General features: G+C 42.0%; 1 protein-coding gene across 6 annotated transcripts; it reads left to right on the top strand.

Moving 5' to 3' along the window:
• The first annotated feature begins 5785 nt into the window (after nt 1-5785).
• On the top strand, nt 5786-114094 carry IKZF2 (IKAROS family zinc finger 2). 6 transcript variants are annotated; one of them, XM_074146051.1, is made up of 10 exons: nt 5786-5869; nt 6416-6464; nt 7207-7314; nt 66299-66565; nt 76334-76501; nt 96682-96696; nt 100385-100506; nt 102040-102049; nt 107340-107468; nt 113370-114094. In XM_074146051.1, exons 2-10 carry the CDS (start codon nt 6431-6433, stop codon nt 114092-114094), a joined length of 1578 nt encoding a protein of 525 aa, XP_074002152.1. In that variant the 5' UTR covers nt 5786-5869; nt 6416-6430. The 6 variants fall into 6 exon arrangements, with proteins under 6 accessions (XP_074002152.1, XP_074002154.1, XP_074002155.1 ...); XM_074146053.1 differs by lacking the exons at nt 5786-5869; nt 96682-96696; nt 102040-102049 and having other exon boundaries at nt 6431-6464; nt 7210-7311; nt 100385-100522; nt 107325-107468; XM_074146054.1 differs by lacking the exons at nt 5786-5869; nt 96682-96696; nt 102040-102049 and having other exon boundaries at nt 6431-6464; nt 7210-7314; nt 66299-66487; nt 100385-100522; nt 107325-107468.
• The last annotated feature ends 12920 nt before the right edge of the window (nt 114095-127014 follow it).

The following is a 127014-nucleotide window of genomic DNA, read 5'->3' as shown; positions in this document are numbered from 1 at the left end:
CAAAGCATGTTACTGACGAGCGATAAGGAATTAAATTCTCCTCCCAGGGCCCTTGTGATACGGGGGAGCACACAGGGCCCTGTGTGAACTGAGGCCCATGGAGACTGAGCAAATGCCCGGAGGGATATCACAGGTCCCGAGAGTAGGTGGTTGTTGGCACAGCCTGTGATCCCCAGGGCAGCTGGGCTTTTGTGGCTGGACACTGTCTCAGGGCTGACAGCAGTGTGTGAAGGCTGCTTAGGTCTTGCTGATGGAAATGAAGGGGAAAGAGGCTGCCAACTGGACTGACAGGAGCTCCAGAGCTGGCTCTTTCACAGATGTGCTGAAGTGACCTCTATAACGTGGCAGCAGTCCGTGGCAAAGCGGAGGATTGCTCCTGGGGCATTGCTCAGCAGAATAAAAACTCTCATTGCATTGTTCACTGCATTTTAGAAATGGAGAACTGAGAGAGAAACAGTGACTTGGCTGAAGTTATGAGGAGGACCCCTGACCATGCTTGGATGTGAACGCTGGTCTCCTGGTCCCCAAATCATCGCTTGGTCCTCAAGATCAAGACAGCTGCTCTGCCAAGTATCATTTGGGGGCAGGTGAGTGGTTGATGTAAATCACCGAGGAGCTCTTGCTGCAGCCCCCAAGCTGAGTTTTGTATTGAAACCAGTGATTCACCCGCGGGTTGCTGTAGTGAAGATGCACTCATCTCTGCAGTCCTTGGAGTTAACAAGACTATTTTTAAAGGTAAACCCTTTCACTTTATTCCCTGTCTCTTACTTTTCCTTTGGTGAATCCTCCTTGTTTCCACAGCTTCATTTGATTTTGAAAGTTTATGGAGCAGCAGGATTAAAAAATCAGAAATAATTATTGTAGAGGATGGGTCTGGCTTTTCCCATCAGCTTCGGTGGCTCAAGCAGGTTCCAGCAGCTTTGGGAGAAAAGCTGTTAGCTATTAAATTATTACCTGTAAGGAGAGCCAGCTGGAAGCTTTCAGTTTTCAACATTTTGATAAAAAGCACCATAAAAATCTTGACAACAAGACTTGTAGCATTTCAATGACACGTTTTGCATTTGTCCCTGCTTTTCAATGGTCTGTAAAAGTCATCAAAGGCTTCAAAATGCTGCCAAGACCCACATCTTTGGAATTTTGACCCCCCCTCCCCAAATGAAGATGGCCGGGGGGGGGGAGGGAGGCAAACCCCAAACCCCAAAGTGTGTGCTGTTGAGTGCATTCATCTGGACAGCTTTTGGGAAGTCACTTTCCATCTGGAGGAGAATGTCCGCAAATAGAGTTATTCCAGCATAAACTGTTATGGTATAATTACACAGCTATAGCTATGCCAGTCTATTTTCTGAAGTAGGCAAGCCAAGTCTAGTTGTTGAAATGTAGGCGTGGGAAACAAGAAGTCTGCTTTCTAGGCTCAGCTCTGAGTGCTCTTTGTGGCCTTGGGCCAGTCCCCTAACCTTTCTGCCTCCTTCCTATGCAAAATAAGAAGAGTTAAATTAACCCACTTCACAGACATGGCGTAATGACTAATTGGCTAAAATTTGTAGCACTGGAGAGAGAGCTATTAACTTCAGAGTCTTTGGCTGGCTGAATAATTTAATGTATTTTTTTAAAAGTGGAGTTTGTCTCCCTCTCTCAGGATAGGGTGGCTCTGCCACTACACAGCAAAATGTCATTGGATGTGAAGTGGCCTGAGCTAATAAAACCTGGGGTTTACTCTACCGCCTCTAACAACAGTACTATTCTTAGGGTAACTGCTCTCATGTGTAGCTGGAGCAAGAGTTAAGGGTGCAGTTAAGATTTTGCTTGAAAGCAAAACTTACAGTCTCTAAAGCCTTTGCACGCTCTTGATACACAAAGAATGTGGATATGTAGTGATGAAGGTACTCTCATCAGTGCAACCCACTGGCAAAATGTGTGTTATTCCCCTTCCGTGCCAGCCAAAATAAAGGATAGGTCCCTGTTATTCCTGTTGGCTGCACTGTTGGATGAAAAGCTCAAGAGTGTGGGGGCAGCATGAATTCCTATGCTTCCTAGTGTTTGTGTGCTTAACTTTGCAAATTTAAATTTAATAATATCTTTGAATGTATGTAATGCATGACATATACAACCAGAGCTTCTTAATGGACTGTTAACTCTGGTGCTTAATAATGGCCTTACCACTGTCACCGGCACCCAGCAATTCAGCTTCCACGAGGAGATGCTCAAAGACAAAAGGATGGTGCTAACGCACCTGATCCAAGACCTGTTGAAGGCAAGGGAAAGCTCCTGTGAGAAAGCACATCAAGCGTTCACCATCTGCACAGAAGACAGCGGGCACTGCCTTGCTGTAGATGTGCCAACTGGCTGGGGCGGGTTTGGGTCAGGGCCCGAGGTGGGACTGTGGCACTGGGAGGCGTTACTTCAGCCTTGGCAAGGGTTTGCCTCGGGAGAATAACGCTATTTTTACCCCCTTTCCCCACCACACTGACCTCTCGGGAGAGGGGGGGAAATAGCGTGGAAAGGCTTTCATTTTAACCAGGCTTTCTCTCCAAGCGAAACACTTACAAAAAGGGAAAGAAATTACCTCATATGTACTTTGAATCTCGAATTAGATAACAAGCACGGCAGCTCCGCGCCGTTTCCCTTCGGCTTGACGCCATCCTCCGGCTGCCCCCCGGCCTCCCACCGCGGCGGCAATTAGCGCTAAGCCCATAGGAAGGCGGCGGGGGGGGGGGGGGGGGGGGGGAAGGAGAGCCGCGGTCGCTGCGCGCCCGCGGCCGCCCCGGCGGTTAAAAATAGAAGTGCTGAATCATGACTCCGCCGGCAACTTCACCCGCCCGGCGGCGGTACAGCGGCTGCCGCTCCTGAGAGGAGGAGGAGGAGGCGGCGGGGGGGGAAGTTGCGGGGTAGCCCGGGGTGGGGGTGCGGGCGACGGGGACGCGGCGGTTGCCCCTGAGGGGGAGCGGCGCGCGCGCCTGCCCGCCCGCGTGAGGCGCGGAGCGCACGCGGCGGCGGCGGCACTTGTCCTCTAATCGATTGCCGAGCGTGCTGAGCGGCCCTGCCGGCGCGGGCACCCGCCACCCGCGCGCCCCCCCCCCCCCCCCCCCCCCAACCCCCCCCCTCCTTCGCCCCGACGCCGCCTCGCGCGCTTTGCCATGCCGGCCCTTGGGTGAGGCGCCGCGGGAAGGGGGGAGGGAGGGGGGAAGGAGGAACGGCGCGCGCGCGGCCGTTGCGAGCGCGCCCGTGTCCGTGTGAGTGTGAGAGAGTGTGTGTGTGTGTGTGTGTATGTGTGTGTATGTGTGTGTGTGAGAGAGAGAGAGTGCGGGCGGGCGGGTGCCGCCGCCGCCGCCGGATCGGTTTCTCGGGGTTTGACCAGCTGTCCCAGGCTAACCCTGCTCTCTGAAGATGGAGGAAGTAAAAACAGGATTACCCTTAGCTACAGCTCCACTGCCTTAGTTTCCATAGCCAACTGCCGTGCACAAACACACCTCCACTAGGCAGAGAGAGCCGACACTAATAAAAACACAAACAAAAGGGTGATGGAAGTGATTCACTGCCTGCGCGGCTGAGGTAAATCTGCGCCTGGCTTCTTTTTATTTCTTTTTTTCCCCCTCTCTCCCCTCTTCTCCCCCCCCCCCCCCCCCCCTTCTTCTCTCCCCTCACCCCGGTCTTTCTTTCCCTGGCGGGGAGGACAGCTCCGTCCGGTGTGCGAGGCGGCTGCGGGGACGGCGGGGCTCTGTCTCTGTGTGTGTGTGTGTCTCTGTGTGTGTGGAGGGGTCTCCACAACGACTGTAAAGTGCGGTTGTGCAGCATCTCCCGCACGGCGGTGGGCTCCCGTGACTTGTTGCTGTTACACCACCCCACCCCCGAAAAAAAAAAAAAAAAGCCAAACCAAACCGAAAAAAAAAAAAAACCCCAAAAAACCAAACCCACCCCAAAAATCCATCCCGAGAGGGGCGGCGGAGGCGGGGGTGTGCGTGTGCCGGAGCTCGCCCGCTCCGTTAGTCAGCCCCGGCCCTAACTGCCATTTCCCTCAGCGCCCGCCGCCACCTGCGGGCCCCCGGGGGGCTGCGGCCTGGCGCGGCGGGGGGGGGGGGAAGAGAGACAGGGTGTAGTATGTGTGTGTGCGTGCGCGGTGTGTGGAAGGGACAGGGAGAAAATAAAATGGGAAAAAAAAAAAAATAATAATGAGGCAGGACTTCCATGACTTTGACAGGTTGTGGTATGGGCGGGGAGAGGCAGGGATGAGGCGCGGAGCTCGGTGTCGCCCAGGGCCGGAGCAGCACTCCGGGGAAGTTGGCCTAGGTTTCCTGCGTGGGGTGTGAGTGCCTCTACCGGCTTTCCCCCCCCTCCACCCCCCCCCCCCCGTCCCTTTCCAAATCCCCTCGCCCCCATCCCGCCCCGCATCCCCTCCTCTCCCCCCCCGTTTTCGTGCCGATTCGTAAGGAACCGGTGGATCAAGTTTTCCTCTCTCTCCCTCCCCGCTGGTTAATCGCATTGCTGTAGCACCGGCTGACCTCCCTCCCTCTCCCTCTCTTTCTTTTATTGTGGGGTTTTTTTGGTTTTTTTTTTTGTTCTTCATCTTCCTTCAAAGTATGTGCCATTCCTGAGCGCGTTTCCCCGCCGGCTCATCCCCGGGGCTCCCCGGCTCCCCAGCTCCGAATGCCCCACCTGTAAGTGCCGGGGGCGGGTTTCTCTCCCCTCTCCCTTCCCCCTTCTTCCCCCCCCCCCTTTTCTCTCTCTTCCCCTCTTTTTAAAAAATATTTTTTAAACTTTCCCTGTTCTCCCGTGTCTTCAGCCCGAGCAAAACTCTCTCTCTCCATTTGTCGTGGAGAGGGAGGCTTAGCAGCTGGGATTTGCCATCACCAGCCTAAAAATGGTTACCAAACTTTTTCTTTCCTCCCTTCTCTTTGTCCTCCTCCCTCCCTGGAAGAAATAAAAAATAAAAATCAAACCGTGTTTTAATTTCGGTTATGGATGTTTCTGTGTTTCTTTTTGTCTTCCTTTCTCTTCCTCCTCCCTTCCTCCCCTTTCTTTCCTTCCACTTCATTGGCTGGGATGATCCTTCCCTGTTGCTTCTGATGTTTCTTTCTTTTTCTCAGTGTGTGCCTGCCTACCTGGACTAGGGGGAAGATAAGGTAATTTTGAAGGGCTTGAGGAAGCGGCTTACCTGTTTTGAAAACTTTTTTTTTTTGAGATTTCTTTTTCTAAGAGTCATGTGAAAATCAGTAATTGAAGAGAGTTTGGTAGCAGCTGGGCAGGTTGAAATTTAAGTGTTATGTGCTGAATGCCTTGGGAATTTGATCTGCTTTATACCAAAGAAGAGAGCAGAGAAAAGTATTTATTTATTGGGGGGAAAGGCATGGGGGAGAGGAGGGGGAGGAAAGCAGGTTAAGAGAGGGGGAGGGAAGTGGTTTTGGAGACAAGAAGTGAAGCTGCCTGTTTTCCAGTAAGTAATGGAGAAATTCCAGGAGCCAGGGCTAAATATACTTGGCGATCAATACAGAAATGGCTCATTGTGAATAATTTAGCTGCCTGGTGCAGTGAGAGTTTTGAAACTAAAGGCAAAAAAGAGGCCGTGGAGGGAGAGAGGAAATAAAATTCTCCTCTGGTCATGTCAGATTCTTAACTTTTCCACTTAAAAGAACATAGTTATGATTATTGATCTCTCTCTTTTTTTTTTTTTCCCTCAATATATATCAAATGATAGCTAGGGGGTGTCATTCTATACAGTTACTTGGGTTTCTGGAAAGTAATAGCTTGTTCTGTGTCAGCAAAGTGCTTCCAGAAACTTTAAGATTGCTTCATGCCACAAAATGCATGATCTGAGAGTATTAAGTGTGACGTTCGGCCCCATGCTGTGGCAGATAAATAGGGTTAGAGTGAACAGGTGCGTGTACAGGTGTGTGTGTGTGCACATTCGGTGGTGTGAGACAAAGAGTTGTAATAACTCTCTCGAAGGGGAACGGGCGCGGGAGGGCTTTATTTTGTTTAGATCAGGATGGAGTCTCTTGGAGCGTGTGTGTGAAAAGAGCAATTGTTAATTGTATCCATCTCCTCAAAGTCTGTTCTGGCTGTGAGAGTTGATAATTGATAAAGCATTACCATCCTGGCTTGAACAAAACAAGTGGAAAGTCAGGGGGGAAAAAACTCTCAGATTGGGTAAAAATGCGAGTGGGGGACAGAAATGGGTACAGTTGGACCAAGATGATCCCAGTGCTGCCTGCCCAGGAGACAGCTGAATTTCTCTACTCAGATAATTTGCAGGAAGAGTTTCAGTGCTTTGCAAATGAGCACATGCAGTACACTTGTGTTTCTCTAGGCAATGGTTGCAACAGCAGTAAAATGGGCAACTACTTAGGGCTTTAAGTAAGTTTAATCATTTAATGGTTGATACTGACAGGCGTCTTTGAGGGTGTACTTTTCTGCCTTGCAGCACTGCACTTTGACTATGGAAGCAGAGGCTGCTGATGGATATATAACATGTAAGTAGTCATTTCATTTGATTATTCTGAATTAGTTTCCTTTTCCCACTGCCCTTTCTATAATGCAGGTGCCTGAAACTTTAGCTTCCTTATATATGGTCTTTGCTTTGAGATGATGCTGAATTAATAGCATTTAAATATAAACTTTGTGTATGACTGAAAAATGCATGGGGATGAGTGCATGGGTGAGTAGCTCTAGGTTTAAATATTTACTGAGGATGAATGAACTTTGCAAATGAGAGAGAGTTCATCTACAGAAATTCAAATTGCAGCCAAAAACTTTTTATGCCTTTCACTATGCATTTCTCCTGTTTTCTGTGTCACGGCAAAATGTCTTAGTTTAAGTGCTTTGTTTAACTGTCAGTTAACCAAGAGCCTTTTGAGGGGAAGGTCTGTATGGTAAAGTGCTACTTCAGTCTTCTGCCCAGCCCCAATTCTCAGCCTCTGCTAATAGAAAAGTAATTCTAACTTCTCTTGAGACAAAGCAGCTGGGGCAAGATTTGTCACAGGTGTGTGCATAGAAGACTGGTGACAGTAGGTTTGAGGGGGCTGTTAAAATCAGTCAGTCAAACGTTTACTTGTGGCCACTGAGAGTCCAGTTTTTACAGGCTCTGAAAGACCCTGCTGGTAAAGGAGGGAAGGGCAGGGCCAAAGGGAGCGAGGGAGTTGTACTTTTTTTAATTGTTGTGTTGCCCTGCTGAAGAAGGGGATGGAAACTTACGGGGGACTTGTTTTGTGAAAGCAGGTGACAATGAGCTTTCGCCCGAAAGGGAGCACTCCGGCATGGCCATTGACCTCACCTCCAGCACACCCAATGGGCAGCATACCTCCCCCAGTCACATGGCAAGCAGTAAGTCACCTCTTAAACCTCTTTCTCTCTAGCAGCGCTTTTGGGTTAGTCTGGTCCTCCGGGTCTTGAGGTTGCTTACTGGGTCTTAAGCATTGCTGTAGGAGTTGCTAATAAAAGAAGAGAAGGACAGGGTAGATTATTATTTTTTTTTTCCTTTTCTTTTCTTTCTTGTTCATGCTGGTGTCTCATCTAAACATGAACGGGATTGCTAGTCTGAACTATCCCAAGGTGGCATTTGAGAGCTGGTCCTTACCTGTTCCAGGTAGGAAAACACTAGGTTTGACATGTGCTGGTTTTGTTTCATCAGGTTTTGAAATCCAAATGGAAATTGTTGTTGTTGTTATTATTACTTACTGTGCTTCCCAAAACAGCTTGAAGTAGCTTTATTTGAAAACAAACACATTTTATTTACAAAAAGGCTTTACTCTGGCAAAAGTATGAAGTTAAAGTGTCTGGGTTTGATGACAGGTTGTATTTTACTATTCCATATAGAAACTTCAGCATCCTGTTCATTACCCTAGCTTTGCCTTGGCAAGTCCAAAAGTGGCTGGGATAATTGGAAGTTTATGGCACTCAGTAGTTGACTTTCTAACAAACTAAAAGGATTTTGGTTTAGAATGTCAGGGGAGAAATTGAGAAAATGTAGATATTTAGGAGTCTGCTGAGAGTGTCACATGCTGATAATATTTTTATAATTATGTTCATACTATATTTTGGAGGTGAATAAATGTAGTTTACACACATTTGTAAACCCAACATCCTTTCTTTGGTGTGTGTGAGTGCCATAGCTTGTTTTACTGTTGGTTACAATGTTACATCAAGATATTTACCTTAAAGTACCTCTGTCCTAGTATCCGAAAATAACGTAACATGCTTTGCTTCCAATATATTTTCAGGGGGTTCCTCTGTATGTGATACTAATTTTCTTTCTAGTGTGTGTACTATAGTTCCACATTTATCTTTTTACACTTAGTGTTTGTATAATACCCTGCTGAAAACCGTGAAAGAAAAAGAGGGCTTTTAGGGTTGCTTGCTTTTAAAATACACACTGTATTGCCTTCAGAGTCTTTCTTACTGAGAAAAAGATGTTACTTTCCTTTAAGAATTCTTCTTTCCTCCTCCAAATTACGAGTAAAACACAGTTTTTATGAGCCCTTAAAACTGAGGGTTATTATGAAGATCTCCCAATTATATACATGTTGCTAGAGAATATGATTGCTAATACTCTGGACTGAACTTTATATGACAACCGATCATAATTCAGCATCTTTAGACAATTCCAATCCTGCTGCACTGGGATTCTGATATATTTTATTATGTTGTAAAAGTTTTACTACTCACTTTCTTCATTTTCTTTGTTTCCTTTTTATTAATGGAAGCCTTCATTGGAAGGGGAAAAAAAGCTCCCTGTTTTAAATCTTCTTTATAATCTGGACTAAAAACTGAAGTCAAATTAGGGAATAAAAAGCTCTGGGATGAAGTCATGCAAAAATACTTTACATGTTCAATGTTTACATGCTCGTTGTGTGAACATTTTCAATGATTTTTAAGCTTCGTTAATTCTGGCAACACATGTGTATCTGCAGCCTTGGTGAATATCTTATTTTTTAGATGTGTTTTTTGGTCTCTCACAGGTGTCTCAATTCCTTTCATCGGTGCTGCTCTGTGTTAAGCATGTGCTGCTGTTGAAAAATTAGGGGCTCTGCCTGGGTTTCCTAAGCCAAGCAAAACTCAGTCATCTTAAACTCGTTGTAATTTATTTACTCTTTGCAGGCATAAGAATGTTTTGTAGAAAGGCGGTTTGTTCTGTCTTAAACATGGAAGGTATTGATTAGAGGTTGTCGGCTTTTGTGGCAGCTGTTACATTGGTTCATTTAAGGTTTTTGGCCAAATCTTGAATCTGGCATGTGTAGACTAAATCGCCAGGCTGTGCTTTAGAGCTTTCCACCTGTTTCGTGGGGTACAGGAAATCCTTTTAAAGGTTCAGTAACCCGGGGGCCCACAACCTCCTATTTTTTTTTTTCCCCTCTTTTTTTTTTTTTTTTTTTTTAAATATTTTTTTAGGAGCGGTAGAGGTGGGAGAGTGAGGAAGAATAGCTGTTCAAAATATTTTGTATGATTTTGGTAGCTCCCAATGGATTGATCCATTGTTGCAAGTGGAGGAAGTGGCTGCATTGTATTTTGGTATGGTTTTAATTTCTGGTGGAGTCACTGAAGACTGATCTGGTGGAGTCACTGAAGACTGGTTGGCCTGCCGCTATAGTGAAACCCAGGGCATGTCATTCTGGCTGGGTAGGGTTTGCTAATGAAGGAGGTGGTATGTTGATCAGACCCCAAATGTTTCACTCCTGATTTTGTTGCCAGTCGTCCCGAGGAGGTGGATGGCCCCATTTAGCTGTGTGCTCAGGATATGCACCTGCAGGGTAGAAATCTAAGTTCTGACCTTTGTTCTTGCATTCCATTGAATTGTTTTGAACCACAGCTCTTAATTTAGCCTTAATTTGTGTCTGGCTCAAACAGAGACAAAACCATAAGAAGGAAATTTCTTGGATCTGTACTGAAACAACTGAGCAGTGCTCTCCCAGCAACAGTGAAATTATGTGCTAGGTAAAGAGTTTTCTATGTTCATTAGCCCCTGGCAATCCGTGCTAGTAGGAGTTCTGGCTGGGCTACTGATATTTTCAGGTTCTATTCCAAAAGATTTTTGGGTTAAATACTTTGGCTTGTGTTGGAGAGTTATCTGCTGCATCCTTTAACTTATTATCATTTTCAAGTATCTAGATGGGATGTATAGGTTATGGATGGAGCTTACGCTCAATTTTCCTTGTGAATGAGATGATCCTGAAAGATAAATCACAGTAAATCGCCTGTCATAGCTAACTAATGATCTTACATGTACCTTATGGTATGTATCTGCCTTTAGCAGAGTACTGTATATATGTTGGCAGATGCTCTGTTCTAAATTACTTTATTGTAGTTTTATGTAAGCAAAGATTCAAGATGCATGTAAACAGTCAAACTGAATAGGTTGATAGATCATCTCACTTTCCTCTACAGCAAAAGACAAATTAATGCTATACCTACTGAGTACGGATGTTACATTTACATAGCCCCAAATCTGGAAGTCCAGATTTTCTTCTGATCTTTGGTAGGAAAACTCTTCCAAGGGCTGACACGCAGAGCTGGGCATCAAAGGCCTGCTCAATTAACTTTGTGTTGGTACTAGAGAGTTCCCTGCATGGCCCTAAGCCCTCCTCTAGACCCCACCGAGTTCAAGGGAGCCTGTCTTGTTGCCTTTGGTGAATGTTGAATTGGGGTGTAACTGATCAGGAACCTCAGAATAGGAACTGGCATGCTAATTACAGCCTGATGGGGAATCCTTATAAAAGAGGCTTTAAAAAGAAATAATTTCCAGTTGCCTCCTCTTAATACCATGCTGAGTTCTTACTGTAGTTATTTGAGAGATATATTACTTTTTTTTCCCCTGTAAGTTAAAATGGACTTAAAAGAATGTCCCCTTTGGAAACACAGTTGTTTGGTTAGTTGACTCAATGACTACTTTGTACAGGATGAAGGATGCTACTCTAAAACCACTTGCCTGGTATTATATGGAAAATAGGAACAGCAGCTATTAGTATCTGATAGTCAGTGACAGAGGAAGTTTCCTCTTAAATTAGAGACTTTACAGTCCATGTCCTAGATAACTTTCTTATCTTTGCTTTCATAGACAAAAGGAGCCATTAAACGAAACAGAACAATCATAAATATCAAACTCAACATCTGATGTTTGCAACTGATTAAAATTGTGGTACGCTTTCAAGATGTGTTTATAGTAGCTTAAACTGTTACGAAGTTATGAGAAATAATTTATTAAGAAAATAAACATTGTCAACTGACTCTGCTGAAAATAATGAAGCGATTGCATTTTCTCCGTGTTGGGGAATGATCGCGCTGTCTGACAAGATAACTGTTGGGTCAACAGTATTAAGTTTGAGTGATTTCAGCAGCAGTATTTAAAGAGAACTCGGGCAAGGTCTTATTATAATGTAGCCGATACTATATTCCCAGAGATTGGGGTGGACTATCACTTTTCTTTTTTTGGTTAACTTTGAAGACCCAAATCTTTCTTTGATTACTTTAATTTTTCAACTCTACATTGTCATGCAAGCCCTGTTTTATCACAGTTGTGTTGCCCTCAGCAGAAAGTTTCACGTACCACAGCTGTATAAGCACCACATCTGTATGGATGAAGAAACGTAACTGTGCATTCTGCCTTTTGGAATGAAAATGCATAAAATTAGAGGTTGCTTCATGCCTCAGCTATGTGGCAAACAAGCCTTGCCATCGCCGGGGTCTATGGCCCAGGCACGTGAGGCTGGACCTTGCACTGGGATTCTTTTTGGCTCAGTATGTTTTTTTCAGTAGGATGAAGTGTTGGAGGCTGAGCCTCTGCAGGAGGCTTTTATTTAGGGAGGGTGGTTGAAGCTGGCTGGGCTGGGCTGCAGGGGGGGAACTGAATTAGTTCTTTGAGGCAGTCACTCCCCTGACACCTGCACTGGCGCATGAAGAATTCTGGCAGCCAAACTGCTGTGCTCTGAAGTGGAGGTTCAGGTCTCCAGTTCTTCCAAATATCTTGGAAAGTGTGAAACACTGCATATGGTGCTAAAAACTTGGAGTGGATAACCTCGAGATGCTGAGGAATCTCTTTTCTCAGTGGACTTCAAGGAGTAGGGTAGGCAACGTCTATTGGTTTGGGTGTCTTTGATCCTGCCTCAGTGCAGGGAGGTGGACTTCTGACGGTCGCTTGAGATGTCCTCCAGTCCTTTGTGTCTAACTTTCCAAGCTTAACAGTTTGATGTTTAGAGAGCTCAGCTGTGGAATGAGGTTGATGAGTGGTGAAGATGCACTATGCCAAGACATGCTTAGACATAAGGGATAAGCTCAATACAGCGTGGCAGGGAACTGGTCGAAGTGAGCTATTTTGACACGTATAGAAGCAATGACTTTGCTTCAGTATTTTAACCTCAGGCTCCCTGAGTATTGCTGGGGAAATAATACTGGTGAAAGTTTTAGCCACTGGGTTTAGCTTTCTTGAAGTTTAAGGAGGAAAAATCAAACAATAAAAATAAAATAACAGAAATCTAAAATCTAGGGCTTTGTCCACATGTATGAAACCAAAGCTCTGCAGAATAGCGTTACACTCTTTTTTTTTGTTTCTTTTTTTTCCTTCTTAAAAAAAAAAAAAACAAACTGGAAATGAAATACCTGCTGAGATGCACCTTGGATTGTTGTACCTTCATAAATATCACCTTGTATTTTTCACACTAGTATAGTTAAAATCATGAAGTAGTTCCTCTGATACAAAGTCTGTGCATAGATGAAAACCAAGTAGCCGCTGAAACGACTAGGTGTTTAAGTAACTACTCTCTGAAGGTGGAGGGTTCCCCTGTGTGTTTTTTATATCTTCTGTCACAGTCTCTCTGGCATTCCCCATGGAATCAGACACTCGACTGCGAAAAAATTCCTCTCTCTCAGTGAGTGTTATAACGAGGGTGGAGCGAAATGATCAGTTAATCTCATTAAATAGGTTTTTATTCATTCTGATGGAAGCCTCTTGAGAGGTCATCTGCCAGGGCTTTGTTGCAGCACACACCTTTCTTAGGGAGCTTCTGTTATTCTCTTGGACTGTCAGGTTCAGTTAACTTTCCTTGGTACACACCCTGTTACAACACTCAGTGCTCTTGCTAGCTTTGTAGTCAGCAAGTTTTCAGTGTTTGCTTCTGGAATTTCAGTTCCTTCTCATACATGCCAACAAAAAGAGCAATCCTAATCTTCCTTGAAATACGGTACTTTGATAGCATGATAGATGATGAGGTACCTGTTAGAGAGGACTCTGTCTTTCCCATCCCTAATCTGGGGGAAGGTGCCACTCTTGTTGAAATTGACGGGTACTTTTTTCTGGGAAATTGTTTTGAGGGCCTGTTTCCCGTTCCTGTGGGCCACTGGCTCTGTCTAGTCCTCTGGCTAAGTGACAGTTTGCAGGACTAGGTTTACAGGTGAAAATGCAGCTACCTGTGTCATTTTTGTGCAGTAATGAGGGTGAGCGGTGCTCATTCACCTTCCAGTGCCAAGAGGTCACCTTGGAGGAGCGATGCTATTCTAGCCAGGAGGAGAAGGCATAGCCCTCTTCTGCTTTTTCCTCAGTGATTTCAGTGAATGAAAGTCCTTGGGGGATCCACCTTGAAGCAGCTCTGTAGAAAATTTAAGAGAAGGCTGTGTCACTGCTCTCTGTAGTACCAAGACCCGTTGTCAGCCTGGGTGGAGAACCTGTGCCATGGCATGTTGTCCTTTGCCTAGAGTGGTGAACGCTTTTTTGGGGTCCAGCCAGCTGACTGCTGTATCCCAATGAAAGGAAGCAAAGCTGCTATTATCCCTGAGAAGCAATGAAGCTTGACAGATATGGCTCTGGGCTAGGTGACCAGAGGCCCAGTTTTTCTCCTGACTCTTGTCACTGGGGGGAGTCCCTTCAAGTTTCTGTGCTGCTTTTTTCCCCTTTTGCCTTTTTTCTGAATCACAGAGGCCGTCGGTCTTTCAAGATGGAGGTTTAGATGGCACACGTTAGACCTTGTCAAAAGTAGGAATTTTATTATGATAATTGCTTTGCTCAGGCATTGTTTTATGTTTAATTTTTGCAGCCCCATAATGAGACATGTTCAGAATTACCTTAATACTGGTGTAGCTTATTTCCTGTTCCGCACAGGAGTAATTGTGGTAGTCCTAAAGCACCCTGGTCGGGTGTGATTACATTAGAGCAACCACAGCATTTTAACTCTTCCCATACAGCTGAGCATTACCAAGTCTGTGTGTGGACAAACCCCTTTTTATGCAGCCCAGCAAAATGTGCCCTTGATCCAGAGCCAAGTCCACATTACTGGCTTCTGCTGGTACCATCGGGTCAGCCCGTGGCTTTGAAGAGCTGTAATCCCTCACAGGTGGAGTGATGCTGGCAGAAGCTCCTGCTAGGAGTATAGCCCTGGCTGGCAGGATCACCTGCAAGTGGTGTTACAGGTGGTACACTGGAGCATATCATAGAACAGCAGACACTGTTACTGCAAAAGCATGGGGTTGATTCTGCCCCCTCATTTCTGATAGGTCGTTTAAACTTCGGTGACTTAGAACCTCCTATTTATTTCTTTTAACTGACTTTTGCTTTCTTCACACCTCTTATTTTTGACCCTGCTTTCCAGTTTTTGTGTTTATTTCTTTCACACCATGTGTCCAACACATAGCATGACAGCAGTGGTGGGTTCCCTGTGCATTGTACCTGCTCTTTTAGCTCATGGCTGCTCTGTTTGGCCTGTCCAGAGAGGTCACAGGGTGCTCGGTCTCCCCTCTGGTGAAGCTGAGATTGCCTGTTGGATCCCTGTGTTCCCTCAGGAACGGGGCGAACACCTGTAGGTTGCTGGAGGCCAGTCCTAGGGCCAAACTGCACTCCCAGCCCTGGTGTGGAGGGGATGAATAACTGCATCTACCAGACAGTGGTGAATGAAAAAGCAGAGTTTAAGTGCATCATGTCCCTAAACAGGTAGGTGGCCCTCTTCTTAGCAGGCTGTGGATTTTATGCAAGGCATGGGCCAAGGAATCTGATTCACTCTAGACCTACCTCCACTCTCTCCATCACGGCTTCATGTTACCTGGAGAAGCTTCACAGATGGGGGTTATTTTTTCCCACCCCCTCTTCCTGCTGAGGCATTGGTACCACCTGTGAGGCTGTTCTGGGCACTGGTATAGGCACTGCAGTAGGGGTGACAGTAAGGGAAGACTAGTGGGAGTATTAAAGTCATTTCCCTGGGCAGGAGAAGACCCTTTGAGGATTCAACTCTACTCTCCACCTTGAAGGTTTGTGTGGTGGGGGCAGAATACCCAGTCACGTCTTGGTGCTGCTGATGTCAGGTCCTTTGTCCTGGGGGGTGGAAGTCTGAGGCAGTTAGTTTCCAAAGACAATAGGACATACTGAGGCACAGTCCATTCACCTTGTCTGCCTGTCTTGTCTATCACCTCTTTTCTCATGAAGTTTCCTCTTATGTGAGGAGATTAGACGGTCCACATTTCATCTCCAGCTAATGGAAGATCTGGGCAGAGCTTGCAATAGAGGTGCTGCATTTGCGGTTAAACCACATATGTGACAAAGCTTGAGTTTCCGATGAGGGATATTTTCTTGTTTATTCCCTTTGTTCCTCCACTTGAACAAAACAAGTGTTATCCTAAAGATATCTATGCTGTGACATTCAATAGTAAGCAATTCTCAGCTCCTTATTAGTCATGTGTCCCTTGCATTCCCCTAAGCCTCCAAAAATCCAAAAATTCCATCAGAAGAAGGGGATGTTGTCCTGGTATTTCTCAAGGGATGTGTGTTCCCTCAGTCGATGAAAGCGTGTTGGTGAGTGGCACAGAAAGGTGGCTGGAGAGGCCTGTCATACGCCCAAGCCCGTGTTAATTTTTCTCGTAATTACTCTTTGATTTGGGAATGTGTGTGCAGTCGTATGAGAATTCACACCTACTCTTTCCTAGTCCCCAGCTCAGCCTTCGGACATTTTATGATTTCCTCTGCAAGCATATGTGCTCTCTTAGGTAATGGCCTTGCCATAAAACACAAACAGGGAGGATTTTTGGTAACTGTATATGTGCATCCTTTAAACTCCAGCAGCGTGAATTAAACACCCGCTTTTGTCCAAAGAGCAGCAAACAGGATGGTGTGAATTCCCTTCTTCTGAAAATGAAAGAAGCTGTCTCTTTCTGTATGAAAACAGCAAGTCTTTTTACACCGAAGAGGTATGAGGTCGATTCATTTGGGGAAGAGTAGCTATTCTCTTTAAGTCATGGATGGTTTTAAAGTTTCCAGGAAAGAGTTGCAGTAGATTGAAGACCTTATTCTGGTTAGCAGCCAGGTCTGTGATAAAGGGCAGAAGGCTCAGGCAGAAGAAGAAAACGGGGTCTGGTTTTGGTGGGTTTTAATCTTACTTCTTGAGAAATTGGTATCCTGTAGTATGTGTTTTGCCTTGTCCATATAATTGCCCCTGAAGGTTAACAAATCTTATTAATTAGCAGTTTTGCATGCTGCTTTTAATTGTCTGCTCCTAGGTACGGCCTTTGTATTGCATGTTGTAGTATTGTGGTAAGGGGCCTCTCTCCCTGCATCTCTGGAGCTTGGTCTGGCATGTGTGCAAAGTTTGCCCAAGTACAGAAATATTTTAGAATACGCTGTTGTGCCTTAAATTCACTCAGTGCTTTAATCCTCATCATCTTTCAGATGTAGGCATGTCCTAGACATAGATGTGTGTAATAGTTTTACAGTTTAATCTCCCAAAATTGGGTCAACCTTACTAGTTGTTTTACCAGAGCAGGTCGTTCCTGGGTGGGTTTAATACATCTCCATGCAGCTGTGTGAAACAACCTGGGGTATCAGCTTCACTCGAAACCCCCTGTTTGAAATTTTTCCTCTAGCTTAAAGACACAGGCCTCTCTCTCCATCACTGTTAAGCATTATCCTTTGGATAATCTATTCTTCTAGAGTGTAATGTAATGATATCTCTTCATTATATCATGCTTTTTCAACAATAAATCTTTAAGAGCTTCACAAAGGATGCCAGTTGAAAAGATACAAATGAATAAAATTATAGGATGAAGAGGTGGAGAAAAATTAGAGAAATTAATATTAGTATGAATTCAGCTCCTATAGGTGGGAGGCAGTCAGGTTCATCATTTGTGTATGTGACTTCAAAATGTCAGATTATGGGTAGCTCTTAAGAGTTCAGAAGAATGATATGCTAGTTGTGTATTTAAGGGTCAAGTAGTATATGATGTTAGCAGACTATGACAGCTCTGTGAGTTTATTCTTGAGTTCTCCTAAATTTGTATTGTCAGTTGAACGATTTCTTTATTTCTCCAAAATCCCATGCACTCCTAAGTGAATCCCAAACCAGAGTGTTCTCTGAGTATAAATGTTATCACCAGTCAGCTGCCCCCAAATTAATACCGACTAGAGAAAGTTGGCAGCTGGAAAAAAAATATGAAAATGTATTCAGCCTTGGCTTATGACAAGCCTGTACATGTGTGATGTGTGTAAATACAAATTGGAGGCACTTACAGAGAGTTTCGGTCACATACAATAGAGATGTACAGGCTTGAAAAATATTAGAATCATGCAAGTCTCATGAAATTAGGAAGCCTGAAAGAGGAGAGGTATGTGAATTGTGTCTCTGCTGAAGGAAAAGCTATTAAGCGCCACCCTCTTCAAATGTCAAATGCATGGGAAAAAGTTGCTGCAAGCCAGTCTCTGCTAAGTCTGCTGCTCGAAGAACCTACTTTTTGTTAGATGTTTGTGCAAAATCACCTCGCTGGTTGAACTGTGAGACCAGACATGACTCAGGCTATCAGCACGTAACACGGTTTCAGGCTGCTGTCTGTCTTTGCATTAAAATGCTGTAAAGAGGCATTTGCTTTTTTCTCACACTTTTAAAGTGCTTCGTTTATTTAATGTCATTAGTGCTATTGTTACTCAAATTTAGCTTCTGACTGGTAACCATTAAAAATTTATAGAAAAATCGATAGTAGTGAGATTTTTGCTTTAGTAAATATATATCACATATGTATTCAAAACCAAAGCAAACTGCAGTGCATTCCAGGAAATAATCTATAATGATGCTCTGTAAAGTACTTGCTCATCTTCATGTCAAGATGCTTTATCTGTGTCCCAACTGCAGCCATTTCTGCAGTGGAATCCTGGTTGTTTTTTTAATAGCTTTAAGCAACAGAGTACAAATGCCTTAAGAAAAGAGTAAAAATATTGTTTTCATTGTAGAAATGTGAATTATAATTGCAGTATAATTATCAAAGGTTCCTTAGTGACTGTATGTGGGGACATCCTTAAGTTTTGTGTTGCATCTGATAGACAGAACCCCAGGAACAGACAGCTGTGCTAGATGAGAATTGCGCTAAGGTATCGGTTCTTTGCTTACGCTGGTTGCTGTCATCTATTTGTTTTCTTGAACACGTGAATGTCGTTCGGTGCCCCAGCTTGTCATGTTTTCCTCGCCTTTGCTGTGGCATCTGAACGCCCTTATGAAACTAGTGGTGTGTGAGAGTCCCTTTGAGGAATTTCTGATGTGTCTCCTGTTGTGAGGTGAATACTTGGGTCTGAAAACCAGCCCCGCGTTTGGGAAGGGGAAAGTGTTTTTGAGAGAGTGTGGCAATGTGACAACTGCAGATGATGGCTTAAAACCATTTAAAGCCAATGTCTAGCTGAAAACCTAGGACTGTGACCTTAAACAGGCCTCAAAGGCAGGCGAGAGTTCATTGGAGGGGCATTGACAAAGGTATGAAATATACAGGACACCTGACATGTGGACAAGACAATTTCCTCTCCAGCTTGGGTCTCTGCATAATTTTCTTGTGTGGCTGTAAATGGAATAGGTCTTGGTAGACCATCAAGGAGATGACCTGACTTAATTGTTCTGCCCAGATGTTTTTGAAGGGGGAAAGCTTCCTTACTAGCTGGCAGCAAAATTTCAATTTATAATTATGACTGTAGTTTATAATAATAATTTTAATGATATATATAAACAGTTTAATCTACTATAATGTAATATGGTAACATTTGCTGTGCTTTGGCTGCTTTCAGATAGTGAAAATGTGCTGGTGGTTGTTGGCTAGAATTCAGAAACATTTGTCAAAATTTTGTGCACTATGTGAATAACAAAATTTTGTGTGGATTAAGCAATTATTAATTCTTATCCATTATCCATCAGACAAAACTACAACTAACTCATTAACCAAAATTAATCGTAAATAAAGCTGATCTGTTGTTGAGGAGGCTAATTAGAATGGTAATTGTGTAATGATGATGCATTTAATTTCAAAATGCCAATTTAAAAGCTACTCCTTTTGGCAATGATAGAGCAAGGTGTTCTGAAATGAAGCGGGATGCTTATCGCTGTCATTGTCCTCTTAATTAATACCACCACTAGGATTGTCTGTGTTTTCAGTCTTATTAGTGTCCCCCGTAGAGCACTCAGAAATGTCCTAATTCTGCTCACACTGAAGCCAGTAGTTAAACTGTTTTTTTACTTCTATGGGAAGAAGGTGCTACGTGGAAGTGCCAGTGTAAGGCATTGCACACTCCTGGGTTTACTATAGCAGCGCATCCGCGTGTCTGAGCTCTGGGAATACGGGCTATGCTTTGGGATTTGCTACTGACTTGCCATGGAGATAGATCTGGAGTTTCAAGCCAACAGAACTGAATTGTGACTCAACGTTTTAAAAATGATTGAGTGAGTAATTTTCCATGCAGTTTCATTACAGTATCTTTTGCCCCAAGGATTATTTACTGTAGATTAACTTCCAGCAGTTTTTCACTGCTGTATGTAATCCAGAATTTTAATAAGAAAGGAATTGTTTAAGTAGGATAGTGTTTTTATCCAAAATTGCCCAGTTCTAACGGTAAAATTAGCATCACTAGTAAAATCAGCAGTTATACCTGCTAGCCTGTATGCATAGTTTATTGATTTTTATTTTTTTTATCTGTTGTCAAAATATATTAAATGCTATTATGTTTTTTTTTAGCATAGCATGTTTTATTTTAACAAACTGCCATTGGAACCATTAACAAAGAAATGGGCATTGGATACAGAATATCTGATTCACCTTGTTTCGTCATTTGGAATTGCTACTGATTTTTTTCCTTCTGACTTGATTTAGGGGGAATTACAGAACTGAAACATTAAATGGATCTTGAATGTTCCTACTAATCAGACTTGAAAGGAATAGTGAGCATAAATACATTTTACCTGTTTTATTTTTAACTTTTCAAGTTTTTTTTCCTTGTGCTTCCTGGTTCATGGGGAGAAAAACCCTACGAGCGTGTTTTAGTTACATCACTAATATTAGAACTGAGTAATCGGGTGGCTTTGGCAGCAGTCTCGTTTATAAATTGTTGGTGAGCAGATGGCTCACCAAGTTGGCATGCCAACTCTAAACTTTCACAATCATGAGTCAAGTTTTAAATCGCAAGATTGCCTTGCATGCCATGAGATTATTTTTGTGTGTGTGTTTGTTTAATAAATGTAATTCTCAATGTACCTTCTCATTTCTGAGCTGTGTTTTGCACTGAAGCATGGCTTTTCCTCCATCTCTGGGGTTGGGAATGCCTTTTTTCCTTAATTTAAGCGACTACAAGAGTCTCTGCTTTCATTATCTGGAAGTCTTGCTGCTAAGGAAAAACAGTCAATATAGTGCTAAGAGACATAAAAGTGAGACTTGGCAATCTGGGCTAATGTCAAATAGTGCAAATGGTTGTGATCCTTCACGATTATACTTTTGCAGCTCCGGGTTTTTAGGCACAATAATTTGCTAGAAATAATTTGCTGATATCTGTAATCCTGGATATGCAAATCTGTGCCAATTTGTTTGTTTCCAGAGCGCAGGGTTTAAGTTAAGCGACACGGAGTACAAATACTACTTTTTGAAATGCAAGAGTGAATATTTCCTGTAAGTAAAATGTAGCAATAAGAGAAGAGAGCTGAGCTGGAGTGCTCAGATACTCCCACTGTGAACACAGTGAAGCTCCAAAAGGGTCAGATCTCCACTTGAGAATTTGGACAAATATTACTGGAAGGACTTTTTTCTTTTTCTTTTTCTTTTTTTTTTTTTAAGCTATTCCTTCAACTAAAATTAACAGGGTATACGTGGGTTATAATGCATTGCGGGACCTGTTACAGAATGATAATTGGACCTTGTTTCTAAATGATTCCACACAAAGTGTGGTGTTGTAAATGCTAAACAACTGCGTTTTATCCATAATCACGTAATTGGTGTGTGTGCCTAATTAGTGTGTGTTCAATTTAGGTCTAGATTTTTTGGAAATGTCTTCTCTTCTGGTCCTGATTTAGCAAAGCTCTTAAACAGATGATTAACTTCCATTGGCTTTAATAGGACTTAAGGACATTCTTAATCAGGGCCATTGTGTCAAATCATGTCTCTTGGTGACAATCGGAACAACCTGCCAGAGCCGTAGTAAAAATATCTGTAGGTCCTCCTTAAATTTAGATTAATCATTTCTTTAAGTTCCAAAGCATTTTGTTTCAGAATCTGAAACTCTGTGTAGATTGCTCGCTCGCTCTTTTTTAAAGCAAACAGTTATTGTCACAATCTAATTGTATGTATAAAGTTTAAAGATTTTAACTAGCTTGGCAGGAGGCTGTTTACATCAAATCTGCTCAGTACACCTTTGAGATGGAGAAGAAGAAAATATGCGTCTGAGAGTGCCTCGCTGGAATATAAATGTCAGCGCTGATAGATATCTATGATAGAAAATTTGTGTGGGAGTAATAATTTAGTAATAAAATAGGTCAAATTAATTCTTATGCTGAAGGGGATACCTTACAATAACCATTTTGTAGTTTTATGTTTGACAGTTTGCTCTGCATTATGTGGATAGGTGGAGCTGAGATAATGTAATCCATTTCCAATTGTAAACAAGATTGCTTTAAGAGCTGCTGTAGTAAGATGCATGTTGGCTGACTTTAAGCTGAAAGGTAATTGCCTCTGAATATTAATGTGCATGTGGGGATTTTGTTTTTAATTCTGGGATTTCATCTTTGCCCTATAGCAGCTCTGAAGAGGCCCTTGTTTTCCCAAACCCCACTTTGCTGCTAATTGAAGCTGATGGCAAGTGTTGCGCTTTGGGCCCTTTGCTTTTATTTTGTGTGGCCTGTGTACCTTGGAGAACGCTTCTTTCTTTGGATGTTTTCTTTTTTTGTTAACCACCTTTTGAGTAGATTAGGTTTTTTGGAGATGCTCTTACTGTCCTGGAGCAGCTAAGACTAGTTCCTAGGCTAGGGGAGGAATGATAGGTTATAAGAATGGGGAGAAGTTCTTGCACTAATTTAATTGTAGCCTCTTAGAGAGATGAGAGTTAAGGTGCTAATCCTGTGCTGTGTAGTTGGAGAGCTTCCTCAGAAGTAATTTACGACTTATCCAAAGCCCACTGCACTTTGTGGGAGATTCTCCATCTTAATTCCACACACTTCTGGAGCAGACCACTATAACGGGAGCAAGTTGTAGGTAGTGACAAGCTTACTCTGCAGGAACATCAACTGGCTGCATTTGTATAGGAAATTGTTTTAGGCATGTAAGGGAGGAGACATTACAGTCGGGTTGTCCCTTGTCTTTCCATTTAAATTCTAGCACTTGGCTTCTACGAGCTATTCTATTACCCACTGCTTACAGCGAGACGCAGCACCGGGTACAGTGGGACTGGTGTTGAGCAGGGTGTAACTACAGCTCTGCTCCAGAGCAAACTGCAGTCAAACAGTGCTGTAGGCACTTGAAAATCTGTTGTGTGCCAGGTTTTAACCTGCACATATTTTAATGGCACTGGATGTGTGGGCTGTCATTAGTTAGGACTGTTTAAAGATGTTATGACTGGCAAGTACTCCACATGCCCTTCTCGCAGAGATGACTATTCCTAAGGCAAGCATTCAAAGCAGAGTTCAACGTGCCTCGTTCTCTGTGGCAATGCCAGCAGTTTTTCTAAAAAAGAAAAACAACAAAATGGGGTATTTTTAGCTTGGATCGATTCACTGATCGGTTTACTTCATGGTTTCACACAGTGAGAGTGGTGTCTGAGCAGGGGTGGGGGCTCCTGGCGCTGATGTTTTTGCAGAGGCAAAGGTATGCTGAACTGTGCTAATGCCTGGAGCTAACAGATGTGTAAATTGTGTTGGTCAAGGAGGCAGCGAGTTGGCTGTGCTGGTGCCTCTGCCCAGAGGTGGTCATCTCTTGCAGAGAGAGGAGGCCAGCAGCTCAGAGGCACTGGCTTCACAACCAGCCCTTTTGCAGGTCACCTTTAGCTCATGGCTCACAGTTGGACTATAACCTCATATAATGTCTCTAGTTAAACAGCGGGCTGAAGATAGGTGGTGTTATGGGTGGGAACCACTAAACAGAGCCAGACTTGAATCTTCCACGTTCCTGCACCTTGCACCAACTTCGGGGTATTGAGGTTTTTTGTTTTAGAATGATTTTAAATTTCCATAGTGCCCCGTCTCCAGTGCTTTGGTCTGACACTTCTTGAAGTCAAAGGGAGTCCTTGTGGTAATTCAGTCATTTTTGCAATGTGATGCTGCTTGTAGCAAAGCTAAAAAATTACTTAGCTACAGAAGCATTTGACTGTAGGCTGGTAAGCAGAAAAAGTGAGGGTGTGTGGGTTTGTGACTGTATGTTGCCCATTAAGGAGTCTCACTCTATATCGGGGCTGCTTCATTACTGTGATAAAAATAACATAAAAGGATTCTAATAACTAATTAACTTCTTCACTAATGGATCAAGCATTGTCTTAAGGGCAGCAGTTTAAAAGAGTCCGTTTAATGAAAGTTGACTGGAGGTGTGTCCTGTGGCTATTACAAACTTTGTTTTATAATAGCATGTATTTTTCAGTAGCTCCTTGCTATGCTGTAATGTGGTTGGAGTGGGAGAGGTAGAAAACTGACCATTTCCCGGCAGATAGCGATAAGTTTCTACTCAGTCAGAATGCTCTACACACTGTGATAGGTTTATAATTATTATCCTAAGATTGATGTTTTGGGGAGGGAGTGTAAATTTGTGCAACAGTAATCCATTAAGAAATCAATAATCATTCCATCCTGAAATGCAGTTTCTCTGCAACATTATAAATACACACCAAAGATTTGAAACTCTGCTTGTCTCCCCTGCTCTGCCCCCTCCTCCTGTTTACCTGAATTCCAAGTTCAATGTCCTTTGCTGTGTTGGAGAAGCAATTATGTGGTAGGACTCTTCTGTTGGAAAAAACAAGGGTGGTAGTATTAGCATAATCCTGAGAGCCAGTAAAACTTTTTAGTGTGAACTTTGCTTTCCCCCCGGTACCCTTTCAGTCCTGGGGAAATCCCCCTCTCCCCTGCCTCGGTTTCATCCCTTGTAGATGGGGATGATGAAGATTCATGTCTTGTTTCTCCGTAGAGGACTGTGGAGATAAAGTGGTGTATGAGTGCAAAGTCGTGGTATGTGTACATTTCCTTTTCCTCACTCCTCCTCCTCATTCAGGCTTGGTTCTTCATGCAACAGTACAGAGGTTTGACTATCAGAAGCCAGCACATCCTGCAGGACTTCCCTTTTTGCTCTGAATTCTCCCCAGTTGGGCAAACATGTTTTCAAAATGCTGCTATAAGTTATCCCTTGATCTAGAGAGCTGGAAACCTACTTTATCTCAGAGTAAAGGTGTTTGCAGCTGATAAATAGTAGACTGTATGAGGGAGACTGAGAGTATTATTTATGTTTCTCGGTGGAAGTCTAAATTATATGGAGCGAAGTGCTGGGCCAGTCTGGTTTTGATCTTGCAAAGAAAATTGTGGATGGGGCAGGGAGATGCTATTATTGTAGTAAGAGCCACAAAAAATTGAGTATGATTAATATTACATTTCCATGTCTTTTATTTTCATTCTTCCTCTACTTCCTTTTTGTTAAAGCCTGTTGAAAAATCAGTTTTAATGAAAAATACCTCAATTTTCTGTTTGAATTTAAATCACTATTATTTTTAGCCAACTCTGGTGTTGATTGAAAAATGGGGCATTCTTTAAGGATAGAGTTGTATCTTACATCCATGATACTTGTTGTCCAGGCCTAATTTCACTCTGTTTTCTCATCTGCCCCAATAGAAGGCATGCCTTGAGATGTGTGTGTAACTCAGTACCTGCCTTTTACTCTTCTGAGAACTTTGTCATCTAGTGTGTGGATGCTCACCAGCCTTTTCAGCTTTGAGAGGGCGAAAAAGACCAGAGTGTTCATCACATCTTTCCTTTTGAGATTTGAGAATCTCAGGTTATGTCCAGAGGTCTAGCAAGTGTAAAGAGTGAGGTTACGCTTGTGATTTGGCACATGTCTACCTTGGCTTAAAAGAGCAGGACATGGGAATACCCACATGGGTAGAATCATTAATGTATTTCAGTCTTCACAGGCTTGTCTCTTAGGCAGGGGGTGTGGAAGAGATGGTGGTGAGCGAAACTGGACACATAAAAGCCAAACACTGTTTCTCATCTGTGTAGTTGCTCTAAAACTTTCATGTGTGGCTTGATTGTGGGGCAGCTTGACTTTTACTGGTTTGCATTGGAAAGCGTGAAGTTGTGATGCTAATAGGAAAAGGCCCAGATGCCAGCAAAAAAAGTTGGTCGTGTCAATTGTGTTCTGTAGGTTTCCTTTCAGCATTGACTTTTTGTCTGGTGAATTGCTATTTTTCTTCTTTAAGGCCACAAACCCCATACTGGGTTGCTTTGCTATCAATAAAGAATACTTCTTCATTTACCTAAAAATGTCTCTCTTGCTCAGACACTGGTAGCCTATGAGTTTAGCAAGAGCTCGCGCTTTGTGGGTTTTGACTCTTCTTAATTCAATACCTCGTAACTTGCGTCACTTCTCTGTTGGCCCATGTACTGATCAATGGCTTTTATACATCAACACAATTCTTAATTTTGAAAATCACCTTTTCTTTTTCCCATCTAGTCAACTTATGATATAGAAGCAGCAGCTGATTGACAACTGATTTTTCTGCAATGATTTGCTGAATTGTTCATGCAAATGGCATGTGGCTTTTCAGTGAAATAGGAAGACTTTATCACATCTTTTGGGGTTTTACCCATTACCATTTTTTTCCAGTGGTTTGCAGAATGGTGAGCGCTAAAAGCCCAATGTCTGCTCACAGGATGCTGAGTTTAACAGATAGGGCTTTATTAGCTCTCAGTTGCATTTGTCTTCACTTCACAAGTCTCTGTTTAGAATTACCTGTGAGTGGTTATTTTCCAGTGTGGTTTTCTAAGACAAACCTTTTTTTTGCCTTTTTTTTTGTTGCTGCTGTTTTTTTGAACTACTAAAAGCTCATCACCATCTATATAACTGTTATGAATGTGTATGTGTCCACCGATAGCTTGAAAGGCAACTTACAGAAATTGGTGTAAGTGGCTCTTTGGAAAGAAAATTCTTCAAAGAGAAATATTTAACAAATTGAACAATTAAGAGATGCCATCTCAATCAATAAGTTCGAGTTAATTGGCTGGGTACAAAGCATTTTTAAACAACTTCCCTGAAGATTCTGCACATTAGAGTGCCTTTCTAGTGAGGCTAAACTGTGAGGCTACTTTCAAAGGCCAGTTTCTTCTAAAAAGTGCTTATTTTCAATATGTTTTTTTTTCTAATTTCCAGACCCCAAACCATTTTGCATTGTAGCTACGAGTCTCTCTGAGTGAATTTAAGACTGCTTAATAACAGCTTTGCATGTCTTCTTTTGTGTGTGTGTGTGCGCCCCCCCCATGCACACATGACATACTCTGGTGACTGCAAACTGCTGCTCTAGAAGACAGTTGCCAGCTACTCTCAGCCCCTGGGTAATAAGTGCTGCAAACATATTGTATTCAGGTCTCTGTGTCACCTCATTTTTTCTTTTTCTACTGCTGTGAGCGTTATCAAACTCTTCCAAGTGCAACTTGGTGACCACAAGCCACATGTTAAGGCCGATGGTCCTAAACTGCTAGTTCAACTTTATGCTTGTAGACATGGCTTAAAACCCTATTGGAATTAAAAGGTAAAAAGAACCCCAAGCCCTCTTATTAGCGCTAGCAGGCTACGTATAAGGTTCAGAAAGGGTATTTCATCCAACAGTTTCAAAGCCCTCTTTAACAATGGACAAGCACTGTCCTCTGTACTTTCAGAGAATGGAGGTGGTAGAAAAGCTTACCCTCGCTTTTAGCAAGAGTCACGTGTCTTTGGGATGCCTGACTTGGGATATCGTAGGCCTGACTTTTAGAGATGGTGTGGATTGCTAGACCATTTGAAAACAGGTCAAGAATACGTGAAGTTGGACTCCTTCAAGAGTTGGTCCTAAGTGACTTGGTCGATGACATGCAGTGAGTCAACGACCGAGCCACAAACAAGCTGAGATGCCTGTCTTTCAGCTATGAGTTCACTTCACCAGACCAGTGTTTCTCATTCTGTGGGTTGTATAGAAGTATTAAATGTGTTTAATGAAGCTCCCTCCCCTTTTTTTCTTTAATTCCCCAATGTCACCTCTAGAAGACAAGGTAAACTGTAAGAAAGAAAAAACTGTAAGAAATCCCTCGCATAAAATCAGTAGAGTTAAGTAGTTCAAAGCAAAATGCTTTCTCGTCCTTAAACGCTTTTCCTTGAAATTTTTCTTTCCTTTTGGCCCACAAAGGTCATCACTGAGACTCAAAAGCTGAAGAAGGGTAATAGTTCTCAAATCATTTGAGCAATGCTCAATTGGAGAATGGAGAAATGTTAACAAATCTTGTTCAGGCTAGCGCTCCCTAGCTTGCTTGGGAAAAGGAGGGGGGAGTAAATCATTGAGTAGGTATATCTTCCATTCAGCAGGAGCTGCACATGATGGGATTATTAGTATTTCTAAACTAAAGCCCCTGACAGATCCTTGGATGCTTAAAGCTGTTGTGATTCTTTACCAGATGGTTCAGAAACTCAGACTGGAATATCTCATTGGCTGGTGCTGAACAATGACATTTCAAACCCACACGTTCATTTGGATTTTAATTTTCAGGAGGATTAAAGCTTTTTGGGATATGGGCTGTCTCTTTCCATATATATGCTCAGCACCTTATGTAGTTTAAATGCTTTTGCAGTGTCTTTATAATTTGTCATATTACTTAAGAAAGAGCAATTTGAACGGTTGCGCCTTTTTAGCCGTATACCTGGTCCAGCGAAGCGCAGACAGGATAAGTGTGCAAGTTGTTGCCTCAATGCAATGAGCATGACAACTGCAACTGCTTTGTCTCGGATCTGGTGATTGTGCTGAACACACCGGTTTTTGATACTGTATCCTTCTGTTCTTTTCACTTTTCAAATCTTGCCTTTGAAGCCCCAATCCCGAAACTACTAATGCCTTTGCATAACTTATATCAAGTGGAGTGTTGATGTTTATTCCCGCTAGGTGTTGAGCTGTTCAGCCCTGACTCTTGCAGGAAACTACTTTGAATGAGACCCCAGTGCTCTGGGGAAGAAGATCAAAGGAAATTGGTTGAGTTTTACTCTATTTCAATCCCATCATGTTTTGAAAACAGGATAGAGTGCCCCCCTGGCAAAACTTAAGAAATTTTCAGGGCCTGCCAAGTTAGACAGTCCTCCCTGGCTGCCAGCATGACTGTCCTGGTTAGAGCTAGGACCTTTCTGCTACTTCTGAACTGTCTTCAAGCATGGTTGGGAGTATTACTATTAAATTCCCTCCTAAATTCCTTAGGGCAAAGATTGCCATTTTGTTGTGTGTAGATATATCAGGTGGCGGTAGGTTACTGTGTAAAAATGTAAGTACGCAGATGATTTTGGGATCGGGGGAAGGATTTGAGCATAATGTTTGAGGAATGGAAAACTTATTTTTAACACTTGTTTAAGCAACATGTTAATGCACATTCTACAGAACAAAGAACCAAGATGCTTTCCTATCAAGTCTGAGAGGTTTTGCCTTTTTTTTTTCCTGCCCTCTCTTGCCCCTGACAACTCTATTAAGAGCATCATTGGGGAAGGAGTTTGGTTATGTTGAGGAGAAAAAGGACGTTTTATATAATTATTTTTGTGTTAGACTGGTACATTCAATCCCACTATTCTCCATATGATTAATTCTATTTGTACACAAGTGTTACACAGTATTAAATGATGTGCTTTTCTTTTTTTTCTGTTAAACAAGTATTCCCTTAGCTTGTCACAAAAAGCTGACACATGTTCATTCTTCACTCAGGGAGTTCTGCATCTGTCGACACTTCAGACATAATCAGTTTAGATTTCAGCAGCTGATTAGCGCTCACCTCTAACCAAACTGAGAAGCTGCTCCTCTAAATGGTAACAAATAATATCCTAATTAGTCCTCTGCATAACGATAGTGGGAGTCTTAGCTGAAAGCTACTGATCTCAGAGGCCTTTCTGTTCTAGTCCACTGGCTTTACAGACTGTTGTATCAACATTTATGCTGAGCTTTTATTCCCCCTGCCTCAAAATGCCTCACAGAGCAATTAATTATGCACCTGAAGATAGGCATTAGGCACGCAATGATATTCCACACACAGTTATGAACATTTAATTAGTGCCAGTTAATTTATGTACGATTATGAAAGCAAGAGGAGGAATGTTGGGCAGGACTCCAGGATTATCCTATAGCACTTGTAGATGTTAAATGTCCCTGTGAAGCTATTTGACCTGGCCAGCCGGTGCAGGCAAGTGCAGCTCGTGCTGCCTTAAATACTGGTTTGCTCAAAGCAGGAACCCACAGAGTGAACGGAGCAGAAAATGAAGGGAAGAGGACAATATGGAGAGCGACTCCTCTCTACCCCGGTGACTGGCTGGTCGTGACAGCACCAGGTTTTACCAGGAAGTTTTAAATGGGTTTATGCTTTTCTGAGTCTGATTAGCTAGTTAGCAAAACATGCCCATCCCTGTCTATTAAACCCTGTGTACTTCCTCTTAGCTAACACTATTTTGCACAAGCCTGGGGTTTTTAAATAAATAAATGTCCACAAAGGCGTAATTTAATAAGTACCACTCACAGGGATGGCATAGTAGCCACTGGCATTTCTCAGGACAAAAGTCATGTGAGCAGCTATAGCTGGATTAGTGTGACCTCAATAGTACAAAGAATTGAGGAAAGAAAAGAGGGAGAGAGCATGAGGGGTAAGATGCCTTAAGATGCCTTCAGGAACATGTGCAGCCAAAGTTGTCCAAAGGCAGGCTGAGCAAGCTGAACACCAGAGTATGTAAATATCCAGTAGTTTATAAAGGAAGCTTTAAAATGTCAATTGGATTTTCAGATTCGATTCAATAACTTTTTAAAACCCTGCTTAAGTTTGAAATTGAGAGAATCTATTTTAAAACATAAATTGACTGTAACAGAAAAATCACTTAACAGCAAAAGTGCTGCTTAAATATTTGCTGCTGAAATGTTAAAGAATGTCTAGCTACTAAAACTGGGGGTGTCACAAAATCGGCACTTGAAAGCAGAGATTTTTGCTGAAAGCGCTTTATTACTATAGTTGTTGCTTTTTCTGTTGGTACAGGGCTATTTTCTTCAGCTTATTCAGAGTTCAAAGAGGGAAAGATGGCTGGGAGATTAAAAAGCAGAAAGATTTGTTCTTCTCGGCAAGCTGGTGAATAAAAACTGGCTTGAGAGGTTGAGGCCAATTCCAATTTGCATTCAGGATAAGGTTGACATAAATAATGAATTTTAAAATCATCTAGGAAATGAAGCTGTTAATTATCTTTAATATATTAACATGTAAAACAAACGTGTGAATAAATGAATGTTAAGCTTTTTTATTAAGTGCATGGCATATCCCCTGAGGTAATAAAAAGAAGTGCCTGATCTACTATAAAGTTTACATTTATTTGCAAAATCACTGATCTCTGTGGCTAATAGTTTTTGTTTAGAAAACAACGGAGAAGTCCAAATGCGAGACAAGGTTAAGCTACAGTATTTCAACTGAAGTTTCCTGGTTGCTTTTTTAAACCCCAACTTTAAAAGGTGATTAAATCACTTGATTATTAATTGATTCACCATGTCTTTCTCTTTAATAAAATATATTTATCTTAGAAACAAGAAACACGGTATACCTAATCTTTCTGCATTTTGGTAGAGCAACCGATATGCTACTACTGAGAAAGTTGTTAGTTAAACTAAGAAGATAGAAAATTATACGGTTATTATAAAGTGCATGAGAAAATGTCTAAATGGAAAATCATGACAGGCTATAATGAATCGGAATTATCAGGCTACGAGAAGGGTGCAAGCTCCTTCTGATTCAGTCTCAAAATGGTTTTGTTTCAAATATTCGTTAATGAAATGCCATTTAAAATGAGGAGGTACTGATGTATCTTCCAAGTCAAATCAGAAGGCGATATCAACATGAAAAACAATCAGAAAATTGTACAGAAAGAGCTGACACACTTGGGCTGGAGCGATGAAAATGAGGTGAAACATGATAGTGCACAGTGCAAGGTCGGACACACAGGGGCTAATAAGAATTTCTGTTGTAACCTGCATGCCTGAAAATGACAGAGGAGGGAAAAAGATCGGAATGTTTTCAGGTGACACAAGATGTCTGTCGGGCACCAACAGGATAAAGTTACGAAAATGGCACATGCCATGATGTGATATTGCAGGTAAAGCGTTTCCAGTGGAGAAGGGAAATGTTGACGCTGTTTTACAAGCCTGAGAATCAGGGTAGCTTAGCCCACGCAGAGGTCTGCACTTCATCGACTAGACGTCTTCCGTTTCATGAACTCCCTTTTAAAACTAGTTCAGGAATCTCTCCTCTCTGTGAAGAAATGAAGGTGTATTCTGCCCAGTCTAGTCAGTCTGGTAAAACTTTCAAACCTTTTGAAAGGGCATGGGACTGGGGCCATTGAAAAGGACAGGAAGGGGTAAATATCAGGTAGAGTGGCAAGCTATTTAAACTTAAAAAAAAAAAAAAAAAAAAAAAAAAGTCATGAGAAGTAGCAGACAACGAATAAAGCAAAGTTACCCTTTTGCTTCCGCTAGAATGCGGGCAGGAGTCTGACACATGTCTGAACGGGATCGTATGGCATGACGGCCTGACAGCGGAGGGCTGAAAGTCACGTACGGCAGCCAGGCACCTTTTCACTTTATAGAGGTCACCAATTGTGTGGCCCGTCTGGAGCCATAAGTGACTCCTTCCTCATCTTCTCAAATTATCACTCAAAGGCTGATGTCAATCCCTTTCTGCTCTTAACATCCAGGCTGAGGCCTGCAACGTCTATGCATTTACACAAGGGCTTGCATTTCATGGGACTAAGTTCAATTGTGCAGCGGCAGAAAAACTGTTGCCATGTTCTTTCCATGACTTTCTGCAATTCTGGCATGAATTTGCTACCCTGTTGATTGAGGTGACATCTAGTAGAAAAGCCCAAGGTTTTCTTTGGCAAGACCTGTACTAGGTCTACAGCAAAGAAGCAGCTGCTTACAAGAAGCCCCAACATGCCTGGAGGTGTGGTTGGATGAGATGTTCCATATTTTACTATAGAGCTGGGGGACTTTAGAATAGTGAGGACTTAAGAGTCTGTTTCTTTTTTTTCTTTTTTTTTTTTTCTTTTTATATGCCGCAAGGCAATGCAAAAATGAAGGTCTTCAGACATTTGCATTTCCTTCTCTCCTTAAGAGAGAAAGGTGAAAGAAGGAAAGTCATCTCTCTGAGCAACTGTGTAAGGAGTCTAAATGATGTGACGTTTTGGCACTGTTCAGCATTCCTCTTTCATTAGCTGTTGGGAGCAAGGTGACTTCACTTTTCTATGATAACCCTTGCTATCCAAACTTGTGGCCAGCCATGCAGCAAGCTAAATATTTTGAGGAGGGGGAGAATAAGTAGAGAAAACCAATGTTTAAAACAATATGTCCCTATTTCTAACAAATATCAAAATACATAGTTTTTAGCCTGACATTTTCCCCTTGAAAATTGTTTCATACCGCTTGTGCATTTTAACTGGCTTCCGTATTATTTTCTGTACTCCTATATTCAGAATCTACTCTTGAGTACAAAGAAAAAGTTAGATGGAAAGATTAAGTCTGAGGATTCAATGTTCCTCACCGGTGAGGATGTGATGGGACAGTAGATGTGGAGTCTGAACACCCAGTGCATTCCTTTTTCTCACGTACTTTGCTGAGGGCAAGATTAGGCTCATCTTCAATTTTAAATGAATTAGTAGTAGCAGAAATATTTTATTTCCATTTTAAAAATGTGCCATTGTTTTTGTTTGTCATAAAGCTCCATAGTCAACTGTTGCTTGGTTTCCTTTCCCATATATTTATCATATGCAGAGAAGGGATGCCATTCTTATGTAGGATGTTTGAAATCATGGATTCTCTCCAGTGATCAAAATTCAATTTTACAGTCTAACTCTCCTCTACTATGAAATAGTATGGTGTAGCGTCACTTCTGCCAGACAAACAAGGTACGCTGCCCAGATAGTAAACGAGACAAGGGATTAATTGGGGTTGGCTGACTCGAGTTTTTGGACAACAGTTAGTAGGCCAATGTTTTCTTACCAAGGATAAATTATAATGTCTTTGAGATTTGCAAATGTTCATACTTATGCCAATACAGTCCGAGATATATTTTCAAAGCAGTGTTCACTAATCCTGTTAACAAATAATGGGATTTGTGCATGTACCTCCCATGAGCTGCTTTGAAAAACATACCCTTAAGTGTCAGAAGTTTTCTGGACACACGTTTAAAACTCACTGTGTTCTTCAAAGACTAAGAGTAAGAATTTCCCAGTGCTCTAAGCTTTTATCGTATCTGAAGTACATGCTGGAAGAAACTGGAAACTGCAACTGATTCTTAAAAAAAAAAAAAGTAATAATGGACTACATCAAAATTATCTTTTAATGCCGAAATTTCATGTTTCTGGGCTACCTGATGTGACAATGAAAGAAGCTGGGCTTTTCTAGGAGATAAATATGTTTATTATATTTATGTAAGAGAATATATCTATAGTGCTATTCAGGAGAAAAGCTATTCTAACCACCCTTACCTCAGGGTATCTTGTCTGTCAAACCTGAACAGTAAGAACTTGTGCCTGTATCTGCATTGAATATAATTTTGGTGTTTTGGCGGGTTTTTTGGGGGGTAAGATTCACCACAGATTAGTACCTGCTCACTCTGAGGTTGGTTCTTGGAATGTGATAACTCACTATCTCACGGACAAAGTGACAAATAGGGATCAGTTCTTCTGTGTCTACACCTATTTCCACTTCTGGGTCACTATCTCTGCAAGGGCTGCTTGACGAGAGGAAGGAAAAGCACAAAGTTGAAAACTATCATTGAGTGAGTTTTTGCCCATTTCCTTTAAATGCGAACATAATGTATTTCCATTTTATCAAGGAATTTGTTTGCTGGAAGCAAGCTGAGAAATGGCACCTGGGACTTATGGGCACAATTAGACTTCAGCTTAATACAGGATCCTCTGCATTAGCAATATTAGTAAGAGCAGACAGGTCCAGGATTTTTCTAGGTGCTTGGCCTGCAGTAGAGCTGGAGAAAAGCAGAACAGTTGACTTCAGAAATGTGTGTGTTTGAAAGCCAGGAAGTAGAGAAACGTCTTACTCTGTTCTCATGGTAGTTCTGCTGAATAATCACTTGGCAAACAGCTGTGACGTGTTAGAGAACCTCCAGCTTGCAGTTTAGGTATAGGATATTTTGAGAAGCCAAAGGCTTTGATAACATTTAGCTAGATGTAAGAAATGCTGTGTGATAAGAACACTGTTTCCTCTTTTTCTTAAACCGTGTCAGTGATCTCCAGCATTTGAGGTACTTAGTTCAGTGCAAATGAACAGAGCTGATCTTCTTGTCTGCTTGACGGTGGTGGAACTGGCAAAGTTGAGGACACTTTAGGGGAAGGAGACAGTCTTTGGAATAATTTTATTTTTCACTTTTCTTCTTTCCTGAAAAAAGTCTGAGGTGGCCTTTGCTCATTGTCTTTTATTCCTTCTGAGCTCCTGGAGCTGGATTTTTGCTGTTGGCTGGCTCTTCAGCAGAGATGAGTCCAACATAAACCAGTTGATCCTGGAGCTTAGGTAAATTCACCCAGAACTGCTATTTAGTAAGTCTTCCCGAAGCTCAGTTAAAAACCTCAGTTTTCTTCTCCGAGTTATATTTGCCTGAGTTAACCAGGCATTGAAGCAAATCTGTTTACTTCTGTTCTTTTTACACTGCTGCTTCATTTCTGGACCTTTTACCACTGTGAAACAGTTGGCATGTGAACGATGTCTGTCCCTCCTGTACTGATAAAAAATTTCAAAAAGGTCTCCTAGAAATTGTCTCTCCCACTTGGAATCAACCTGCCTCCTTCAGTTCTTCATAACGTATGGGTTTTGGTATTTGGCATCTTCCTGATTGCTTTTCATTGAACTGTTTCTGGGATAGTAGTAGTATGTCCTTGCGGACCTGAATTGGGATTTATACAAGTTAATCAATATGGGTATTTAGCGAATGTCTTAGATTGGAATTCAGCAGCACAATGTTTAGTTAAACAGTTATGTGCTTGTTTAGCTTTGAGTAATCCTCTCTCCATTCCCCAGGGGTCTGAAGACACTAGCAAGCCCCTTTGGCTTATACAGGGTTTGAGTGTGCACCTAAGAGCCTTGTTGAATGAAGACTTCTAGAAGAATAACCACATACTTTTCTTTTTTACTGGTTCCTGTGTGTGATACTGGAATTTCTCAGCCATGTTTCTGCTGTGATCCCTAGTTAAGAATGGAGGAGCTTTGCTCTGTGCTTCTCTCTGTGTCTTCTGTGCTGCTTTAGCCATGAAATTCTGTCTTTAACTCTGGTAGAGGCAACTGTGTTTCAGTTCCCTTAAGCTTGACCTTGAATTTGGTTAGGGATTTTGCCCCGTCCCCAGCTTCTCTAGACCTTTTCTAATTTCCAGAAAAAATGTCTTTGTGACCTGTGTAAATGCAGCCTAATCTTTTTTTTTTTTTTTTTTTTACTTGACCAACGTGTACTGGGTTGTGGTTTTCAGTGCTTGTGTATACTAATCCTCCAGTACGAACTATTTAGGCACACATGGCTATATACTGATGAAGATACATCAGGCTCACATCTATCAAACATCACTTGATGTATGATGCCTCTATTCCTTCACTGATCTAGTCCCATTTCAATTTAGTTTCTTTTTTTTTCTCTTTAGCAACTGTAACATGATATGCAAATGTAATGCACTGAAACATGGAAGGGAAGGGTGAACCACATTATGGACTTACTATCCTGTCAAACACATAAATAGGCAAGAAGAGCCTGTATAAATAACTGAGTACCTATGTATTTTTTTTTTAAAAAGAGGTTTAAACTGACCTCTGGAGTGATCTTTTGATTTCATTCTAACCTGAAATAATTTAACTTTTGGTACCCTTTGGCTCCTGTTCTTAACTCTGTTTACTGTACAGGCTCCTACTTTAGATCTTCTTCCAAAGCTCTTCACCTTAGCTGTTGCTGTCTGGTGCAGAATCTCGGGAAATGTTTTTTTGCGCTCTGAGTATACAACATCCCCCGAAATTCCTTCATGTCGCTGCAGTGCTGTCCCTGGGGAATTCCTGAGGCTTTGCTAAGCATGACCTCTTCTGCCTCAGTCCAGTCGCCACAGCCTTAAGCACATTGCTTTCCACATTTTCCTAGCATTTCATTCTTATGGCATGCAGTTTCCAAAACTTTCTCCCCGCAGTTGATTTTCAGCATTTTGGCTAATAATGTTACTGCTTATCTCTTGACCTGATATAAAGTGATACCAAACTGAAGGCTTTCCTAACATAATTCAGAGAAGATTAAGCCTGTGTTGTAGAAATCTTGGTACAGGGCCATTTATGTGACAGCATCGTTCTTGTGATGGACTAGAATTAAGCTACTTTATATAAAAGTTCATATTTCTTTTAAAAGTTTGACATGAATAAAAAAGTTTTTGCCTAGTTACTTATGGGGATGCAAGTTTGTGATCTTCCTTCATTTTTTTTGGATGGTATTATCTGAAAACAACGTAATACACTTATTTCTGGTTTGCACAGAAGGCATTTTTAGAGCATGCTGATAGTGAGCCAAAGTCTCTGAAACCTTAAAGTTGTGGTTAGCAGACAGCCAGTCTAGGAAATTAGGTCACCATTACCTCACTATTTTATTTTTTTAATTTATTTTTTTTAATCCTGTAGTTGACACTGTTGCTGTCTTACCAGTGACACCCAAGATGGATTGGATCCCAAGCTGGAAGCAGGAAGGAGACCGAAGGAAGGGTCTGAGGCTTCAGAGGGGTGAATTCAGAATGTGAAATCAGTGCCAGGAGCAAAGCAGCAGTGGAGGATGGCTGGTTTATTTGGGAAGGAAGGTTTGAGCATAAGATGTTCTTTGACACTGTAGGAGTAGGTTGGGTTTGGAGATCTGGGTAGTTTGCGGAGCTCATGGTAGGAGCTGCTTCCCTGAGGACACTGGCTCGGCAGAGAGAAGGCCTGGCGCAATCATGGTCCTTGTGGGGAGGCAGTTGCAGACGCTCCTCCTGCCTGAGTGGGTATTTGCCTCTGCACTCTCAGCTGTTACAGCCTCCACTGCCGCAGAAATCATCCCCGTGTGGGTTGGTGGGATGAGGTGGGAGCAAAAGTAACTTGAAAACTCGTACCTATTTATATAGATATAAAAATTTCTTTATTTTTCTTCTCTTAGAAATGCTATTAGCAGAGTCTGGGAGTAGCTGAAAGCTTTATTCCCATCTGTTACACTGTGCATGGCTCTTCTGAGGTGTGACCTTATCAAAGCTGGAATCAAAACACAAAGTAAAACTCAAGGCAGGCTCAATCTAGTTGAGATTCCCTTCAGTAGACCATGGCAATGGGGAACAATGGATGTGTTGCTTAAGTTCATTCTTCCCTTAAGTGTGGTTTTATCGGCAATTAGTGTGTAAAAATAGCACTTACTGGCTTCAGGATCCTGCCCCCTGCTTACAGACTTGTATTTGCTCACTTAGCCTAAAAATAAGGGAGGTTTCTACTCCAACTGTAGTATTGTCTGAGCCAATGGAGTCATAACTGCTGCATTAGAACAGGTATCTGTGCCTCGTCAATGGGATTATTCGTTAAGTTCTAGCTACAGAACTTTTACTGTTGGGTTTTCTTCGCAGGCCAGGAGGAGAACAATTTAAATCTTGGATTAGTCTTCCAGGCCCAGGAAAATAAATCCTTTCAGAGAAAGCTAACACTTAATTGTACAGAGCTGGATTTTTTTGGGTTGCTTTTTGGGTGTGCTTTCAGTGCTTTGTGAGGGCTCTCGTGAGTCACTGGGAATATTGTGACTAACTCGGTCATGATACGTCGTAGGGAGAAAAGAGGCTAAAAGGGAATGGGGGATCCAGTGGGCAGACTTTGGACTTGTCTGTAATCCTCTGACTCTGGCAGAGTAGCAGACTACTCAAGGAGATAAAGATAAAATTGGTATCTCCCCCATTAACCTGAGTCTCTCAGCCTGCACCTAGTTTCTACAGAAAATGTTTGACCCCAGAGGCTTGCTTTTATGGAGGGGTGCTTGTTTTGAGGGAGGCAGGTCTCAATGCAAGTTGGAAGATGGGAACTGCATTTTGTATATATTTGAATTAGCTTTCAGGACCTTAACAAATGCTAAAGCATCAGCCTTCCCTTTTTTTTTCCTTTTCTTCTTTTTTTTTTTTTTTTAACTACTTCACCTGTGACAGCTTCAGTTTACAGACTCCATTCTTCTTGTGGAAATTTTATTGTGTGACCGTTTCCTTGTTTAGTAATACAGTGGCTTGGGAGGAAGCAACTTTATACTTTTGATCTAATTTTAAAGCCTCAGAATAGGTCATTCACTCCTCCAAACAATTTCTAAAGATTTTTCAAATAAGGCATAACTTGATTTAGAAGGCAAGGAGTAAAGCGTCAGGGCCAAAACTTTCAAGGAGCTTTTATGTGTAACCTTATTGGGATTTTTAATGGGCTAAATACAGCATTGTAGGCAGAAGCTGTAAACTGAGAAGCCCTCCATCTCAGCAGATCCTTGGGGATATGCCCTTGGGAGGGTTTCAGACTGCAAGAAAATGTGGAAAAACAAGAAGATTGCTCTGCAGGGATGGACATAATGTAGGGAGAGGTTGGGAAAGATAAATCCTTCTGGCCCCCTTCATTATGAGAGTAAAACGACACTTTTGGCTAGAGGCCAGTGAAACCTGGGAGATCTAGGATGGTGCAGACAGGACTAGCAACAAGTTTTGTCAGGGAATGGATTGGATGAGCGCAATCTGCCTCAGCGTTGTGGTTTTTGTTCTGAAGACGGAGCGTTAACCCCTCCGTTCCTGCTGCTTTCCAGAAGCCGAAATGAGGCAGAGGCGCTCAGCCTCCACACAGAGCAGATGGGGGAAAAAATTGTGGTGGATTTTAATTAAACTTGGAAAAACAAGCGGAGGTAGAGGAATGCTCTTACAGGAGGTGTAGGATTGTCGGAGGAGCATGTTGTTGTGATGCTGACCTGACGATACAGAGTTTAACAGCCATCCCGTCTTCCCCACACAGTCAAAATTCAGCAGCACCGGGGAGAAGGGGCTGCCAGGCAGATCTGCTTACTCACAAAGGGCGTTCCAAAAAAAAACCAAATGTATTTTTTATTAAAAGCAACTGAAAACGATTTTCAGCAAGAAATGTTGCAATCCCTCATCCCGGAAGGTGGTGATTTTGATTTAAAATATTGACACACCCTTTTGGTTTCACCTATGTTGGCCCACCAAGGTATGGCTGAGGTGGTGCTTTCAAGGAGATGGGGAAAACGCTTGTGATCTTCAAAGTCTTAATTCTTAAATAAGCAAAAATGCAGCACCTTTCTTACATTTATGGAAACCCATTTTTCTCTAACCATAAATTTGTCAGGTCTGTGATGGGCGAAAAAGCTTGTCTTTGAAATTAGAGCATTAAGGGCTAGTTTTTTCAAAAGAATTCAGAGTCGCTCTGCTCCCCTCAAAGTACATCTACAGCCTGGTCAGGGGTGCGAGTGCAGCTTCTGCAGATTTTCCTGGGCTGGCTGTAAATTAGCTGGTGTGTCGGTGTAAGAAGGGCCAGCGCTGCACCCCAGCGCTGCAGGCTCAGTGTGCTTTGGGTATTGACCCTGGCTGCGGTCCCAGGGGAGCCTACGGGCACTGCGGCCATGACACTGGTACCCGTGAGAGCAAGGGAGGGACAGATGCTGCCTTAGAGCAACCTGGCCAGGTTGAGCATGCTTGGAAGCCTGTGTGTATTTGCACAATCTCATGATCTTCAGGGGACGTTATTTAATTTTTTTTATGGCAGTTGCATATAAACATGGGAGTGTAGAATTTGGCCTGTAAATAGGATCTATTTGGGAATAAGCCTTTTCCAGAGCTTTATAATGATAGTTTTCATTTCTTCAGTTAGAAGCAAATGAGGGCCACAATCCTAAAAACGCTTACATGGAGGCTTTATTTTAAGATTCACCAGGTACTTAAATTAGCCTGTAACTTCAGGGCTTTTAAGTTAAGTGTGCTCTTTTTCAGACCCTCTGGCCATAGAGCGTTTCACCTTGGAATATTTGTGCTGTTCCAACTGCTGTAAGTCTAGGCATGATATCTTTCTGTTTCCAGAGACTAAGATTTATTTTAAAGTCCAACTTTTTACAACAGGGAGATAGCAAGGAGCATTACTTTATAATGATACGAAGCTGGCTGGTTTATTAAAATTTCCTATTTCTAACTAGGAGGAATTAGCAGTTTTGTTTTAGAATATGAGGTCAGAACAACGAAAACACCCACGAAGGATAACTCTGAACAGCCTGGTGTCATTTGAACCTTTCAGCAACCAAAGCCCCTAGGAAATACACTTTACAAAATTTAAGGACACAAGGCATTTAATTTTACATCCCTTGGTTTTTTGTACTGGCAGTGCCCTAAGGAATGATACCATTGATAAAGAGTTTTTTTTCCTGAAACTTATTACTAGTCTTTTGCTGCAAAAAGAGGAAAAATGTGGGGAAAGGGTGCTGAGATGTTAGCTGGGTGTAGTAGCAGGGATTCATGAATGAAACCCAAATTGCCTCGTGTCTGAAGGCTTCTGAGGGCACTGGAGAAGTGCAAAAGGAGTTGCTGTTTGCAGTCAGGTTGTCATGCTTAGCGTAGCACCTTAACTCCAGTTCTAATTTTATGCTTTTACCTACTTGTTTTCGAGTATCATCAGCCTCCACTGTTCTCGGAGTGCTTAGTTATAAATCACACCAAACCTTTGAATCCTTGAGTCATTTTTCACTATGACTTTTCCTCCTCTGTGGTATGAAGTACATGTGTGTTATCTGCTCACCTGGCGCAGATCTGAGAGGTGGTGTGATCTGCAGGAATGAAAACTGGGTTGGGAGGCAGGAGGTGGTGAAATCTAGTTCTGGCTCATGAGGCAGACTTAAGCAAGCTGCTTCACCTTTCTGTTTCATTTTTCCCCCCTCTGCAAGGAAAGGGGTAAGGACATTTCCCTCCCTGCCTCTCAGGATGGGTGTTGGGCAGAATAGTTAATTAAACCCCACCTGAATCTTTGGAAACATCACCATACAGGGCATGAATATCCTTTAGTGGCTATTAACAGTGGTCTGATAGACAGCAGTGGTCAGTCCTTATCTGCTCTTTAGTTGGTCGGTGTGGTGCATACATGATCAGTGCTTGCTGCGTTACTGACCACGTTTACCCGTTGCTCTGAAGAAGGAGATGTAGCAAAGGTCGGCCATCTCCATGCATTTTAGTACAGACCAATATAAACCCCAGTTTTCTGGTGTGGGGTGCCTTTGTGCTCTGACGTACGCTTTGCATGTTTGACGTGGTCAAAATGTGCATGTCCACTCAACACCGAAAAGTCACTTAGGGGAATCCTGGCTCTCACTTTTTTGCTTTTCTTCTGCAGTTTTGCTTTATGAGTACCTTTCCTCCAGTTGGGGGAAAGGCTGGCAAACAAACACCCTCATACCTGCCAGCAAGGACCACACCTTGGGCTTCCTGAGAGTCATAGCAGTCAATAATTTATTGCAGGGAGTCCAAATCTGTTTTCCAGCTTTGCTCAGGCAGCAACCAAAGAACTCAAACCAACTGGTGATAATGCCTATTAGAATAATCTCTAACCTGAGAGCAGCCATTCTTAATAAAAGCCAAACAGTCAATTTTTCCCCCCCTTAAATAGCACAGAAAACCTGTTGATCCTTCGCTGTTTCACTGTAGGAAGAAGTGAATATTTTTTCCATCTCTCAGATGAGGACCCGGGCTCGCACGGTGTTGCTGTGTTGTTGTTCTAGCAGCAGTGTTGCTGGCAACAGGGTGAGGATAGGACCCTCGTCCCTTGCCTGCTTGTTCTCATATCCATGCTACTACAGGCGGTGCGCTGCCTGTTCCTCTGGTTATGTGTGACCCGACTGTACTTCAAAAATCAAGAGAAGACCTGGAGCTGTGAAAAAAACAGAGTTTGAAATCCAAAACAGTGTTTTCTGGGAGAGGATTTTTTCATTTCTAATTTTCATGTTCCAGATCTGGTTTAGAACATAGCTGGTACAACTGTCTTGAGCACTAAAAAGCTTTTATAAAAATTACTTTTAAAAAAATAAGGATTTTTTTAAATTTAAGAAAGTAGTTATTTTTCTCCATTACTTTTTTTAAAATTTCCTAGAAAATATCCAAGTGTAGATATATTTTCTCTGCATTTCTTTAGAACATTTTTTTGTGTCTGTCTTCTTTCCTTTGAGAAAACCCATAGATTTTCTTCTTGGTTTATAGGTCTCTGACAAGGTTGCTTCTTTCAGGAGGGTGGGGAACTGTGTGAGTCAGCTTGCAAGACTTCTGCCCTAGCAATACTTGTGAAGTAGGAGGAACTCCAGCTTCTATTAATCTGCTCTTTTCCAGCGGTATGCTCTCATACGTGCTTATAACCTGGGATTAAACCTGGCCTTGCTCAGTATCCTGGCTGGAAGCTTGATGGAAAGGAAGACTTACTGTGGTGGACAGCCAAGTGCAGCCACGTGTCCCGGTATTTTCAGGGTGGATCACAGCATGCCTGTAATGAATCCTGAGTTAATTCCATTGGTCACACCATTAGAGTTCAGGACTGTCCTCAGAAAAGCTGTGTACATAATGTGCTTCTCGTTTACAAGGGAGTGAAACAAGTTGATAGAAACCTTTGAACTACCTGCCTCTGACACCTGCAGAGAAAAAGCGTCAGTGGTTTAGGGAAAGATAACAGCCAACAAGCTGTGGCTTCTGTTCAGGCATCGATAGGAGAAACTCTGTGGGTAGAGAGGTCAGACTAGAAGATCATAACAACCTCTTCTGATCTTAATGTGTCTGAATCCTACCTGACTGTGGACTTCTCAAACCATCCTATCCTCTGTTAGTGATAGTTTTCCTTTCATTGTTTCACAGTGACTTAACGGTAGGTTCTCACCATATGATGCTTTGCATGAATGCTTGTAACCTCGTTGCTAAGTTGTAGTATATGAAAGCTTTCATAGGTGAGTGTGTCTCTCCATGTCTTTTCATTCCTGCTGTTTCCCTGTAGTTGTTTCTCCCATGGGAATATGGGAAAGAAAAGGGTCTGGTTTTTACCACTGTAGAGCAAAAGAGTAGATCTTGGGCATTATTAAAACCAGCATCATTGGAAGGACTTTGACAAGTAGAAGACAAGCGTGTGTTATCTTTCCCTCTTCCCAGTTTGAGTTTTTATTTCTTTTACCAAGATGCAATAAACTAATTAAAATAAGTACAAGATTTTCTTCTGGCATAAGTTAATCCATGATCTATAAAATGGAATTTGGTATAAGAAATCCCAGTAACGCAAAAGACTGATTAAAAATTTGTCCAATCTAGACAGGGCTTATAACATTGTAAGAACTTGACTTCAACTTCACATGGAAAACATGGATATGAAGGCATGGGTAAGGATTTTTGAAGGGACAACACAGGCAAGAAAGTAGAACGGAGGTGGTGGTGGGCAATCTGAATGTGCCTTCTGAAGTTGGGATGGCATAGCAACACGGTCCAGCTTTGCTTGATATCTCGTGAGGATGACTTACTCTGAAGATGATTTAAGACTATTGTCTTAGTAATAAGTGGTTTCAGCTGAAATAGCTGGTAAAGATTTTCCATCTTCTGTGGAAAAATCTGTGAAGTTCTGCACTGAATAGTCCTGTCCACGTGGAGTTCATTTAGAGGAACTTCAGCCTTGTAGAAGCTAGATAGCTAGTCCAAACTAGTAATTTCATCGTATTCTATAGGCTTCTCCAGAAATCATCATCTCACAGAACAGGTGGGGTGAAATTATTTGCCCTCTGGAGATGCTTATTTATTTGGATTGACTTCACAGGGAACCTAGACAGTGCTAGCTGGGACTTGGCTAACTAGCTGTTAGATGTGTAAAACTAGGTGGCATAAATTTACCCTCACAGCAGTAAATGGTGAGATGGTAGTTAAACTCACCATGGGGAAGGACAAAGACAGATGGGAATGCATGCACAAAACCATCCTGGAATTTGAGTATGGCGAGGACATCTCTCATGTTGGTTACTTTAAATACAGTGGTTGTTTTGATATAGTATATGCCCATAACAGTAATGATCTTTGTAGCATCATCTAGGGTGCTGTCTGCTACTGGAACTCATATGCACTATAACAAGGAGGAGTTTGCTTAAATACACACACAACCAGATGATTATGTCTGAGATTAAACTGGGGATAAAAATGACAGACTTCTCCATTTACTCAAATAACAGAGACGTAGCAACTGGTGTACAAGCTTGATGATACTTTTTGTTCCTTCTGGTATTACTGTGGTACCCAGAATCCTTACAGAGGAGCAAAGTCCTGAGAAATATTTACTGAACTTGTATATATGTTGTATATACGTTCCATATAAATATGGAACACTTTGAATTTTCTCTGCTTACTTTGCTGAGATGGCAAACCAACCCCACTAAAACCCTAACACTCCTTATGCAACACTTCCCTCAGGCTTATTCCTCCACCATTTCCCATTGCCCATCTCCATTCAGGTTATTTCATAGAATGACAGAATGGGTTGGTTTGGAAGGGACCTTTAAAGGTCATCTAGTCCAAGCCCCCTGCAGTAAGCAGGGACATCTTTGACTAGATCACGTTGCTCAGAGCCTCATCAAACCTGGCCTTGAATGTCTCCAGGGTCGGGGCCTCTACCACCTCTCTGGGCAACCTGTTCCAGTGTCTCACCACCCTCGTTGTAAAGAACTTCTTCCTAATGACTAATCTAAACCTACCCTGCTCCAGTTTAAGACCATTGTCCCTCGTCCTATTGCTATGTGCCCTTGCAAACAGTCCCTCCTGAGCTTTCTTGTAGGCCCCCTTCAGGTATGGGAAGGCTGCTATAAGGTCTTCCCGGAGCCTTCTCTTCTCCAGGCTGAGTCTGTGGACTTTTTGTGATTTTTTAAGGAGTCGGGGAAAGGGTCATAGAATGATTTGGGTTGGAAGGGACCTTAAAGATCATCGAGTTCCAATCCCCTTGCCATGGGCAGGGACACCTCCCACTAGACCAGGTTGCTCAAAGCCCCATCCAGCCTGGCCTTGAACTTCTGGGGAAGGGGCGTCCACAACTTTTCTGGGTCCCAGTCTGGAAAGGGCTTAAACTTATGGTCAGAAATAAGTCAAGGGTCTGTCTTGTTCTTATGTGGCCCCTGAGTAGGAGGTGTGCCAGTTTCTCTCTCCTCAAGGAATTGACCAACTGGCATCACACCCAGCTGCCTTCGGTTACCTGTCTCAGATAAAGCAGATATTAATTTACAGCTGAATTGAATCAGAATGGCTTAGGGCTTCATCTACAGCAAGGCTTACCTGTCTACCTCTAGGTTTGTAGCTATTCAGCACAGCCACTTTGCAAAGGGCTGGTTTTACCAAAGAAGCCTTTGTGGATTAAGATGCAATTTAGCATTTGTAAGGTTGTCACAAGTAATAGTAGAGCCTGACAAACAGCATAGTCAATAAAATAATGCAGTCCCTCTATGTACTGCAGTTCTCTGCTCTAGATGAGGTGCAGAGTCCAATCTTGGAGTTATTAGGTCTGAAGCTTCTCTTGTTCACTAACCTGTAAATTCAGAAAAATAGTTCTGTGGAAGGCAGCAGGACGCAGGCAGCATATAAGACCTGCTGCTGCAGAGTCTGGGCCAGCGAGTGTTAGTCCTGAGTATGAATGGTATAGAGAGATATTTTTATATTTATTTTTTTTTAGCTCATAATAGTGTCCTGTTTTCTGCTGCTGAAAGATACTGGACTTTTTTTTTTAAGTGGAGTTACTGCTGAAAACATGAGAAGTTTGAATAAATAATGAAATACGAGGCAAGTCTGTTATCTTCAGTGCATTCCTCACTATCTCTGTTGCATCTCCAGATACGTAGTTTTGCAGACTGACTAGATCTTTCCCTTCTCTCTGTCCCCTTATCCATCAAACCGTGTCCAGATTGCTACAATTCTGAGGTTTTCTGTTGTTGCTTGGTTTGGTTTTGTTTGGTTTTGTTGTTTGTTTTTTTTTAATTGGGACAAGTCCATATTCTCTGTAACAAATACCCTGATGCCCAGCCAACACAAGTATAGAGCTGGCTGCTAGTTACTTATCATTTGTTGTAAACTATTATTCATGAAGCTCTCTCACTAGATCCACAGTTCCTTAAGAGAGCAACTGGATGCTAATCCAGCGAGCAGAAAGGGTGCAGAGAAGCTGCTGCAGCCTTTGACCAGCAGCAAGCAGTCTTGATAGCATCTGTTGTGCAAGGATAAGGATTGGAAATGGCAAGGCCAGTTTTGGAACAACTGTATCCTTGTTTCTCTACCCTTGAGGACGAGGGGGACAAGTGCCTACATGTGTTGGATTTTGTTAGCTGGATCCAGTTGCTGTGTTGAGTTAATGAAGGTCATGTTAGTCTGTGGAATGCTGGGAAAGCAGGAGAAGCCGAAACCGAGCTGGCCCATCCCCAGGCAAACTGGTTTTAACCAGGAAAAAGTCAGAGAATGCGAAGAAACTTCTTGTACATCACCTCAGGCGGTTATGTATTCTGTTTCCTAGTTACATTTTTTTTTTTTCCTGGTATCAATTCCAAAACAAACAAATGGAGAGAGAGAGAGAGGAGGGAAAAAAAAAAGCATTCCTTAAAATAACCCTTTAACATCTTGGGCCAAATTCTCTGCTCAGGCCTGAAGATACAGTCTGTCTGTGCTGACATATGTGTAGAGAGCACCCCAGATATACCCTGCAATAATTGTAAAATGAGACTGATCTCTTTTTATTCATTCAGAAGTAGAATCGTAGGACTGTGGCATGTATTAGGCACTACGCTAAATAACAGGATAGATAAATGGGCACTGCAGGTACACACCTCCTGACTTTCTGCTGTTGCACCTTTTTCTTACGCTGGGTAAAATAGAGCATCGGGCAGGAAGGGACCCTGGCATCATTTAGGATTTGTAGGCACAGCTCTGATGGAAGGGATAGTCGTAAGTCTGTTCAAACAGTAACTTGGGTATGTAGATGTAGTAGTTCAGTACAAGTGTTTCCTGTTGGGCTTACTGGGAGAAAATGACACAGCCAAATGCAGTGCTTGAGTTAGCTGACCTACCTTGTGAATGCTGAAACCTCAGGCCTCCAGTACTGCCTGCAAATTTTAACTTCACTGGGGCATTTGCAGTGCACGGTCGTCATACTGCAATGCTTGAATAAACCTTCTTTTTTGTATGTGGGTGATCACATCCACTTTCCCCTCCTACTGCGTGTTATTCTAGTCTTTCAACTAACTTTTGACCAAAAATTTAGGGAGTTTATCATTCCCCACTTTGGAACTGACCATTTGATCTGCTTGACAGCCGAAGTAAAAGACATTTCTCAACTTCCCTGCACCACTGCCCTGTATGTCATCCTGTTTCAAGCTCCTCTATACAGCTCTTAAAGTGCTATATAAGGTTCTGAAAAGTATCACGTTGCTTGGCTCGGCGCTTAAGGCAATAGGGCACACAGCCTCTTTGGCGTGCTCCAGCAGCCGGTGGAAACAAGGGTAAGCCAGCTCGTGTACATCTTAGCTTTGGCAAGGATGATCAGAGCCATAGCTCAGCAAGAAATCAGCATTCCCTCTGCAAGTGAAAGGTCAGGAATGCAGAAAGCTCACTGCCTTTTTAAGAAGGTTGAAAGTTTGCCGTCCCTTTTTAACAAAAAGAGGGCAAATAGGAGGATAACAATCCCATTTTCTGGTTTGTGTTTGGCTGAGAATGTGTCATCTAATCTATTTATGGGATGGTCACGTGTAACATTTCAAAAGGTTGCTAACCTCTGGGTCAAATCCGTTCCATTCAGTCCTGCCATTTGCTCAACTCGCCAGTGGCCGATGATGTTTGGTGTCCAGCTGACATTCATGTTTTTTCCTGCACCTAAATTCTCCATCCAGCAGGCAAAGATGTGGTAGAAACAAAAAGCCATTAAAGCTTGTGGTTTAATTTTCCATTAAAACCTCTAAGGTGGACGGTATTCTGAGGAGTTCAGGAAGCTGTGATATTTTTCAAGCAAAACCATCTAAACCCAACCTAAGAAGAGAGTATAGCTTCACCAGCAGAAGCACATGTGTGTACATATATGTATGTGTACCTTTTCTATCCAAAAGCTCAGGCACAAATGTGCTGTTATCAGTCTTGCTGCAAGAGTGGGTGGAAAACTATTTAGAGAAGCTTTTTTCCCACTGGAAGCCTTTGGTGTCTAGAAATCAAAGCTTTCTGCAGATGTGTGCAAGTCTTGATGAGATCTAAATTGAGAAGATTTCTAAAATCCAGATGGAATTTCTGATGAAAACAGAGGTGTGATCAACACCCTTCCCAGCTTAGAAGACAGAGGCTGTAGCAGTGCCGTGGAGAGCCTGGGCTTGGTCAACCTGAGCAAGTAGTTGAAGTGTCGCTGTAGACCTCAAAGGGGTAGGATTCTTCCCTCTGCTTGAGTCGGAGTCTGCCTTGTCTTTGTGACTTTCTCAATGGTAGCCTTGACATGTTCTGTATAATGCAACCCCTCTTTAAAACCAGCACTTGTCATGCACTGTGTTTACAGAGGGAGAGAATAATATGTATTAAATGTTAGATAGGATTTTGTTTGCGTCTCTTCAAGTAGATACTATTTTAGCAGATGTAGTTACTTTTTCTTTCCAAATTGCTATTAATGACCTATTTTTGCCTTAAATTAACAGCCAGATTCTGGTTTTTTTTTAAATCAATTTATTCTGTTTGCAATGTAAGAAAAACTTACTGTAGAGATACAAATTAATTTTCCTTCTTAGCATAGTATCCAGCCATGCTTTTCTTTTAGCATTGGAAATAATGAGTCATGGAATCAACAGCACGTGATGTGGTCTTTGTGAAAGACATCTCAACTGGCATGGGGTCATGTTATAAGACATTAGCGTTAGAAATTTCTTCCCACTCGCTTGAACAATTTCTCTTTTGTGCAAACATATGCAAAGCCCTGCGTGCCTTTCTTTTTCTTGCAGCCTGTGTTAAACTTCAGTTGTCACTTGAATTTACATTCCAAGTTTTTTCTGCATCAATTTCATTGAACCCGACAGTAGAGAACTTAAAGGATGTACAGAGATATTTTTTCTGAAGGGCTCATAAGAGGCAGGCTGCTACTACTAGCTTGAGCCAAAATATATGGAGTGAAAATTGTGCAAGTTTCTTTGCAAGCAGATGTATCTTGTCCCTGGTAGAGAAGGCACTGGCTTTACAAATGCTGGGATTCCCGTAAGCAGTGTATGTCACTTACGCTGAATTAGGATTTGTTTCTGCTTCCATTGACTTCAGCACATGAACATTAATCTCCAACATTAATCAATTTATTGTCGCTGAACCCCCCTAAGATAAAGAATTACAACCTCTATTCTGTGGATGAACTGAGTTGCAAAGAGATTTAGATTCCTGTTTAAATGTGTGTTCGGGCACCTAAGGATGCAACTAGATGCCAAGTAAGATTTATGAAAGTGCCTTAACTGATTTTGAGTGGAAGTTTAGGGCCCAAAGAAGTGAGGGGCTTTTATAAATTCAGCCAGGCACCGGAGTATCTATAGCAGCCTTGTGCTGACTTCCGTGGTCTCACCTGCGTTTGGGAGCAGAGCTAAAACTGAACCAAGACTTGCACCTCGTGGCAGGCAGAAAGTGCATGCAAGAGATAGAAAGCTGGGTCCTTGAGGAGCTTGCAGTTTGCATTTGGGGACAGCACTACTCACACAGGCATATACAGCCACTATTCCCCTTTTCTGTATGTTCCCAGCCTTGAACTTCTGTCAGTAAGCCCTTTCCCATCTCAGGTTATTTTTCAGCTGGATAAATTCCAGACACAGCAGGGGGTATGGCTCCAGGACCTATGGATGTGTAGCGACTGTGGAGTTCCTAGATGCCTGTCATGGCTGGGCAACCAGGAACACAGTGAAGGCTTCCGAATTGAGCATCTGTGCCAAAGAAAGGGATAGGAGGCACAGCTGGTTTGTTCTTTCAAATATTGCATAGCTATGCCGTCATAGAGTTAAGCACATATAAAGGTTTCAAATGTTTGGGGGGGTTATTTTTATTATTTTTTTTTAGTTAGTTTTAAACAATGCCTGTTCCAGAAATTCCTTGATTTAAATGAGTTCAGTGCTTCCCTAGTTCCTGATGCAGAAGACTAGCTCAAGACTGGTTTGCATCCTTACAGCCTGCTGGGAACGAGCTTGCTGTGGAAATCGCTAGGTGGAAATGACAAGTAATAAATTTGTTGAAAAAGGCAGCTTGTGAGCAGGACCAGAATGAAATTTGAGTCAAGTTAGATGAAAATGTAGGGGGAGAAAACACTTCAGCAACATTGAAATGCCTTTTAATGTTTGAAAGTAGAAAACATTTCCATTTTTGTTTCAAAATGATGTATTTCAGCTCAAAGGGGCCAGCACTTGAAAGGGGAAGGTTATACAACTTCAGAAATGTTTTATTTTCTTTTTGCTCAAATAAACGTCTCGAGTCAACTCAAATTATTTTCATAGTAAATGAAATTACTCTGTTTGTTTGACCCATATGATTATTTCTTTCTTTTTGTCTTTAGTAGTCACTGCAAAAACTCTATTTGCCTTATGTCTCCCACCAGAACTGAAAGTTGGAGACTGGAATATTCCACCTCCATGTGTGCGGGGTGCAGCTGCCTAAAATAAATCTCCAAGCTTTAAGCATCTCAGGCTCTGCCTCATAGAAGATGCTTTATTCTTACCCTAGAGTGAGAATCCCCTGTTGATAATATCTTTAAGGAAGCCAACGATCCCAAAGCCCAGGTCAGAAACTTGACAATAGAGTAGTAATGAGGGATTGCTTATATGAATAAGTCACTTTCTGCAAAGCCTGTTTAGCATATATGCACGAATAATGGTGGTTTTAAATGTTCAGGAACATTAAAGGAAATCAATGGATCCACTATGCACATGAATGCAGATAAATGAAGCATCACATGTGATATATAAAATTATATGTCCTACCTGGGAGCATGCATACTGCCTTCCTGAACCCTTCGGATCAAATTTGGCACCAGGGTAGTTGAATCTGACACAGTTCTGATCGTAACCTTTGCAACTAGAATTGTGCGGGTACATACAGTTGATAAGAATGTGACAAGAGAAAATTGAATGTAAAGTCTGCTAGACAGCCAATAAATTTGGTTTATAGCTTTATCTTTTCCTTGCTTGGCAATTATTTCAGCAGGTGCTGAACTACTTTCCGCTTGCTGTGAGCGAGGGTACTCAAATGACCTACTGTAAATTCTTGATATTTCTTGTACTTACGAGAATACATAATCATCCAAGGAACTTGTATAGTTAGTGTGGATTAAGACAATTTTTTAAATACTGCTTTTTTAAAAAAGATCAAAATTGGTCGTAGCTAGTGGTAGTTTAGTATTAGTACTATATAACTGAAATGTGTTCATATTGTCACCAAACCCCTGCTATCTATTTTTAAAATAGTGGGGTGGAGTTGTTGCTCAGGTCCTTCTACATTATTTGTTGTAATTCAGCAGACTGTTAATGACAGCATGTCGTTATTAGGTTATAGCCCTCCTAGGTTATGATTTTTAGAACCGTAAAGCAAGAGTTGCAGGGTTTCAGAGGTTGATTACAGAGATAAGTTTATTGTTATTTCTTACACTTAAATCTGCCAAGTAAGTTAAAACAGCCAAGTAGGAGATCTGGAATAGAAATGATGTGCAGTCAAACACTGAAAAATCTCTATTACTTCTATACAGGAGAGCTATTAAACTACTGATCATTGTATATTTAGTATTCTGCATGTTACCTGAAAAGCTACTACAGGCAGTAGTTTGAGCAGGCCATTACCATTTCTAACTTCATGCTACAGCGTTCTCGCTTGTCTGCACAGTTGACCCGATCCTGTATGTCATCAGGGAGGAGATGTTTAACTTGTGACACTACTAATCCTTTCCTGAAGGCTTTTCGTTCTTCCTGCACGTTGTCCTTTCATTGCTTTTGTGAGCTGGAACATGCTTGCTCAGCCCAATGATGAATTCATGTAATTACCTATGTACGTACCGAAGTCCTGTTGACTTTAACGTTAAAGATCAGTGATTGCTTAAGTATTGCACTGAATCAGGACCCCCAGGCGTTTTCACATGCACAAGCTAACTTGGAAATTGGTGCACCTTATTGTAGTTCTCCACTGATGGGAACAAACAGCAGGCTTGGGACACTCCCAGAGCCTGGCTGTCACTGCAAGCTCCTGGCTGTGCCCAGGGACAGCTGGGACCACAGCAGATCATCTCCCCGCAGGTAAACCTGCAGACCACAGTGTGCCTGTGTGCCTTTGTGTTAACATAAGTGGGATATGTGGAAACAAATCACGACGTTAGACAAAGTTCAGAGTGTATTGGGTTAATCCAGTTCTAGAAAGCTGCAGTAGTCTGTGTGCAGGTATGAGTTACACAAAAACACATCTCTGTGCCGGGTATCTGCATCCCGGTATAGTTCTCTGTGTGTGTGTGTGTGTGTGTACCTCTGCAGAAACCCTGTTTGCAGGAGCTCGTGGTGCAAAGTCCTTTCTTTTTTCAGCTAAGTTTTCACACATGGATATGGATGATTTTCTTTGTGCCTCTTGAAAATGTGCTTGTCTCCACATTTTTATTTTGATGATCTAAAGACACCTAATTCATTGTGGTAGTGCTGTGTTTTACAGAGAACGCTGAACTGCTGTCAAGCCCAAAGAGTTTAGGTTGGTCTTTGTGTACATAGGCATCAAGCCTTCAGAGAATATGATTGTCCTCAGCTGGAATGACTGACAGTCCCAGGAACCACATCTGAATTACAAAACAATGTGGATCTCCAGTTCATATGTAGTCATAACCCAGTAGACACCGTATATATTCCCTGTAGAGGCTCATTTGTGATCCTTTCTAATACAGTTTGCGCTCAGAATAGCAGTCCTTTGACAAGAGGGGAGATGTTGCTGTTAGAGCAGTTCAGTCTGGGCTTCTGCCAGAGCTCTGTGGCATTGCTTTCCCAGGTTGATGATGAAGGAGTGGACTTCTGCTTTCTCCATCCCTCCAGAAGCCATCCGTGCTGCTTCCTCAGTGCTTTGATATTCTGCCAGCTGAGGGAGGGAAGAGCCATTTATAAATATTTCTGGTAATACAGTAAGTACTCTTACATGTTTTGCTCACTCATTTTCCGTATCCAGAAATCTATCCGACCAGAATCGGTTCACTCTCTTTTATTAGCAGAAATAGATCCACGACAATTAAAATTGATTTAAAAAAGAAAAAGGAAAAAAGAGAAGCAGCAGCAGCAAGCACAACATCATATTGACTGACTGTGTGTATATTCACACTGGCTTCCAATCCATGGATAATTACCCCTCAGAGATTGTGTGCTATGTACAGTACAGTGATGGAATTATGCACTTTGAAGAGCTTTAGTGAAGCTCTTAGGATGCCAAATTATTTCCTTTTTTTTTTTTTCCCCTTCTTTTTTTCATTGCAGTGAGTAATGATTTTTAAATGCATATGACCCATCCTTAAAAACGAAGTAAGGCATGTCAGTGATATTTTGCCTCTCTGGGTCTCACTTTTCTTGAACTGACACAATTGAAGAAGTGTACCCATGAGATAAAATTTGGGGCATGGTTAGAGGATCTTGGGATTGCCGGCCTTTGTTAGTGAGGAGAAAGGCAAGTGGAACTCGGATGTTACTCATTCTGTTTGGCAGCAGGTAACTCAATGGGGATTACTGAGAGGAAAGGGGGCTTGAAAGAGACTTGAAGGTACAAATCTGTATAAAAGCAGGCTTCGTTAGTTTGGACTGTCATGAATCACCTTACTTGAACTCTAAGAACCAGTGGTGGTGGCTTCTCCGACCTCTTTGTCAGAGTCAGTTGAACTGCTTTGATTTGCAGTTTCACATAAAAAATTTAAAATATTGCCCACAAATTTCAGCCTAAATTGTTTTTGGCAAAATGATAAGCAAGTGAAAAACAGGGCCTTATCGTAGGAAGTGTCAAGCAATCTTAATTTTAGGCAGAGATACCAGCTCCTCCTAGAGGAAAAAAGCCAGTACGTAAATAGCACCCAGCAGATCCTTCACCCAAGGAGACAAAAGGTTGACATGCAGAAGTTGCTGCTAATGCCAAATTTAAGCTTTCCAATGGGAATGTGTTGTGTATGTGAGGGTTCAATTTGTCTACAAGATGTGACTTGATGTGCAGGCAGGAGTGTTTCTTGATACTCTGTGATATTTTGGAGGTATTAACAGCTCTCCAGATCTGTTGGAGCTCTTTGGAGAGTATCTCCAAAGGTACTATCCAGGGATTTGAAAAAGGAGGTACATTTTAAAACAGAGCAGTTGGGAATGAAGTTGCAGGACTGCTGTACACCTCTGTGGCAGGCACTTGTTCTTTGACCATCCCTGTGGCTCCGTTTATGGATTTTCATCTTCTGTTGATGTCTTTAATTGAATGTTTAGTAGTGGTGGGTGGTGCTGCATCCTTTTCTACCAGCCTCGACCAGTGGGCTGTTGTGTTGAAGGGCGGGCTCCTAAAGACAACTTGTTGCCCAAAAAGAGACTCTTGAAGTGGGACAGGCTGTAGCAGCCACAAGGTCCCTGCAGCTGCCCTGCTCCTGCTCAAGGATGCACGAAGGTGGGCCTGGGAGTGTTTCCAGGGTAGGCTTGCATGTACAAGGCATACAAGCCAGTCTACTTCTCTTCCCATCCCACCTTCCTTGTGGCCCTGTGCCCCAGGAGGAGCAATGTCCCTGCTCTCCCTGTGTAACCTGGGCTGCGGAAGCCAGAACAAGGCAAACAAGGACCTTCCTTGATGCTGCCCAGCCTCAGCCCCTTAATAAAACAAAGGACACACACTGCTTTCCAGCTAACCGAAGACAAACAAATGCAATAGTTCTGCCGTCCATCAGAGGGGCTGCGTGCATGGCTGTATGTGGTGGTTGAGCGTGCAGTTTCCAAGGAGTTACTGAGTTTATGGGGCGAGTTCAGGAGAGCGCTGTATTTATCTGCTAAAGAAGTATCTATCAGATGCTTCAGTCTATGAATCTGTTATGTCTCCATCTTCTTGACTCTTCTGGAATAATACTGAGTGGTGTTCAAAGCCACTTGCAGTGTCTTTCAGCCCATTCAGTCATGGTGCATCGTATGACCTCCTCAGCAGTCTGAAATGTTTCAGCTTGGGGTTCGGTCCTGCAATCCCCAGCCCTTTCTTGTTTGAGCAGTCGATGGGGGTGCCTGCTCAGTGCACTCGGGTCCTGTGGTGAAAAAGTGATGGGTGCTTTTGGGGTTTAAGTGGTTGATATAAGAAAATGTGGTTGTTTCCCCCCCCCCCCCATATTTTAATCTAACTTGAGGAAACATTCCTTACTTGTTAGATATGTAAATTTTTACGTACCTAATTATGTGTTTTACTTGCTAACTCCCTCCAGCCCCTTTCTTCCACGATCCCACCACCCTCTTTCTTTCTCATTCCCTTAAATATGTCTAGATGATGAATAGCAAATCTCATAGAATTCTTCAGGAATATTTACTGTAGGGTTTTGCTTTTGTTTGCTTTTCTGGTGACTTGGAGATGGCATGGTGAGAAAAGAAACATGTGAGCTAAACCTGTTGGTTTGAACATTGTGTCAGAAAATATCCATAAATTGCAAGTTACTACACAGATGTATAGATTTAATGAGACTGTGTAATGCCATTTATTTATGCTAAAGAATCTGACACATACGGTACTGAAAAAAGTTAATACTCTAAGAGTTATTTTATATTTTTCCATTGCCATCTGTCACTGCCTACATAATAATGATACAGGTGAAAGCCTAGCGTTGCTTTAAAAAAAAAAATAATCAGAATGAATAGTCATTTAAATATCTTGCTGCTTTAATAGCTGGTGTGTTTTAAATTGTGGGAAGGAGGCAACAGAGATACCCTCCCCCCGTTTTTAGTATGTTAGATTTTGGGTTTAAACAGATTTAGTTTCTTGAAGTGACTCCTGAAAGTAGAAAATGATTATAAACTGTTCTGTCTTTTAAATCTGGAAAAGCTAAGGGACTAAACCAGATTCTGCTATCCTTATAACATACCGTCAGTGTCTGGTTTTCAGAGTGGCCCTTTGATGTGCATCGTTAGATGTAGGTGAATTTTTTTGCTCTAAGTCCTGCCTTAATGTGCTGAATCCAGTACTGCTGGGATCTCGGAACTGTGAGCACATCTCTCTAGATCCCAGATCCCCAAATCCTGGTCCCCATCGGCCATCTGAAATTGGTAAAGGAAAAAAATAAATAAATGTAAGGGAAATACACTTTTTCAGCTGTCTCAAGTAAAAATACATGTCTCAAAGCAGCACCGTGCTGACAGAACTCGGCATTTTCAAAGACACTGGATTTTAAGAGCTTTTCTTCAACTTTATGCAGTCATACTGTGGTTAGGCAAAACTGCTTTTCCTTTTTTCTTTTCATCACACTGGAGTCCAATGCAGCAGTGACTGTGAAGTGCGTGGTGATAAGTCCCTATGCTCAGATGTTTGTAGTGGTCCAGGGCTGCAAATGGTCCTGTACCTGGGGATCTGCCCATTGCTTTGCATCAGCCACCTGCCTCCAAGGGTGCAGACAAGGCTTTGACTCAAATAAACAAAACAGGTTTTATTATTAATCTCCTTTTACAATGTCCTGACAAAGACAGAAAATATTTTTGTGGCAGGTGTTTATCCTATAGTTTTCCATGGGTTGATGAGTCAGGGGAGGTGCCTCCCTTTAGAGGAGGAGGACGTGGCTAGGTCAGGTTGTGTTAAGATGATTTAGAGTTTATATAATTAAAAATAAATACATCTTTTCCTGAAAGCTGTGAATGATCCAAAGGTGTAACTCTGTAATGAAAGCCTTTCACTTATTTAAAATAATGTCTAATGTCTCTAATGGTAAAATTGCCAGAAAATGAAGCAAAGTACCTGGTCTGGACCCAGAGAAGTCATTCCATTGGCTTCAACAACTTTATTGGGTGTATTTTCAAATATAGTGCAGATCCCTAATGGAAAGTTCCTTATAAATGGAATAATCATTACTGTTATAATTATTACTCTTTGCGTACATTGGAAAGCATTTTAGGAAGTCATGCACTTTTTAAGAAGCAGAGATGACAATGAGTGAGCAATGAGGTTTCGGTCACTTTAAATGGATGTTATAAATCACTTTATTTTTGTTTATAAGAGATGATCCATATATAGCTGTAGTTTGTCAGCATTTTCCATTGCAAACTTCTAGTTTTGGGTGCCATATAGAGCTCTCAGCAGCCTCTTAGAAAATCCCCGTAGAGGTGAATGTTGTGTCATTGCTCAATGCGTCTGTTTCATCTGCTCCCTTATTAGAATTTGAACTGGTTTTAAAAATAAAAAGGTGTTAATGGTTCAATGTTTTGAGAGACAGAGTGTTTCGTTACAGGTCTGAGCCTGATTTTATTTTTCCTCCTCTCTACTTTCCAGCGTGCATCAGAAATAACTATTGAAGTGAAAAAGAGCTGTGGTAGGAGAGGAGACTGACAGTATTTAATGTACGTGTTGCAGACAGTAAGAGACTTGCTTTAGATTGGAAAGGGACAGGGCTGTGCAAGACCACCCACATCACTGAACCCTGCCTCCTGCAGTTCACGGTAGCTGTGAAATAAAAGTTTACAATGAAAAGGGGCCCTGGAGAACACCTGCTATGCAGCACAGCCCCCCCAACATCACCTGCCTGTCTGTAACAAGCGTAATGTCATTAAGACAAAGGCAGAAAATCTTAGTGATTAAGGTATGTGGCAGGAGAGAGCAGGGGAGCACAAGGGCTGACCAGATGTTGCATAAAGGTAGAAAGTTTGCTTGATTATATTTGCCCAGAAAAGCATGTTTCATGCAACAGAAAAAGGAGAGGTAAAAGAAAAGCTCTGCTCCCTCTCACCCCATCAAAACAGCTCAAAAAGCAGCAGAACAAATAAAGAGGTATCCAACAACTGCTCCTAATTTGACATTAGGGAAAAATCCATGAGTCCAAGCCTAATAACTGGCTTAGCTTGAGCATCAGTAGAGGGGTCAGCAGCTAGGAGCTGAGTACTACTGACTTCCACTCATTTTTAGCGGCGACCAGGTTCTGACATTGCAAATGGATAGGGGACGTGGGGGTGAGGAAGCTCTTCCTTGCACCTACAGGGAATCAGCAGAAACTTTTGTTAAGCACAATAGTTGTTGCACCATATTACTTTGTAAGTATGGACAAAAAGGAGGGGGAGGATGGGTCATCAAGAGTACTTTTCCTACCCTGGGATATGAATACATGACTCTCACTTGTGTAAGTACAAGTTGCATGGATGCATTATGCATTTGTGGGTGAAATTTGGCCTGAGGTCCTTCTGAAAAGGAATCTTGCGACACTGAGCAATCATATATATTCAATTAGGAGTTCTTACTCTTGCCAGATGGAGGTATGCAGCGTGGGTAACTTGTGGTGAGCAAACAATCATGCCTAAAGGCTGGGCATCTGGGGCAAATTTTGGTCTAGATACTGCCATCCTTACTTATACCAAGGCACTCCTGGCTCAGCGTCTCAGCCTTTGGACTTCAGCAGGGTTCTCACTGAATGCAGCTCAGAAATTGCTGAAAACATCAGAGTTTGGTCCTGTGATAAAAAAGAAATTTCAGGTCTAAATGCTGTACTTGCTGGGATGCTGTGCGCTTAAATCGGAGCCCTTCCAACTGTAACTGTGGTCTTTTCAGTTTAATATTTGTATAAGCTTGTATAGCAATTTGAGCATAAAAGTTGTTCCACAGGTTTCACTGCTGCAGTCTTCATTCCTTGTGTCTGGCTGTGGACAGCTGGGTTGGGAGAAGCCGCCTGCTGACTTAAAACCATTGCTTCTGAAAGTATGCAGTGACATCCAGGGTGCTGCTCCACATCAGCCAAAGCTGGTCCTTGTGAGGGCACAGTACGCCTTGTCAGGGGCCTGATCCACCTGAAAACGGTTGATTTTTCTCAGGAAGGTTAGTTTTCAACCAGATTGGTTTACCACCCCATTCCATGAGCACTGGTGCCGGTATAAAAGATGGAAGGGGTGGGGAACGAGAGGATGGCAACCATGGTTTGTGTCAGCTAAAACCTGACTGAAGCTTGGCTTAGCTATGCAACCACATCCTAATATAAACTGAACTTGGGTGTAACAGACCTGTTAGTCTATACTTACTGCACACGCCACCTCCAGAAGATATGAAGTAAGTATTCTGTTGCATGTAGTGAGAGTTTAAATTGACTTCAGAGGGAGCAGGCTTAAACTGAGATTCTTCAATGTGAAAACTAAAAATTTCTAAGTATGCCTAAATAAGCTGATCATTTCTCACTGAATTTCTGGCGTATTAACTACCTCCGTGTGGGCTTGAAGAATCCCGTTTGTAGCATGCAGACAAGGACTCGGCACAAAGCTTCTAAATCTTTCCTTTTCCTCCTCCCTTTTATTAGTTATGAAATATTTGATTTCATTTAACTGTTACGAATGCACGTGACCCAGCTGAGGTCACCATGACAACATGGTGTCACCATCTAAGATTCGCACTTGCTCAGCGGCCAAAAGCTAAATCTTTGGCAGCTTGCGATAAACAAATTTGACACCCAGCATCGGGGATGTCCATGTGTAATGTAGGAGGCCCTGCTTAGGCTTTTGCCGCTTGACTCGAGAAAGGCGTTGGGTAATTCCCCTTTCTTTGCAGGTGACATTCACCCTCATTTGTTCCATCCAGTTACAGCTTCACTTCTCTCTAAGCCTCCAGAAAGCCTCAATCTACTGTGAAAGCAGAACTGGCTCCCTTGAAATACACCTTTTTAACCCCCAACTGAAACATTTTCCATTACAGTGTTGTTAAGGCAGCCTTGCCCACAGGTGTCATTTAAGAGACATCTTCATGATCTTCAAGATCACGGTTTTCAACCTCGAAGCAGCAGATACGCTGCCAGTGCCTTGAGCAGACCTGACTCTCCTTATTCTTCAGCATCACACCTACGCAGCTTTGGAGCGATACCTGCTTTGCACCAGCACAGCACGAGGAGAAGGGGAGGCCTGTTCGTTTCTCAGGAACCTAAATATAATTTCCAGCTAATTTGCTTTTTAATGTTAACTTGTTTGCCAAGTACTTTGTGGCTATGAGGCAACAACAGAGCAGATTCCTTGCCTGGGTCTGCCGCTGCTCTGCTGGCATTCTCATCCTTTTTTTTGCCTGCCTTTTTAAAAAAGGAAGATTTGTCGGTGCTCCCTTGTTTACACATTTAATAGTTCACAATTAAGCCAAAATGGACTTGGAAAGCCTGGTTAATTAAGAGCCAAATTCTACCAGCAACAAGAAACTCAAAGATGAAGCTTTCTTTTCACTAAGACCCCTTTGGACTATTCCAGGAGGAAAGTTATGTTTAAACATGCATTAAAGTCTCACTACACTTCTGGAGTGGTGTAAACACCCTTTTTAAGGACCCTTTTTGCTACCAGAGTGCTCTTAGACTGAACAAGAGTTAAGGGCTCATTGTTTCCAGCTTTTGGCATTCCTTACCTTGAGTTTTCAAAATCTGTCAAGATGGAAGAGTTCTACCTCCCCCATCCTTAATTTTCATTTTACAAAACACTTACTGGTTTGCCATTCCAGCTCTGAAAATTAACTGTGTTACACTCACCATTACTGAGTGCTTTTAATAGTATAGAAACGGGGCATTTAATAGCATAGAAACACTCCACATCTGAGTCTTGTGATGTGTAAGAACTAGGTACCCAGGTTCAAAACATGCGAGAAGCTGGGTCATTTTCTATTTGTCTTTAGCTGCCAATTAGCAATGTCATTAATCCACTGCCTAGGAGAAGTTCATGATTAAAATAGAGGGTGCCACTGACCATTGACAAGACGATATGCAGAAGGTCATGCTGTAGCTGCCTGTCACTGTGCTGTGGTAGTTAGAGCTTGGCCTAATTTTCCAGAGGGAAGTAACAATTTCTTAATTTCTTTGTGTTCTGGGGTAAAGACAGACACATTATCCAGGCTTTCAATATCGCGTTATATTGTGTTCTGGACAGGGAATCTGCTGCAGACCCCAGGAGAGCTAATGCACCACCTGCCCCCTGGTATCAGAGGAGTTTGGTTAGAGAACGCGTTGTGTCTGTGTTGGCTGCAAATGTCCTTTGCTGTGTTCGCCCACAGAGCCACCCCAAGGCTCTTTGGGGGTGGCAGATTTGAATTTTGCCTCCTCAAGGATGAGTGTCTGAAGCTGGGCCAAAGCTTTGTTTCCTGCTGAGGAGAGAAGAGGGATGGGGGAAGAGGCGCGGGAGGGCTCGAGGGGTCAGGCTGGCTTTTTCTGCTCCTCCGGGGGCAGCAGGAAGAGGCTGGTGGTGCATGGCTGCTGCCAGGAAAGGCTAACCTCTAGCTGGAGACCACAAACCCTTGGTGACAGTGGCCAGCCGGGTTTCCAAGGCCGCAGATAAAATAGGCAACAACCTAGGACAGCAGACAGTGGAGGAGACAGAGGGGCACAGTCCTGCTGCTTGCTCTCTGGTATGTTGGACAGATGGATTTTTGTTCTCTGGTGGCAATTGCACTTGCTTGCTTGAGAAAAAGATGACCGGTGCTTTAATTTACACTCCCCCTGGGGACCAAATCTCTCAGCAAGACCGGAGAGGTTTTTTTTCCCCCAGATCTCACTTTTGAGGGAAACAAATTTCTATGACAGAAGATGAAATACTGGGAATGTTTTTCTTAGGTGGATCGTCCAACTTCTGGTTTGTAGCTACACTAATTTGTGGGTGAAGGAAATATTCTGGTGCTGAAAACTTGCCAAAATGCTGTTTAACAGAGAATTGCAGTTTAATTAGCACTTATGAGACATTAACAATAATTGTATTCAATTTGACCACTCAGGATAAAGTATGATTCAGGATCAGCTGGTTGGTGCTCTGGAGAGGGGAAAAAAAAAAAAAAAAGAAACCTTGCTGTGTGGTCTGCTGAATATCTGCCATTAGCTTTGTGTTCATAGGTAGAAGCTTTTGCGGCTGCTTGTCTCTTTTTCCCACAAAGGTGTTGTGCTGGACTGGGAAAAAGTGGAAGGAACTTGTATTAACTGGAGGGAAATGGTTTGACTTCACATTCATGCTTTTGCAGTGAGCTGGATTACAGTTTATTCCTGCTATCTCTTCTGCTGTGATTTTTAGGAAAAGTGCCAAAAACTTTAAGTTTTTCCATTTACTTATTTATGCTTTGCTTTGCCAGGGAATGAGAAAGCCTGCCACTTTTAGCAAGCGTGTGAACGAGAAAGGCGAGGGAACCCAGAGTGAAATTTGACGTGTATGTGTACGATGCAGGACAGCCATGAACATCCCTTGAATATTTCTTTTTTCTTTGCAGCAGAGTTCGTTTATGCTGCTTGAGTTTGTGGCTGTAGGTGAAAACAAAGACAGTGCCACAAAATGATTGTAGTTTCAAAGGCTGGCTGAGAACAGAGAAAACAAACTGTATGCAATTTAAGTGCCTGTTTGTATGCAGGCTACCACACAAGCCTAATATATACACCGGTATGATGTAAGGCAACGGAGATGACCTGATTAGCAAAGCCCTCGCAACGAGCTGAGGAGATCCCTGCTGCACCAGTGCTCTCCTCCTTGGAGACCTGTGACTAGTCCCAGCTGAAGGAAAGCTTCCTGCAGCAACAAGAGCTAGCGGAGGGTTTCTGGGAACTGCAACAACGGTGCTCTGTGTGCGTGAAGGTGAGGGAAGTAAGAAGAGTAAACAGCCTGCATAACTGCGGAATAGCTGAGATTGTGTGAAAGATGCAACGTGAATTAACTTGGGCTTTGTGAGCTCCATTAGTGGGAGTTTGGGAGCCCTGTGTGTTTTGGAAGGTTGCATTTCAGCAAACAGCTCGCTCTGTTTTTGTTGTGCTGTTTATCCTGTTGGATGAAAGCCATCATTCAGCAGAAAGAAATGCTTGGGCAAGATAGCAAGTAAGTGATCTTCCAATTTGTAAGCTCTTGCAGCCTTACTTTTGTATGTGTTGAGCCGGCAGAGGTCCACTGACTTGAATGGGAACTCGTGGTGCTCAGCACTTATGGCAGTCAAATGATTATTATTCCATGTCAGAGAAATAGCAACAAAAATTTATATATGTAAGAAGACACCTAAGATACAAGGCTTTCTCTCTCTCTTGTTAGTATGTATACGCCATTAGTATAAGATTTTTTGGGTTATTTTCTGCATTACTGTGCGTGGAGAGCATGCAGGCTTGTGGCAGCAACCTGGGGCTTTAGGTGAGGAGCTCAGGGCACTAATTCTGGCTCTACCCTAGCTACTTGTGTGGCCAAGTGTATTAAATCCTGCTCCTGAAGACAGCAAACCATTTATTCAGGCTTCATTCTTAGACTTGCTGAATACCCCAAAAGGCTGCTATTATTAAAGGGAACTGCCATTCCTTAGCTCTGAAAGTGGGCTGTCCATAAATCACCAACATGTGCTTTCCACGGGGAGGTGGGACTAGGACCTCGGCTTTCTCCCTGCCAGCCCATGGAGCTGGCAGAGCTCCCACTCTTCCTCCCTTCTGCTCAGCCTGTCCACTGAGGGTGCATCCTCCTGGTCACAATGGCTGTGCCACCCACCGTACCTTGGGCTCCGCGTGAGTGTAGGATGGCTTCCCATTGCTTCTCTTGTTGCCTTGGTGGGGCAGGCCCTCTTGCACTTGCAATGCAAACAGCCTCCTGTTGACCTGTTTCTGCCTTTCTTCCTCCCCTTGTTGAGGTGGTGGTGGGCTCACAGAAGAAGCTATTGAGAAAAATCTATCTTGTCCTTGGGAGATGATTTGCAATTACATAAAGTTTACGGCATCTTTTTCACGACCAGCAAGAGGTCGCTTTCATCCACATATTTCCCTGTGCGTGCTGTTGGTACCGGGGTTGGCACTGTGGAGCAGAGAGCCATCCCCAGGGGACTGTGCTCTTCCACCACACTGGGTGTAGGTGGGGATGGCCATCCTGCACCCAGGACAGCACAGCCACGCACTGCCCACAGGCAATCAGCTGGGGCCAGGTCACAGTCAAGCTGTTGTTGTTTTGGGTTGTTTTGGTTTTTTTTTAACAATAAATGCATCTCTGTAGCAATAAAAATATTAATTCCCTTCTGTAAATGCAGAGCTCAAATATTTCGTAGTTACAGACCATTTCGATGATGGTGCCGGTACTGATACTAGTCTGCTGTGATCTGATCTGGATGGGCTTTGCCATAATAATACTTTCATTCCTTAGCTCCCATTAGTGCCTTGATGAATAGTGGAAGATGTGTTTCGACAACTTTATGACTAAAAAGCAACATTTTACCGTTGTTCCATCTCTGATACCTTTGCCCTGTTTATTATGCTTTGCCTAGGAGTAAGAGCAGTGATTTAGAGTTGCAACACCAACATCAGTCTCTGAACCTTGTGTTTTCTTTAATCGTAAATTCTGGGGAAGGAGGAGAAAGGAGAATGAAGGAGGAAGTCTAAGGAGTAGGGTTTGTTCCTCTACCATTTCCAGGTTCTTCTGTTTCAAAGTGATGCCTCACAGCGATCAGACACGTTTACTCCTAACTCTCTCATTGGATTCCTGGACAGAGTCCCCTTGGGCGGCTGCTCTGGAGCACACCTCGCTGGGGTTCAGAGACACCAGCCAGGCCCAGGGCACACAGTTGCACTCCAGGTCCTCTGCTGTCACCAACACTCATGCTAATGGCCTTAGTACAGAGGTCAAAGACTGCTTAGATATGAAGGCTGAATCACCTCCTTTTTAAAACCCTCAGCAGGATCAAGGCTTAGGGAAGCAGACACGTGGGCTTGCCTTCTGGCTGACTGTGGATGGAGAGTGTGACTCTGGGACAGGCCTTTTAGCAGTTTCAATCAACCATTGAGGCACTGAAATGGGGGTGTCTGGTGATTAAAACACCCCTGCACCAACACCCCTATGTGAAAAAGCTCGATTCATTCATTTTCTTTAAAGATTTGTTGATCCCACAAGCTCTTGCCAGTTAGAGGTTTGTCCTGTGACCCGAGCATCACGGCAATCGGCTGTGAGCCCATCAGTCTAACCGCGCAAATGTGAACTATCTTCAACTGCACTTATTTAACTTGCAAATATAAATGAGCCAGCAGTGTAGGTCTGGCTTCAGACCTGTTTGCCTTGGCGGTGTCCCATTTACATGAATCAGGAGATGGTAGCAAAAAAGCACTGGAGGCTCATCAAGAGATTGGTCTCCTGTCCACCAGGAAACCTGCCCATGCAGGCAGGGTGATTTGGAGCTTGCCCACTAGGTCCCTGCATTTTGAAAAATCCTGCCTGCAAAGGGTACTTGTTTCCGTGAGCTGTGGCAGTGCAGTGTCCTATCTTTGGACACCCTATGTCTTGGTGCACTAGTCAGGAGAGACCTGGAGGAAGCAGCTTTGTCTGTGTCCTTTGCTCTTGTGACTTGAGCTCCTTGAAAGAAAGGGGGCTCCTGTGTTTCAAGCTGAGAAGCAGGAGGTCAGTTCTTACGCCTGCTGCATCTCTGCAACTTTTGGTAGGTCTCTGGATCACGCCGTGCCTTAGTTTCTAAGCTGTAAAATAGGAATAGAAATTAGGAATTTAAAAAAAAAAAAAAAAGCCATGAAGAAATATGTAGTTATAACTTGTGCTGTCACCGCCATGAAGCCCTCTTCTTGGTTTGAGCCTCGTGGCTGTGCTTAAGTATTGATAATAGTAGAAATTTATCATGATATCAGCAAATGGGAACTTAGGAATACGCACTTTTAATTATTTTTTATTTATTTTTATTTCAGCAAATTCAGTAAAGCTAGAAATGCAAAGTGATGAGGAATGTGACAGGAAGCCCCTGGGTCAGGAAGATGAGATCAGGGCTCATGATGAAGGAAGCAGCCTGGAAGAGCCCCTCACTGAGAGTAACGAGATGGCGGATAACAGAAAGATCCAGGAGCTATCGAGCGAGGGAGGAATCCGGCTTCCGAATGGTAAACTGAAATGTGACGTCTGTGGCATGGTTTGCATTGGGCCCAATGTGCTAATGGTACATAAAAGGAGCCACACTGGTAAGCAGCTGAAAGAAAATCTGATGACTGCCCGTGGCGTCTGATGTTGATATTACCTGACAACTCTTCTCTCTTCCCTTTTTATTCGTGGGGTAGCAGGAGACAGGGGAGGGGTGAGATGGGTTTGGTTGTTTTGCATCTCCCTCTGCTCCCCAAATTCTGGTGATGCTATGTTTCTGGCAAGCATGCTGCTTCCTTGACCTTGATTTCCAGCCTTTTGTTCTTAAAAACAGCACAAATGTCTGGAAATTGCCTTTTTTTTTTTTTTTTTTATTGTTCCTGATCAGGGGCAAGATGGTGAGAGTCATTCTCTGGCATGGGGGTGTGTGTGTGTGTGTGTGTGTTCATGTGTGTGCGCACGTGCAAGGCTTTTGAGCCTTTAAAGTGGGTCTTAGATGGTCTTCCCTTTGAAGTGCTCACAGGTGAACGACGCCAGCAGCTTCCTGGATTTCTCACACTTCCTTTGCAAGTAGCTGTGCGTGATGCCAGTGTTCCAGCAAACCTGAGATTAGCAAACCCCACAGGATACACACATTACCTAGTGATCCTGGTGCCAGGGTGGGCTTGCTGCTTATCGTGTGACAGCTCCATGAGGGGAACCTCACCTGAACCCCTCTTGTGGGCTAGTGCTTGGCTCCCCCCTCACCATCCAGATACCATTTTTGTGGCACCTTTCAATGCTTGCACTCTCCAGTCATTTATTTTTATTACTATTAGTGCTGCTACTGGTTGGAGACCAAACCAGCTTGTTAGGCTTATGGATTTGAGGATTCAAGAGGCAGACAAAATCTTTGCCGTATGCTGATTGAGCAGGTCTTTGGGGTCTCAAAGAGGAGGCCTCGAGTTCAAAACAGGGAATTTCAGGGGAGTTTTGGCTAATATGACAAACTGGGGTGCCCAAGAGGCTGGTGCTCGCTCGCCTCTGCTGCTTCTCAGGTGGGAGTGACAGTTACCTCCCACAGGATAAAAGTCTACATGGTGTCAGAAGACAATGCTCTTCAGTCTTGCAGAGGTCTACCTGGCAGAGCCTTTGATTCAAAAAAACACTTAAGCTTGTGCTTAACTTTTATGAGATTTAAGCACATATAAGTCACCTGAAGTGCTACAATATATGCTTAACTTAAGATACGCACTGAAATCTTATTAAGGTTAAGTACACAGTTTCTGTTTTGGAGCCTCAGTGGGTGTTTGTTCTTTATATTTTTCGGACAAAATGAAAGATATTTTGTTTTTTATCTTCCTCTGCTGTTATTTAATGGGGTGAGAGACTCACACTGACTGTGAGATATCTGCTAGGATATAAAAAGAAAAGTGGGGGTTTAAGGTAGAGTAAGAAAGACTTTGTGTAATCCCTTTGTAAACCTGGTAGTTTGCAGTCAAGTAGTGTGCGCTGGATGGGAAAGAGATCAATAGAATTTCTGTACAGAGGAATAATAAATATATATTACATAGTTAATGCTCTGTATATAAGTTGTATTGATAATAACTTAATATAAATGTATAATGCAAAGCATTGCAGAAGTGTTTATGATGCAGTCATGATTTTAGACAGCAATTACGACAGGGGAAAAGCATTAGCTGGAGAACTGAAATCTTGATTAACAATTTGACATCCTATTTACTGAGAAAGGGAAAGAGAATAGAGATGTAACAGACTGAGTCCCCAGCTTTCAACCTCCCTAAAAGTTTTCACTGGCACTTGCACATATCTGAGCATATGTATTGTAGGTGCATCGGAGTCCATTTATTTGAACTTGAACAGCTAAATTAGACCTGCTAAATTTAGATTTAGGTACTTAATTAAATGGTCTGCGTTTTTTGAGGTACTGAATAGCGAGCCCATCTTTTAAATACAGACAAGCTGCCTTTTTTGTGTTAAAGATGATGTGCAAATTCAAAGTGAAGGGAACAGAATCTCATCTGTGTGCAGGCAAGAGGGCTGTATGCACGTGTATGGGGAGGAATTGCATAACCGGTAGCTTTTTCCGCCTCAGGCTACTGCTGGTTCCTCGTAGGGCTCTGACTCTTTTCCCATCTGAGCAGAGGAGCTGTGATGTATTGCTCTATACAGATGATTTCAAGCATATAGAAATGGCATGCCTTTTAACGTGCAGCTCGGTGCTCTGCTCTCAGTAAACCAGTTGGCAAATTTTGCGGGGGATATTTTTTTTTCACCCCCACTTTGTTTGTTTGTTTTTTAATACATGCTGCTACTTCACTGTCCACAACAGAAGGAGAAATTTTCTTGGATTTCCACATCCTTGATTTTAAGGAGTATTTTTAACATACTGGTATCTGTCTTTTAAAGTGCAGTATTTTAAAATGTATTGCCACTTCCTTGGCAGCAGGGTGCGATGGGCTGGCCCCAGCTCTGGAATGAGCCCTGACCTGTGGGTAGTCTGGTTTTGCAGCCCAAGGGAGAGTGGTGGAGGGAAGGGAGGTTGTCCCTAGTGAGTGGAAACAGATTACATTCTTTATCAGCTAACGCAACTAGCATGTAAATCCTTACCTCCCAAAGCCAATTTAAGTATGTTTTGGGAGCTGAATCCTGCCTTACTCTCTTCTTTGTCTGTACTAAACCAAAGCATGGTCTGGCCAGCTGTTTGCATTGGCAAAAACTAAAGTCTTTTTCTCTTCCCCCCAAAACTGACAGCATTCTCTGTAAATCACACAAAATGCTGCAGTCCACAGTAGAGGCTGTAATTTGCGTGTACGCTGGGATGAGAGTGTGGCTTTCCTTACACTGGGGACCCAGACTTTGCAAGAAGCTGTGCCATATGGCTTTGGCTGCATTATGCACATAAAGGGGCACAGTTTTTCTCCAGCCGTTATTCATCTGTTCCTGAGGAGCCGCTGTCTTCCCCTGCCACATTATGGTAGTTCAGTCAAACAGATATAGGGATGGGGAAAAATATTCTGTGCTGGGGATCAGGCCAGAGTAGATGAGGATGAGAGACAGGACACTGAGCTCATGTGCTGCAGCATCCACTTCCTCTGATGCCTGCAGTCACCCCTTCCCTTGATAGACCGAGTTGGGGATTTCCCATTCATCCTTCAGATCATGCACATGGTGAAAGCGATGCTTTGGTCCACGGCACCTCCATCACGGAGCCCAAGGCCCTGCTCGTCTGATACCGTGGAACACAACATTTCTCTGAAACACTGATAATTCAGGTGAAGCGTTTTTGTAATCTACCAGGGCATCAGGAGGCGGCCTTTCTATTTATTTGTCATCGCTGACAGAAAATAAATAAAATACTCAGTGTGGGAATTAAGCACGATGCACTCCCTGCTTTAGTGAGCAGGGTGTCCCCCCACCCTCTCTCTCACGTGCCACATCCTCGCGTCAGAAAAATAGCACGTGTCAGGTTTGATTTCTTTTCCCCTTTCCAAAAGGAGGTCCAAACTTCATATTCCACAGCACACGTGCCAGGTTGCAGCATCTTTATCAGAGTTTTTTGTTACTGCAGGAGATGACTGGTAACATAATATTGCCACTGGATACTCAGGGAGCTTGTGCTTGGGGATGTTGAGGGATGGGGAGAGGAAGAAGATAAGGTCAATAATCCAATTTGTCTGAGGTAATGAAAAGGAACTCCAGTGATTTCTCACCTCTTTAGGCTTTCTGCTAGTGGCCCTGAATTAAAATTTCCTTGCTCCTCGCTTTTGGTAAAGCAGAAACTATTTGCCGCTACAGCCATGCTGCTGCCTCTGTGATCTGTGGGGTCCACATGTTGTTCTTCCTTGCGCTGTGAATTGTGATTTTTTTTTTTTTTTTTATTATTTTATTTTTCTTCCACCATAACGTCCAGTCCTTTATCTAGTCCGCTGCTGGTTTCTGAAACACTTCTTATTTCTAAGGGAGGGTTGTAATTATCCTCACCGTTCTAAGAATGCCCAGAGCTTAAATGCTTTCTCTGTGCGGATGCAGAGGGACGGTGGCGGAGCAAAGCCACGTCCCTGGGTACCGGGCACGATGCAGCAGGGATAGCAGTCTTGCCCCACTCTCACTTTGGGCTGCTGGTAGGTTATTTTTAGGCTTTCTTGGGGTGCTAATGGCAGGAGAGTCTCAAATCTTTGCTTGCACTCCGCATGCATTTTAGTACCATGAAGTCAGTGAAATGAGATACATTATGTGCCCGTGAGGAAAATCCTTAAGTTCTGCTTTAGCATCCATAACATTATAATTGAACATATGCAACACTGGAACTCTGAATGCCATTTAATTTTTGTTTTGCATGCAGAGTTCAAGTTTTTGGGACACAATTAATTAATGAGGAAAAACTCAATCATGCTGTTCAGTATAAAAGACTTCTATGCCTGAAGCAGCTAATGAGGAACAAATTTAAACAAATGGTCATATTAACACATTACAGTTAACTCCATTGGACTACCTGTCTTATTTTTCTAGTAAAAAGGTTCTATTTGGTTTAATTTGTAATTTGTAACCTAGTGCAGGCTGGGTACCTCTTGCAATAAGAGTTGATATGGCACTGAATCAAAAACTGTAGGGCCAAATTTCTAACGGTGATGATTTCTACTTAGGTTCCTAAATCTAACTTTTCCAAAAGTCTCATTTCTACTTAAGCGTAAGGAACGAGAGCTTAGATTTTCAAAATCGCTCTCTGCATAAGGATGTGTTTTACTCACAATACTTAGTAGCTGAACTCTGCTGATGGTTTGTTCAGTTCACTTGAGGGATTTCTCTCTCTAAAGGATATGTTCATAAATTTGTTTACAGAGGACACTTGGAAATCACCCAGGATTTCCTAGGAATTTTTCATGAGAGATTTGTCTCTACAGTTTTATAATAAATTGCCCAATCTGGAAGTAGGTTTTTTCCAACAAAAAACCCTAGTAAAATCACTGATTTTTAAGGGCCGTGCAGCCAGTTAAGTGAATGTGATGGAACAGTAAGTAGGTATGCAGACTAGATAGTACCCAGAATAACAAATACAGGAATGGAGCAAAATCTGCTGCTCCTTTTTGCTTGGGTAAAGGCAGGTTGGGACTCGCTGCCTGTCAGTATGTTGGTAGCACAGCTAATATTTCATTTGTGCTCCTGGGACAGAGCAGAATGAGAGCAGTTGCAGCACCTGATGAATCAGGAGAAATGTTTCATTTCAACTGAATATTAACAAAAAGCCTGCTACGGAACGGTGAAAATCAATATTATTAGTTTGAGCAAATACTTTCTGATGGCAGCATGGGCACAGTAATTTTGCGTTGAGGTTTAAAAAAAAATCCTGTTTGAGAAGCACCTAAGCTGTCCTTTGCATATCAAAAGTATGTGCCAAACAAAGAAAGCTGAGATCTTAGATATACATTTAACTAGGACAGATATTAAATGTAGTCCCATTGTACTTGGTTCTTACATTTAGGAGGACTCTGTCCGGGCTTTTCCTGCTACTGTGAAGAGACTTTAAAACCAGCGTGGGTTTGTTTTTTTTTAAAAAAAAAGAAGTAATTAAAACATTCCCAAGAAAAGATCTGAGCAGTAGAAATAACCAGGCCTCGCTGTTAATGAGAACTTTACTGTTTTGTGAGTCTCTCCATTTTATTTCAAAGGGACAAAAGTTAGCAGCCAAGGGTTACGAAAATCTTAAGTCTCTTTGGTTGCGAGGCCTGCAGGCTCTTTATCCTCAGTTAAATTTCTGTTTTGATACAGAAAATATCAGTGATGTATTTTGCAGCAGCATGAAATTCGAAGAAGGATAACTCATACTGAAACTTCTGCGCAGCACTTCCGTGCTGAGGTGGTAAAGGAGAGTTATTGTGCGGGGAAGCTTCCAATTAAGCAGAAAAAGGAGTTGGTTCGCTTTTTGAAATAACATTTGACACATACACGGTAAAATCTGAAAGCTGTTTGTAGGAAGTTAATCAGTTCATTCGCCTGGTTTCAGGTTGTATCAGCTACACAGCGTTCGTAGCTTGTGCTATGAAGCCTCCAGCCAGCTGCCATATATTAAAGATACTTATGCAATGACCGTGTCTTGTTAATAACCCTGACTCAGACCCTCCACTTCACCTTTCATCTCGGTTTTTGTTTACACAACAGCAAGTTAACTTGTGTACTTTAGATAGTGGTGTAGCTAAAGAGCAGTAATATTTCATTATTATTTTTCCTGGAGGAGACATAGCTGTAATGGATGCATGTTAAAAAATGAACTGTGAAGTTTCAGCAGTATTTTACTGTGTTTTAGAGGTAAATAATTCAAATCATACCTTTTAATTTATACTTTATTTAATTGTGAAATGATAAAACCCCATGGATGTATTTCTTTATTAATTTAATTTAATTATCAGGGCTGTTCCCTGGCACAAGCCCATCTTGCTAAGCCTTTATGAAAGGTAATACTTTGCAGCTCTGGCTTACCTTGCCTCGTCCATTCCTGAAGTAACTTTAGATAATTAAATTCCCTGTGCTGGAGAAAAAGGCTTTTTAGGCATTCTTGGTTTTGTCTGGCTTTAGATCTTAGATCTGGAGTTGAAAAGAAACATCTTTTTTGTTTGGTTAGCTGTTCCTCCCCCTCTCCCCACTCAGAAACTCTTTATTTTTTTTTTTTAATCCTAAGGTTTGAGGTTTTTCTGCCCTGATTTAGCTCTAAAATACAGAAAAGGTTTGATACGTAAAGTAGACTAAAAATATTTTGCAGTCACATAATTTCCAGTGTTGAAAAGCAAAAAGCTTGCTTAGTCATATTTCGGTACATCTCCTTCTAATAAGGAGTTCTTATTTTAATAAATCAGTGTAAGTTTATTAGAGTCAAACAGTAAATACTTAGCTGTAATTGTGAAATGCACACTGTGCGTATTATTATCAGGAGCCTCTTGTAGTTGTGTAGGCCACTTGTTTAATAGGTTTATAGTTTCTGGTACGTCTTTGTTGCCATCACCCCCAAAGATAGGAAAACATTTTAAACACAGTCAGAGACTGACATGTAGAGAAGAAATGTATTTAGGTAAAGACTTTTCATGAGTGGATGTTTAGTTTGAAGTGTGATTAATTTCAGCCCATCAATAAAAAACTTTTACTTTTCACAGAAGTGTAAGGGAAGTGAATAAGGATGTCAGGGTTGTTATTTTGGTATTAGGAAATAATGATACGGAGAACTGCTTACAAACCTACTAGGAAAAGGCAGTAGGAGAAATAATTGGAAAACAGTCTTCTCAAGGCACTGAAGTGATAAAGAAAGCTGGTTTGCTTCTATCTGGAGTAGGCATCAGACAGCAGAGTTCTTGGAAAACCAGCAAAATCATCTTATTATTCAGTTTGTACTTTTTTTGTGCACCCTTCTATTGGATAATTGTCTCTCAGATTAGCTGTGCTACATGTAAAAGCTGCTAATCAATAGCGTGAAGGTGTGACTGAAATTATGGTCGTCCCACAAGCCTGCAGCTTAAACAAGGAGGAGGAATCAAATGATTGGACAAAAGTATAATAAGCAGATCAAAGCAGTTATTTACCCAGAATTAACTCAGTAGGAAAAATGAGTTCATACTAGCTTTAAATAGATCAAAGGTTATTTAAGGTAAGATGTGCCATGGTAGCAGATTCTGTCTTTTGCAAGAGAGGAGCAGGCTATTGGTGACTTTGTGGTGAATCTTTTCATGTCATCTTTGCCACTGAACTGTAGTGCAGTGACTATTTGAATTCCTGACCAAAGCCTTTCAGCATCTCTTCGGCTGCCAGTTTATTGAGGAATAACTGCTCATATGCGGCTTCCAAAATGTCAAACATAAGTGGGTGATGTAGTGGGCAAAACATATTAACTGCATAGTTTTAAATACAGCAGGAATAAAAGGAAAGACTTTAGACTCGGTAAGAAACTCGCTACGTTCTTTAATGTTGTCATCCTGAAACTGAAGCTATCATTCCTGAATGCTGAGAAACGTGTCAAAGGAAGGGGTTTTGCCTGTTTTCTCAGACAGCAAAAACAAAACAGAAAAGAAAAAAACCCATATATTTTTCTACTGCAGTCTCTTTACATATCTCTGCTATGGACATTTTGAAATGATAGAAAAGAAGATAATGGCTAATCAGATCCTCTAAGTATAGTGTGGGAGTTTAAAAGGGAAACCACAAACTCTTTATCAATTCCAATGAGCTCGTGTTCAGAAGAGCTTTATGCCCTGATTTTTTTTTATCATTACTCCGTAACGTTCTTGGCAAGACTGTAGGAACCTTAGTATCTTTTTCAGTGCATCTACAAGTGGTTTCAGATGTAATTGCAGCTCACACGCGTGGAGTGAAGTTGCAGAGGTATGGCATATATATGGCACATCTACCTTCTGCTGACCTCCTGGCAGGACTGAAATGCCGGCAGTGATTTCAACCACAGAAGCAAGAATTGCTTGTGGACATCTGTAAGAGGTCTCTTCCTCCCTCTTTCCATTTGAATGGACAGACATATGTTGGACTTCACACTAGACACGTGAACTACTTTGATAAAAACATAATGTTGATTTGGTCCAGCAAGGGAGTAATCATATTAAAGCACTTGAAAAAAGCTTTGGAAAGATGTGGCAGATACAGAACGTGTTTGTTCTTCATGAGAACTGTGCTTCAGGCCAATGAATCAACCTCAGAAAGTCCCACCACACGTTGACCAAGGCTCCGTAATAGGTGATAACGCTAAAAAAATGAATGAGACTGCATACATCTGAAATCTGATGTTCAAGACCTTGTTGAACTGGGGCTTTAGATGGTGAAAACGTTTCAGCATCTAGAGCCCAGGTGCAGTCAAGTGCTTAGGCGAGTGGCCAGCATGAGTATATGCTTGTGCCCTCTTGATTTGCACTGTACCTGGTGGGACGTATGTAGATGACTAGAGCTGACTGCCTGCCCAAGAATGCTGGAACAGACTGAGTGTCCTCAACAGATGTTAACATACAGTATGGTTTGGAGAATATTTCACAAAACCTGTGTGAGTTTGACAGGGGTTTTCCTCTAAATAACAATTTTTTTTTTAAAAAAAAAGGGCATTTGTTTTTATGGACCCAATTCCCCCTGTCCAGGGCAAATATGAAGGATTAACATCAAACCAAGTTCTGCTTGTGTGTGTGTGAATGCATGGAGTGAGAGGGTAAGATTTCAATTTTCTGATAATATTTTCTTTTTCATCAAATAAGTCTTTTGAGTTAGTTTTACTTAAACACAAATTTGTTCATTTCACAGTTTAATGGTGTTAGGTTTTTCTCAGTGTTTGCTACTGCCCAAAGTTTGTGGGCCTGATCCTCACTTGCATTGATTCCCTTCATACCACTCTAGCAATGCAAAGCAGCCTTTAAAAGGGGATTTCAATTAAAGTAAATGTAAGCAAAAGATTTGGTTTGAAGCAAAGACCTTACCTTCTGTCTAAGTCCAATTGTTACGGTGAGTTCTAAATACTCACGTGGATTGGGCCTATGCTAAAAATAAGTGGAAAACCATAGAGATAAATACTACAAAACCACAGTTATGGATATAAATTTTGGGCAGAGCTCATCTTTTATGAAGGATAAAACTTCTGAGGTGGAGAACTTTATGAAAATCAGGCTGTTAATCACCTCAAGCTGATGCTGCAGAAATCAAGAGCCCCAAATCGCTATTGGAGGCTTTGCCTTTTGTGCAAAAGAAACAGCCTCTGACTTTAGCAAGTGCTGTGAGATGATGGTGGGTGGGGACCTTGCCTATGTAAGATGGCACTGGTACAAAGAGCGGGATAACGGGCTCCATGCATCTTCCAATGTTTCTTGACAGCTCTCTCCCTTCCATTTCCCTTCCAGGTGAACGCCCCTTCCACTGTAACCAGTGTGGAGCTTCTTTTACCCAGAAGGGGAACCTGTTGAGGCACATCAAGTTGCACTCTGGGGAGAAACCGTTCAAATGTCCCTTCTGCAGCTATGCCTGCCGACGGAGGGACGCCCTCACAGGACACCTCAGGACGCACTCTGGTGAGCCCACCTTGTCTTCTCTTACCTCTTGTTTTTTCCTTTGTTGTTACTGTTCAAGGGAAGCAGGTTGTGAAAGTAACTGTGTTCCTGGTGGCTCTGGGTCTGTACCATCCTCTTCAGATAGCGAAGCTCTGAACTTTGGGAAAGCCTTGATGTGAATCAGAAAAGTTGTGGTTCAGCCACACCTCTCCTTTTGTGTAACTGAACTCCTCTGCTGATGCTATCGCATTTCCCTTTGAATGTCTCCTTGGGTGTATCCAGGCTTCACTGGCAGATTGTTTTGACACACTCAGCCCCAAAGTGGCTGTGAAATTCCAAAGATTGAAAAGAATAACTGTGTGCTCTTGGAAGCCTGCTTTGTAGTTCATACCCATTTCTTCATCTAATAAATGTCATATGCTGGTGGAGTTCATACTTGTTCACCTTTCAAAAACCTTCTAATTGCACTTTCGGTTCAGTTACATCTTGCTGTAAAGTCCTAATTCATGGCAGCCACGGCACTCGCCCTAGAGCAGAAGGTGGCGGAGAGAAATTGGGTTTGTCTTGCCTTGCTGCTTGATAGCGTCACGTATCAAGTCTACTTGATAAGAGCTTCTTGATATGTTCTGAAGAAATACCCATCATGTAACTGCACGTTAATAGTCACGTTGGTAGCCCTGGTGATCAGGATCAGATGTGTTTCTAGTCCCTGTAAGCTACACCAAGGGGCTGCATTCTGCCCACTAACTCATTTGTGTAGGACTCCCGAGTAAGATCTTGACTCGCTGCACTTTTTTATCTTCTAGGATGTTCAACTCTGTGTCCAGGCCATTTATAGGAGACTGTGTTTTTCATTGTTGAATGAGCAGAGATAATTGGACTGCATACAAGTGACAGCATTACAGATGAATTTTTTTGCGGTGTTAACAAATGTGTGACTGCTGAAACACAGTGGTTGAAGTGCAGCCACAGACAGAAACTTTGCATGTGAAAATGTAATCATGGAGCTTCCTGGCTCTTTGTACTCATTTCTTCTACGGGGTCAGCCCCACTTCGGTAGAGGTTTCTGTTTTATGAGCATTAGGTTGGTCTTAGGATATTGGAGTTGCCTTGACATTTCCAGGAATGAAAAAGGATAAGCTTCTCCAGGTCGACTTTGGAGTATGCAGGAGGTTGTATTTCTGCAAACGTACTGCTGACAGAAAGGATGAGCTTCCAAGGGAGTGTGCAAGTGTGGGACTTAGGCTAAGAGAGAATTGCTTGAGAGTTGTCAGTTGAGAGATAAGATCTGAAAGTCAGAAGAGAAAATGTCTGTGGAACTGTGAGTTGTAATTTTCACATATCTGACCATAACTGTAGTTTCAACTTGAAATTTAGTAAAAAAGAAAACACGATAAAAATATTCACAATTAAAATACAAAAGAGAGTTGTGACATAAAATAGCCCACATCACAATACATGAACATTGTGGTTAAAGATTGTTTTCATAATATGAATATAGATTTTGTTACCTAGATACAGCCATTGATAGAGATTGTTTGTTCTTCCTGTGTGAAAAGTACATGACTGATGTTTCTGCTTTTTGCATGAAGGTGAAATGTAAAGGTGTGGGACTTTCAGAAGGCACCTAAGCTGCTTAAACACACGAGTTCCCCTGGAGCTCCTTCCCTAACTGACTTAGCTGTGCCCAGCTGTGCTCAATTTGTAATTTTACATTTTGTTTTCAGTGGGGAAAGTTTCACCCCTCTAAGCAGTCAGCTACAACAGTTTTCAGCAGAGGGCTCCCACAATACTCTCCAAGAAAATTCTTGGGGTAGCACTCACAGATGAAGAGTTAACCTGAGATATTGCCCTAAAATCTGGCTCCTGCCCACACGAAGGTGAAATGCCGATCTGAACGTGAGTATGGGAGTTACGGTGTCTTTCTGTCCCTGTCATGTAGGCAAGCTTGGTTGGTTTATGCATACGTACATGAACGTGGTTCGTGGAGAATATGGGTAGATGTTCCTTAGAGATTTTAAACAGTTTCGTATCAGTGTAATACGCAAGCACATTCTGCTTTAATAAAGCACGCGTCGAAGTCCATGAGTAGATGTTGAAGGTATAGCAAATCTAGTAAACTTCATTGAATGTTTACATCTTCTGCTCGTTCTGACCATAAAACAGGATATCGGATAAAATACATAAAGAAGGGGTTGAAAACTATTTCGAAATATAAGACTTGAACCCACTTTCAGTCTGGTACACTTAATGTCTAAATTGAGGTGAGTCTGAATATCTGCTTATATTTAGAAGAGGAAAGCTCTTTAGATCAGATCCTCAGCTGATATAGATTGGAATTACATCCATCCCCTAAGCAAGGAAAGAACTGTTGGTTTGCACCATCTGAGAATCTGGCACATGATTTCATAAATGCAAGACCAATTTCCTTTTTTATGTTGTATGTCCTTTCCCTCCTTAAATAAGAGAATGCTGTTAATCAAAAAAACCCCACTCTTTTTTCTTTCCAAAGAAGGTTTTAGAGTACTAATTTTTTTATGGAAGGCAGAGTATGCAAGAAAGAAATTGAAGAATTTTTTTATATCTTTTTTTTTTTCCCCTCTGAGATAGTTTGATCTATGGATTTGAAAGCACTTTTGTGTCACCACTTAGTCAGTTACACTCTCTCACTACAGCCAGTTAGTCAATTTTTCCCGTGCTTTGTGCAGAGTTTTTATACAGTAAGACAGGAAAGGTGAAAAAATAGGGAAATGTAACTGCAAAGAGAAATTAGCAGAAGCATCTTGGAGATATCTGAAATAGCTGAAACTACTATTAACTTTAAAAAATAATAATTTGTGACAGCTTTTTTTTTTTTTTTGCTTTGGATAGATTTTTTTTTTCTTCACACTTGTAAATATTATTTCCTATTTATTTGAAAATGTTTCCAAGCTTCACAATCCACATTTTGCCTTCCTTTCTTGTACAGAATAATATCTTTCTATATAAGTGTTCCCAGGATGACTGGTTAACAAAATATTACTTTGCATCTGTAATGCTGCTGCCGTTTAAGCCTAAATAATTAAGGACTTATCTTGCAGTGATTTACTCCTGCGATTATTTACCTTTTACTGACATATGGAGTTCTAATGAACTTTGTGTCTATATTTTCCTCCCACATGCAGCTTCTTTGATTTCAGGAATATAATGATGCCTTCAGGACATCAGTAGGATAACGCCTGGGGAGAAATTCATGCACAGAATTACACTAAGAGTGGGCATGAGCCTCAAGGTACTTACAGGACTTTCAGATGTTGTTTTCAGAATTAACTCTGTAGTTCCGCAACACAGATAATACAGTGGATGTGCCCAAGTGGGCTTCCAGGACGTGACTATAGGAACAGGCTGTGGAGGGCTGGGGCAAAAGTTGGTAGCCCCGTTCTGCAGGATGCATTTGACAAACCAGCAGGGATTGGCTTCACCTTGCCTAGCTTTTGCTGTTTTTTAAAGAGGAAAACATCCAGACAAACCCCATCTCCTGACAGCAGTCACAGAGTACCTGCTGTCTCACCCTGAGACGTGCCCGTCATCTCCAGCATCTCTAGAATTGCACAACGAGACAAAGGCAGATAGAAAACAGATGAGAGGAATTCTACTGTGGGCAATTAATGAACAAAACCCAGAAGTTTTAAGGAAGACTGTTGATCTGACAGATCAACCTGATAGTTGAAGCATCTAGATGTTGACCTTCGTACTTTGAAAGATATGACGTACAACCTGATGCTGTTTTACCCTGAAAAGCCAGGCATCCTCAAATGAGCACGTAAAATTGGCAGTTATGTTTGGACATGAATTTCTCTTGTGTCTAAAATGGAGCCAAGTCAGCTCTCCTCTCATAATGCTATTGTAAACATAAATGCTTTGATAGTTCTTAAAAAAGTCAAGGCTGCAATGATGAGTAATCTGGAAGAGCCTGTAGAAAACATCAGTGCATTAGTTTTCCGAGCGGGCCTTGGGCAGTAAGCCGTAAATGAGGGATAGGATCACTTGCTAAGGGGAAAACAAAGCACAGAATAGGTTTTCATTAAGTGAGCACCATCCATCCATTCTTTGCACTAAGCAAGAATGGTCCTGTGAGCAAATTATTTTGTGATTAAAAGACTGTCTCATCGTGCATACACACAAACTGGCTAGGAGAAGCCTTCTCAGGCAACCTTAATTCTGGAATTTCCTGATTTTTCTCTTTATCTTGGCAACTTCAATCATGTTCCCTTACTGTGGGAGTATGTAAGTGTTATTCATATATGAAAGCAGTTTTACTGTTTATTTCTTCCTTAAAAATGGGTAGTCAGATCATTATTTTTTCCTGTCACAGAAGCTTTTCCTCACAACACATTTTAAAATTTGCTTCCAAGCTACTTCTTTCCTGGTTAGAAAATGCTTTTTCTTCCCTTTTCTGCTTTTAACAAATACTTGCTTTTTCCTCCCCCTCTTCTTCTTGCATTGCTGCTGCACATTGTTTGTTACTGCCCAGCTCTTCAATAGCATTGAACTAATGGCATCATTTTATTTGCAAAAGAAGAGCAGTGAAGCATTTGTTTTGAAAAGAAAGGCTTAGGCAAAAACTCCCAAAAGCACAATCTTAGCAAACTATGTACAGTGCACAAGATAAAAGGCATGTATAATTAAAAAGGAAAATGCCCCGTTCGTGGAAAGGTAGTTTTGTAACTCTGTTTCTTCGTTTGCGAGTCTTTCTTTCTCATCTCTTCTTCTCCATAAGGACTTTCTTCTCAGCTCCTCTTGAGTGGTAGTGAGCCGTTCCAGATGTCCTACACGCCTGCAATTGAATGGCTGTGACAGCAGAACTGACAAGTGATATCTGTGTGTGCAACTGTGCTCAGAGGCAAAAGGAACCTGGATCCGAATTCTGACGACGTGCCTGAGTCAGTACATGTTTGGGAGAGTCATTCCACCTGTGAGGGTCTAGGTCCAGATGAAAAATTGGATGAGCGAGCACAGTGCTAAAAGACACAATGCTGTGCATGAAGTCCTGCCTGTCAAAAGCCAGAGAGAATCATTGAAACAGCAGCAAGGACGGTTATTAAAAATAATAGAGTCAATGCTTTAAACTGCTTTTTTCACCTTGAAGATGCTTTGACCACTATTAACATCTCCACTCTCAAAAGGCCCAGTATCTACTCTGTAACTGTTTTTGAAGATGTGAACATCATAATTAGAAGAATCTTGGGACCTGAAATTCACACTACACTCTGAGCTGGACTGACTCAAACACATTGTGAACGGGGAAAAAAATTTAAATGTGGACAAGTAGGATACTCTCTGTGAAAAATGAAGCAAGTGTGTGAAGGGGCGGAGGGGATGTTTTGCATACAAATCCCAGTTCTGCAAATAGGTTAGCAAACAGCATCTTCCCTCAGTTGTGATGAGCCGGTGGGCATTTATTCTGTTGATCTGATACTTAGAGCTCTGTTTAATCAGGCAGAGTTGCTCTTCCTCTCAGGTTTTCTTATGCTGTTTCGGTTAAACTCAGTGGAATTAACCTCGTCACAAAATAATTTTGTGTTTTTCTTATCAGACTCCAGGTTCCAAACTGTTATTAGCATGTACACAATTCTGCAGCAGCTCTGCTTTCTCATTAATGCTTCCAGTACCTAGAGGCCTTCGCTCTGTGTTGTAGAGTGTCTAAAATCTCTGGTATTCTGCTTTCCATATTGTTTGTATGTGCATTTTTGGAAGGTAAGATCAAAATGTGTACAAGGGTAGGAGTTTGGTATGCCAGATCTTTCATCCCCTAGGCATCCTTATTTAAAATTTAATCCTCTGTAGAGCCAACTTTTATCCCATGCTTCACGAAAGCCCTATCTGAGCCTGATCCTTGAAGTGGTGGGGTCCTCTTCATCTCCAGAGCACTACTGTGACAAGTATTAGTATCAGCTATATGAAAAGATCATCTCTTACGTGCTCAGAATTATCTCAGTATACAAGCTCAGTCATGCTAAGCCTTTTCTACAGAGAATAATTATCACTGAGAAACCATCTTTGATTTAAAGATTTTGTAGGATTACGATCTTTCCAGAAAAAGTACATTTGGGTTTTGCTTTCAGGGGGGAACTCATGAAAACTTATAGTTCCACCCAAAGCAGTAAGTGTTCACTTTTTCCTTGTTGGACTTTTGGAAGTTTTGAAATTCCATAAAGATTCCTATTCTTATCTGCAGCAGTTATGGATCAATCTTTGACTGTTCAACCCAGGAGATCTGTTTCCAACAGATAAGACAGAGTAACAGGAGAGAGTGGTTCTGGCGAGCAAAGGTAGATTTGTATTTGAAGGTGCTGTGTACCAGCCTCATGAATCTCTCTCAGGACTGGGTATCAGCTTTTCCCCCCACACCTCTTGGTTTTGGTTGTTTTTTTTTCTTTTTTTTTTTTTTCTTTTATCTCTCTAGCGAGGTATGATTGAGATGACAGACACTGTGTGTCTCCCTGCTTCTCATGGTGCCTCAGTGTAAGCAGGAGATGCCCTGTTCTTTTAGTGCCTGGGGGGGGGGCTGCCTGTAAATTGGCTGAATAGAGAAAAACTCACCCACCCTGCTAGTGATCAGACACCCTGACACCATGGGAGTATCCTCATTCTAAATATCAGTTCACAGCAAGATGGGGTACTAAGATTTATCATGGTATCTGTGAGACAAGTCTGGTGCCTCCTGCTCTATCTCTCAGTGGAATGTGGCCTTGCTGTGTCTCTGCCACCTGCAGGTCTACCAGCAAGTCCTCCGTTCTTCAGCAGAGAGGAGGAGAGCAGGTCTGGAGGGAGGTTGCATTGGCTCCTCCTTTCCCTGATCATCCAGATGTCCTCTCCTTAATGAGACAGAGTGGCAAAATTGTGTGTTTGGTGTCAGGTTAAGTCTCTGGACCCATGACAAGGATGAGTTTTGTGTTAAGGCAAGAGGTCCTGCATCCCAAAATAGGGAGGAGTACTAATGGCCCAACACTGCAGCTTCACCGTGAGGGAAAGTTTCCCCAGGACAGATTTCGGTTCTGCAGTGTAACGTGGTGCCCACAAAGAGAGGACAGGGCGTCCTTTGCCCTTTCCTGAACCTGGTGTCACCTCATCCAGAAGGTCGTATAGCACCCCAGTACTTGAGGGTAACAAGGTCCTTGCTTAGACAGTGTCAGCATGCTGTAAGATTCACAGGGGATCGCCCCTCGTTAATTTTGACCGGTTCCTTTCTTCTGCCTGGGCTCTCTGTGACAAGATGGACGTGTGTGTTAGGGACAGGACTGCTGATGTCCAGTTTTCTGCATGTTTTCTGTCTCCCCTCCACATTAGCAATTCACATCCTGGCATCATCAGCCAGATTCTGTCCCTCTTTGTGTAGCCTCAGGCCACATACAACCAGAACAAAGCACCTGGTCCTGCCTTACTGGGATGCTATTTGGAGAGAAAATGGACATTTCTCCACTGCTGGGTGGTGCCAGTTCTTATGCCAGCCATCCTCCTTTGGAGGAGCAAATGAGACAGTGACTTCTTCCTCTGGGCTTCTATTCTGCCACAGTGCTATATGAGGAATTTCTCTGGCATCAAAAAAACACAGATGAATGTGCTAAGACTGCTGCATATAGAGGAGCAGTCCTTCTAAACAGCATGCCTAACCTGTTTTTTAAACAGAGAGACTGTTTTTCTATCGCCTCCCTAGGGAGACAGTTCCACTTCCCATCTGCTTTTTATCGCTGTAACTCTCATCCTGATATTTAACCTAAACTGTCCTTTCTTTTGCTGCAGATTATTGCTCTTCCTAACACTGTCTTCTGTGACTGTGAGTAATTCCTGTGCTCAGTTTACACCGTGATAGGCTGTAGTCGTACGTCTGGCGTTGATTCTGTTCTAGTCTTTCTTTGTCTTCCAGTCTTCTCATCTCTTTTTTTTTATTACTAATTTTGAATTTTTTGCTACTCTTATTCACTCATTTATGAGGGACGTAAATTGTAAAGTCATGTTATGATTTGGAAACGTGGGCCAGTACGGATGCAGACTCCTTAACCTCATCTCTGCCTCAGTTGCCTGTTGGTGAAATCGAAATAAGAGCACTTCTCGATCTTGTCGTGATGGCGAGAGGGCAGGATGCACGCAAGGCACACATGTATTGCTGCAATGAAGGTCATATAAGTATGTAGCAGAGTATTCCAGCGCTGCTGGTGCCCCTGCTGCATAGCGTTGTATATTATCTCCTTAGTTTTACTTAGCCTTTGTGCAATAGTGAAATGAGATAATTACAAAGTGGAAGGAATAATAACTTTGTATTGTTACAGTAACCACTGAGGTATTATACCTTGATACCGGCGTGATTATCTTAGACACAATAGTAAGGTGATTATTCATAATGCTAACAGACTTACTACTTAGCCTGCAATTTTTGCATCTTGTTTCTTTTATGAACCCTATCTTATTTCATCAGCCCAAATCCTGTGTGAAGTGGGTTTGTGTTGTTGCCTCGTTATCCATTTTTCAGTGATGGGAAAACAAAATAAGAAAAAAAACCCTGTGAGGCCCAATTTGCAAATTCAGGTACCTAAGCACCAAGGTAGCTTCGTGTGAATCACTTTTCTTTCTCAACCAGAACTACTATGGACAGGCTTGGCAGGTAAGGATCTAGTAGCTTAGATATTTAAAGATATGTAGTCCTTTGCTCCTTTAAGTTCAAGCTATAGAGGCCTCTTTTGGCCTTGTTTTCCTTGTCGTCGGGGGTTGTTTCACAAATCCAATATTTTTATGCTCAAGTTGGCATATGTACATACAAAACCAGAATTTAAGATGCAGCTCTAAACATAGGCGTTGCACAGCAGGGCTCCAGACCATCTTTGGGAGGTGGGTGTCTCATTGCGATAGAATAACCTTGAGGGACGTGGAGTCCTCAGTTCTCCTGCTCCAGAGGCAGCCTTCTGAGTAGTAGCTACAGTGGTTTTTGTAGAACAGAGATCCAAGAGGTGACTGAGAGCTTTTTTCTGCACTTGAGATGAAAACATGGGTTTGACTTGATGAAGCTGTGTCTCAGCAAAATCAAGACCCTTCTTGCAGGTACTTGGTTTGAGCAGCAAAATACCACAGTGGCTCTAAGGAGGAAAAATGTATTTATTTTTTTCTCCTGGGAAAATTATTTTCAAGGGCAAAAAGCTCTTGCATATTGCCTCTGAGGAAAGGAGATCCAGCATTTGGAGCTGGCCTTTGTCAGTTCTTGAAGGAGTTTGTGAAACCTTTCAGCTTGAGAAAGTTTGAGCTTGGAATCAAACGGTGGTTTGAGGCCGTCTTTCACTGCTATCTCAGAGCTGTTTTATGGGGCAGTGCGAAATGGAGAACAGCCACTGACATTTTTGTTAATATTTGAGTGCTTTAAGGTGTAAGAGAGGTATTTTTGCCATCTGGAAAGGAAGTCGAGAGAAACTAAAGGGGGAAAAAATAACCCAGTTAACACCATGCCATAGCAGAGCTGCAGAAAGCTGCTGCTGCTGTATTCTCCTGAGCTCTCAGCAACCTGTAATTATGAATTGGCTTACAGCTAAGATATTGATGGATATCACTCAAGAAGGAAAATGAGAACATCTAGTTGTTTGGTTTTTTTTTTTTGGTTGTTTTTTTTTTTTTTTTACAGTGAACCTGTACTGAACTCTGTGTGACTCTCCTCCTATTTATAACCCTGTATGAAGTTCAAGGAAACTTGTCCTGGAGGTTTCCCATGAGAGGGAACTGTGTTTTTACCTGACTAAAGCTCTCTGGATATTTTCCCATTTTCTATTTGATCTAAGTGTGAACTTTCTCCACCCTCTGCCCCTCCTTCCTTTCTGGAGTGGTTAGAGAGGTTGATTACAGCCAGGATTACACAAGAGATGCCAGTTGCACACATGTTTTGCATAACTTGTGCTGTGTTGATTTCAGACAGGGTGCCCCAAGTTCCCTCTGTGCCTTGCAACAGAGAGACCAGATCTCTATCTTCATTCCTGAAGCTGGAGAAATGCTGTTGAGGCCCTGCCTGTTGAAACTTTGACAAAGAGCACCTGGCTGGGACGTTCCCCATCCACGCAGTTACCTGTGCGCTGCAAAGCACTCGCCTTCGGAAAAGCCTCTGCCTAAAGGCTGTTCATTCTTTTTATATTAAATATGCAAGAGTCGCTGTACCTCTGTGGGAAGCTCTGAGGCACCAGCGGGGCAGAGTAATTCAGTAGGATTTTCGATGTCAGGCAACAGGGTTCCCTGGGATGCTGCTGCCCTGAGATGACTCCTGCCCAGAGAGGCAGCTACTCTATATTAAAGATGGGAGAATGTGCTCTCCAAGCGCGTGTCCCTGCCCTCTCTTCCAGTGAGACAGACGTGAATGCTCTCGCATGCTCTGAAACGGTCGAGAGCCCGTGGTGAGGATCCTGACCGGAAAATTAAGATAAGCTCATCCCAGTGCTGATTTTTCTGCCAGTTCACTGTGGCCCTTATCCTCAAAAGCATTGAGGTCTGCTTGATTTCAGTGAGAATTAGGGGCTTTGACAGCCTGTGTTTCTGTTCCTTTTGCTGGGAAATATGGACTTTCTTCCTCCTGCCTCTTCAGTTTGGAGTGGAAGTCTAGGACAGCACAGAGTCTCCCCCAGTTAAAGAGGACCAGGGCTGTTCTGAGCTGCCTATGCCACGGTACTGTGTCCTGGGATACAGCTGGTCTCACAGGTAGGCAGAGCCCAGACTATTTAAGGGCTTTAAGCTCTTTCTAGAAAATAAATCACATGCAAAGGATACACACTGAGAATCTGATGATGAAATTTTTATATAGAGAAGTGACATGGGCCATAGACTCTCTCTCACTTGGATACCCTTCATGTGCATGCATTTTGCTCGTCTCCTTGGAGACAGTGGCTTGTCTGAGAGCAGCTAGCCTTGGCTAGGAAAGGCCTGACGTTTCTGGTTTGTGGGATGAAGCTGTGCTACTGAATTTTCCAGCAACCACAGAGGCATGATTTGATACAAGCATAAAGAGTTCTGTACAGGGTTACCGAGTGAGCATCTCTCTCTAATACCTCTTTGGGGATACCGCTTGAGTCCCTGCTGTGAAAGAGGTTCGAAAATCCTCGAAGAGAGCCTAGCTATCCCCATCCTTCAGATACCAGAAACATTTGTGAAATTTCTCCCTTCCTTTTCCTTCTTCCGAAGAGCTGAGTCAGCTGGACTGGCATGTCTGGAACTCTGTGGCACCGCGAGCAGGCAGTCTGCCAGCTGCATTACACACCGCATCCAAAAGAACACGTCACTCCTCTCTCTCCCCCAACCACCCTCCCCCAATCTCCACCCTCTCCCTTTTATTTTTCCTTCTTGATCCGTGTAGGTGAGTCAGAGAAACCTGCTCATCCACAACCTGTTCCTTCTTGCCAAATCCTGGAGCAGCACTCCTCGTTCTTGTTAGGTGTCAGGAATAGGTTATGAAAACAAAAACTGATACAGGCAGCGTACTGGGTATAGAACACATACTGTAAATTAAAATTAAATGCACATTGAATGTGCCACTTAGAATGTGCTCCCAATAGAGTGATGTCTTCTATAGAAGGCTCTTTATTCTGTGATTCATGTATAATATTAGCTTTCTTCCTATGAAACACCAGGATGGAACAGTGAAATGATTTAAGGCATAAGTAAGAGCACTTCTAGGGAGAAAAGCCATCTTAACTCCACTGGATTTTTAAAACAACAGGAGAGTGGGAAATTCCCAGTAGAAAAATAGGTGATTCATGAAAGTGCTTTTGACCAAAATGACCGAGCTTTTCATACCAATTGTGGTTGTACTAATCTGAAGAAACGCCATTGATATTGGCATGATTTCTCAGAATTTACTCTATTGATGTGTTTCTAACCCCAGGAATTAAAAAATCATAAATCTGGATCCCCCGGATTATAAACACTTCCAAATGAGGAGAGTGAAAGGTGATAAATTGGCCTTTTTATTTACCTTATGATATTTATTTCGTGAGTAGGGAGTGAGGGAGAAAAAAAGCAAGTTGACTTTTCTCTCTGGTCAACTGACTGCAGGAGCTGGAGATGAAGGAAAGCATAGCATCGTATCTGACTTGGGGTCAAATAACACTGTTGGATCAGGTCTGTCTCAATATCCATAGCTACGTTTTCATTGAGCACCATCAAAGGATGGATTTTTGGCATGTTTTGTTGGAATGAAGCTGCTCAGCTTCAACGAATAGGTCATCTACCAAGAAAAGTGCTTTGTTTGACTTTTGTATGCCACAGTAAAATGTCTACGTTAGCTATATTGTGAAAAATGTATCCATTATGTTCATATCATTAGTCTTCTACAAGCAATGCGTTTGTCCCAGGGGCTAACGATGAGCCAACTTCAGGAGGCTGCAAGTATCATTTTGGTTGAGATGCATGAGATTTCTGCCTTGATCAACGTGAAGTCCAGGACCACTAGCTGGTGTACAGTTCCTTGCATAGGATGGCACCATTGGTGAAAGGAAGGGAAAGGACCATTTTGTGTCAGGTTAATATATAACTCAGTGAGAGACAGTAATTTCTCAGATTGTCCAAGACAAGAAGACAGCAAGGTTTACTGCCCAACCACCTTCTGCAGAGGATGAACCTGGAGTGTAGACAAAAAATGACTTGTCAAAGGCATTCAAGTCATCAGTGTCGCAGATAGAAATGAACGCAGATGTGCTAAATCCCTGTCTGCTGACTCAGTTACAAGACTCTACACACAAAGGAAAAAAAAAAAAAGATGTAAGAAAATTAGAAAAAGAGAGACTTTTCTTCTCTTAGGTATTGAGAATTGAGATGTTTTACACTCTTCCGCTCTTGATTCAGACCTCTGAGACCTCCTTTTAATAGCCTAGTGGAACATTCAATATGAATTTTTGTTTTGGGGTTTTTTTGGGTTTTTTCCTGTCAAGGAATGGAGTTAAGTACGTTCAGAGTTTCCTAAATTCCCTGTTTTTACAGGAAACCTTTTTAAAGTACTTCTTGATGTTTAGAGTGCTCTGTTTTGTGTTCTCCAGCTTTTCTGTCTTTACTTTCAGCCCAAGCAGTTGCTTTTTCTTTCCTTCTTTTCTTTTTCTTCCTTTTGGTTTAATTTCACACCCATATTTAATTTCCTTTCATTTTGTCTGCCTCCCTTTCAGCCATGATAACAGTTTCTCAATCTATCCAGGGCTTATAGTGCGAAACTAATTGCACCAAAAAACCCTCCCTCCTAAACCCTCAAATCTTTCCTCCCTCCCTGCCTTCTCATTCTCCTCACTGAGCAAACCTAAAAAATCCTGGGTTTTAGGAAGTGCTCTGGAACTGTCATTATTTACTTTTTGTGTTACCAAAAAAAAAAAAAAAAAAAAAAACAAAACCAAAAACAAAACCAAAAACCAAAAAACAAACAGCTAGGAAAGTTTTTGAGTCTAACAAGAGTTGCTGAATTTTATTACCCAGAAAAGATTAATCTAGTTTCAGTGTCATACATAGGCACTTGATGTAGACGTTTGCGCTAGAACAGAAGCTGTCCAGTATCTCAGATTCATCTGTTGGAGAGTTAAAGGATCCCATCACCTTTAAAAAGATATCTTTACTGCTAATTTTTGTTGTGCTAAGAATTGTTTTCATACAAAATGGTCCTCCTGACTTCCCTTGCCAAATACTGTGGCTAACTTTGAACATAGAGTAATGAACACCACAAGTATTTGTGATGAGCATGGTGGGGAAAGGAGGTGTCTGTCCAGCCCTGGTGGCAGAAGGTTCATTTGCCTTGAATGAAGCTGGTGTAAAAGCTCTGGGTGTCGGGAAAAACATTTGGGAGCAGTGAGCTGGCCCAAAAAAGCTTCATCCTGGAGGAGCCTTTAGCATATGAGATTTTCCGAAGAACGAGGCACAGCTTGGCCTAGCACTGTCTGATTGAGAAAAGTCCCACCCTTATTTCGAGCTCCTCTGTAACGTAAATACATATGTTGTCAGGCAGAGAGCAACAGGAGAAGATAGGAAAACTGCATAGGTAAAAGGAGTCAGTCAGCTCGTTTCGTGTTTGACCTCATTTGACATCTCTGCAAGACAAAACAAGACCACATGCTTGAACAAGCGGATTTTTACGAGGGTAACACAAAGGCATGGGCCACGCTGATTCTTGGGCAGTAAGGAAAGTATGTATAAAAATTTTCATGTCCCAAAGGAGCCCATTAGTTTCACAACCTGACCTGTTTTTGGAAACAAGGTTCCCTTCACTTGCTGGCCTTGATCAAAATAAGTGAAAACTCCCAACTTCAGTGGTTGGGAAAAGAGGAGCTGTCAATATTATTCCTCCCATGTTCCTATTATCTTTATGACAGCTTGCTCTTAATCATCTGTTTCCAAAACATTTTTTTTCTGATAGTGACAAGAAAAGGGAAAACTTACTTACGTAAAGGGGAACTGGAGCACGTTCTTCGTGTCTCCTAATGAGAGACATAAAATTGAAAGATGCCAAGTGCTAAAAGAAATACTTTTTCTTGTGCAGGAGGGTGTAGTTGGAACGGTGGAACACATTGCCACGGGATGAGAAGAAATGAGCTAGAGTTAAGGGGGCCTGTTCAGTGTTTCTATGCAGAAGGATACTGTCTAGTGCTGTAGTGAAAGTTAAATGTCATGTATTCTCTCTGTCTCCTGTTGTTTATGTAGTATAAAATAACTGGTGAGACTGCGTTTGGCACTGCTCGCTTCAAATAACTCATAGATTCTATTGGTTTTATAATGCTAAAGGGCTTCTGCAAGCTATGCAAGGGAGCTGTGCTTGGAATAAATATAAACTGTAAGCAGCTGATGTAAATTGATTTAAGGTATTATTTCCATTGATACTACCTACGAATCTGGCCCAACATCTAGACTTGTTTTACCCAAAGGGGGGGGAAAAAAAAAAAACCAACCCAAAACAAACAGAAGCACTTCTCAAGGGAGTGTTTGTCCAGCAGCATTCCTGATCTGCACCGAGGTACCCACACCCTGCGCTGCCTGTGTGAGCTGTTTCTCCCTCCATCTGCAGTCGGTTGCTGCGGAGCTTGGCTTGCAATGATGTGTGAATCCCCAGTCACCTCCTTAAATTCCTGCTGAGCTGTGGCACTGACAGGGAGCGGACAGGACAGGGAAGAGAAGAATAGCAGACTGACCTAAACTTGCATTTGTTTTTCCCTGCTCACTGTGTCCATGGAGAAGAGTTAAAATTAAGAGAAGCCAACAAGCACGTTTTGGAAGGTTTGTTGTGTGAACCAACTAACGCTCCACTTATCAAGTCACCTTTAATAGAATGTAAAAGATCTGAAGTGGAGTGGGAAGTACAGAGCTGGTACACACAGTTAAGGTTTAACCTCCATCCTGAGCCGGTTCCCACTCACATCCAGATAGTGTGGAGGCTCCTTTCCGAAGTCACCTCTTTCGTATTCGTTGCAGGGCTTCTCCCCCTTTAAAAGTAAGTTGCTGTAAATCTGGCTGCCTTCAAGCGATTTTGAAGCTAGCCAGGTGATAAAACACCCAGTTATTTTGTGGACTTCCTGGTTTTTGTTGGTTTATTTCACCACCAGAGTGCTATTTAATCAGAGTCCCTTTTTAATAGTACTTAACCATTTTGGAGTCAGTGTGAAATTCCACCAGTGCCAAGGGTGGCTGGAGGACTGGGACACATTGGTATGGGACAAGGACAGCATGCCTGCTTCAGTGGCCCCACAGAGCAAATGCAGAGCTTTTGCACTTGAAATTTTCAAATATGTATGGGGAGTGGGGGATCTGAAAGCTCCATCGCCATTAATATAAACTAAAACATGAGTGTCAGGTGCCTTTTGCCAACTTTTGAAGCTCTTATATTGAAGGAAATAAGGGTAAGCCAAGAGAAATATATGAGGAGAGCTTTGATGTGGTGCAATGTGTGTTTCCTGGGGGACAGAATTGGAGCAAGTAACCATGAATTTAATCTTTTTCAGAACTAAATGCAATGTCAATGTCCATATCTGTGTTTTCGTTGATTTAGTATGTAATTTATTTGCATGGATTCACATAGACAGGTGCATTTTCCTTCATTTTTCCCATGTACATAGATACAACGCACAAACCTACAAAGTGAACTGTTTGTGTTCTGTGCTGCAAAAGAAAAAAATGAGGTTTAAGGTTGTTGCTTTTCTGTTTTTAATTCTGTAATGGGTGCTGCAAGATGTGGCAGGAGTCCTGCAAGTATCTGGACGGTTAGGGAAACTACAGTAATTCCATGACTCTGCCAATGAAACAGGAGTTTGTTTGTTTGTTTGTTAAACTTCTGGCACAAAAATGCCACCTACTTATTTATAACCCTTGTGGCAGATTGGAACATTGTTTTATCTGTAAAATCCTGCAGATCAGTTAATAAATAAACACAATCTGATGAATCAGATTAAAGAACAGAGCCACCAGTAGCTGCAAGATAAATTGTAATGAACTACTAAAGTAATAAAAGGCTGCAGGCAGAAACATCTTGAAGGTACAAATAAGGATCTCAATCCCTTAGCCGTTGTACAGGAGCGCTAACGTTTACTGATTTACACTGGATTCTAGCTGTGTGCTTTATACATAAAGGATGTATAGATGCTTGAAAGTTTCTCCCGACTAGTGTATTTACTTGTTCTCCACGTATGCGTACGCATGTTTCTGTGGGGCCATTCCAACCAAAATGTAGCACGGATGAAGTCCTCGGAGTTTATATATAATCTGATGTTAAGTACTGCTTGTGGCAGAAGATCAAGGGAGGACCGAACGCTGGTACAGTATTTCGCTGCTAGCCGCTTATTTTACAATATGGTAAACAACCGGCAGGTAGATGCAGGTGTGGAGCTGCTGGTTTGTGCCCTGGAGATATCTGTAGGAAAGGCAGGCGTGCCTAGAAAACAAAGGGTGTGTAGGTGCAGTGTTTTGCTATTGTTTTACTGCGTGCTGATGTACCACAAGTATCTAGTGGTGTTTCGCTGCTAACTGCATAGGGCCACCGCAATAGTATGTCGTGGCTGTCGACAGAAATAACTTATCATTGACTGCCACTGTGCAAAAAGTCAGGACAAGCCAAGTTTTTTCATTTGCTGGGAGGCTCGCAAAATCTCAAACTGCCATAAATATATCAATAGGCAATTGATAATAATCTTTACTAAGAGACATTGGGCCATGAGGTCATGAAGTGAGACAAGTCCTCTATTTCAAGCTCCAAGTCAAGAAAGTACTAGTTGCTTAATAGCTTCTCCTGTCGTAACGCCGCATTTTGCTTTTTGAACCTTTTGAGGTGTCCGGAGTGTCCAGAAACCTTTTTAAGCACAGATCTAGCTCTATGGTCTCCTATAGCACGTGATCTAGTGAACCTGTCCTTTACCGCATGACCTCATGATCCCTAACACTTGGCCAAACATACGTTAATCTAAAAAGTGCTTTTAGAGTGGAGACATCAGAACTGTTATGAGATCCAGAAATGTGGCTGCATCCCATGAAATGTACCCCACGTTTTGCTGCCTCTGCTGGGACTGGCAAGCGTTAAAAGATTAAGGCAAAGTTTTCACAATGCGATTAGAGATTTTGTTCTTTCTGAAAATCAGACTACTTCAAGACGTCAGACGTTGGGCCCGCAGAAGTGGAGGTACTTGACACTGTGTATGGCAAATCTGTGTGTTTGTGTGCTCCGGCAGCCGGGAGCCTTATTTTAGATGTTTATATGTTGTGACTTCTGCATGCAGGTTGTCTTGGACAATCTCCTGTTAGCTGCGGGACTTGCTGTTATTTCTGAACTCTGGTGTATACTGATTTGTGTGCATGTGTGTAATCTTCCAGGCAAAAAAAAAAAAAAAAAAAAAAGCAACAAATCAAAGAGCCCCCATGAATTTAAATGAACACATTTACAGTCATTAAGCACAGCAGTGAGGTACAGCATCAGAGTGGGAGGCAGTTTCCTTTGCAAAGCTACGTGCTGCTCGGAGCCAGCATGGGCTTAGGTCTCACTTTAAATTTTTTTTTTGTGATTAATTCATTCAGGGGTCTATTATTCATGTAAATATTATTTTTGTGTGTGAAGCTTTGAGCTAGGAAGCTCTAGAAAAGCCAAAGTGTGCTATTTAATTACAGTAGTGAACCGGAGGGACCGTGTGTCGCCTCTCGGCAGCCTCAGCCCTCCTGCCGAAACCTCAGCGCTGCCTTGGCCCTCCCCGGCTCTGACGATTGCTTCCTCGGCTCAGGGAAGCTGGAGGTGGGAAGGACAACAGCAAGTATTATATCCACATTTTTGTGACTATTGCACGCTCTCTTTTTTGTCCTGTGCGGTGTTAAATGTCACCAAGCTCAGGGGTATTTTACATTTCCCTGGGCTGACTGTTTCACGGCCTGAAAGGACACCACGCCAGCAGATTGCCTCGTGTGCCATCTATATTTTTTTTTTTTCTGATTTGATTTTCTTATTCCTGTTTGATCCTCTACTCTGTGCCATCCTAAATATCTCCTCCCGCTCTTTAACGTTCAATCCCATATCTAATAGAATCACACTGTATTATTAAGTCCTTAATTTCTCAGTAGAGATACAGGCCATATTTTTCTGTGTCTACCTCCTTGTGTGAGCTTCACCAAATTAGCCTCTGTGCGTCTCGCAAAGTGCATGATTTCATTTACATTCTGTGAAGAAGGGAATTATTACCTTAATCATACATATGAATAATTGAAGCACAGGAAATCAGAATAACTTGCCTGCAGCCACAAAATTTGTAGCGTAACTAAGAGCTGAACCCTACGCTCCCTGGTCCCAACCCAGCACCTTAATCATATTTCTTACCTCTGCGTTAAAACTGATCTTACTGTGATAAGTCCCGTTCAAGGCAAAGGGCTGCTTTGTGGCAGGCACTGTGTAACTGCAGAACAGCTCCCCTCTCCCACGCAGCTTCCAGATTTGGGAAAAAAAGGAGAAATAATGAATTAATACTGGTTATGATCACGAGGGACGGTTCTGCAACCTCACCGATAGGTGCAAGTATCAGCCCAAAAGGACATTGTAACTTCTTCGGTGTTGCTTCAGGAAGCTTCAGTTGGAGACTACTGAGTTTCCTCCCTTCCTGGGATGCTAGGGGCTGAGCGGGAGTTCAGATTTTACAGGAATGAGTAGCGCTCGGTGCGCTGCTATCAGAGGGGCTTCCACAGACCGAAAGTAACTGTGTCAGATGGCCACTTAGTTCAGAAATCTTGGCTGGTTTCCCTTCCAAGGCCTTGATGGGTCAATAACGCAAAAATAATAAAAGTCTGGTACAAAGCTCAGTGCTCTCTAGTCCTTCGGTTGGGCTGACGTACATCACACGGCTGCCATAATGCCCTTTCCTGTATAAGCTGGTAGCGTTAGCGGTTGGGCTGTTGCAGGGACTGGGGACGTGGGCAGATGGACAGGAAGAAGTTCTGCTCTGCTCTGTGCTGCTGCAGAGAAGAACGTGGCACCTCCAAATAAGAAAATGTGGGAGTAGTTAATCCTGACTGCTGAAACCAGTGCATGTTTTGTCATTGGTCTTAACGGAGGCAGGATTTCAGCTCAGTGAAGTGTATCGTTGCTCTTAACCTGTTCTGTAAGCCTTTCTCGTGTTATGTGCTTATGGCAAGGTATTACCTGGGATGCCTTCTTATTTCCCTTTGACTTACTTTATATTCTGCTATGCACTTCCATCTCTTTTGAGAACAAAATGCTGCGCAAATGCCTTATGGGCTCTTTCTCTTTCACTGACCTTTTTTTATGACTTTAAAGAAGTTTCCCTAGGCCCAAGTCTGCTTTCTGTCTTGAATATTGACCTTAGAGTTACACCATCTCATTGTCACTGCACGCAGACTTCTCGGCTATCAAAGCTTACCCACAGGACTCAAAGTATTCCTAACTCAGAAACACCTTGCCTTTTATGTCCTCATCCTTTTTCCCTTCCTCCCTCCACATGAGCATTTTAATTTCACAAGCAAACTCCATCGCTCTGTGAATTTCGACGAGTGGTTTACCTGCTTCATGGTAAAAATTGTTCTTCAAATTTAAATGTCTTTTTTCACTGTGACTGTCATAATATTTTCCATTTGAGGCTGAGACTCCGCTGTGGGTTTTCTGTGCCACATTGTCATCTGTATGAATCTGAGCTTAAATGCGTGGAAAATCTGACATTTCACTAAGAAATATAAAGTGTTTTTTTATATTCTCCAAGTTAGCTCTTTCATAGGTATGGCCTCTGGGTTTTGCCCAGTACCCTGGTCTTTCCCATTTCAACAACAGATTGAAAATTTCTCAAGATTTCGGGCTTGTTTGCATTCACTGTGTTGTGTCATTTCTGTGAGAATGAGTGATGGTAATTTCTTACCAGATTACTTACCCTGTAAAGGTGATAAAGGAATAATTACCCCAAACCAGGGATTTCCAAACTGACTTTGCTTGAGTGCCACTACCACCGGCAGAGGTGGTTATGTACCATGGTCTTCAGTGAGGATCTCGGAGAAGGCAGCTTCATACCAAGCAAGCTGAGGCAAACTTGGAGTGGCTTCACAGTGGAAATGGCTCCCTGCGAACGGCTCCATGGTGGAAGGAGCTGCCTTCAGTGGCAGCTTGGAGAGGGTTTTGGTAGGCTTATAGCACTGTTGAACTCTTTACCTTCAAGTCAGTGGCCTATAGACCAAGACCGCTCGTGCCCAGTAGTGCAACCCAGATGTTCTGGGGGTAAATTTTGACTATTAACATTTACCTACTACACAGTATTTAATAAACGCTGAAATCTCTCTTGGCAGTTATGTGGTTTCATATGGTGGTTTGTTATGTGGAACAAAGTACGCTGTTAAGGAGATCACTGAAATTGAGTTCTCGTATACAGTTTTACATCTTTCTATTAGGTAATATGAAATATGGAAAAAAGTACACCCACTGGCAATGTTCATATCCACAAATATATATATATTTTTTGTCATGAGTTACTTTGAGAATATGAGGGGAAATTTGCAGCTATTTCAATGACTTGACATTTGTCACGACGACAAGGTTTCTAAAATCCAGACCGTAATTGCTACCTTGGCTAGCTGTACCTCTTGCCAAATGGTTTGTGAGAATTGCTGGTGACACAAACTGCTGCTATCGGAACCAATTCCGTTGTGGTCTGACCTGATCAATTGTGCTGCAACCCAAGTCACAGTCACTTTGTATAATTTTATAGTATAAATCAGATTTTACACTTGTGGGGCTATGATGTGATTGCATCTGTAGAGCAGGAGGGACAGAATTTGGAAATGACCCCAAGGGAGTTGTATTCAGTTCTATTCAAATAGAGTTCACAAACTTCATTCTTCACAGTTGTGTCTGAGCAGCTTCCAGTTGTGTATTAGGCAACATGACTAACATTTGTCACATGTTGTTTATTCTCTTATCTTCTCCCCAGAGGAAGGAGCATGTGTGCTGGAGTATTTCTTTCTTTCGGGAATTAAGTTTAACTCCCCTATTGAATGTAGAAATAGCGCCTGTATCATCATTAGCTTTTACCATCTCTATGAACCTTGATATTTGGTGGAATTTGAATAGTTGACCATAATTGGGAAAGCTCAGCCTTGTTGCGCGTGAATAGTTTGTAAAACCATTGCAATGCAGGCAACAACCATTTGAGGAGGTGTAATAACAACTTTTTTTTGATCGTTGAATCAATTTTTTGTACTGTGAGCTTGTAGAGAGATATGGTTCTCTGTGCTACATGATAATAAAGTTAATTAATTGTAGCCATCTCTGGAATAGTTGAAAGCAATCATCCCTTTCCCTTGCATCTTACTGTATATCTAAGTTACTTGATAACTTGGTGTAGCCAGATCAAGTGAGCTAATTCAGCCCTTCTTCAACTCAGTTAACTTAATCCCTTCAATTGCATTGGATTTTTATTTTTTTTTTATTAGATAGCAAATTGGCTTCTAATAAAGTTGTCAGACTGGCAGGCATTGATGCCATCTAGATGCCTGATGAAACATTCTAATGGTGGTGATAAAAGTCTTTCCATCCTAGGGAGCTGCCAGTATGTTTTCCTGAAGGTGCTTCCAGCATGAGACAGCTAGTTTATGTTTAAGAGCTGAGGCTTGATCCAGATCATTTGCATCAAGGGCAATTACTCTGGGAATGATAATAAGCATCACACTGGGCTTCCACTGAGATTCCCAGTACCAATGTCAGTTACAGCAAAAGTGTAAGATAGCGAGCAAAATAAAATAAAGACCACAACTGTTTGGTTGAAGACATAATACTTTCCTGGGGATAAGCCTTATCTCTAAATAAAGAGAAAAAAATCCACAGTTTGGATGCTTATTAAAAGCAGCTTTTTTTCCCCCAGTGGAAAACTCGGTTGTGTCACTGAACTGCACAAACAAACACACTTTTTGAGAAAAACAGAAACTTTCTGCAAGTGTGTTCACTTCATGAAATACCTTTTGCTCTGAGACAAAAACAGTTGAAACTTTTTGACCGGCTCCGATACTGAGGCTCAGGTTTTTTCATCTTCCATCATACAGGTGATGTGGGGCACACACTGGGGAATATGCTAGTCCTGCAGAGACCCCAGAGCATTTTCCTGACTCTGGGTCTTTGATGTTTGGGGCTTCAGCCCCAATGCAAGGAGTCCTCTGCCTGGCTTCTTGGTGGCTATGAATGTCCTCCCCACAGTTTTCTTTGCATTTTCTCACCCCAGTGGTGACGGTGCATTTTGGCTGCAGTTAGGACAGCTTGGATTTCATTAAGTAAATGACCATGAAAAGCTTTCAATATTGGGACAAACCCAATAGAAACATGTATATTATCCAACAGAGGATGTTCTCAATTTCTTTGGCCAGAAACTGAAATTTTTACCTAAGATTTTCAAAACTCTGTAAGAAGTTTGACTTTCCCCATCCCTCAGCCAGCTCTGAAAATCACAGCGGTGATGTTTTACTGGACTTGCGGTACTGCCTTAATAGCTCTTTAGTTATTAGAGAATAAATGTTCATGTTCTACAAGTTTAAATTATATTAAAAACCTTTATTAGCATGCGTTGGCAAAATACACTTCTGGCTAGCTTTCTGACCTTGGATTAGGCCATTCTTGTGGTTTCTTAATGATGTGCTGCGAAAGGGATATATTTTATGAGAACCTGGTGCCAGGTTTTGCATGTATTAAGAGGCATTTGCCATTTGTTCATAAAGCTGCAGAGTGAAACAAACAAACAAAATATTAAAAAAATTAGAGTTACGTTTTGCATTCATCTGGCTTGATTTCCATTGTACATGTCCTTTTATATTTTTATATATATATATATTTATATTATGAATTACTGGTGGCAGCTCAGTTCTGGCATGTAACAGTGCTGTTACCAAAGTTACAAAGTTCTGTTGTCTTTTGTTTTCCAAACTTCCCTTAGCAATTTTGGCAAAGATGTCTCAATGAAAGAAGAACTCCTCTTGGCCACGTAATGGGTTTCCCCAGAGTCGGGAGTAGAATTAGGCCACTGGGGCAGCCCATTTTTGTGAAGGCAACTGTTCGTACCATGGGCAAAATGTCTCAGAAGTTTCTTTCCCATGAGACTTGGTGACACAGAGGCAGTGCTGGGGTATGATTCAGCTGTTTGGTTTGTTTTCCCCTTTTGTCATCTGTTTATTTGCTTTGTGACCAACAAGTCCGCCTCTTTTTCCTTCTGCTGATACTGTGCATTAGTGTGAAAAACGGATGGGGCGAAGTACCTGATGGGTGGGAGGAAGTGTGTGTGGTGGGAAAATGGGGCTGGGAAAAAGGTCTGGGACTTGAGTAACCTTTCTTAGGTGTCTTTCCATTGTAAGAGTTGTTTGTTGCAAAGGTGTGATTTTTGATAGCAAGAAGTGGGTTGCAGTGGATTTGACCCGACGCTCTCGTTCTTTCCGCAGTGGGGAAGCCTCACAAGTGCAACTACTGCGGCCGGAGCTACAAGCAGCGCAGTTCGCTGGAGGAGCACAAGGAACGCTGCCACAACTATCTGCAGAATGTCAGTATGGAGGCTGCCGGGCAGGTCATGAGTCACCATGGTGGGTGGAAACCGCCTTTTGAGGTCTCTTGGACTTGGAGCATCTCTTGCGGGTTTTTTTTCTGTCTGTTTTTCTTCCTTCCTTTCAGCTTTGCATCACTTCCGTCTTATGGCTTGCTTATACTCAGATAGGCAGGAGGAGAAAAGGGCTAAAATCCTCGTTCTGTCCAACTTAACAGCACTCATTTTGCTGATTTATTTTTTTTTAAAGTCGGTATTTCACTTTTTAGTACGTATAAATATGCAGACAGGAAAATAAAGCAGTCATCTGTGCACAGTTACCCTAAAAATGATCTAAGCTATGGATAAAATGTATGATTCCCCTACCCTTCCTTTCTGATAGTGACTGATAATTATAAGACATAAGGATGGTCAGAAGACATTTCTACTCCTATAATATTCTCTATATCTAGCTCTCCTTTTTGGGGAGACATAAAAAATCTCCAGACAAGAATGGAATTCAGCAGTGTTGATGAAAGTAATTATAACCAAAAAAAATGTTTATATGCATTTACATGTGTTAGTATTAATATGTTAACTAACACTGCATGTGTTAATATACATAAAGACTGAAGATTGCCAAAAAGATTGTTGAAAGTGAGAAATGTCAAACTCCCTGAATTTCTTTTCAAAAATTTCCATAGCTATTAGTATGGATAATGAGCACGATACCTCAGACTGCAGGCTTGTAGGCTTACCTGTAGCATTAAATACTAAATGGTAGCTGTCCAAAAATGTCATTCAAAGTCGCTGTTTCAGAAACTCTTCTAAAACTGAACATCTTTTAACTTTTAAAAGTTGTCTTTAGATGTTTGGTACTTGAAGTATTTGAAATTTCTTACTAATCAGAAAATATAAAAACTATCTGTTTTCCATTTTGATTAAAAATTGCCTTATACCGAAGAATACCAAAAAGTTAGATTGTAGGTAAATGAAAAGGCAAAAGAATGTTTCCTCTTTTTTATTTTTTCTATTTTGCTTTTCATCGTTGAGTGGAGTCAAATGGCTTCTTTTGGAAATTAATTATGTAAAAGTTCTGAAAGGACATTTCTAAAAACACAAGTTGAAATAAAATCTATTTAGCATTTCTAACATGGGCTAATTTTTGGTGAAAAAAACACCAGAAAATTTTGAAGAGTACTTTTCCATGAACAATTTAATCCTATAAAAGCAGTCTAAATGTGTTTAATATGTATTGCCAAAATGTTCATACAGCTCTATTAAGTAATTACTATCTTTGTAGACACCCTGGAGACTAACATCAACATTTAAAATGTAATCGATGACTTCAAAGACATGGAAGGTAGTGATTTTCTGCTCTAGGCCTGACTTTACACTTGTAAAAGTCAGTGAAAAGACAGATTTTCATGACTTTGCTATTTGCAGGTACCTGTTGTGTCTGTTAGATGGAGCACTGGATGCTCGTTGGAGTTGGTAGTAGGGTTTTAATCACTGACTCCGTTCCCAAAAAAATACATGCTCTTTAGTCTACAAGGGTGTGCCTGTCTTATTAACCAGCTGGGTGATGGTTTCAGTCAGAATAACAGTAGGCTGATAGAGTTATGACAGCCAGGATGTTTCAGAGATCTTCCCAAATTCCACTCAACTTCTGCGTTTATTATTCAGTTATTTATTAAAATTGGCTTCACTCTTGTCGATAGTACGCTTCCGAGGAAATCTAAAGCTTTTTCTAAGCTGCTTAATGCTGTGACGAGATGGGTAAGTCCTTAACCTTGTCTACCCAAAGAAGCTGGAATGGTTGACCTTGCATTGATTTTTCTAGCAACTGAAGTTAAACCAGTGCAAACCCCATGTGGACAGTTCTTTTATTTACAGCCTGACTGACTTTGCTTGGGCTTAAAATAGAAATGTTCACACAACCACTTTACTTTTCTCAACCAAATTAGCTTAAAACAGCACTTTGAATTCAACTAGTGCCTCTTCTTCCTCTGGGCAAATATGCCTATATCTCCCCTGGTGAACGTTTAAGGGATGTTTGATCCACTGTCTTCATTGCGCTGTTTAGCGAGGGCATAACGAGGACAGGCAGCGACAGGGAGCTCCAAATTCAGCTGGAACCAGTAATAAATCTCATCTCGCATCCCCAGCATCACTCCCACCCGTGAAGCTCAGCATGGGAGCGAGGGTCATGAGCACCACCCTGTAGAGGTCTGCAGCAAAGTCCTTTCTACTGGTTCTATAAAGACACCAGGGGAGAGTATACAAAAGATTACTCAGCTTAAAGCTAGGTCTTAGTCTAACCCTGAAAAATGTATTAATTCCCTTCTCTCCCATCTCACACGTGGAAAGGGTATTCCTGAGGATGAGTGAGTACATGCTCTGGAGATTTTGATCAGTGGTTTATTTTGCATCACATTTGGGTTAAGTTTTCCTGACTCTCTTTCCAAATACTTTTGAAGTATTTTGTACTTGCTGAGTGTTTTGAAGCCTCTGAATGCATTTTAGTTTGACTCCTGATCACAACTTCACCGTTATGCACAGAATAGGTAGGGGTGGGGATTTTCTTATCCCTACCAGCATCCTGCTTTAAGGACATGGGTGTCTGTGCTGGGTCTCAACCAATATGGCCAACATTTAACATCGGTCTAAATTATTTCTGCACAGATCAATTGTTCCAGAAAACTGGAGGCAGCCCATAGAGACTTTGGATTTTTTCCAAGCACTGGGCTCAAGTTGATCAGTTTATAGGCATGCTACAGACATCTACTTGGATGGTTTTGCCATGGACTGATGAGGCTTTTAATTTCAATTATATTTTTCTTGCAGATGGCTAGATCACCTGACTAAAGCCATAAGGGGAAGCAAGAGGAGGGGAAGGAGGGCTATTTTTGGTGCTTGGGTAGGAAGGTACAGGTCTCTGGGTCTCTCTCCATCCTCTAGCAGGGTGCTGTTTGCTTGCTGAGCTGCCCCTCCTTGTGGCTAGGTCCTGTCCCCTGCTCAGCATGACAACTGCTGTGAGACAGCTCCCGTGACTTTGTTGTTGGCAGTTCTCAGGTAAGCAGTGCTGGCCCCGGAGGTAGAAATTAGTCTGCGGTCTCCTAGCTAGCGGCGTGTTGGGGGTGACAAAAGTGACAGTCTCTGAATGCCAAGAACATGACCTTTGTGGGAGCAAATGGGCAGATGTTGAAGGCTAGCTATGGTTTACACCTGCTTATACGTTCTTTTCCACATCCACAAGCAAAAAGTCCAGGGAAATTCTTGAAGTGGAGTAGAGAAGGGTACTCTCTTTAGGAGAAGTAGAAAAAAGCCTAGCCTTAAGCCGTGTGAGGCTCAAAGGGCAGCTCCACATAAAACACACAATGGCCTTGTGTCCTTCCCTCTTACACAGTTGCTTAAAACATCGTTAAGATGTTGGTCCCACAGGAGACTTCACACCAGGGTCCATGGGAATATTTCCTGTCATTTCTCTGCGCACACACACTTTTTTTAAATAGCAATATTGTGAACTTAGGAAGGGAAATTGAGGCTGATGGAGTAGTACTAATTTATACCAGCTGAGACTTAGCCCAGTGTCTGTTGTGTGCCCGTAATATATTTATCAGCAAAACGCACAGTGGGTAATTTTTCTACTTCTTTTCTTCCTATTCTTTCCTCACTGGAACAGCATAGATTTTTTTAATAGTGTATGTAGTTTCTTACAAATTAAGAAGCAAAACCTAAGAGGTAGCCACTTTGACCGCTATGATTGAAAGACCAGTGTCTTCAAGAAAATAAAGGCTTTGTTCTGAAGACCATCCAGGTTTGTCTGTTGAGGCTTTGGACTTAGAAACAACATTTGGTGTTAACTGCAATTGAGGACATGAACAATGTCAGACATGGTGAACGTTTGCATGGGCAGTCCAGGAGCACACCCTGATAGCTGATTAAGAACATCCCTGAACAGAAACAGACTCAAGTGTGGGCTTTTCATGGACTAGACTCCTGATTTTTAGAATAAAAAGCCTTTCTGTGCTGAGACCATAAGCTCACAGCGTAAAATGAGTTGCTATATCAAAGCTAGTTATAACATGTCAGCTGTTCTTCACTACCTTCCACTACCAAGGTAATGAAGTACAATGAAATACAACAAAAAAGGAATTGTATTTACTGCAGAGTAAACGTCTGCACGTGAGCTTCTGCCACAGAGCAGTTGATTCGTGGTAACTGTTGGTTGTGTGTGATCGGTTTGTTTTTCCCCTTTTTTTATTTTGTTTTTCTTATTAAAAAAAAGGCAGGCTGGGCTATTTGTCCTTAATTTGTATATTTTTTAATTGAAATGAATATATATTTTTAAATTGAAATGAAAATTAATGTTTAAAATCGACAATGTGATATTTAGCTTAACTCTTCGGGTTTCTGAAGTGTGACATGTCACCTGTTTTGTCCGGTTTTACATGCAATTTAAATGATTTCAGAAACTAGGCTATTTCCGTCTCTCTCTTCTCCCAGGAAATCTACGTAACAAAACGCATTCTGGTTACTTATTCCCTTCATAACACAAATATTGGTGTGATTCAGTGATTCTGCTGCAAAAGACCCGTGCCCTGGATTATAGAGTTGAGCTCTGAGGTGGGAAAAAGAGCTTGCAGCATGAAAGATAGAAAAGAAAATGCTTTTATTGGTGAAGATTTTACTTTTAGAAGAAGTCCAAGCAGAATTTTTGCCTGACTTAGAGAAGAGAAGGTGTCTTTTTCATCACTATTCATTTTTTGTGGAAGAAAGATTTCAAATTCCATCTAGGAAATTTTACGCACATATGCCCAAGAGTAGAATTATTTAATTATTACTTAATTGTTTTAAGACATACAAATGTCACTACATTTGGGGCTTAATCAGATGGCTATTCAAGTAATCAGGAGGTTTTCAACTGATTTTCTGGGCAAGTACAGTCCTATAAAGCCAGCGTACCTTTAGGAAGCCTTCCTAGGAAGGATTTAGAGACCTCTGCGCCTCCCTAGGTCCTCACCAACAGCCTTGTGTGCCCTATACACCAACAGCCTTGTGTGCCCTGTACACCAACATCGGGAAGTTCTTGAAGTGGCAGTCACATGGAAAGCTGGCCGGTTGCAGTGAGGACGGGTATTGCCACTGAGCAGGGATCCAGGGTTTCACGCAGAGTGTGTGTGCATGTGCATGCATCCGCTGATTTTTGGTAAGCCAAAAGGACAGTCAGATGCCAGTTTCCAGTGAAAATCCACAGACATAATCTTTCCTTTCTTCCAAAATCTCCTCAGTAAATACTCGATAGCTCCTGCCCAAGCACAGTATTTAAATAACCTTAAAAATTTAGCCTTAGCTGTTGAAGTATTCCAGACCTCCCAGTCTGCAGTGGGCATTAATTAGGTCACTCGAACACTGCATCCCATTTTGTTGCAACATTAGATTCATTTCATATTTACGCTTTTTCTTCCTCTCTTTCATTGATGCCAGCAGGACTGCCTTGTAAATGAGAAACCATTGTGTTTCTCAGGGGGAGCATCCTGTACAAATAAAAAAGCAGCAGAGTAAATCATTTTATAGCATATGGTAGATTCTAAGCCTCAAAGTACTCAGCTTTCCATAGCAGCAGAGGCACAAATGGAATCAAATGAATAAATTGCCATGTTTTCTTATTATGAATGTCTGAATTGAGAACTTCACCTGAGCAGATACTCGGTTTTGTAATTGCCTGGTATTTGCTCTTCCTTACTAGAAAGAAGGCAAAGACAAGGCTTTTATCACTCCATTTTTCATATATTATGTGCTAACAAACAGCTGCATGTTTAAGAACGGGGGAGTGATTATTCCATATTAGGATCCTGAAGGTAGTAAAGTTACATGGGAGGAAAGTAGGCTGGTGGTGTTCATTTATGGCGCAGTTTCAGGGAGAAGGTATCTGTGACACAAAAGGCTGCTACGGTGAGAGACCAGAGAAGGACTAGGAGAAGAAGTGGGTTTCAGTCCTTCTCTACTACCTCTGTAATACCACCCATGACTTCTCTGGAAGATTTATCTAACGCAGAGAATGCAATGGGTCGCTCGCAGTTTACAACTTGTAGGAACTCTTTGCAAGATCATCCCAGTTTCTATTTCTCCCCCACCCATTCTTCTCCTCAAATAATTTTTTATACCTCAACCATCCTGTTAGCGCACAGAGTAGTGGATGATCCTTCTTTGGTTTCTCTTGCTATCTGATGACGATGAATGCAGGACAATTAGGTTAAGTACAGCGTTTGTTGATTTTTTTACAATCTCACGTATAGAAAGAGGAAACGCACTTTAACAAACATATTGTTCATTCTGGAAACCTTTGTCTTGGGGAACACGCATCCAGGCCCAGGAAACGCAAGCTGTCAATGCCTTGTATGTTTTTTAGCGATTGAGATTAGAATGAAAAGAAAATAGGAACCGTAAGCATGCCATATGATAAGTGTGAAGTTAAGGGAATACATAAAGAGCGATAACTAAAAAGTTACACTGGCAACAGGTGACCATACTGAAGGGAGAATAACAGAATATGTGATCTACAGAGTGAGTTTTCAAAAGTGTCCCCTACTCACTGGGGATTTTGAGTATTCAGAGAAAAAAAGTCCTTTAATAAATGCTTAAAGTTGGGCTTCTGCTAAATAAAATGGTCCCAAAGAGAGACATTTTGAAAATGTGGCTCTCCTTAAAGGTGGTTGCTATCTTGATGCCCAGTGTGTTCCTACACCTTGCTTTATTTTGTGTTGCACTTGTTGCACAACCAGCAGGGCTCAAATGATTTATGTTGTCTGTGAAGTGTAGACCCGACTTATCTGATACGATGTTTTGGTTTTATGTAGTACCTCCTATGGAAGATTGTAAGGAACAAGAGCCTGTGATGGACAACAATATTTCTCTGGTGCCTTTTGAGAGACCTGCTGTTATAGAGAAGCTGACAAGCAACATGGGAAAGCGTAAAAGCTCCACCCCACAGAAGTTTGTGGGTAAGCTTGAAATACGCCTTTTATTATTTTTAGTGCATAGGTACAGGTTACTTGTAATTTGTACTAGCCAAAAGAACAAAGGGAGAAGTAGCACTCTCAGAATTTGATTGTCATGGGGAGGGACAACAGTGGAGATGGTTAAACCACAGCAAGAAATCCTGAAAGCTATTGACTTAATTTTACCAACCCAGAGAATTCAAAAGTGAGGTCCCTCAAATCATGAAAATGGCTTAGAAAATCTTCAGCTCTTTACTGTGCCTTAAGGCTGGTTTGGTTGTTTTTTTAACTTTTCTGTGTCCCTTTTAATATTTAGACTTGTCATCCTTCCCTCTCCTTGCCCCAGCAAATAAAAACTAAGACTCTCATATAATTATCTGACTCCATATGTGTGTATGTTAAAAAAAAAAAAAAAAACCACACAAAAAACCCCAAAAAAACCCAACAAGTATGTCAAGACTTGTATTAAATTCTTGAGAGTTGGCAACAACTGGTCTGATAATACCAGCATGAGGAAGTAAAATCACACCGCTTCTGTTGGAAGAAGTGCTTGCTCCATGTGCAGCATTCTGCACACAATAAACTTATTAATGCATGAATATAAAACAGCATTGGATGACTTTTGATTACCAAATTTAGAATCGTAGTCGCAGAATTCATATTTTGCTTTGTATCTTGACATCTTTAAATTGTTCAGCTTGTAACAGGAGACAGAATGGGGAATTTTACTTGGTTTGAGCTGTAGCTTAAAGCTTCTTTTTACTGCTACTGAGGAAGTGCAAAACTTCTTAGGAGAGGAGCTGGGACAGAGAATTATTTGGGGTAAGTGTATGTGGCTAGACTCCAAAGTTGTGTAATATACATTTTTCACACTCACTCCCTGGAAGGACAGTTGTGCAGATTTTAAGGGTGTCATATACTTACTCTGCCTACACAGAGGACACTTACAGAGAGAGGATCAGAGAGTGCAAGCAATTAACACAGACATTTAGAAAAGTCATTGCCCCTCAGCTAAATGCAGGTTCAGATGGATTTGTTAAATCACCACTGAAGGTGATTTTAAGCTAACCCACGTGGTTTTCAATAGTAGGGGGCTAGCAGCGTGCAGCAGCTCACCTGGGGGACACTGACACACTGACCTGACTGCTCTCAGTCATCTGACCATTCCCAAATATCGGTGCTAAGCCAAGATAAGGTCAGGAACCATTTCCGTGAGGAATGCTGGGAGGCATCAGTATTTCCTGTATTGTTATTAGTCCTTCTGAGATAAAAGCTTAATTCTTAGACTGTTGTTTTTAAGAGTGGTCTGAAATGAATTACTGTATAGCTGATAAGAACTGGAGTATTTATACTCTGATTTCATTTACTCCTGTGACAACAGCTGGGGTTGAAGAGGGTGGAAATGGGAGCAGAACTCTCTACTGACAAGCCAGATACAGCTTTATGAGATCGTAAACATGACCCCATCATAGCAGGTTTCCCTAGTGTTGTATCAGCAAGTGCTGTACTTTCTTGCAAGCTGTGATCAACAGTGAAATAGTTAACTATGCTGACACTTAAACTGGTGTGTCTAGACCTCAGAAACATTATGGCCTCAAAAAAAAAAAAAAAAACCAGGGAAGTTCACACCTCTTGCTCTTTTTCCACCAGCTTGTCCACAAACTTGAACAGAATTGTATGTGCAATACCTCTCAGAGGTTATCTTTGCAGGGGCTAGAGACTTTTATCTGAGAGGGCTGGAGACCTTGCTCCCTTCCCTGAAATTCTGGAGTACCCACGCCTGCTTTCAAAGCAGTGTAGTTTACTGATTGCAAGTATGCTTCACAACTGAGGTAACCCACCTTTTGGATGGTATAAATGGAATCAATTTTTGGAAGCTATAGATGATGGTCTCTTTTTTTTTTTAGACCGGGATGGTTATTTCACTTGTCCATTCACGTGCAATTAACCATGTGTTGTTATTGTCTTCAAGGGCACATTCGCTGATTGGAAATCTTTGCCTGAGATATACCTAGCAAATTATTATTATTCTCTTTGGTAGGATATACTACTTTGTTAGATAAACCTGTTTCTTCTACAGGTGAAACAGACTATTTTGGTATTCCATTATTCTGGGACTAGGAATTCAGGGTTTCATGTCGCATGCAGTTTTTCATCCAGATCCAGCTGAAAGGAAAAGTGTCCTCTTTCATATTTACCGTATCTTATTTTTCTGCCTTTTCTGGTCTTTCATGGCATCACAGTGTTTGAATTGAAAAATAGCAGTCTCTGCTTTGCTACCTTTCTTTTTTTTTTTTTTTTTTTTTTCACCATGACCTCACTTTTCTTCCTGTTTTCTCCCCAATGAAATATTGTTCAACTCTGTCAGGAAGAACTTGTAATGGTTCTCTTGCTTGCAGGAAATCTTCCTGTGCATACTGCAAGTGTGGCACCTGTCCAAAACAACTTAATGGTGTTTATGAGAAGGTCATGTAAGCATAAGCTAAAATCTTTGCATGCTACATCTATCAATGCTTTACTGCTCTTTCTGATCAGCAATCTCCAAGGGACCTTGGTTATGGACCGCAGTCTCTACTCTGGCTGAAATTTCGGGAGGAAAGGAAGCAGCGTACAGCAAATTGAGCTAAGTTCTGAGCGAGCGACTTGATTATATATGTGCTATTGAGGTACTAATCTTGCCAAACCCGTTGAAATAGTGGAGGCAGAAAGTAGTTAACTTATGATGCACAGGAGTCTGAGTACTTGTTTTTGCCTCTACTTCAACGAAGGGAGAAGCTGACACTAGTGAAATTGAAAGCAACCATTTTCAAGCTGATCACATGAAGCAGATTCACGTATTTTCAGTTTGAACGTGGTGCTCCCTTTCACAGAGTGTCACCGAGGTTGAGAACCAGCAGGATACAAAAGGGAGACATTTATGTGGCTTACGATAAGGTGCCGGTTGTTATAGTAAAATTAAAAATACACAGGCATCTCGGAACAGATGAAGATCAACTGGCTTCAAAATTAGAGTGAACTTCTACTTAATGGGGGGCAGGAAGAAATTTACCCAGTGGTACATTCTGCAACTGCTTTCTTCAAGATTTCTTGCAGCTTCCTCCTAAGTGTCCAGTGTTGCAGTTGCTTTAGATACTTGACAAGACAGACGTAAGGTACCACAGGACAGCTGTGTCTGTGTGCTTCAATCTAGCTTCAAATACCTGTTTGGAGGTTTTTTTGAATGTCGTACGGTAAGATGACTACAGTGAAGAATGTTTCTTCTTCTACTTCTCTAATGTAGGGCAAAAATAAATAGAATTTCAGCATAATTTTGCATGAAAATTCAAATTATGGATCTGAATAGTTAGTTTTAAGTACAGATTTGGCTAAAGAGGAATTAAAATTGAAACCCATGCTGGACTGGTTTCTTAATGTTTCTTCTGAGCTTGGTGTTTTATGCCCTCTCCTCCCCATGTTATCATTTATTTTATTTCTTTGTGTCACACTCCATTTCTAAGGCTCTGACATCTTTGGAACTGGTTCATAATTAAAGGAATGAATAATTCAGGTCACTGGCAATTTACAGTCTTCTCTGCTGTCTGTGGTGGAGTAACTAAATGTGGAAGATTAAAGGAATCAAAATAAGGTTTGCGCCATTCATCCAAGCAGTCCATAAAGAATAAGTATCATTTTTTGATCTGTGTAGCCTACAAAGGACAGCATGTTTGGAGGCTGGATCACACTCTCACCAGAGCCAATTCTTTATTCAAACACAGGAACGATACAGGTGGCCAGAGCAGGTGAAAGGGACCAATGAACTTTTCCATTTTCATTTCTTTCTTCCCACTGTGGCAAAGACATCACATGCCTCCTGGAGCTCTCCTCCAGTCCCACTTTGGCCCCACCTGGGAAGGAGCCATCTCCCATTAAAGACTTGTCCGTCCTGGTAGTGTCAGGACAGACAAGCCAGCCCACAGCAGAAATACCGAAAATTGGAAGTTTGATGGCAAGACTCATCCTTAGGTCATGTTAGATTAACAAGGCCATCATTGTAGCACTGTTTGCTTCTTCCTTCCTTCCCTATTTTTCTCTAAATTATTATTATTATTATTATGCTTTCTTTCAATAAGCCATAAGCGTAACACAGCCAGCCGTAGGGAAACATAGTGAGGTACATGAACAAGGTGTCTAATCAGAAGCATGTGAGCAGTACTGCTGAAGGAAGTCAGAATATTCACGTGCTTCACTTCAGACTCGCATTTAATTACCTTGTGAATCAGGGATAAGTTCCCGAGCAAAAGGGATGCGTCATCTCCAAGGATAACCTGATTGTTCCATGGGTAATGTAAAATTGTTTCTCTCTCTATGTATCGCTTTAAGGTGAGCCACACTAAGTGGAACGAATTATTATAGTGAAAAATAAGACGCTGAGTGATATGTTGAAATGTACTAATGCTATTTGGAACAGATTTGGGATTACAGTTCTGTTTCTTTCTTATGGTGGTTTATACTCATTTTGTTCCAAGCAATTTTGGCAAAAGGTGATACAAGATTCTTGAGTTCTTTAATTCTTGGATAGCCAAACCAGTTGTATATAATGAATCCTTGAGTTTATTAGCTTACGCTATGGAAGAAAAGTCTGGTTTTATATACCAAGGCAGTGAAATGTAACAAAGACAATGAAAACCAACCAAAATTATCAGGCTTTGTAAAATCAGCTTCAAAAGTTAACTGTTAACAACTAGCTAATATATGTATGTGTGAACACATATGAGCGTGTATATCTTGTCTTACACATATAGCTATACATATAAGCTTTTCTATTTGGAAATAAGAGTTATTTTATGAACTTTCCCTGTACTTGCACTCTAAAGCCATCATTGGAAAAGCAGTGTTGCTGAGCTGAGCTCTGATGTAAGTCATCATAAATTTGTTAACTTCAAAGGAGAGCTGCAATATGCAACATGCCCGGTGACTAGCATAATTTACCAGTGTGTGGTTCTGGTTTCGGATAGCTGTAATGCAATTGATTTAAAAAGGCTACAAGGATGTTAATTTGGATTCACATAGTGATGAATCGGCTGGCTTCATCATCATTATATATTTATTTATCCTGTGTCAACGAAAGTTATTTTTGCCTTTTACCAAATGAAACTAAGCTATATATGTGGTTGCTCTATTTTGTTTTCTTTCCTAAATAGGCACTGAGGAGTGTGTGTCTTTTTTTTCTCAGTCTAAGACATCGGGGTAGGATTTTTTATTTTTTTTTTTTTGAGGGGGTGAACTCCAAAAATACTGTAGCCTGAACACAAGACAGCAGGTCAGCCCCCTATGCTCCTGTTACTTGCTCCGTTCTGTAGGGTTCTGTAGCCGTATGTAGTCATTTTGTATTTTGTCTGCTGGTTGAAAGATTTACATACTGTGGCTCTACCAGCCCTCTGTACCTGTTGGTTAAATTTATCACTATGCAGCCCTGTTGTAAGGTATGTATGAGGCACCTTGCAGTGTGGGGGACGTCGTACTATCTCCTTTAATTTTGAGAGAGTATGTCTAATGGTATAAACCAGCGGAGCTTCGTTGACCCCGGTGGTTCAATCCCATTTTCTGCCAGTTAACATGTGTCTCCTAACTTGAAGCATGGGCACAGTCAGGCACAGTGGAAGGTTTGGAATCAGTGTGGAGGTCACTGCAGCCTCATGCTTCACTTGGAATTAAAAAAAAGGCTGTTGGTGAGGTGGCTGTTTTACCCATCTCAGGATGGAAATTTTGTAGGAGGTCAGTAAACAAGTAGAAGGAGGCTAACTTTGGGCTCTGGAATGAATTTCACCCAAAGTCAGGGATTTTCTGTCCCTCCTCACCCTTTTTACAGTGTAACCTTGGAATGATTACATTGATTTTTCTCATTCATTTGCTCTTGTTCCTTAGGTGAAAAGCTCATGAGATTTGGCTATCCAGATATTCCCTTTGATATGAACCTAACCTATGAGAAGGAGGCTGAGCTGATGCAGTCTCACATGATGGACCAAGCCATCAACAATGCAATCACCTACCTTGGAGCTGAGGCACTTCACCCCTTGATGCAGCACACACCAAGCACAATTGCAGAGGTGGCCCCGGTCATCAGCTCAGCTTACGCTCAGGTCTATCATCCTAACAGGATAGAAAGGCCCATTAGCAGGGAAACAGCTGACAGTCACGAGAACAACATGGATGGCCCGATCTCCCTCATCAGACCAAAGAGTCGAACCCAGGATAGAGAGGGCTCCCCCAGCAATAGCTGCCTGGATTCTACTGACTCAGAGAGCAGCCACGAAGACCGCCAGTCCTACCAAGGAAACTCTGCCTTAAATCCCAAGAGAAAGCCAAGCCCGGCTTATATGAAGGAGGACGCCAAGGCTTTGGATGCCACAAAAGGTTCTAAGGGCTCTTTAAAGGATATCTACAAGGTCATCAACGGAGAAGGGGAGCAAATTAGGGCTTTCAAGTGTGAGCACTGTCGCGTCCTTTTCCTGGACCATGTCATGTACACCATCCACATGGGCTGCCATGGCTACCGGGACCCACTAGAGTGCAACATCTGTGGCTACCGAAGCCAGGACCGCTATGAGTTCTCGTCGCACATAGTCCGAGGGGAGCACACATTCCACTAGGCCTTCTCATCCAAAGGGGACTCGTATGAAGTAGAAGAACTGCACATGAAGAAATACTGCACTTACAATCCCACTTTTCCTCAGAATTGAGACGCCTATTTTGTTGTTGTTGCTGTTGTTGTTGTTGCTGTTGTTTAATTATTATTATTAACCTTATTTTTTGTGGACCCAAATTCATTGGCTCTGCCCAGCTTAAGAATGGAAAGAAGGAAGGGAAGGGATAAAAGAGGAGTTTGTTGTTGCTGTCACTTTTTGGTGAGCGACCTGCCTCGCTTTCTGTGGGAATTGAAAGGCAGTCCATTTCTGTCTCCATTAGCTGTACATCGTGTCCTTTTTTTTGGATATCACTCAACCCTGCTAGGTGCTTTAAAGTCCCAACGAGATGCCACTCATTCACAATTTCAGACAAATAGGTAGAAACATTTCAGAGGAGGGCCTTTTTCAAATAGGTAGATACGGTGTGGGGTTTCGGTGGCTGGAGGAAAGGGGGGGAACTTTATTCTGCAGAACGAACAATTACGTTTAAAGCAAAACCGTTAGGGATTTAGGAGCATGAATCAAAGTTGATATTCCTTTCAAAATTACTTTCTAGGGTGAGCTGTTTTCCTGGTTTCAGTGTGTATTGCCCCTCTAGAATGTCAAAAAAAAAAAAAAAAAAAAAGAAATGTATGTCTTAACACTGTACCACATCACAGCAGTTTAGTTTCATAAGTCTGAGGGCCTTCTGTGGTAAGTCTGAGGCTTTGTATTTTTATTTTCCTTAACTTATGAAGCACCTTTTTTAGAATTGTTGATTTGCTGTTACTCCATGCCTATGTGTTGACTCACTGGCTTCTTAGAGACCCTTGGGAGCCTTACTTATTTAGTTGCACCCTATGTTTTAAGAAATAGCATTTAGAAATAACATTTAAGCTTGCTTCTAGGGCAGTAAGTGGCCTAGGAGTGGGTAAGAGTCTGTAGTTTACTCAAGAGGTTCTGCTGCTCTTCTGAAATAATTTTGATTTAAAATTACGGATTTTAAAATGACAGAAGTACTAGTAGCAAAGTGTTCTTTAAATATAGGTATATATAGATATATAATTGTATAAATACTTTCTCATTCTATTATCACAGTGTTAACCTCTTGGCAGCAGCCTAAACTAAGACTTGCAGCTGGGAAAACGCTAGGAGCCAGATCCTTGGCCAGCATTAATCCTCTTAGCTCCATTGAATTTAATGGAGCTACCCCAACTACTTCAGCTACGTGAGCCTTGACCGTTTTTCCTCTTGTCGACATCTTATTTGCTAATTTGTTGAACCAGTGACTTCCTGGTTTTAGGTCATCAGTTCTGCTTTAATTTAGGGGTGGAAGTGTTTGCAGGTTTTGCTGGATAGCCTTTGCTCTTGGAGAGCACAGAAGCCCTTCAAACAAACAGGTTGCATATGACCTTCCCTACTCCTTCAGAAAGTGATACATGGAGATGCAGGTGCTGTGGTTTGATTTGGATTTGCAGATTTCATTTTTATTCCTAATTTATTAATTTCACTGTAGGGGAAACAAATGGAGAAACAAACTCCAGAGCAAGTCCGTGAGCTACAGACTGGACAAGGGAAAAAAAACCACACCAGTCTGTTTTGTTTCCTTTCTTTCTCTCCCAATAAATAACAAGGCCAGAAACGACCCAGCAAATTGCAGGTTGCATCAGTAAAAACTGGGCTTAAACCTAAGTGACAGATTGCCATTGAAACCCAACTGTTTGTCCCAATCACAATTGAAATGTTGTTGTTTGGCAACAAGAGCACAGCTTGAGAATGGAAAGCATGGGTTTAACCCCCTCTGTGCACGCGGTCTCCATGCGTTTGGTGAGACCTTTTCCAAAGTATGAAGTTACTAAAGTATAAAAGAGAGAGCAAGATCAGGCCATAATGAATTCCCATCTGCTCACTTCAATCTGCGTACTCAACGCATATGCCAGTTTGCTGTTCGTTTTGAGGGTATTGGGTTTTTTCTTCTTCTCTTCCTAGACCTGGAGCTTTTGAAAGTAGGAGCTGAGTGGTATTGATTGAAATCTTTTTATGGTGACGTTCTTGGCAGCTAGAACCTGTGTTTAGAAAGGATACAGTAGATCATGGCCAGATTACCTGATGACTGCTTCCCAGCACTGAAATGCTATTAAGTAGGAGCTGGTAAAGTCTTGCAGTAGCCAATTAATTATAATACAATATGGAGAGAAATGTCATCTTATGTAATGTGAGAGCTATCAAGGCTGGGAATATACGGGCTTTGGAGAGACAGATTTAAATACCTATTCCCAACATTGTTCATAATATCGTTGGGTTCCTCCCCCTCCTCCTTTCTTTGTCCTAATGTAGAGGAAACTCAGGCAAATGAACTGCTGCCGTCCTCCAGACCATTCTCATTTTCTTGTGCTTGATGCAGTCAAAGAAGTTTGTGCAGGAGAAAAAGGGGGAGATGCTGGAGGGCATCACTTTTATCCCGGATGGCTGATTCTCTGCAGCTACGAAGGTTGGCTTAGAAGGTGGCCAGCCATGTTCTGCACCAGGATGTGCTGGGAAATTGAGAAAAGGGGGGTTGCTTTTACAGCATGCCACCAAGAAAGAAGAAAAAAAAAAAAAAAACAGTTATAATTTCTGCTGAGGCAGGAAAGGTGTTTTAGGAACAATGTGCAAAGGGAAAGGTGCTGGGCCTGACAGTCACAAGGCTTGCGTGGACCTCCAGAAAAGATATGTGCCTGAGCCAGGGTTGCCGGCAATCCCTTTCAGTCTCCGGGGGACTCCTTTCTCCCCTCTGTGGAAAGAACATGGCCTATGGTTTCTTGGAATAGTTAACACTAAGGAAAAAGTGTTCAAAAATTCTGCCTGTGTTTGGGAAAGCACCGGAATACGGGAAAGGCAGAGAATCTCTTGTGTATCCGCAAATAAGTTGGCTGCAATTATATCTGCAGTTTGTCAGTGTGCACTTTCATTCATTGATGATTCATCGATACCTCCTATAGTGTATATCCTGTAGATGTTCAAAAGATCTGATGGGGAAGCTCAGTGGCTTGTATCTGTCTTCAGCTAAGCCCAACTGCTTGTTCCAATGGTAACGTGCAAGATTTGTATGTGAGCACTGCCGTGTCCTGGTATCACAGGCACAGGGAACTGAGGAGACACACTGGTTTAGTTATGTTCCAAAAATCGCATTTTTGGGAGACCAAGAAGCTGAGGGGGGGGTTGCATTAATTTTTATTGTCAGTATCCTTTTCTGAACACTTGCTGAACATTCTCGTTCAAATTTTGAACAAAGTTTTGGACTTGCATTTATTTTAGCATTCACTTCCTACTGAAAATTATTGGAGGGTTTTATATAAAGCAGTTTGCCCCTACAGGGAAGTGTGCAAAATGAGGCCTCGGAGAGGTTTTTTTTTTGCTTGCTTGCTCTCTGCAGATTTCTAAGAAAAGCTCTTGAGTTTTGTCAAGTTCATTAGTCATTCACAATGTACTAGGAATTTCAGTAGATAATCCTTGGCCAGCGGATCCATTTGTTCTAAGTATTTGGTGTTGGAAGTTGAACCTGGCTGATTTTTATTGGACTCTTCTTGAAATTCTTGGAATCAGGTTTCCAGTTAAAAACATGCGTTTGCAAATTTAGAACTGGCTTCCTGCGAACATTCCCCATTTTCATTAAAAAAAAATAAAAAATAAAAAGCCGTTTCTGCACACATCCCTGCCAGTAAATCCTTCCGTTTCTTTTTAGATCAAAAAATGGCAAGATTCTGACTCATTTTAGAGTATTACAAACCTATTAATTGAAATAGAAGTGTGACTGCTTATTCTGCTCTTGGTGTGATCCATATTCTGGGAGCAAAGGGCATTATCTATATATCTGCTGTTATGGCCGATGAATTTTACGGCCACTTCTCTTTGCAGTCAGTTAGGAGTGCACATCAAAATATATAGCATTTTTCAGTAAAGCCAGCTCTTTACTCAGTAACTTATGGGATTAAAACAATTTTATTTTCCTTAAAAAGTGCTTCCATCTATGATGCGATGTGAAAGGTTTTTAGGCATTAACATCTACTGGTCTGTATTAGAGACAAAAGAATCTGAATTTGTTAATTGGCCTGATTTTTGGGGGGTTTTATGGTGGTAGTTTCTATAATGTGAGGACACAGCTCACAAAATAGCCATGTGGAGCTAAAGTGTATTTAGTAAAAGGTGAAGAAATTTTCAGTTTTAAGAGTTTCCGAATTTCTTTCTGTTTACAAGGGGAGGCCAGCAATTAATCCAAACCCTTCAAAACTGGCCTTTAATAGGACATTATTACCGTTGTCTGGGTCCTGAGCTGACTTGTTCATGTTCGAAAGAAGCCAGAGAGCAGACAATCCTTCCTCTAGGAAGAAACTTTGGAGATAATTTAGGGAAAGGTGCTTACTTCAGCCGTGGACAGGAGCCGCAGTCATACAGTTCCTTCACTAGATAATATCCATTTCCTTAACTCTCGCTGTAGGATATAATGTAATGAGGATGGAGAAGGGAGGCTGCACTGATACCCGAGTTGCCTAAACTCAGCGTGGGATTTTAGGAAGAGCGCGGTGAGATTAACTTTGACGCTAGAAATTTGCATCTTAGCTTGGCTTAGAATCGTTTAAAAACAAAAAAGGATGGCAGTAGTGGCCTGCATCCTAGGGAAGCCGGAGGTTTTGAGAAAGTATATTTATACATGTGGTATTGTATAATTAGATACATGCTTTATTGTATATGTGCCTTTTTCAAATGCATTTTGGAAGTTCGTGGTGTCGTCCATGATATCCTACCATACCTTTTCAGAATGCGCGACAAAAAACAACCCAAAGTAAATGTCCCTTCTCCTACGCCGTAGCGAGGCAGATCCCTCTCCCCTCCTGCGCCCTTCCTTGGCAGCCCGACCCGGAGAGAGAGAACCATCTTGGCACTTTGCTGTGGGATTTCCTGGAGTCAGCTGGCTTTTTAGGAGTGGGAAGGGCTGAAAATGACCCGAGCAAAGTGCATTCTAGCTATCCAGCCGGAGCTGGTCTCGGAGCTGGTTCCAACCAACACAGCCCCGAGACTCGCTGCAAGAGCTGCACGGTGCCCCACAGAGCGCCAGGGCTGCCATCTCCTGGTTTCCTCCCCTCCACAGCTTTAAGTAAAGCGTGCTTGAGAATGGACGCTTTTAAATTCCCATTGAGGAACGGGAACAGACTTTAAAGCATCTGCCCCTTGCTTCAACCCGGAAAAAGAAATCCGGCAAGAAGAAAAAAGCCCTTTGGAAACGGTTTGCAAGTTTGACTATCGTGCTGCCGCCGCCCTGATAGCTGATGTAGAGGTGAGAGAAGCCCATCTGTAGAAGATGTTATGGGGGCTGGAAGGCTTTGGTGAACAGCGTAGTGTAGTTTCGGTACTTTCCTGGCAGGTTGGTGACCTAGTTTCAGATCTACTCATTTACCCCGCGCGGATGCAGCGTCTAAGCCTGCAGACACGGGCAAGGCATGAAGCCCGCCGGCAGGGGAGAAGGGCAGGCCAGCATGACTTCTGACAGACCCTGAGCCCAGCAGCAGCCTGGTGCCAGCTCCTCGGCACCTCTCTGCTGGGGTCAGGGCCACAGCGGTCACAGGAGAGTACGTGGGAGGTAGAATTAGGCATTGGGTAGAAAAGAGGCAGAATTTGCTTCATAGTAAATATATTCCTTTTTACCCCATTAAGAGTTGTCCCGAAGTATAGGCCAAGGAGAACATCCCCTGGTTTCTAATTCGGGCTCCTACAGCCGTGCCTGGAAGCGTGGGATTACTGTCCTTCTCCACTGAGGCTCTGAAGTGAACACGGGACAGTCAGGAGGAGGTGGTGTGCTGACATGCTGCACACTCGGTAGGCCAAGATAACAATAAAAATTATATTTATTTAAATCATCTAGCTTTTCAGTTGATCATGCAGACAAGCGTTCCTGGTTCCCGTTCACTTCCAGCCTTCGGAAAGGTGGTTCTCGGTACGGTCGTGTGGATCCTTGTCTGGGAGGATGATTGCCCATGCTCTCTCCTTCTATAAAAGCTTTTCCTTTACGTACGAATCGTGGGACCTAATGAATCTGTGGACAGAAATGACCATTTCAACAGAGTTACATTGCTGTAGTAAAATCTAATGTTATTTACAGTTACAAAAAAAAAAAAAAATTACTGTGATATATTTACTAGCGGTACGGGAAGTATTTTAACAGAGCGAATGACGACGAAGTTAATTAGATCATGTCTTGAGAGGGGCTCACATGATGCGTACTTTGTTGGGAGAAAGGGAACGGCTTGACCCAAAGCTTCGGGGCTGATGCTGCTGCCTTCCTGCAGCAGGTATGGATTTAGGCCACAGCACCGCAGCCCGATAAAACATTTGGGCAGGAGCTTCGCAGTTAACCACGCGCTTAATAATTACCGATATTTGGAAGATGGGGGACTCGCTTGCTAATTGGTGGGGCACGGCAGCTCTGCTTCGGTCTGGGTCGTCAGCACGCGGTGGCAGGGCTCTGCGGTGAAGACGTGTTCGCTTACATTTGTGTAGTAGTAGCCTTAATCCCTCGCACTGGGCGGTATGTGATTATTACCAGTAGCCTCTGGTCTGTATTATCAATCATGGATAAAATACGGACGCCTCCCGCAAGGTGGAGCGGAGCGCGTGACTCTGTTATTGGCACAACGAGGCCAGTTTGCAGTAAATTGGGCCATTTAGTTTTACCTCAAGTGACATCGAATAAGAAAAGCTTCTTGAAGGGGTAGAGGTCACTGAATCCCCTACTATGCACTTACTGGGATTTGACATTGCTTACTGGAAATGGATGTTCATTTCTGAACACACTGTAACAAGGGAAGGACTTTTTTGGTTATTTTTGTAGTCGTTCAGATTCTGAAACTGTGATCAATTATTTGACGAATTGTCAAGAGTCCTCGGAGCTTGAACATGTTCACTTCCTCTGCCATGTAGCAATCTCCTCTGGCTTTCAGTGCTTTTCTCTTTCTCTCTCTCCCCCTTTTCCTTCTCGGAGCTTTAAGTCTGGGCCTGCTCTTATCTCCTGTAGCTTTGGGCTGTCTAGGGGTTTGGGGGGTTGTTTTGGGGGGGTGTTTTTTGTTCATTGGCTGTACAGTCTGTTTACATATTTTTGTACTCAAGTGTAGTTTTATATTAAAAACAGGAAAAAGAAAAAAGATAGTTGATTTGAGAAAAAAAAAATAATATTAAGGTACGTACTCTTTGTAACACTTTAAAGATCTAGGGTACCTTCCACGATGACTCCACAGTGATGTAATTATAATACTGTATATTTGCCTTCCTTTTTAGTTGGTTTTATTTTCTGGTTGTATTTTTTTTTTTCCTAAGATGTATATCTTTTTATGAGAAACTGGAAACTTTTAATGCAAATGTTTAGAAAGATTTAAAATTGTAAAGTAAAAAAAAAAAAAAAAAAAAAGTCATATAATTTTTTTTTCCTGTTGGAAGAAAATGCTTTAAAAAAAGTTTTACTACTGTTGTATTCCAGGGTGGGGGTTACCAACCCCAGATTTGCTTCTTATACTTCATTCTTGGATCCTGTTTTCTAAACATGCTCATTGCAGACATGGTTGATTTGCTTGTATTAGTTTAAAAAAAAAAAAAATCACCAACAAAACCACCTTTTTGGGTTATTTTTCTGTTCAAGTGCAATACTTTCCCTGACGTCTTATTAATGTACAGTGATTTATTTTTTTCTTTCCTCAGTCCACACACATCAGTGAAACAAAATGCTCTGTCTTAAATACATTCAAAGATAAGGTTCAAGTAACTATGTAAATTGAGGTTGTGACTGACAAAAGGTGACAAACTAAGTTAAGGCTAAAGCCCGTACCTTAACTCCTGCTTTTATTTGACGTTAAAACACATCCAGTGTATGAATTAAGGACGTACCTGTTCTTGCCTCTTTCTCCCTTTTATTTTGTAATTGCAGCTTTCTTTTTAAGAAAAGCACTTAATATTGATGTTTATTAAAAATAACAAAAAGAAAAAAAAATTATATTTTTTTTTTTGGTCTGATCCAAAACCCACTCAGTGGAGACTCCTGTTGACTTTGATAATGGATTTTGGATTAGGCCTAATCTCTTAGCTAGGGCAAAACTGCCATTTGCTCTAATGGGAGAGATTTGCCTGCGTAAGAATTACAGGACTCGTGTCCTTTATCTACCTGAGAGACCAGAAAAGCTTCTTTAGAGTTGTCCTTGTCTTATATAAGTTTAGATGGGACTTGTTTTACATATCATACATATTTATATATAGTGTATTTTTAATGCCTTTTTTTTCCCCCAGTAGACTGAAGCCGCTGTTCTGTAAATATGTATTTAGGTACGTAATAAAATAAAAAAAAATCCCATTGAGATTTCTTTGAAAGGCAGTTACGGCGCATGCACAGTAGCCACTTTTGTCTTTTAAATTTGTATTTAAGATATTTCTTTTTAACCACAACAAAGGTGAGGAGACTGTATCCCATTCTGATCGATTGCCAAAATTATTTCCCGGACTCTTGTGTTCGAGTTCAAGAAGAAAAATACATTCAGTGGGTGACTGTCATGGTTGCCCATGGGTTCTCATGCTCCTTAGGGCCAAATTCTGGTAACCTCATGTAGGTTGTTGAGGTCCTCCCGCAAACAGGGACTGCACTGAAGCAGTGGGATCATAGCAAAGTGCGCAGCATTTTGTGAGCGTAATTTCAGGCTATGGGGTCTGACCCATTTGTCGTGGCATCTTCCCTGACTCATAGGGAGTTGCACTCTCCCCACTTTAGTGCTGTTTTCTTGAAGCAAGCCAGGTGAGTAATCTGGCAAATGACCACTTTTCTCCCAGGTTACGATTTTTTAGTTCTGTGACAGATGTTCTGAGCTGAAATTGAGGAATCTTTTAAATAAATAAAAAAAAAAAAAAATCAAGAATTTTAAAAATATCAGAGTTCATTCCAAAAGCCAGTGAAGTCATTGGGAATTTTCCCATTGCTTTACGTGGTCATTGGAACAGGCTTTTATAAAAGGAGTTCAGAAGTGATCACTATCACAGTGGTGTATATGAGCAACCCTAATGTAAACCTGTATCCCCCTGCTAAAAAAGTTTTGCCGCTATAGACTGAACTATGGAACTTGTTATTTTTATTTTTATTTTTCTTCTTAGTATACATGCATACATATGGTTCCACATCTGTATGTGTGTACTCTGTACATGTGTGAGTGTTGTACAGCCATGTGAGAGTGTGAGTCTGTATGTGTGTATAAATAAAAGAAGCTGCAGAAACTTTGTAATACTTTGTGAAAAGGATTATATTATAAAGGTTTGTACTGTCTTGAGTGCACAGCTACTGGAATAAATGTAGGGAATCTCAGGAACAAGCATATAATTTGTCCAAGAATTATTTCTTCTCAGAAGTGTAAGTGCAGTTTTTAATTCTGTATATTATTTAATATTTTACCAATAAAAATAAACTTCTGACATGAAAGGGTTTTCCATTCAAGCTTTCTGGAAACATTGGTGTATGCATACATTTTTCTTTCTTGCAGGGGGAAACATGCATGGCAATTTGGCACCTCAAAGGAATCGCGTTTCTACCTGATAACAAATCCCATTAATTAACTAGAGACTGAATGTGTTATGAGTTGGCGTTATGAGGATGGGTTATGAGACCGGTGAATTGGGCGCAGATCCACTTTTAATATTCACTGAAGCTAATGTCGTTCTTTTCATCAGCTTCAGTGTGAAATTAGAGAAGTATTCCCCCTAAGGTCTTACTATGTAAAACGGTGGCATCAGACACCTGCCACTTGGTCTGCCGTGTTTTTGAAATGAGTTAATGGCCCGAGGTCCAGCTTTTTCTGGAAAGCATTTGGACCACGTAAACAATTCCTCTGAACCCTTCCCTCAGCATGAGTTTCCCCTCTGTTGTACCCAGAGGTGATCTTCCCAGTAGGGATTGGAGGAACTTCTTTACCTTGAGGGTGGCAGAGCACTGGAACAGGCTGCCCACGGAGGTGGTGGAGTCTCCTTCTCTGGAGACGTTCAAAACCCGCCTGGACACGTTCCTGCGCAACCTGCTCTAGGTGGACCTGCTTTGGCAGGGGGCTTGGACTAGATGATCTCCACAGGTCCCTTCCAACCCCATATCATTCTGTGATTCTGTGATTTACTGGGTAGTTCACATCACCTAACTTGTCTTTTCTTTCGTAACGCAGCTATCATTATGGTAGCGTTCATGGTACAGACTCTTCAGAATAAAAAGGAAGATCTCATGAAGCTTTGTAAGTTGTCTGTTGTTTGTTTTAAGAATCTCTTGTAAATTCTTGGTTAAAGGTTAACCAGCCTCTCCCCGTAATAAAAGTGTTCATCGTTGACATGAGAATGAAAGCTCCTTCAGATATCATCTGAATAAAACTTAATCTTCCTTTAAGTCATGTTTGATGTATGTTGTCTCCAAGGAATGCTTCTGTCTGACAAGCAGAATTTCCCCTGTTTTCTTTCGCTCAGGATTGCCAAATTACTGGGTTTGCTTCAAAAAGACCCAAGATTCAGCTAATGGGATAGTCCAAATATTTAATGCGTGAAGGAGAAATCACGTTGTGCCGTTGTTAGAAGGAAACAACCAGCTCAACCAGCTCAAGGTCCTGCCCCAAAACTTACGGGAGATGGTGATGCTTTTTTCATTGACTTCAGATACAGGCCTGAGAAGATGAGGGGAGAGCTTATAGGCAGAAACGAAAGGACTGAGAATCGTTAAGACTGCTGAGTCATTTGCAGGAGTGAGGTTCTGTGCGTAGCCTCATGCTATTAAGGAAGAGAGTCTTAGAAATCTCCTGGCCGTGATTCAGGGACGGTGTGTTGTTTGTGCTTGTTGAAGTGTCTGGGTGAGAGTCACACCATGGTGTACCATCGCCGTTTTCTCTAGATCGCCCTGTCAGCAGCTGCAAGCAAAGGGCAGGTTGACCTTGCCCATTCAGCTCTATCTAGGCAACAGGAACCATCTCTAATCCTCCCCTTGCATCACTTTTTCTGGGAAACTCTTACTCTCTTGAAAATAGCCCTTTGTTGCTTTATAGCAAGAGAGGCTTGAAAATTACTCCAGTGACCAGTGTCTGTGCGTGAGTCTTAATTCGGTCTATGGGAGGCAGCTGCTTTCAAAATATTTCATCATTTTCTCTGATATTGGATCAAATGATTTAATTGCAGTGGGTCTTAACTGCAGCGTCGCCCTTCATGTTGATTGACTGGATCGATCTAGCAGCCAGGTAAGTGACATAGATCTGCCCTGCCTGTCCAGCGCCTTGGCCTTAAGCTGAAATTCCCCTTGTCACCGACGGGCAGTGACAGCACGAGTGAATTTTGAGCAGCGTGTGCTCAAGTGCTTTTCCAAAACCAATATAATTTTCCCAGCTAATAAAGATTAAGTGTTGGTTCCTGGCTTTCACCTCTATAGTGCTAATATTTCTATTTTTATGCGGTACTTTCAAGAAATTACTAAAGCTTCATCTGAGGGTGAATTTGTGTTTTTGAAACGTGGTGAATCAAAGTACGTTTTTCTCCACTTCTGTGCTCGAGTGTCAAACCCCAGCCCCCCAGTGAATCATTTCCCACCAAGCCACCACAGAATATATAACAGATCCGTGTTACTGGGAGGCAACGGTAGGCCCTCAAAATCACATTATGAAACTCACAATAATCGAAGGGCTATAAATAAATTTTGCTTGGATTGCACTTTTTAAACGTGCTTGATTTCTTTTTTTATTTTTTTTTTTTCTTTTTAGTCTATCCTAATGTAGTTGGTCCTCAATAAACCCGGCTTTACCCTTCTACCCTTCAGTGTTTATTTTTGTCTCTTCTTGGTGCATCGTATAAGCATGTCATAATTTCCAGCACACAATTATCAGAGTTTATGTTTTTTTCACAGCAGAGTGCCTTAGGAGCCACAGTGACTTCTGGATTCAATGAAAAACGAGTTGAAAGGATTACTGTGTAAGTACTCGGGTCACTTAAAATTTAACACTAAGAATGAAAGCTCTTTTCAAAGGAATATACTTGTGAAATAGCCTCTGCGTATCCTATTAATTCTTGGTACAGAGATTAGGGATGGAGTCCCAGAATACGACATTTCCCAGGGATTTCTGTCGGTGGAGAAACTGAGCCTTTCTAATGAGACTATATAAATGCTCAATATTATCTCATTATTTTTCATTAATCCGCACACACCAGCCCGCCTCCACACGCTGTAATTCCATGTTACCACCCATGTTCACATTAAAATAGGAACAGATTATTCAGGACTCCCACACAAATCGTGAACCTCTATCCCTTCTGATCTGTCACCCGCCGTCCCTGGGACAGAGGAACCTCTCCCCTAGGCAAGAAGTCGTCTTTAACCCTGGCAGCCCGGCCCTTCAGAGCTAAATGCCTATTTTTATTCTTGGCAAACGTTCTTCTGGCATCCAACATCGGAGCCCGGATGAAACTACCCTGTCAAAACTGATTTTGAACAGAAAATTGCTTTTCAATGAACCCATTCTCTATGGAAAGTGTCTGCTTTTCATAGATTTGGGAGGATTTGGGTTTTTTTTTTCCTCAACAAGAAAGCCTGAAACTCTAAACCCTCCAAAGGTTTCTGGGTTATTTTGTTTGGTTTCAAGAGGAAATACTTCCCTGCCCTCAACTCCTGTTTTCATATCAGTTCAAATAATGTCAAGACACTATTTACTGGTCTTTCCCATTATTTTTGTTACTTTTCCAGTTTCAGGCTGCCTGTGTGTAGTTTATGGGGTGTGGTGAGGAATGTAAATTATTATTTTCATGTAGGTGTGGTAGCTATTCGGTTGTAAATCCTGTTTTCAATCCTTCTGACTATTTTATTTGTGATCTGTAATATTGATCTGTCTTCAGGG

Source organism: Numenius arquata, chromosome 3 (assembly GCF_964106895.1).
Source record: "Numenius arquata chromosome 3, bNumArq3.hap1.1, whole genome shotgun sequence".
Taxonomy (NCBI): Eukaryota; Metazoa; Chordata; class Aves; order Charadriiformes; family Scolopacidae; genus Numenius; species Numenius arquata.
This window is presented reverse-complemented; position numbering and strand designations above follow the sequence as displayed.

Coding starts and splice junctions, on each gene's coding strand:
- IKZF2 (XM_074146052.1), top strand. CDS start 6,431: ATGGAAGCAGAGGCTGCTGATGGATATATAACAT. Junction 100,523..107,324: donor GCAGGTCATGAGTCACCATG/GTGGGTGGAAAC, acceptor GGTTTTATGTAG/TACCTCCTATGGAAGATTGT. Junction 107,469..113,369: donor CACCCCACAGAAGTTTGTGG/GTAAGCTTGAAA, acceptor CTTGTTCCTTAG/GTGAAAAGCTCATGAGATTT.